The sequence below is a fragment of the Haematobia irritans genome, chromosome 1 (genome assembly GCF_050003625.1).
Source record: "Haematobia irritans isolate KBUSLIRL chromosome 1, ASM5000362v1, whole genome shotgun sequence".
NCBI lineage: Eukaryota > Metazoa > Arthropoda > Insecta > Diptera > Muscidae > Haematobia > Haematobia irritans.
In genome coordinates this window covers 199,366,011-199,505,447 of record NC_134397.1, presented here as the reverse complement: position 1 = coordinate 199,505,447, position 139,437 = coordinate 199,366,011, and the positions used below count along the sequence as shown (strand labels likewise).

Genomic DNA, 139,437 nt, shown 5'->3' with positions numbered 1-139,437 from the left:
GGAAAAAATATGGGAAAAGGAAGGGAAAAACAAGTATATACGGCCGTAAGTTCGGCCAGGCCGAATCTTATGTACCCTCCACCATGGATTGCGTAGAAACTTCTACGAAAGACTGCCATCCACAAATTTTAACTCACTCGGATTAAATTTGCTCCTCCAAGAGGCTCCAAAACCAAATCTCGGGATCGGTTTATATGGGGGCTATAAATGATTATGGACTGATATGGACCACTTTTGGCATTGTTGTTTAATATCATATACTACCACCACATACCAAATTTCAACCAGATCGGATGAATTTTGCTTCTCCAAAAGGCACCGGAGGTCAAATCTGACGACCGGTTTATATAGGAGCTATATATAACTGATAGGAACCAATTCCAGCATGGTTGTTGGATACCATATACTAACATCACGTACCAAATTTCAGCCGGATCGGATGAAATTTGCTTCTCTTAGAGGCTCCGCAAACCAAATCGGGGGATCGGTTTATATCGGGGCTATATATAATTATGGACCGATGTGAACCAATTTTAGCATGATTGTTAGAGACCATATACTAACACCATGTACCAAATTTCAGCCGGATCGGATGAAATTTGCTTCTCTTTGAGGCTCCGCAAGCCAAATCGGGGTATCGGTTTATATGGGGGTTATATATAATTATGGACCGATGTGAACCAATTTTAGCGTGGTTGTTAGAGACCATATACTAACACCATGTACCAAATTTCAGCCGGATCGGATGAAATTTGCTTCTCTTAGAGGCCCCGCAAGCCAAATTTGGGGGTCCGTTTATATGGGGGCTACACGTAAAAGTGGACCAATATGGTCCATTTGCAATACCATCCGACCTACATCAATAACAACTACTTGTGCCAAGTTTCAAGTCGATAGCTTGTTTCGTTCGGAAGTTAGCGTGATTTCAACAGACGGACGGACGGACGGATGGACATGCTCAGATCGACTCAGAATTTCACCACGACCCAGAATATATATTATTTATGGGGCCTTAGATCAATATTTCGATGTGTTACAAACTGAATGACAAAGTTAATATACCCCCCATCCTATGGTGGAGGGTATAAAAAGAGCTCACATTTGACCAAAAACAACAACGTGTTGAAGATTCTGAGCGGTGTTTGCAGCTGTTAACTCGTAATACACCCGAGTTTTTCCGTCGATATGTGACAATGGATGAAACATGGCTCCATCACTACACTCCTGAGTCCAATCGACAGTCGGCTGAGTGGACAGCGATCGATGAACCGTCTCCGAAACGTGGAAAGACTCAAAAGTCCGCTGGCAAAATAATGGTCTCTGTTTTTTGGGATGCGCATGGAATAATTTTTATCGATTATCTTGAGAAGGGAAAAACCATCAACAGTGACTATTATATGGCGTTATTGGAGCGTTTGAAGATCGAAATCGCGGCAAAACGGCCCCATATGAAGAAGAAAAAAGTGTTGTTCCACCAAGACAACGCACCGTGCCACAGGTCATTGAGAACAATGGCAAAAATTCATGAATTGGGCTTCGAATTGCTTCCCCACCCAACGTATTCTCCAGATCTGGCCCCCAGCGACTTTTTCTTGTTCTCAGACCTGAAAAGGATGCTCGCAGGGAATAAAATTGGCTGCAATGAAGAGGTGATCGCTATGAGATCGGATGAGATTTAGATATAGCTGCCATACATACGGAGGACACAGCTATACTCCGATTTGCTTGAAATTTTGCAGAGCTAGTGGAATTAACATACTTACACAGAAAAAAATTTCCGTAGTTAAACTAACGATAAATTTAACTTTTTTTTTGGAAAAAAATATTTGCTTGTAGTTAAATTTTATTATTTTTATCGAAATTTTCCTCAGCTTAATGAAATCTTTCATTTTTTTAAGTATGTCTCAAACATTTTATGAACTGAACGTGAGTATAAAGTTCAATGACCGTACACATAAGTTCAATATGAACTAAAACAAATGACAATTTTCGTAGGATACCCAAAAATAGTAAGAACTACTGTATGGTCATGACTTGGCGCCAATGATTTTCTTATTTACTTTTAGTTAATTTTTTCTTCTATGAGATAATGTAATTTCGTGAACTGCAGTTAAAAAGTACAACAGGGCATTAAAATTTCCTGGTTTTAACAAAGCTTTGTGGAAATCTCAAAATGTGGAGTAGAATTTAGTTCAATTTTCGTGCGTGGTAGTTCATTCTTCCCTATAAAACAGTTCACTTTTTTTCGGTGTACCATACGTGCCAAATTTTTCAAAATCAGTTCAGATTTATATATACACTGAAAAAACAGTGAACCCACCAGGAAAGATAACTTTCGATTAATTTTAGAAAATTTGGAACTTTTTTCGAAAATTTTAACTAAACGGTATTACAAGCGCTGGCATCACTCCGATATGGCAAAAATAAGTAAATATTTTTCGACAAATTCAAGAAAATTTATTAGACATAACTAAATTTTTTCAGTAGTTAAAGAAAATTTTGTAGTTTTAAGAGAAATCTTGGAGTTCAAAATTGCAAGAATGTCTTTAGTGACATACGAAGTTCATGATGGACACATTTTTGGTAAAATTTACAAATTTAAAGAAATAATGAACTATTTTGTAAGAAATACAAAATTAGGAAATCTTTATGCTTTATTTGTGTCTAACTTTTTCCCGTTTCTTAGTTCATTTAACTAACATACGCAAAAAATTATTTGACTAAAATAAACTTTTTCCAAACATAATGATTCTATGAACTAATATAAAGTTAATATGGCTTTAGTGAAATAGAGAGTTCACTTTTTTTTGAGTGTAGCTTCTATATATATCATTTTTCCTGTTAGCCTGATAATGAAACAGGCAATTGACGTCCAAATGCATTATATCTAATTATACAATTATTTTTCGAGCTTTTATAAAAGCTCGAAAAATAATTGTATAATTAGATTCTATATATATCTTTTGCCCGATATACATTCATAGGACAGAGTTTCACCTCAATTTGCCTCAAATTTTGTACAAAGAGTACAACTGATGGTATCGTCAAGTATGACTAATATGGTTGAAATCGGTTAAGATTTAGCTATAGCTGCCATATATATCATAACCACAATATACTTGAAATTTTTGAACATTTTAGCAATATGTGCCAAATTTGGTTTAAATCGTTTAATATTTAGATAGCTCTTACATATATGTTATATGTTCAACAAATTTCGAAAAATTAGGTAGAATATTTCACATTTTATACCCAGTTTCAACGTGGTTTTACTCCAATTGACTTTACATTTTACAAATGTACAAATTTAACATTCTTTTTAAGTGTGTCGAATTTAATCCAATTCGGTTCAGATTTAGATAAAGCCTCAAAAATACCTACATTACATGCAAAGAAAACAAAACACGTTTGGAAAACGTGTACCGAAAACGTTTTTCTTTTGTTAGAGTTTTTTGAATTCCTTTGAAATTTTAAACTTTTTATCACCAAAAAAATTCGTTTGTTACAAAATGTTTATTTTTTCAATAAAAAAAAAATATTTTTGAACCAACAACACTGTCCATTTCGTTTATATCAAGCACTGTTCTTTGCTGACTTTAAATCTTTAATAACACACATTTTACAGTTCATAGTAAAAATTTAATATAGTAGTATGTAATGTTGAACTTTTTTTTGGGAATCTTCCGAACATATCTGGAATATATGTAAAAAAAAAACTTTTTGGTGTTCGGTCGAAGCAGGGATCGAACCCACGACCCTTGGCATGCAAGGCCGACGTAGCAACCAGTGCTCCACGATACCCAACTATATGTATGTTTCTGTTAAAAAAAGTTTGTTTAATTGGCTCGTGGGCGCCGTTAGCTATGCTATATATAACTTATATGGATAATTGTATATTGATGGCAATAACAGCTGCATAGCTCAGTGGATGGTGTGGTCGCTTACAAATTGCATGGTCTGCGGTTCGATTCTCTATCCAGACGAAAGGTAAAATTTATAAAATCGAATAATTTCTTCTACATTGTTTGTATTACAGAACAAGTAAGTAAAGTCTAAAGTCGGGCGGGGCCGACTATATTATACCCTTCACCCCTATGTAGGCCAAAATTTGTGTTACCATCTCAACTACTTCACATTTGCTGGAAACTATATAAAGGAGAAAATTTTTTTACTTCTACAAAATCTCTAGAATTAAAATTTAAATCGGCTAACGCTATCCAGTTAATTGGAGGAAACTTCCATTGAAAATAGGTCTAAAATGTGTAACAGTTTACCATATTTCCCCAACTCTGGTGTACGTATATATGGGAGCTATATATAATCTGAACCGATTTTGGCTAAATTTTACATGTATAGTTAGAATAATAATTCTGATATCAATGTGAAGTTTCACGTAAATGGGAGTATAACTTTGGCCCCCCTGGTCATATGAGTGCAAATCGGACGGAAGATATATATGGGAGCCATATCTAAATCTGAACCGATTTTAACCAAATTTGGCACAATTACCGATACTAGTAAACGTACTCCTTGTGCGAAATTTGAAGCAAATCACGGCAAAACCCTGGATTTTGAGACCATATAAGTTCAAATCGGACGAAAGATATATATGGGATCTATATCTAAATCTGAATCGATTTTGACCATATTTGGCACATACAATAGTATCGTTAAAAGTACCGCTTGTGCAAAATTTGAAGTAAGTCAGGGCAAAACTCTGGCTTTTGAGACCATATGAGTCCAAATCGGGCGAAAGATATATATGTGAGCTATATCTAAATCTGAACCGATTTTAACAAAATTTGACACACTTAACGATACTATTAAACGTACCCCTTGTGCAAAATTTGAAGCAAATCACGGCATAACTCTGGCTTTTGTGGCCATATAAGTTCAAATCGGACGAAAGATATATGTGGGAGCTATATCTAAATTTGAACCGATTTCAATCAAATTTACCAAGCATTGGTAGAATGCCAATTCTACCCTCTGTGCAAAATTTCACGAAGATCGGTAGAAAACTTTGGCCTCTGTGGTCATATGAGTTTAAATCGGACGAAAGATATATATGGGAGCTATATCTAAATCTGAACCGATTTGTCTGATATTTTGCAAGATTTTCGAGATTCATAAAATATTTGGATGTACGGTATTTCAAGAAAATCGGTTGATAAACACACTAACTATGACCAAATCGGTGATAAATATCTATGGCAGCTATATCTAAATCTGAACCGATTTTTTCCAAAACCACTAGCGATTGTCTCTGTCCCAAGAAATGGCCCTATGCCAAATTTGAGGACGATTGGACTTAATTGCGAGCTGTACTTTGTGCACAAAATTACATATATAGACAGACGGACGGACGGACAGACAGATAGACGGACATCGCTAAATCGACTCAGTATTTAATTCTAAGCCGATCGGTATACTAAAAGATGGGTCTATGACCACTATTTCTTGGCGTTACATACAAATGCACAAACTTATTATACCCTGTACCACAGTAGTGGTGAAGGGTATAAAAAGGTGCTAAGAACTAAAAAACCTCGTGGAGGTGACAATATCTTCCTAAACCAAATTTCCAATTTCCAAACCAAAGAATCTATTCCCAAAAAAGAGTTTTAAAAATAACTACATGGCTTAAATCGGGGTATATTTAGCATCACGTGTCTGCAATACCTAATCAGGTGCGTTAATCATTTTCGCTTCTTTTTGTGTGTTTGTGGGGTATCGTTGCCATTTCTCTTTTCACGCTTTTACGGTTTCGTTATAAAGTTTGTGACAGTATTAGCAGTAAATAAAAAAAATATAACATTAAACGTTTAAATGACGGGCTACTCCCATACTCTGTCATTAGTTTAACTCCTAACCATGTGGTGATGAGTTGGTATGTAATAGAAAACATGCTTCAAAAACCAGAAGCAACCAGTGGCTACACTAACTTATTCATCTATCCGAAAATATATTCATTGGCTCGAAGCTATATCCATGGACAGAAACGGAAAATATCTTCGATTGCCGCAATTGATTGATAGCCAACATTGTAATAGAAATAGGCAATTTGACACTTTGTAATTTTTCATCTCAATTTTGTTAAAACCTTGTTGCTTGGCATATTGTGTGGATTCTATTATGTTTCTGTATATATCCCTTATCAAATATGACATTTTTTTGGCATCATGACGAACAGTGAATCCTATTAAATTTGGTTAGATTGTATATTTTTTTATCCATACTAAAGCCTTATAAATGAACAGAATGCGACCATCGATAGACGTTATTAAGATATATTGCAAAATTTTTGAGATTTCCAATTCATCATCAAAATTAGACGTTTACATCCGTAGACTAGAAAGATGTCACTCAATTTAAGAGGACCATATACCCTCCATTAGGATTTTTTAACATTAGGCTCTCATGCACATAATCTTAAGATCGAAAAAATATGGAAAATCTTCAATAGTACAGTTTGTAGATCAACATATTTCATATCATATACACAAAGAAAAAAAACATGTTTTATTGCAAGAATGAACTACATCATGGGAAAATTGATCTAAATTGTACTCCACATTTTTAGATTTCCATAAAACGTCGTTAAAACCAGGAAAAATTAATGCCCTGGTGTACTTTTTAACTACAACTCACGATATTCCACCCTCACATAGACGAAAAATGAACAAAAAATAAAGAAAGAAATCATTGGCGCCACATCGTGGTCATTTTAAGCATACAGTAATGCATTCATTAACATTTTTGGGAATCGTACGAAAATTTTCTTTTACGTTGGTTCGTATTGAACTTATGTGTCTGGCCATTGAACCTTATACCTATAAAATGTTTGAGACATACTTAAAAAAAGAAACTTTCATTGAGTAGAAAATTTCGACAAAAATAATAAAATTTGAATACAAACAAATAATTTTTCCAATAAAAATAAATTAAATTTAGCGCTTGCTTAACTAGGGAAATTTGTTTGGTATATTTTTTTATCCCTCCAATCATTTGGCGAAAATTCCAATAAATTTTCTTCTGTGTTGCAAGATAAATAGCAGTGGCAACCAAATGTCTCTTCTATGAAAAATATTTCCTGACATCGGTACACACAAATTTTTTTATCACCAACATTTTTTCAATTAAACATTTAATTGAATTTGGAAACGGATTCAATTAATATGTTAATTGATTCAATTAATTATTCAATCAAATCCGAATAAAAACCAATTAAAAAAATTATTGATATTTGTTACGTTTCCAATTAAAATATTAATTGATTCAATCAATTTGTTAATCAATTCGGAAATAATTTTCAATTACAAACGTGATTGAAATTACACATGTGATTGATCCAATCACCTTTGTGATTGAAATTGAATAATTTAATAATATAATATTTTTTTTTTATTTTATTCATTTCTTTTAGTGACCAATTTTATTTCGTGAAATTGACCAATCAATCCCATCAACTCCCTCCTTTTATCAAATATATAAGAATATGTTTGCAATCAAAAAGTGGGTACAGTATTGATCTTTTAAAATTATAATTTTTTTCACTCCTTGTTTTCGTAAAACAAAGAACGGTATGAGTTTGTTGAAAGATTCACTTTGAAGTTGGGAAGTAGCGTTGGCATTAAATTGCATTTTTGTTTTACCTGCCTTTTTCAGTTTGAACCCAAGTAGAGAGCAGTAATGTTATCTGATATATAAACTAATGAGCTGAATTATGTAATGGTAAAAAAGTTCTTTCTTTTGGATTTTAAAATATGAAAAATATCCGAAAATAATTAAAATATGTATTTTCCATTTATATTTTTGCAGAATAATAAAAAGTATCATCAATAACATATAATACAATATTACATTGCTTTCCCATTATTTTTGTCTTTGATTGGTTCAAATTTTAATAGACGATTTCAATGTGTGGAAATTTTGGAAAGGAATTGTTACTAAAATTAAATTACCGAGCTCCTTAATACACATTTTTATGCTAAAAGACTACAACTGCAAAAGAATATTATAAATCTGCAATCTGGAACTAAGAATTGAACTTGATATTCTATGCAGGTAATGTTTAACAAAATCAAGTTTTAATTGAACAACGTTAAATTCGAGTTATTCCGTTTACTTTCAGAAAAATTAATTTAGCTTACAGGATGCTGATTTATTGAAAGGAAGATAATGATTTATATAATTTATTTTTTCACCCTATAGTTGTTATTGATAGTAATTGTATGTGTAAGTTATGTTAGAACAGAAATGTTTTATTACCTATTCTTTTTTCTCTTTCTTCTTATTTACGACAACTGAATAGTTAGCAAAAACAATAGAAAAGGAAGATTGGAAAATGGGCGACGTCATACCAAAAGTTGCATTTACGGTGTTCGATACATACACGTTCGTTCATTTTTAATTTGCAATATTTTTTGTTAAAAACTCACAAATGATGTTAAATTTTGTGTAAATAATAATGAGAAACTTTTGACCGATTGTTCTACGTCATTCCCTGATATAAATTTCTTTTTATTCTTAGTTTAATTTGTGGAACAAAAAATCATTAACGACACGTTTGCATCGAACGCCGTCAATGGTTTGATACCCTCTGCTGCCACTTTTCCATCTTCATCTTCCATTGTTTTTGATAGTTAGTTTTCTTTTGTAACACACAGTATATGCTTAAACACCGACAGGTGCATATGATCTAATTATTGGGCACCTTTAAACTATATTTTGTAAATTTATTTATAAAATATTTTGCAAATAAAATAAATATGTTTTATAAGGAACACATATTTTCTTTTATTTCAAATAAAACTAAGTACGATTTTGAGGTCGCAATATATAAATTTTTTTAATTGAATGAATCAAATAGTTGATTGACTTTGTCGCGAAATTAATTAAAATTTTAATTGATTCAATTAAAACTGTGATTGAATTTTATGTTAAAAACCAATCACGTTTTTAATTGATTCAATCACACAATTAATTGATTCCGTGACAAAAGTCAATTAAATTTTTAATTGAAAATCGTGTTGGTTTTCAATCAAAATGGGTGATTGATACTATCATTTTCGTGTTTGAAGACATTTCAATTAAAAAAATGATTGAATCCGTGATTTTCGTGATTGAAATCAAAAAAAATTTTTTTGTGTAGATCTACCGTAAAACAATTTCACATTTGGTAACCACAGCCGAATTATATTTGAATATTTTTTCAAGTATCAATTTTTTAATTCATTACATAATGTATCATCAAAAAATATGTGTAAATGCATTTCAATTCAAAACGATTACATATGGAGGAAATTACAAATGAGATGTAAACACGGTTGCCACTCGAGTCAAAAATAATCTACCAAAATTGGCAGAAAATTCTAAAAAAAAAACTACAAAAATTTTTTTTTCCAAAATTTTGTCAAAATTTTATTTCTATAAAAAATTTTTGTCAAAATTTTATTTCTATAAAAAATGTTGTCAAAATTTTATTTCTATAGAAATTTTTTTTCCAAAGATAAGTTTGCCAAAATTTTATTTCCATAGAAAATTTTATCAAAATTTTATTTCTATAGAAAAATTTGTGAAAGTTGATTCCTATAGGAAATTTATGAATGACCTCCTTGCAAAATCCACCAAAACGTGCGCTCCTCCAGGGGCCGCCTACAAGATTTTCTCTTTTTGTTAAGGCTCCATCATTCGTTCATCTGTTCAACAAATTTCTCGAGGTTTTTGAGTCAAGTGTAATGTGGAAAAATTAAATTTTTTTCGCATACTTAAGATCTAAAATCATTTTTGTGGTATCTTTAAACTTTTCTAAATTGTAAGTTAGTCCACGGGGTATATATTAGAGGCAAAAAAACGTCGATTAAATACGTATACAATTCAGTTCGGTATATATAGGGGAGTCTATAAATAATTGCGAACCGATATGAACTGTTGCGTGGTAATTAGAGAGCCAGAAGTGAAATATGGGGTTCGCTTTATGTGGGGGCTATATACAATTTCAACCGAATCATATACAATTTACTCTAAATCAGGGGATCGGTATATTTGGGGGCTATACGTAAAAGTGGTCCGATATGGCCCATTTGCAATACCATCTGACCTACAACAATAACAACTACTTGTGCCAAGTTTCGATAGCTTATTTCGTTCGGAAGCGTATTTTCAAAAGATAGACGGACGTAGCTAGATCGACTCAGAATTTCACCACGACTAGAGGTGTGAGCGAGACTGAAATTTCACTCACGCACATTCACGAAATGAAAACCAGTACTCACGCACGATCTATCTTGATCTTTTTCGTGAGCGTGATTTTACAGAAATTTTATTCACGCACATTCACGCACCGATTTTATTTCTCACGTCACATTCACGTGTGACGAGAATTTCGTGTCATGCGCACACCTCTAACCACGACCCAGAATATATATAATTTTATACATAAAATAATTTCATAATTGATGGCGCAAAAATTGTTATAATTTTTATACCCACCACCATAGAATGGGGATGGGGGTACAAAGGGTGATACGGTCAAAATTTGGTCAATATAAACTGGACGTATTTCTTTCAATTTTGCATTTAAAAAACCTGAACACCCCTCATTTTGAAGGTGTGTGTATGTAGAATGTTGCTCCTATTTTGATTTTGGAATTCACTCTTCAGTTGTCAAAATGCCGTCCAAGCAAGAAAAGCAGCGTATCAAAATTTTGCTCGCGCATCGCGAAAATCCGAGCTACTCGCACGAAAAGCTGGCAAAATCGCTAAAAGTTGCCAAATCAACCGTTACAAATGTAATTAAAGTGTTTGGGGAACGTTTGTCGACAGCCAGGAAGTCTGGATCGGGGGGAAATCGAAAACCGGAAGCCGCTGAGACGACAAAGAGAGTTGCCGGTAGTTTCAAGCGAAACCCTAACCTCTCTCTCCGAGATGCCGCAAATAAGCTGGGTGTATCGTCTACAACCGTGCATCGAGCCAAAAAACGAGCCGGACTATCGACTTACAAGAAGGTAGTGACTCCAAATCGCGATGATAAACAAAATATGACGGCCAAAACTCGATCCCGGAGGCTGTACACGACGATGCTGACGAAGTTTGACTGCGTGGTAATGGACGACGAAACCTACGTCAAAGCCGATTACAAGCAGCTTCCGGGACAGGAGTTTTATACGGCAAAAGGAAGGGGAAAGGTAGCAGATATTTTCAAGCACATAAAACTGTCAAAGAAATATCTGGTTTGACAAGCCATCTGTACCTGTGGCTTGAAAAGCAGCATTTTCATAGCTTCCGGGACTGTCAACCAAGAAATTTACGTGAAAGAGTGTTTGAATAAACGTCTGCTGCCTTTCCTGAAGAAACACGGTTGTTCCGTACTGTTTTGGCCGGATTTGGCATCTTGCCATTACGGTAAAAAGGCCATGGAGTGGTACGCCACCAACAACGTGCAGGTGGTTCCCAAGGACAAGAACCCTCCCAACACGCCAGAGCTCCGCCCAATTGAGAAATACTGGGCTATTGTCAAGCGGAAGTTCAAGGCAAACTGGCTTTCTGCGGCGAAGAAGGTGGCTGTACAAAATCTGATGGCAGGTGTCAAGCGTGAGGCCCGGCAATTCGGATTTGGAAAAGCGAAAGCCTAATTTAATATTTTTCCTGAATTTTATACTAATTGAACTTGAAAAAAAAATAACTTGATTTTTTAAATAAACGATTTACACGCGTTTTCCCTTGAGCAAATTTTGACCGTATCAACCTTTAATAAGTTTGTCATTCCGTTTGTAACACATCGAAATATTGATTTCCGACTATATAAAGTATATATATTCTTGATCAGGGAGAAATTCTAAGACGATATAACGATGTCCGTCTGTCTGTTGTAATCACGCTACAGCCTTCAATAATAAAGCTATCTTGCTTAATTTTTGCTAAAAACTCGTTTTTTGTCTCCAAGCTGGTCAAGTTCGAAGATTGGCTATATCGGTCCATGTTTTGGTAAAGGTCCCGTATAAACCGACCCCCGATTTGGGGTTTTGGGCTTCTAGAAACCGTATTTTCTATTCGATATTTTGGGACCATAAATAAGTGTGCCGAAAATGGTTCCTATCGGTCCATGTTTTGGTATAGCCCCCATATAGACCGATCTCCCAACTGTACTTCTTGGGCTTCTAGAAACCGTATTTTCTATCCGCTATTCCTGAAATTAGAAATCTATAGATATTTTAGGACCAAAAAGAGGTGTGTCGAAAATGAGGTGTATCGGTTCATATTTAGGTATAGCCTCCATATAAACCAACCCCACGATTAGGGGTCTTAGGCTTCTAGAAACCGTATTTTCTATCCGATTTGCCTGAAATTGGACACCTAGAGTTATAGCCCCCATATAGAACGATCTCCTGATTTTACTTTTCGGGCTCCTAGAAACGGTATTTTCAATCCGATTTTCCTGAACATAGAAATCTAAAGGTACGTTAGGACCACAAACAGGTGTGCCGAATATGGTGTGTATTGGTCTATGGTTTGCCCGATCTCCCGATTTTACTTCTTGAGCTTCCAAAAACCGTAGTTTTTATTCAATTTGCCTTAAATTCGAAATCTAGAGGTTTTTGAGGACCATAAATAGGTGTTCCGAGTAAATTGTGTATCGGTATAGATTTTGATATATCCCCTTATAAACCCGCCCTCCGATTTGGGGTCTAAATTCTGTAGGGTTTTCAGAACCATAACTAGGTGTGGTGAATTTTGTGTATCGGTGCATATATTTGGCTAGCACCCATATACACTGATTTCCTGATTTAACTCCTTGGGCTTATATAAACCGTAGTTTTTATCCGATTTGCCTAAAATTGTAACGGATTTAGTTTTTATCGCTCCATTTGGTAAGGCCCCAATATATACTGATTTCACTTCTTGAGGATATAGAAAGCACACTGATCATGAAAATTGATTGAAACTGAAAGTAAAATTTCCAAATCTATAGATTTTAGATTTCAAATCAAGGCGTTATTTAATCATTTCTATATATTCTATACATTATCAAGTAACCCGCTATATATTATCAAGTAACATGCTACGACGAAGGGTTTTCAAAGGTAACTGTTATATTTGATTCATGGTGGTGGGTATTTAAGATTCGGCCTGGCCGAACTTACTTCTGTATATACGAGTACTTGTTTTTATGTAATAGCAATATAATTCTATCTATTCTATAAATATACAATTTCCATTTCACCATTTCAAATTATTTTCAATTATTAAAAACATAGTGCCAAGACTACCAAACCAAGTATTAAATTCATTGAAAATTAAAACCACATGTTTACATCGTCTCTGTAGACAAAGATCAGCATAATTATGTTTATAAATTGAGTTGAAACGTAATTATCGTCCATAAATTCAATATCTTCTATGAATGCAAATCTAGAGAAACTCAAATGCGAGCAGTTATATTCAAAATCGCAATTGCGTTAAAACGAATTTATGAAAGAGAAGACAACAAAAAGAAAGAGTAATTGGATAAAGTTCAATAGTGATAACCGTTCCTCAAATGATTTAAAGTCAATAAAGTTGAATATAAATACGAGTTGGAAAGCGTATTTCTCCTGTGGACAAATACCTACTTAGCACCAACCGTAATTTACTTACGCTCCGATTTTTTATAACGGATAGATGACGCATATTAACCAATGCAACTGATTTACATTCTGAACCAAAGTTAACGAAAACATGAATGCTTTGTCGATAACTCCGACACAAAAAGGAGGCACGAAAGTGTTTGTGGGGTTTGTTGGTTGGGACTCTATGTGAATAATAATCATGCCACACACTGCCATTCGAATTATAAGTCAATGAGAAATATTGTTGCCCCAACAAACATCAAATATATCAAGACACAGTGTTTTCAAGGCACACCACATTATTTATTGGTAATCCCATTTTTTTATGTATGAATTGAATTTTAATATAAAATATATTACTTACGCCGTGATATCCGCCATTGTAATACTGTTTAGTTAATATTTTCTAAAATTAACCTACATTTTCTTTCCTGGTGGAGAGTATTTTAAAAGTCCATCTACTATAGTCTAAATTTTTCCCGTTGTGTATTGAAAATCATCCTCGCGTCTTTGGATTGAGGTATAATATATAACCAAAGTTGAAGTTTTACCAAAGTTATCGAGCTTTGATTTACGATAAATATCAATTTTTTCCGCCTATGGACTGAATTCAAAATGGGCCAATGTGAACTCAAAGTTGCATAGGTAGGAAGCCTTGGACTGGGGTTTCAAACTTTTTACTATAGACACATTGAAATAACAGTGAACCCACCAGGAAGAAAACATTCGGTTCATTTTAGAAAATTTTGAATATTTTTAGAAATTTTTAACTAAACAGTACTACAAACGCTGGCATCACGCCGATATCACAAAAATTAGTAAATATTTTTCAACAAATTCAAGAAAATTTATTAGACATAGTTAAGTTTTTTCACTTGTTAAAGAAAATTTTGTAGTTTGAAGGAAAAAAATGGAGTTCAAAATTGCAAGAATGTCTTTAGTGACATACGAAGTTCATGATGGGTGCATTTGTAGTAAAATTTACAAATTTAAAGAATTAATGAATTGTATTGTGAGAAATACGAATTTAGTAAATCTTTTTGCTTAATATGTGTATAATTTTTTCTCGTGTTTTAGTTAATTTAACTAACGTACTCAAAAAACTATTAGAGTAAAAGAAACTTTCTCCAAACATAATAATTCTATGAACTAAAATAAAGTTAAATTGGCTTTAGTGAAATAGAGAGTTCACTTTTTATACCCTGCGCCACACTGTGGAACAGGGTATTATAAGTTAGTGCATATGTTTGCAACACAAAGACGGAGACGAGATAGACACATGCTGTCTTTGGCAGAAATGCTCATGGTGGGCTCCTGAGTCGATATAGCCATGTCCGTCTGTCCGTGAACACATTTTTGTAATCAAAGTCTAGGTCGCAGTTTTAGCTCAATCGACTTCAAATTTGGCACAAGTATGTGTTTGGCTCAGAATAGAACCCTATTGATTTTGGAAGAAATCGGTTCAGATTTAGATATAGCTCCCATATATATATTTCGCCCGATATGGACTTATATGACACCAGAAGCCAGAGTTTTACCCTAATTTGCTTTAAATTTTGCACAAGAAGAACACTTAGTACTATAGTCAAGTGTGCCAAATATTATTGAAATCGGTTCAGATTTAGATATAGCTCCCATATATATCTTTCGCCCGATATGGACTAATACGGTCTCAGAAGCCAGAGTTTTTCCCCAATTTGGTTGAAATTTTGCACAGGGAGTAGAATTAGCATTGTAGCTATGCGTGCCAAATTTGGTTGAAATCGGTTCAGATTTAGATATAGCTCCCATATATATGTTTTCCTGATTTCGACAAAAATGTTCAAAATACCAACATTTTCCTTGTAAAATCGCCACTGCTTAGTCGGAAAGTTGTAAATATGACTCTAATTTTCCTAAACTTCTAATACATATATATCGGGCGATAAATCATAAGTAAACTTTTGCGAAGTTTCCTTAAAATTGCTTCAGATTTAAATGTTTCCAATATTTTCTACACGGATGAAAAAGACTGTTTTTCATATGTTTGGCTATAAACATTATATGTTTGGAACACAAATTTTTAAACACAATATTTTTGAGTGCAAGCATATAATGTTCATAAACTAGCATAACATGTTTGCAACATATATGTTAATATGTTAGAACATATTATGTTTGGGACATAAAATGTTTTTAAATATAATATGCTTGGATGCAAACATATATTAATTTAGAAATAGCCTATAAACATATATGTGTTTAGTAGCTTGGAGCGCTATTTAACAGGGAGCGATATTGAATTAAGTTGGTGGTTGTTGCTTGTTATTACAAAATTAACATTTTATTTTTCCTTGGGCAATTGATCAGCTACTTCTTTGATCCTTACAAACTGTGTGGTCCGCTGTTCGAATCCCCGTCCGGCAAAAGGTAAAATTAAAATAAATAAAAAAATCATACAATTGAATAATTTCTTCTACAATGTTTGTATTACAGAAAAAGGTGCTAAGAACTAAAAAATCTCGTGGAAGTGAGAAAGATGTGGAGGAATATACAATTGGGCAGAAACAAAATTTTGAGCATTCAGGTCGAAAACCTATGTTGTTAGCACCTATATTACCTGTTTATTTTCATAATTCATTATGATTGTAAATATATAAATAAATAAATAAAATTTTGAGCACAATATTGTTTGGGAGAATTTTTTAAGCATATAATATTTTTGGGTGCAAAATGCTTCCAAACATATTATATGTTCACATAATAACATATTGTTTTTTGGAAGACAACATTATTGAATTTGGATGCAAAAATACAAAATGTTTGGAAATTGACTACCCAAACATATATTGTTTAGACCAATATGCTTTCAAACATATTATTAATTGGAAGAGATCAAACATATAAATGTTTGGGCAATAGCCAAAAATGTATATGCTTGAAGCAAAATATGTTTGGGAGTATATGTTACAGAATCGATTTTTTGTGAGCGTGTACTAACATTGTGTTGGGAGCCACAGTGGTGCAATAGTTAGCATGCCCGCCTTGCATACACAAGGTCGTGTGTTCGATTCCTGCTTCGACCGAACACCAAAAAGTTTTTCAGCGGTGGATTATCCCACCTCAGTAATGCTGGTGACATTTCTGAGGGTTTCAAAGCTTCCCTAAGTGGTTTCACTGCAATGTGGAACGCCGTTCGGACTCGGCTATAAAAAGGAGGTCCCTTTTCATTGAGCTTAACATGGAATCGGGCAGCACTCAGTGATAAGAGAGAAGTTCACCAATGTGGTATCACAATGGACTGAATAGTTTAAGTGAGCCTGATACATCGGGCTGCCACCTAACCTAACCTACTAACATTGTGTTCCACCCTAATGCATTAAGCGACTTAAATTTTGAGTCTATAGATTTTGTAGAAGTCTATCAAATTCTGTCCAGATCGAGTGATATTTAAATGTATGTGTTTGAGACAAACCTTTATATATAGCCCCCAACACATTTGACGGATGTGATATGGTATCGAAAATTTAGATCTACAAAGTGGTGCAGGGTAGTCGGCCCCGCCCGACGTTAGACTTTCCTTACTTGTTTGTGAGTGCAGAATGGAAAGCGGGCCAACGCAAATGTATAGTGGAATAAGTACCTGGTCTTTGTTGGGGGTATGAGACTTTTTCTTGTAGATATAATGCAAATCTTTCGGCCGGGATTTGAGATTTTATCCTATGGACGCACAGAGACCTAACTCGAGTCAATGGATGTAGTAGGGCAGTCTTTGATCGGAGTTTGAGACTTTATTCAGTGGACAATGTGGGCTACTGCGAACGTAAAATGGAATAGGTGGTAAGCATTCGGCACTGTCTCAAGAACGGTTGTCACTCGTGCCAGAAATAAACAGCCAAAATTTGAAGAAAATTTGACCAAAAATCAACAAAATTTAAAGATCTTAATTTGAAGCTTGGCATCAAATATTTGTCTACATTTTTTTCTATGGAAAATTTTGTCAAAATGTTATTTTTATGGAAAATTTTATTAAAAAAATTTTTTATGGAAAATTTTGTTAAAAAAAAAAAATTTATGAAAAATTTTGTCAAAATTTTATTTTTATGGAAAATTTTATAAAAATTTTATTTCTATAGAAAATTTTGTCAAAATTTTATTTCTATAGAAAATTTCATCAAAATTTTATTTCTATAGAAAATTTTGTCACAATTTTATGTTTATAGAAAATTTTGTCAAAATGTTATTTTTACAGAAAATTTTGTCACAATTTTTTTTTCTATAGAAAATTTTGTCAAAATTGTATGTTTATAGAAAATTTTGTCAAATTTTATTTCTATAGAAAATTTTGTCACATTTTTTTCTATAGAAAATTTTGTCAAAATTGTATGTTTATAGAAAATTGTGTAAAAATGGCATGTTTATAGAAAATTTTGTCAAAATTTTATTTCTATAGAAAATTTTGTCACCATTTTTTTTTCTAAAGAAAATTTTGTCAAAATTTTATGTTTACAGAAAATTTTTTATGTACATAGAAAATTTTGTGAAAATATTATTTCTGTATAAAATTTTGTTAAAATTTTGTGTTTATAGGAAATTTTTTCAACATTTTATTTCTATAGGAAATTTTCTCAAAATATTATTTCTATAGACAAGTTTCCAAAATTATTTTTCTGTACAACATTTTCTCAATATTTTTTTTTCTATAGAGAATTTTGTCAAAGGAAAGTTTCTCAAAATTTTATTTCTATAGAAAATTTTCTCAAAATTTTGTTTCTTCTATTTAAAAAAAAATTTTTGTCAAAATTTTACTTCTATAGAAAATTAAAGTGTCTAAGAGGTACTTGAAGTGGAATATTTTGTAAAATCTACCAAAACATCAAAAATTCGAATAATTTAATAATTTTGAAAGCCAAGTTTACTTTATTCCAACAAAATTTTATTTCATGTAAAATATCAATTTTTAAGTAGAACCACTTAACTATAAGGACAAAATGACTTCATTGAAAAGGTTAGTGATTTTTAGAAAAGAAAAAACTTTACATTGGACGAATGTATTTGCTATGCTAAGCAAAATTCGTATTCACGACAATAAAAGTAAAATAGAATAGGTGGCTGTTAGTGTTGTAAATTGTGATTACTCGTTACTTTTGAATTGAGTACTCGTTACTACTCGGTACTTAATAGAAATTAAAAAAAGACATTTTTGGCAATTTTTAATACAATTGTCTTCTTTTTAAAGTGTTGTAAAATGTGCTGTTTTAGATATACAGGTCTCGTTAGAAACAGATATCCTCAAATTTCATTTTTACAATGAGAGCCAATGTTGAAATCTTTCAAGGGGTTTTGAATAAGTTTGGCACCTTCTACGAAAAAATAGTTTTGATGTCAACGACATTATTATTCATACTATTCGCATGAAATATTGCTTGCAATCAACAGTGAATTGGAAACAATGCAAATTTTGTCACTATTACAATCGTTCTTACCAAGTGGCAAATACAATCCTTTGCAAGAAATATGTAACATTTTTCAGTTTTTGTAATACTTTTTTTTGAGGTGAAGCTAAAGTTTGCTTTTTCTGGTCATTTTAACTGGGAGAACCGATTTTCCAAAACTTTAATTAATATTTTCCCAAAACTCAAAATGTTTGCTTCCAATTTGCCACTTTGCTTACCGTCAGAAGGAAAAATAAAACGATATTGATGATATTGAGTACTCATTTAATAGCAACGAGTACTCAAAAAATTAGTCAGTAACGAGTACTTGTAATCAAATACTCATTACTTTCCCAACACTAGTGGCTGGGACAGAATCAAAAATAGGCTAACTCAAATGTTATGTCTATACCATGTGACTTTCTCGTATGGGTAGTATCCAAAGTGGGCTAACGCAGATTCAATGGATATAGTCGGGCGGATATGGACCAATATTCCCATGTCAGTTTGAGTCCAAATACTGACCATGTACTCAAATTTCGAATTCCTCCGATGAGATTTGTTCTTCCAGAAGGCTGCAGGATTCAAATCTGAGTATCAGTTTATATAGGGGCTATATTCATTTGCAATACCATCCGACCTATATCAATAACAACTACTTTTTCCAAGTTTCCGATGCGATAGCTTGTTTCGTTCCGAAGGCAGTTTCACTACGATCAAGAATATACATATGTACTATATTATACGAAACCACTGTATGGCGGCAATAACTTTGAAACTGGAAAAAAATTCTCTTCTTTTCTCTATCTCTCAACCATGATAGTCGCACAATGCCAAGGTAATTCATACTTGTTCGGTATTAGTTTATAGCTGTAGTCGGTGTAAATACCTATATCCATTGCTTTCTCATCAACGAATCATGGTAACGACAAAAAGAAAAATGTCAGCAACATTCACAGTGGCATACAAATGGACAAACATGTTCGAGTGTACAATGAACTAACTGGTAGCCATATTAGCCATCTTTAGGCTAACAGTGTGACAAACGACGACTGGATTTCTTTTACTACTACTACGATTGCTCGAATGGCTGGTTAAAGTTGCTTATAGATTGGGCAAAAGTTGTTGACTCTTTTCATTTGCTGCTACTTCAGCTGTTGTTGCTATTCAGCCTACCAGGTTGCTAGTAGCTCAGTTCCGTTGCTTTTGCACCATTTGATTGTTTTTGTAGAGTGCGTATGACTTGGAGTTGGTATGCTGGGAATAAAACTCGATCATCGAGCGTCTTCTAGTCACAGTTTACCGGTTGCCTTCTGACCGATCAATTGATCGCAGTGAGTGGATTATATTAAAAAAAAAGCGAAAAGCACAAATATTGGCAAGAAAGAAAATTTCAAGATAAATTACCCTGCCCGGAACTAAAGGATATTAGTGGATTATCAGCATAATAACGAGACAAAATAAGAGAAATTTCGTACACAAATAAAATTTAAATACAAAAACAAGAACAAAACAAAATTAGAAATGCTGAAGTTTATGTGTTTATTTGCCCTAGTGGCAACATCCGCTGCTGCCTCCCACTCAGCATCAGAAGCAGATGGTTTACTGACCAGTGCCTTAAAAATGGTTAAAGAATGTGGCGACCGATCAGTGATTTTGTGTCTTAAGGTAAGCGGATTTATCAGAACACATAAAAAAGATCAGACAAACGGTGAAAATAACAAGATGGATAAAACTATTACCGAATAGTTAAATGTTAAACCGATGGCATTAAAAAAAAAATTAGTGACAATTTAAAAACATGTTATTCAAAATGTAGCAAAAAAAGTTAAAAATTCAACTATGAATCTAATGAAAAAATTACACAAAAAAAAAAAAAAACAATAAAAGAAGAAAAGAAGAAAAACTAAGAAACACAATGAAGCAAAACAATTTACGATAATTCTAAATAAACAAACGAAACAATAAATTTGATATGTTTATGAAAAATGTGTTTTGTTTATATAGGAAAAAACTGAATACATTCGACCTTTGATTTTCAAAGCGAGTATCAACTTAATTTGAATATCTATTACAACTAGTTCATCCGATGAATTGAAATATTCTCCCAAATTTCTGTTTAAGAAAGTGCTCGACAATATTGATTAATGAAAATCTTTCTTGGCGAAGTATGTCTTCTAAGCCATCCTTTAAAATTATGTGAAATGAAAGAAATATTCATCAAAATTAAAAAACTAACACACATACTTTTGCCAACTTTCAATTGTTCGTTATAATTTTGCCGGAAACTTACATGCAAAAAAATAATTGGGAGGAAAGAATTACTCAAATGTCGTTTACCATTTGTTTTTCGTTGTAAAGAAATTTGTTTACAGACTTTTTATGATAAACGTTGACTTGTTTACATAATCTGAAGACGATTTAGTAAAGGCTTACCCAAAAAAAAATATATATATATTTTTTTTTTCTGGCTAATTGAATATTCTCTCATTATTTCTCACTTCCATTTGGTTTATTTACTTCTCACCACTTTTTTCTATAATACAAACAATGTTGAAGAAATTACTCAATTTTATAATTTATTCAAATTTTGCCATTATCTCTTATTGTCATCAAAAAACAATTATCGATATATCCATTAACGCATAAGTAACGTATACATTCAATCATTTCTATGTACAGACCACTTTATGGGCACACACAAACTGATGTAAAGAAACTATATTTAAGAAAAACGATCCACTTTAATAGGAACCAATGTGATTATACATATGTACCCAGCAAAAAAGCGTCGCCAAAAAAGTATCCGGAAGTGGTGCAAAATGGGCGCAGAAGCGATGAATTTAACACGGGCTTGTCATAGGACGGATGTCCACCATTTCAAATGCCGTTGCACTGAAATTGCAGCACTTCTTAAGGTGTGATCCGAATTCAGTGTTTTGGATGTAAATTAAAAAAATTTTGCAATAATTTGCCAAATAAATAATTTTTATAAATTTTTATGATTTTTAAAGCATTGTACAGCTTGTCTCAAACGTTTGACATCAAATATTTTCAAAAATTGGCAATTTTTTAAGAATGGATTTTCCATTTTTTCGAAAAAATTTTAATAATTTGTACCATTTTATTAATCCTTATTATGTTTTTAACCTATTTGAAACAGAAAAAGTTAAAATTTCCTTTCAAAATTATGAAAAAACCGAGTTAAAAAAAATTGAATGAAAAGAACTTCCTGAGTAGTTAAAATAAAGAACATCTTGGGAGACCATTTTTGGAAGTGCTTTTAAAGTTGTGCCTTTAGAAGCACTTCCAATTTTTTTTGCTGGGTATATAAAAAACATGTTCGCAATATTTCGAAATCACGTTCGGCATCCCAAGTACTCTATTAAATTTTTATTTCGAGATCTCAAAATATTTCTTTTTAAAGAGCAATGCTTGGTATAGACGTAATGTACAATGAGTTTGAAATAGAATTTGTTTGTATTGCAAAAATAAAAATGTTTTAACAAAACATGTTTCTGGTGAAATATCACATATTACAAAAAAAAAAACGAAAACATTTTTAAAATCTGTGGATTTATGACAAAATCCCATAAGTCTAAAAACTCAATTTTACAGGAGAGCGACAATACACAAAAACTTTCGTACAAAAGATCTGGAAATTGTTTAATATTCATGTGAAAGACCTTTTCGATAGCTTATGTTTAGACTTTGCCAAAACCACAAAATTCTTGATGTTTTGGAAGATTTTGCAAAATATTTCTTTCCAACTATGAAATGCTTCATAAATAACATTTTGACAAAATTTTCCACAGAAATAAAATTCTGACAAAATTTTCTATAGAAATAAAATTTTGACAAAATTTTGTATAGAAATTATATTTTGACAAAATTTCCTAAAGACATAAAATGTTGACAAAATTTTATATAGAAATAAAATTTTAACAAAATTTTCTATGGCAATAAACTTTTGGTAGATTATTTTTGGCTCGAGTGGCAATCGTGATTTTTCTGTGATTGGGGATCGGTATATTTATGGGCTATATATAATATAGATCGATACGGACCAATTTTGGCATGGTTGTTATCGGCCATACACTAGCGAAATGTACCAAATTTCTACCGGATCGGATGCTCCTTAAAGAGGCTCCGGAGGTCAAATCTGGGGATCGGTTTATATGGGAGCTATATATAATTATGAACCGATATGGACCAATTTGTGCATGGTTGTTAGAGACCGTATACTAACACTATGTACCAAATTTCAACCGGATCGGATGAAATATGCTTCTATTGGAGGCTCCGCAAGCCAAATCTGAGGGTCCGTTTATATGGGCGCTACACGTAAAAGTGAACCGATATGGCCCATTTGCAATACCATCCGACCTACATCAATAACAACTACTTGTGCCAAGTTTCAAGTTGATAGCTTGTTTCGTTCGGAAGTTACGTGATTTCAACAGACGGACGGACGGACATGCTTAGATCGACTCAGAATTTCACCACGACCCAGAATATAAATACTTTATGGGGTCTTAGAGCAATATTTCGATATTTTACAAATGGAATGACAAAGTTAATATACCCCCATCCTATGGCGGAGGGTATAAAAATAACTTATCTCTATTTATGGTGTTTTGTCGCATTGAATCCTGATAATATTCTGATTAAAAAACAACACAATTGAAATTAAGTATGCCTTTATTTTAATTAGTTTTTTTTTCGACAAAACACTATGACTCGAAATATGTTGTTTTGTAAAAAAATGGTCAATTACACAAATCTTATGTGGACTTATGTTGTTTTGTCAAAAGTACCATACAAATATTTCGTTTTTATTTTACAACATATGATGAGATACATATGTTGTTTTGTCAATTGAAAATCTGTAAACACAGAAAGATGCGTCTTTAAAAACTATACACAACATAAAAGTTTTGAGAAATTGTCCTATCTCGGGGTTTTGTCATAAGTCCACAGAAATTATATGCAACCAAAACAAAACTCTCCTCTGGAACGAAATTTTATACAAATACAAATTCCCCTTAATTATAAAGAATTTTCTTTAGATCACATAAATTCGACTTTGTAACAAGCGATTCAACGATATTGACATGGTCATACTACGCAAATATTTGATAAAAACGTTTAATTTAATTTTTTTTTTTTTCAGGAGCACTGTTGAGATAAATGGTTACGGTTTTCGTAATGTATTTTTCCCATATCCAATATGAAGTAAACATCTTTGTCGGTTTGACTGTGCACTGAAATAAGACTTTTTTCGAGGAACGAAAGTTGAACAAGCGATTTTTTTGTAAACAATTGTTGTATCGCTTTTCAAAAATTCGGGTTTATTTGTTCTGAAAGAAAATACTTTCTGACAAAGGGAAATGTACATTTTATATAAAAACTTTAATAATCTATCTAAACAAACTATTGATTTGACATTTGACAATCAGCCATAACTTGATAAATTTCACAATCACAATCCAATCTTAAGCTAAATCCATCAACAACTTTTGATACCTTCCTTTATACCTTTCTTGAGTATAAATGGAAATATAGGCTATTTGTTATTGAGTACACTAAAGATGTATAAATAGCATGATGACGTAACTATTGGAGTATGTCTACGTTCAGTGGAAGTGAATGAAGGTTTATACCAACGGATTTTGTGTGTTGCAGAAGTTGTGTCTTTCAGGGGAAACAAAGTTCGTTGAGGACAAACGTTGTTGGTCATAAATTTCGTTTTGGAGGACGGAACTATGTTCCTGCATATAAGAGGGTTTGCGATTGAAATGCCTAATTAAATATACAATTAGCAACATTTGTATTAATTAGACTTTGAAATAATTGAAATTAATCAAAATCCTAACCAACATAAAAAAGAATATTATAAAAACAAATTTTTAAATGGAAATTAAATTGTTTCCGTTTTCAAAAGTTGTATTTGGCACATTCTTTATAAGAAAGAGAACACCTATAGTGGGTTGGTTACTTTAAATAAAGTTTCTATAAATCTGCTTGCCTGTGTCCAACAATCTGTTCTATTCGTAGAATCACTTGACTACTTATGTCTTGATGTCTTTATTACACAACGATGGTTGCCCTAGATAATTTTAAGGCATCTATTAGCAGGTCCCCAAAGTCAGTGACCTAGATAATTTTTAGGGGCCTTTTTGCAGGTCCCCAAAGTCAGTGACTTAGCCTTATATCTGTATATTACTTTAGTGACACAAATTATTGACTTCTGACATAGAATACAATACTATATTTAATTCAAAACTAGGACAAATCCTCCAACTTCTTCTATCGCTTCCATATATTTCAAGGTTGAGTTGATTAAATGAATAAAGTTTTAATATCCCAGCGCCCCAAAAAGTAGTTTGGATCCCCAATTTGTAAACGGGAAGTAGTGTAAATTTGAATCATCGCCAATGAATTTTACATGGGCTTGTCATAGGACGAAAGTACTCCGCTTTCCGGATCCTTTGCATTGTCTTAGAAATTGTGCCTTGAAAATCCTTACTATCCTATTTTACAATTTGAACAACTTTTCGCGATAACCGGCGGTTGAACCTGGGTCTATTGCCACCTTAACACAACGCCTTAGCACACTCAGCCATAAAATGCCATTTAACACGGTGCATCGAAACGTAAATTCAAATGTACCATATGCAATATGATCTTATTCTGACATAAATATTATATTCTAACTACCTTTCTCTCTAAGAACGCAGATTAAAATCTCACCAGCGTCGATGTTATTATCAAATAATTTATCGATTTTTTTTATGTTGTGCAATAGCACAGGTTCAAATCCCAGCTGGGATGATTGTTGCCCAAAATTTAAAAATTCATTTCAAACGCCCAACTATTTTACTTTCTAATTTATTTAATTAAAAAAAAATATTCTCTAAATTATATTCAAATAAATATAAATCTTAATGTATTTTTATTTTCGATCTTTTTATTTTACTTAGTAGTTTGCACAAAATTGATACCAGAAATGAATCTTTTGTACATGTTATGAATAGCATGCAATGAATTTTACATGGGCTTATCAGAGGGCGGAAGTCAATGCATTAAGCATCCGTTGTATTGATTTCCCATTAATTCTTCAGATATGATGCTATTTCTGTATTTCGGATTTAAGATATTCCAAATAATACCTGTACGTATTCTATACACCGAAAAAAAAGTGAACTGTTTCATAGGAAGAATGAACTACCACGCACGAAAATTGAACTAAATTTTATTCCACATTTTGAGATTTTCACAAAGCGTTGTTAAAACCAGGAAATTTTAATGCTCTGTTGAGGGAGCCACCTTGGTGCAATGGTTAGCATTCCCGCCTTGCATACACAAGGTCGTGGGTTCGATTCCTGCTTCGACCGAACACCAAAAAGTTTTCCAGCGGTGGATTATACCACCTCAGTAATGCTGGTGACATTTCTGAGGGTTTCAAAGCTTCTCTAAGTGGTTTCACTGCAATGTGGAACCACAGCCGTTCGGACTCGGCTATAAAAAGGAGGTCCCTTGTCATTGAGCTTAACATGGAATCGGGCAGCACTCAGTGATAAGAGAGAAGTTCACCAATGTGGTATCACAATCGACTGAATAGTCTAAGAAGGGTTTTAGACGATGCAATAATTGCATGCAATAATTGCACGCAATTCTTGTTTGTAGGCAAACGGGGTAGAGAAGCAAAGGGGGTAGAAAAAATTTCATGTTTTCCGTTCTTCTTGCAATTTTTTGACATTTCTGAAACTTGAAATTTCAAGCGATTGCATGAAAAATTTCAACGTATAAATGCTGAAGTTTTTAAGAAGCAACTTTAAAAGAGAATACAAAAAATTGCACGCAACCAATTGCATCGTCTAAAACCCCTCTAAGTGAGCCTGATACATCGGGCTGCCACCTAACCTAACCTAATTTAATGCTCTGTTGTACTTTTTAATTCATTCTTATTATTTTTGAGAATCGTACGAAAATTTTAATTTGTTTTAGTTCATATTGAACTTATGTGTACGGTCATTGAACTTTATACTCACGTTTAGTTCATAAAATATTTGAGACATACTTAAAAAAAGTAAGATTTCATTAACCTGTGGAAAATTTCGATAAAAATAATAAAATTTAACTACAAGCAAATAATTAGTTTCCAATAAAAATAAGTTAAATTTAGCGTTAGTTTAACTACGGACATTTTTTTCTGTGTAGGAAATTCGGTATCAGCCGGAAAGAATCGATAACTACTGTCTATTATCTGTTGTCATCAGTGTGTTTTACACTCAGTAAAATTCAGCAGGTTTGAATTTATTGCGAAAACTGCGTAAAACAAAGTATTTGTATATATCACCTGAAAAGAAACTCTTGTGAAATAGAATTTTTTTGTTGGGTACTACTGCACATACAGTGACATAAATAAGTATTGGCACACCAAAAAATTTTTGATAAAAACCACATGTGAAATGAAACTATTTTAATAAAAAAATATTTTAATTTGGATTGTATCTGTATTAAGCATTTAACTCTTTTTTTATGTTATATCTTTTTTTCTTTAAATGTTTAAATTATATAAAATTAAACAAGTATATACGGCCGTAAGTTCGGCCAGGCCGAATCTTATGTACCCTCCACCATGGATTGCGTAGAAACTTCTACGAAAGACTGTCATCCACAAATTTCAACTCACATGGTTGTTAAATATCTACTACCACCACGTACCAAATTTCAACCAGATCGGATGAATTTTGCTTCTCCAAATCGGTTTATATGGGAGCTATATATTATTATGGACTGAGAGTAAACAATTTCTGCATGGTTGTTGGATACCCTATACCAACATTACGTACAAAATTTCAACCGAATGGGAAGAATTTTGCTCTTCCAAGGTGCTCCGGAGGTCAAATCTGGGGATCGGTTTATATGGGGGCTATATATAATTATGGACCGATATGGACCAATTTTTGCATGGTTGTTAGAGACCGGGAGCCACCGTGGTGCAATGGTTAGCATGCCCGCCTTGCATACACAAGGTCGTGGGTTCGATTCCTGCTACGACCGAACACCAAAAAGTTTTTCAGCGGTGGATTATCCCACCTCAGTAATGCTGGTGACATTTCTGAGGGTTTCAAAGCTTCTCTAAGTGGTTTCACTGGAATGTGGAACGCCGTTCGGACTCGGCTATAAAAAGGAGGTCCCTTGTCATTGAGCTTAACATGGAATCGGGCAGCACTCAGTGATAAGAGAGAAGTTCACCACTGTGGTATCACAATGGACTGAATAGTCTAAGTGAGCCTGATACATCGGGCTGCCACATAACCTAACCTAACCTAACCTAGAGACCGTATACTAACGCTATGTACCAAATTTCAACCGGATCGGATGAAAATTGTTGCTCTTAGAGGGTCTGCAAGCCAAATCGGGGGATCGGTTTATATGGGGGCTATATATAATTATGAACCGATATGAACCAATTTTTGCATGGTTGTTAGAGACCATATACTAACACCATGTACCAAATTTCAGCCGGATCGGATGAAATTTGCTTCTCTTAGAGGCCTCGCACGCCAAATTTGGGGGTTCGTTTATATGGGGGCTATACGTAAAAGTGGACCGATATGGCCCATTTGCAATACCATCCGACCTACATCAATAATAACAACTTGTGCCAAGTTTCAAGTCGATAGCTTGTTTCGTTCGAAAGTTAGCGTGATTTAAACAGACGGACGGACGGACGGACATGCTCAGATCGACTCAGAATTTCACCACGACCCTATGGTGGAGGTTATAAAAAGGCACATTTTTTGAGGAACAAAACTAAATTAGTTTTTTGGTACATTTAGTATTTGCTGGGCAATTCTTTTTCTTTGACAAAAGCGTGAAGCAGTCTAGACATTGAATGGACTAATATTTTGTGGTATTTGTACCTACACTGAAAAAACAGTAAACCCACCAGGAAGAAAACTTTCGGTTAATTTTAGAAAATCTTGATTTTTAGAAAATTTTAAATAAACAGTATTACAAACGCTGGCATAACGCCGATGTCATTAAAATAAGTACATATTTTTCGAGAAACTCAAGAAAATTTATTAGACATAATTAAGTTTTTTCACTTGTTAAAGAAAAATTTTTAGTTTCAAGGAAAAAATTGGAGTTAAGAATTGCAAGAGTGTCTTTAGTGACATACGAAGTTCATAATGAACGCATTTGTAGTAAAATGTGCAAATTTAAAGAAATACTGAACTATTTTGTGGAAGACACGAATTTAGTTAATCTCTATGCTTCATTTGTGTATATTTTTTCCTCGGTTTTAGTTAATTTAACTAACGTACGCAAAAAATTATTAGAGTAAAGGAAAATTTCTCCAAAAATTATAATTCCATGAACTAAAATTGGCTTTAGTGAAATAGAGAGTTCACTTTTTTTTGTTAGTGTATATAATAGCGACCTGAATACTGCGAACAACAAATACAGGATCAAACGGACGGATACCAAGGGCTAAACCGACTCAGGAGGTGGTTCTCAGTAGGTCGGTATATATTTTATAGGACTTAAAACCAATATTTCTGGTAGGCTTAGTTTTTCGCAGATACCTGGACTATATGGTTTGGAGTGCTGGGCCAATACTTATGTGTGGCACTTTACATATAAATCTAATAGAGAAATCACATTTCATTCAATCAAGTGGTGATACACTCCAAAAGAGATTTTAACATTTAAGTCGTAGGTTAGGGAGAAATTAGCACATATTCACTTTTTAACATTTTTTTATTTGATTTTTGAATTAATTTACTCTTACTTTCTTTAGTTCGCATAATTTGTGAAATACTATTTTTATCACGTCTCCGTTTGTATGGTGTCTTCATATATTTTTATCACGTCCTAGCAAGTGAATATGCCCATGGCTCATATGTATTCTAGAGAAAGTAATTTAAGAAAAGTTTTCAAATATTGAATTTACATTCAGTTTAAACCCACTCACAACTACATCCATTTATACCCGCACAGCATATTGATAAACATTAATCTTTATTGGTCTCTCTTTCTCTCTCTCTCTTTATTTGTTACTTTTAAACAGGAACGTGCCCTCCACTATTTCGATACAGAAAATGGTGATGTGAAATTGACAGAAGGCATTGCTCTGGTGAAAACTGATGACATACCTGTGGGTCGTTCGTTGAATGAAATTTCCTTGCCAGAGGAAAATGAAGCACGAGAAAATGAGGTCGATTCACTGTTGGTTGAACGCATAGCTCGTTTCTTTGGCACACATACTCTGCAGTTCAAGGTACCCAAAGACTCCATACAGGATATGCAACGTGCTTTGGAAGAATGTAAGTACCCATAGTGAACAAAAAGATATTTACAAACATATATCAGGTGTATGAAAAAAGAAATTGCTTGTAGTGTAAATGAAAATATCAAACCAACAAAAAATGGTATTAACTTTCATCTATATGCAAAAAATAATACTTTCTTTGAAGTGAAAGTCTTGACACACAATGTTGCCTTCTGTTGAAAGGACATATAAGCCAATAGAGTTTTTTTGTGCTGATAAGGTTTAAATTGCACGGGGACAAGGGACATATACTCTTCCACAAAGGATTTAAATCTGTTCACACTACTTTAGTAAGTCTTGGGGTTAACTTTGGGCGTGCGGAAGTTATCCTCCATGGACTTGGAACTTTAAGCCTTGGTTGGGGCAAGGTGCAACTTTGAACGAGCATGGTACACTGACAAAAATATTGACCTATATGAGATAAAGATTATGGAAAATTTTAGGACACGCAATTTACACATATATTAATGACAAAATTTACTTAAAAAAGAATTTTAATTAAAATAAAGTTTATAATCTTTCAAATTTTTGAAATTTGTTGAAAACTTTCCTTAAAGTTAAAGTTATGTTAAATTAACTGACACATTGAATTTTTAGATTAATGATAAAAACGCATCAAATATAGGCTAAGACTTGTTTTGATTATTTTACATCTTTAGTTTAAGGTTCATTTGAAATTAAGAAAATATATTTTACTTTGAAGTATCTGTTACAATTTGAATTTTTAAAGTGGTCTTTATTTTTGCGTGAATTGCTATGTTTATATATATTCTCGTAATATATAATACGAGAAAAAAATTAATAAATGATAAATTGTCTGTATTAAAAACCATTGCATATGATAGTATAAAAACGAATTAATTAAAAGAATGCTGATATTTTCGCAATGGAAATTAAATATTTATAGGAAAATTTGCTGATATAACAGACCTTCGAAAATTACCTTTGAATGTCGTCGTTCAAAGTTGTATCACCTAAACAATTTTTATTTTTGCAATAGTAAAAATACTGAACCACAGTCCATTTCTTCTATATGGAGCACTGTTCTTTTCTGCCTTAAATAAAACCCGTTTCGTAGCGAAAATTTAAAATAGTTATGCCGAACATCCTTTCGCATAAAAATTTGGAGTATATGTAAAATTATCATATATTCGTTTCCAAAAGTTGTATTTAATATGTCAAAGTCAAAGGATCTACTTTAGCAAAAAAAAATGAAAAACGTTGCCAAACAGAAGTGGTGCAAAATTGGCGCAGAAGCAATGAAACTGCCATGGGCCTGTCATAGGACGGAAGTCCACAATTTCAACAGCCATTGCACTGAATTTTCATCACTTCTTAAGATAGGGTACGAAAAAAAAGAGCAAAATTTTTCAAATAAAATAAAAACATTTAATTCCATAATAATTCATTTATCCCCATTTTCATGAAGCTCCGTTAGTGCTACGTTAGCTAACGAACTTTTAAACCGTAATATCTACATATCTGGCATCTTGCGTATAACATGTTGGCTGATAAGCCCCCGGTCTGACACATAGATGGCGTCGCTAGTATTAAATGCATATTATTTTTATATAGTACCAACCTTCAAATGATTCGTGTCAAAATTTGACGTCTGTAAGTCAATTAGTTTGCGTCTTTTGTGAAGCAACTTTTGTTATTGTGAAAAAAATGGAATAAAAGGAATTTCGTGTTTTGATAAAATACTGTTTTCTGAAGGGAAAAAATACGGTGGAAGCAAAAACTTGGCTTGATAATGAGTTTCCGGACTCTGCCCCAGGGAAATCAACAATAACATAATTGATTGGTATGCAAAATGAAGTTTATCGGGATAGCAGAGGCCTTAAAGACATCAAAGGAACGTGTTGGTCATATCATTCTTCAATATTTGGATATGCGGAAGCTCTGTGCAAAATGGGTGCCGCGCGTGCTCACATTTGACCAAAAACAACAACGTGTTGATGTTCTAAGCGGTGTTTGCAGCTGTTAACTCGTAATACACCAGAGTTTTTCCGTCGATATGTGATAATGGATGAAACATGGCGCCAAGGATGCTCGCAGGGAAAAAATTTGGCTGCAATGAAGAGGTGATCGCTGAAACTGAGGCCTATTTTGAGGCAAAACCGAAGGAGTACTACCAAAATGGTATCAAAAAATTGTAAGGTCGTTATAATCGTTGTATCGCTCTTGAAGGGAACTATGTTGAATAATAAAAACGAATTTTGACAAAAATGTGTTTTTCTTTGTTAGACCGGGGACTTATCAACCAACCTGTTATATTCCATATGCTAGTTAGAAACTTAACTGCTGAACAATTTTCAGTTAAAGTTAACCGGAGAAAAGATATTTCCATTTTCTTTCTGTTAACTGGCAGTTAAAGCCTAACGGAGCTGCATGAAAATGGCCGTTAAACATAAAAAATGTTCATAACATATACATAAAATAAACCACTTTCAACTCAAGCGAATTTTCTTACAATACTTTATAAGTCATTTGTTTAGAGTTTTTGTGAAAAATGTCATTGAAAGAAGTTTGTTTACATTTAAAACAGAGTACAAAGTGAAGAAGCAACATCGGCGTGCTCTTCTTCGACTCTGATATATAAAGTAAAATACTTTTTAATTAGAAAATAACGGCGTAGGAAAATCTCGTAGTGTGACGTATGTTCAGTTTACTTTTACCATTTATTGAATCGCGTTGGAGTAATATTTTTTGTTATGCATACAAAGAGCACAAAATGAGTACTTAACTAAAAATAGAGCACTTTTGAGTGCTCTTTTGGCCTATCTTGGTTTAAGAACACATTTTGTAAAAAAAGCACATGTGCTCTTAAGATGCGATCTGAATTCAGTGGTTTGGATGTGAATTAAAAAAATTTTGTAATATTTTGACAAATAAATAATTTTTTTTATATTTTTTATGATTTTTAATGTAATAATTTCAAAATTTTGCAATTTTTCTAGAATGGATTTATCATTTCTTTTCGGCATGTAAATAAATTTAACCATTTTATTAATTATTACTCTGTTTTTAACCCATTTTCCAAAATATGGATAAGGCGAGTTATAAAAATTTAAGTAAAATAACTTTCTGCACTGTTAAAAACACTCCAACACTTGGACAAATTCAGGTTTATTTGCTCTTGAAGAAAATACTTTAGAAGGGAATTTCGTTTTCTAAAATTTCGTTCCTGAGGAAAGTATTTTTCTTTGGGTGTGAGTAGTTAAAATAAAGAAATCTTTGGAAGAACATTTTTGGAAGTGCTTTTAAGGTTGTGCCTTTAAAATAACTTCCAAAATTTTTTGGTGCCTTGTTTGCTCTCTTTAAATAGTATTTTTTTTTAACAGCTTGCTTGTGTCCAACAATTGCTCTATAAACAGAATTGCTTGACTGTGTGCGTTGATGCTCCAGCAATAAATGTGTGTTGATTACAATAAGTAACACATGGCTCAGTACGTTGGCTTACAAACTGAATGGTCCGCAGTTCGATTAATAACTAAATAGGTTAGGTTAGATTAGGTGGCAGCCCGATGTATCAGGCTCATTTAGACTATTCAGTCCATTGTTATACCACATTGGTGAACTTCTCTCTTATAACTGAGTGCTGCCCGTCCATGCTAAACTCAATGACAAGGGACCTCCTTTTTATAGCCGAGTCCGAACGGCTGTGGTTCCACATTGTAGTGAACCACATAGAGAAGCTTTGAAACCCTCAGAAATGTCACCAGCATTACTGAGGTGGGATAATCCACCGCTGAAAAACTTTTTGGTGTTCGGTCGAAGCAGGAATCGAAGCCACGACATTGTGTATGCAATGCGTGCATGCTAACCATTGCACCACGGTGGCTACATCAACTAAATAAATCGCGCACGGACGAAAAATACTATTTTCATATGTTTCGGTGAAAAAATTATATTTTTGGAACCATTTATTTTTAGGTGCAACCATATATTTACACTGAAAAAAAAAAATCATGTCGGGTTCCAACGATTGCGTCTTTACTTTAACGCCGAAGATGGGAAATTGGCTGCTGAGAACATCAAACCATTGATGGCGCTAGGTTCCTACTTATCGTTTACGTGTTTGGTTCGACACATAAAAATGCAAATAAAAAGAAATTAAGAGTTGGAAATATATTGGAACAAACGGGAAAATATAAATTTTAATTTATTGCTCAAAATTTAGCATTGTTCAATTCAAAAAATTAAGTTTTTCATTAAACAAAAAATGCAAAAAAAAAAATTACAAACATCGTCGTCAATGCAACATTTGGTATGACGCAAGCCAATTTCCCATTTTCTATTAAAGTGTATTGTCTTTGGTGTTGACAAAACTACAAGAGTAGCTTAACCAACAGAGGAAAAGTATGTTTGTCAAATTTATTTAGGCAAAGCCCTATGGTTGGATGGATGGCCGTTTCGAAAGTACCACATTCATCATCAGCATCGTCTACTTGCCGTAAACCTATCAACAAATTATCAGAATAAATTCGAGTAATTCACAAAACCCAAAGTGAATTACACTTGCACCTCCCGAAAAAAAATTCGATAGTCAGGCTTGCCTAAATAATACAACTTTTGGGAACGGAAATAATGTACTTTTACGTACAAATATTCCATATTATGTTATATTCCAAACATTTTTGCCAGAAAACAAATGTCTGTTATTTGGGACACAAAGTTTAAATACAATAGTACTTGGTATAAATGAAATCGATTGTGATTTTAGATAATTTTGTACTAAAATAATTTTTTTGTGATAAGAAAATTTTACGAAGAAATTGAAAAATCAGTTTTTCAAATATATTTTTTCTTTGCGTACAAAATTGGCTACGAGAACGCTGCTTTTTTATAAATCGTTGTACACAAAAAAAAATTGTTTTTGATTCAATCACGAAATTAATTGATCCAATTAATTTTTTAATTGAAATGTCTTCAATCACAGAAATGATAGTGTCAATTAAAAAATTAATTGGCACACAATTAAAAAATTAATTGACACTATTAAAAAATTAATTGATACTATTAATTTGTGTGATTGATTTTTGTTCCAATTTGTTGAATCAATTTAATTGAATATTTTTTTAAAACTCAATTAAGATTTTAATTGGAAAAATTTTCGTGAATTTTTTTTCTGTGTACTCATCCTGGATATATTATTTGGGCTAACAGGTGATGTTAAATGGAAAAATTCATTTCCTACTGACCTTGTCTCACTCTCGACTAATAAAAATCAATGGGATTTTTTCCACCACATGTAGGTTAAACACCACAAAATGCTTAAACATTAAAAATACAGGAAACTTGAAGTTTTCTCTCTGGAAAAAAATAAATAAACACAGAAATCCTGTTTGGATTTTCTATTACAAGTTACCACACCGCTTTGGATATGGTTCATTGAGAACCTGGTCAATGGTGGTACATACACAAGCTCTCGCACTGATAGTCAATTACTTCGCAGAGATTCACATGTCGTAGCATCTGCTGCTTCTTGGTTGACTGTTTATTTTGAGGTCAGTGTAACGGATAAAATAATTTCTTGCTTTCATCTGGCTAACAAGTTTAAGCGAAACCGTACCGACAACACTGTTACTTGATGTCAGATAAACATCAATGGATGAATGAGACGTTTGTGACGCTTTCGTGTGGTTTCTGCTTCTGTAATTAATTGATGCTCTATGTAGTTTCAATTAAAAGTTGAATTAATGCCGTTTAACAAACTATGTAGAGATTCAATAGAAACTGTGATTAACACCAAAAAGATAGGTGACAAGTTTTTGGCTTATATGACAAAGCAATTTTAATGGGGCGTACTACTATTCAATAGAGCAATGTCTGCGCCGAATTGTGTCACAAAGAAATTATTTGATTGAATCAAAAATGTCTAATTATGATACATACACAATTAAACTATAGTGTCTGGATATGATGAGCTCATTTGAATCTGAAGATGAAATATCCTCAGATACGATATCGTAAATAGACCGAGAGACGATAAAAATTATCTGACCTTTACGGCGAACTAAGAATTGTGCAAGAGTGAAGCAATGCAGAGAGCAAGATGAACACTTAGATTATACTGCGTTTATAAGTGAGACATGCCTCCAAAATGAGCATATAACTGTCGGGAAAAAAATTGAGTGGCGTGAATAAGCTTAGGGTGCTACAATAGTACAATGGGTAGCATACCGAATAGTGTTGCGAAACCCAGCAAAAAAATTGGAAGTTGTTCCACAGACATTTCTTTTAAAGCCCATCCCAGAATCCCCCATAGAGTTTTTTCCACTTCCGATGCAGTCCTTTTGCACAAGTGCACAAACATTTCTTCTAAAGCGCATCTTGGGATCCCCCAATGATTTTTTTCTACTTCCGATGCAGTCCTTGTGGACAAGTATTAGAAAGAACGCAATTTTAAGTGCAAATTTTGGAAAATTAAATTTTACAAAAAAAACAAGTATAAACGGCCGTAAGTTCGGCCAGGCCGAATCTTATGTACCCTCCACCATGGATTGCGTAGAAACTTCTACGAAAGACGGTCATCCACAATCGAATTACTTGTGTTGTGGTATCATAAATCGTTTTCTAAATTGTGTGTTAGTCCATACGTGGTATACATTAAACAAAAAAAGTATGTGTAGGTAAGTCTACAAATAATTACGAATCGATATGGACTTTTGCACGGTACGTAGGGAGCCAGAATTGAAATATGGGGGGCGCTTATATGGGGGCTATATACAATTATTGATATGGACCAATTTTTGTGTGATTGGGGATCGATTTATCTGAGGGTTATATATAACTAGACCGATATGGACCTAGTTAGGCATGGTTGTTAACGGCCATATACTAGCACAATGTACCAAATTTCAACTGACTCGGATGAAATTTGCTCCTCCAAGAGGCTCCAAAACCAAATCTCGGGATCGGTTTATATGGGGGCTATATATGATTATGGACTGATATGGACCACTTTTGGCATGGTTGTTTAATATCATATACTACCACCACGTACAAAATTTCAACCAAATCGGATGAATTTTGCTTCTCCAAAAGGCACCGGAGGTCAAATCTGGGGATCGGTTTATATGGGTTTATATATAATTATGGACCGATTTCGACCAATTTTTGCATGGGAGTTTGAGGCCATATATTAACACCACGTACCAAATTTCAACTGAATCAGATGAATTTTGGTCTTCCATGAGGCTCCGGAGGTCAAATCTGGTGATCGGTTTATATGGGGCCACATCGGTCCATAATTATATATGGACCGATGTGGCCCAATTTTTGCATGGTTGGTAGAGAACATTTACTAACACAATGTACCAAATTTCAGCCGGATCGGATGAAATTCGCTTCTCTTAGAGGCCTCGCAAGCCAAATCGGGGGATCGGTTTATATGGGGGCTATATATAATTATGGACCGATGTGGACCAATTTTGGCATGGTTATTAGAAACCATATACTAACACCATGTACCAAATTTCAGCCGGATCGGATGAAATTTGCTTCTCTTAGAGGCCTCGCAAGCCAAATTTGGGGGTCCGTTTATATGGGGGCTATACGTAAAAGTGGACCGATATGGCCCATTTGCAATATCATCCGACCTACATCAATAACAACTACTTGTGCCAAGTTTCAAGTCGATAGCTTGTTTCGTTCGGAAGTTAGCGTGATTTCAACAGACGGGCGGACGGACGGATGGACGGACGGACGGACGGACGGACGGACGGACATGCTCAGATCGACTCAGAATTTCACCACGACTCAGAATATATATACTTTATGAGGTCTTAGAGCAATATTTCGATGTGTTACAAACGGAATGACAAAGTTAATATACCCCCCATCCTATGGTAGAGGGTATAAAAAAATAGAAAACTAATATAAAAAATAGAAAATTATAAAAAGCGATGCAGTCCTTGTGGACAAGTATTAGAAAGAACGCAATCAGGCTATTTAAAAAAAATAGAAAACTAATAAAAAAATAGAAAATTATAAAAAAGCCAAAAATTTTTGATTTGAACCTGTGCCGTTTGACTTTTTCGCTTCCATGGAAGTTCTTTTGAGAAGGTTTTGCAAATTACGAGAAGTTTTAATATTTTTTTTTTTTTTTTTTTTTTTGATTTTTAATGGAAAAAATATATTTATACGAAAATATATGCCGAAAATAAAAACGGTGCATAACATAAAAACATAATTTTTTAGAAAAATATTTGATAAAAAAATTGCCGCAGGTGAGATTTGAACCTGCGTTTCTTATTTTTTCGTTCATACTAATAAAGAACATCTGGAGAAGCAATTAGAATGTTATTCCTTGGAGTCGTATTACGATCATATCACAAACATTTGAATTGCCTTTCGACGCTTTATGTTCAATGGCGTTTGTAGCTGAGTGTGATAAGGTGTTCTGTTATGGTGCCATCAAACCCAGGTTCAACCCCTGGCCGGAGCGAAAAAGTTTTTCAAATTGTAAAAAATTAGATAATAGGAAATAATAGTATAATAAAAAATATGGTTGAAAAAAAAAATGAAATTGGTTAAACATTTTTTTTTCGCTTTTTAAATTTCTTCATTCAAATTAACTTCCAGGGCACAACTTCTAAAGCAATGCGAAGGATCCAAAAAGGGAGTACTTCTGTCCTATGACAAGTTCATGCAAAATTCATTGGAGATGATCCAAGTTTGCACTACTTCCGGATGACAGATTGGGGATCCAAACTACTTTTTTAGAAGCTCTTTTTTTGCTGGAAGTAACGAGTATTTGATTACAAGTACTTAAGAATTGTACCTCCGCGTGGATTTGAACCTGTGCCTGTAGAGCTTTTCACATCCATTGGGGTTCTTTTGTAAAGATTTTGCAAATTTTAATTAATTTTCTATAGAGGAAAACTATATTTATACAAAAATATATGCCAAATTAAAAACGATGTATATCTTACAAAAAATAATATTTTAGAAAAATATTTGATAAAAAATTCACCCTTGTTGAGATTATACCTACATTCGATTTTTTTTTCATTCATACTAATAAAGATCATCTCGAGAAGTAGTTTGAATGTTATGCCTGGGTGTCAGATTATATCACAAACATTTGAATTGACGCTTCGTGTTCAATGGCGTTTGCGGCTGTTATGGCTCCAACAAACCCAAGTCCGGGTGAAAAAGTTTTTCGAATGATAAAAATTTCAATAATTTGAATATAAAAGTGTAATGAAAAATATTGATAAAAATAAAATGGAAATTGGTGAAAAAAATTATATTTTAGATTATTATTTTAGATCATTCAAATTGGTTTCCAAGAGACTACACTAAAAGAAAAAGTTACGTTCCAATATCGTGAACGGACGGTCATTGTTTCGTTCACGGGCGTTTACGATTTCATGAACGACTTTCGTTTTTCCTTGTCCATGAAAACTCTTAAAATATTCGTTAGACGTTCTAATGGCAACTCCATCGGTGGTGCTACTGCTACAATCCAGGTTCATGTCACTGTAGTGGAACTTTTTATGGTTTGTTTTGCAAATTCGTAACCATTACCATCCGTTTGACCCCACATGTGGGTTGATTCACTTTCATGAACGTATCGTTCTGAAACGTGGAAGCCTTTCATGATTTTATCAATGGGTATAGGAGCGTTTGTAATAATTAAAATATTGAATTGGAGCGTTTCGAATTTAAAGAATCATGCGGATAACAAAACATCCAACTGTTGATTTTTAAACAACGTCTCATGATGATTGCAACATTGGATCTCAAGTAAAAATAATCGATACGCCATAGTTGAAAATGATGGATTTAAAACGAAATAATCAGTCACACACAATGCCATATATATCCTGCGTGAATACGAAGTTAGCGTTTAAAAACTGCAATGAGTCGAAAGTATTTGTAAATATTACGACAGATTGGGGGATATCTGTTTTTGTCGAGACCTGTAATTGTAAAACGGCACATTAGATAAAACTGGACGATGGAATCCACTTTTCTAAAACTTTTAAACTTTAAATTTAAAAAGAAGAGAATTTGCCCAGAATGTCTTTTTTTATATTTCATTTAAAGTAACGAATGCTCAATTTAAAAGTAATGAAAATTTACAACATTAACACCTAACTTCCATAAAAATCTTCGACGGAACAATAATAAGGTATTCTTGCGATGATTTATAATCCGTCCCAGCATTGCGGTGACATTTCTAAATGTACCAAAACATCTCCAAGTGGTTTCATATGTCGTTTGTAATCGACCATCAAATTGAGATTCCTTTTCATTAAGATAAACGGCCGCCAAGCATTGATAAGAGAGAAGTTTACCACCTATGCTAATACAAAAGACTGAAGAAACATCTGCAAAAGTCGACTATTGACGTTGCTATTCTTTGTGAATCTTCATTATAAATAGGGCTACATAAGGTTCCCCTTTAAATTAAAGTCCGACTAAAAGTGACTACTATGTTCGGTTTTCGAGTTGAAAATCACTTTATTTTCGCGATTACTTTTCCTTAAATAATCTAAATTATAAATGAAAACATGCATATTCCTGTAAAGTCTTGCCAAAATCCAGAGAAACAAGAAACTGCGCATCAATTGAGTTATTTTATCTGCTTTATATTGAAATATTTTAATAAAGTAAACGCGAAATGTGAACATAGTACTGACCCTAATCCATCATGGATTGCGTAGAAACTTCTTCTAAACACTGCCATCCACAATCGAATTACTTAAGTTGCGGTAACGCTTGCCGATGGCAAGGTATCTTAAAACCACCTAACACCATCTTCTAAATTGTATGTAAGTCCATACGTGGTATATATTAAATCAAAAAAGATCGATCCAATACGTATATAATTCAGTTTGAAAAAGTAGAAATAAAATTTTAACAAAATTTTCTATAGAAATAAAATTTTCACAAAATTTTCTATAGAAATGAAAATTTTGACAAAATTTTTTATAGAAAGAAAATTTTGACAAAAATTTCTACAGAAATAAAATTAAAAAAAAAATTCTATAGAAATAAAATATTGGTAGATTATTTTTGGCTTGAGTGGCAACCATGATTATGAACCGAATAAAATTTGAACAAAATTTTCTATAGAAATAAAATTTTGACAAAATTTTCTATAGAAATAAAATTCTGACAATGATGAAAATTTTATTATGAACCGAATAAAATTTTAACAAAATTTTCTCTAGAAATAAAATTTTGACAAAATTTTCTATAGAAATAAAATTTTGGTAGATTATTTTTGGCTCTAGTGGCAACCATGATTATGAACCGATATGAACCAATTTTTGTGTGATTGGACCAATTTTGGTATGGTAGTTAGCGACCATATACTAACACCACGTTCCTAATTTGAACCGGATCGGATGAATTTTGCTCCTCCAAGAGGCTCCGGAGGTCAAATCTGGAGAACGTTTTATATGGGGGCTATATATAATTATGGACCGATATGGACCAATTCTGCCACGGTTGTTAAAGATCATATACTAACACCATGTTCCAAATTACAACCGGATTGGATGAAATTTGCTTCTCTTGGAGACTTCGCAAGCCAAATCTGGGGATCGGTTTATATGGGGGCTACATATAATTATGAACCGATGTGGACCAATTTTTGCATGGTTGTTAGAGACCATATACCAATATAATGTACCAAATTTCAGGCGGATCGGATGAAATTTGCTTCTCTTTGAGGCTCCGCAACCCAAATCTGGGGATCGGTTTATATGGGCGCTATATATAATTATGAACCGATGTGGACCAATTTTTGCATGGTTGATAGAGACCATATACCAACACCATGTACTAAATTTCAGCCGGATCGGATGAAATTTTCTTCTGTTTGAGGCTCGGCAAGCCAAATCTGGGGATCGGTTTATATGGGGGCTATATATAATTATGGACCGATGTGAACAATTTTTGCACGGGTGTTAGCGACCATATACCAACACCATGTACCAAATTTCAGCCGGATCGGATGAAATTTGCTTCTCTTTTAGGCTCCGCAAGATAAATCTGGGGATCGGTTTATATGGGGGCTATATATAATTATGGACCGATGTAGACCAATTTTTGCATGGTTGTTAGAGACCATATACCAACACCATATACCAAATTTCAGCCGGATCGGATGAAATATGCTTCTTTTAGAGGCTCCACAAGCCAAATCTGAGGTTCCCTTTATATGGGGGCTATACGTAAAAGTGGACCGATGTGGCCCATTTTCAATACCATCCGACCTACATCGATAACAACTACTTGTACCAAGTTTCAAGTCGATAGCTTGTTTCGTTCGGAAGTTAGCGTGATTTCAACAGACGGACGGACATGTTCAGATCGACTCAGAATTTCACCACGACCCAGGGTGATTTGTTAAGAGCTTGATAACTTTTTTTTTTAAAAAAACGCATAAAATTTGCAAAATCTCATCGGTTCTTTATTTGAAACGTTAGATTGGTCCATGACATTTACTTTTTGAAGATAATTTCATTTAAATGTTGACCGCGGCTGCGTCTTAGGTGGTCCATTCGGAAAGTCCAATTTTGGGCAACTTTTTCGAGCATTTCGGCCGGAATAGCCCGAATTTCTTCGGAAATGTTGTCTTCCAAAGCTGGAATAGTTGCTGGCTTATTTCTGTAGACTTTAGACTTGACGTAGCCCCACAAAAAATAGTCTAAAGGCGTCAAATCGCATGATCTTGGTGGCCAACTTACCGGTCCATTTCTTGAGATGAATTGTTCTCCGAAGTTTTCCCTCAAAATGGCCATAGAATCGCGAGCTGTGTGGCATGTAGCGCCATCTTGTTGAAACCACATGTCAACCAAGTTCAGTTCTTCCATTTTTGGCAACAAAAAGTTTGTTAGCATCGAACGATAGCGATCGCCATTCACCGTAACGTTGCGTCCAACAGCATCTTTGAAAAAATACGGTCCAATGATTCCACCAGCGTACAAACCACACCAAACAGTGCATTTTTCGGGATGCATGGGCAGTTCTTGAACGGCTTCTGGTTGCTCTTCACTCCAAATGCGGCAATTTTGCTTATTTACGTAGCCATTCAACCAGAAATGAGCCTCATCGCTGAACAAAATTTGTCGATAAAAAAGCGGATTTTCTGCCAACTTTTCTAGGGCCCATTCACTGAAAATTCGACGTTGTGGCTCGTTAGTAAGTCTATTCATGATGAAATGTCAAAGCATACTGAGCATCTTTCTCTTTGACACCATGTCTGAAATCCCACGTGATCTGTCAAATACTAATGCATGAAAATCCTAACCTCAAAAGAATCACCCTTTATATACTTTATGGGGGTCTTAGAGCAATATTTCGATGTGTTACAAACGGAATGACGAAGTTAATATACCCATCCTATGATGGAGGGTATAAAAATAAGCAGTGTTAAATAAGACTTCTTCTTTTTCCCTGCATCGGTCCACTTTTCCACAATTCTTAGTCCGCTATAAGACACTTTTTTATGGTCTTTTTATACCCTCCATCATAGGATGGGGGTATATTAACTTTGTCATTCCGTTTGTAACACATCGAAATATTGCTCTAAGACCCCATAAAGTATATATATTCTGGGTCGTGGTGAAATTCTGAGTCGATCTAGGCATGTCCGTCCGTCCGTCCGTCCGTAATTATATACAGCCCCCATATAAACCGATCCCCAGATTTGACCTCCGGAACCCCTTGGAAGAGGAAAATTTAACCGTTTCGGCTGAAATTTGGTACGTGATACTAGTATATGGTATCCAACAACCATGCAGGAATTGGTTCATATCAGTCCATAATTATATATAGCCCCCACTATAAAACGATCCCCAGATCTGGTTGAAATTTGGTACGTGGTGGTAGTATATGATATTTAACAACCATGCCTAAAGTGATCCATATCAGTCCATAATTATATATAGCCCCCATATAAACCTATCCCGAGATTTGGTTTTGGAGCCTCTTGGAGAAGCAAATTTCATCCGAGTCAGTTGAAATTTGGTACATTGTGCTAGTATATGGCCGTTACCAACCATGCCTAACTAGGTCCTTAAGTCCTTATCGGTCTATAGTTATATAACATATAGCCCTCAGATGAATCGATCCCCAATCATACAAAAATTGGTCCATATCAAGTTCATAATTGTATATAGCCCCCATATAAGCGACCCCCATATTTTAATTCTGGCTCTCGACGTACCGTGCAAAAGTCCATATCGATTCGTAGACTTACCTATACATACCTTTTTTGTCTAATATATACCACGTATGGACTAATTCATAATTTAGAAAACGATGTTAAGAAGTTTTAAGATACCACAACCCAAGTAATTCGATTGTGGATGACAGTCTTTCGTAGAAGTTTCTACGCAATCCATGGTGGAGGGTACATAAGATTCGGCCTAACTTACCTCCGTACTTACGCATGAAAAACTTTTAAATAGTCTCTCTCACGAAAATTTTAATAACTCACCATTGAGTCGTATGCTATGGTTTACTTTTGGGAATTCTCAAGTGCGAATAAGAGGTGAAGAGCTTTCGTCGACTAAAATCGGGAAATAGGGACAATCCTGGAATTGTATGAGTAATTTACCTGTGATTAAAATCGAGAGCGTTATTAAACTCCTAATATCATACATTAAAATTAAGCCAACGAAAATGTTCATTGATATAACGAAACATGTTTATGGTATATTCGTAAATAGTACGAAACGTTTAGTTGATTAACACAAATTTCATTACAAAGACGAAAAATTCATTATATTAACGAATTTGTTTCACGGGATCAATTTGAATGACACATTTTGTTAATATAACGAAGTTTTTCTACTAATGTACTCACGCTTACTCATGAAGAATTTATTTTCGTGAATTACAACACTATTCCGATAACCACTGCTCCACGGTGTCAAACTACATTTTTGTTTCTGTTAAATAAACTTTGTTTATTCGGTTCGTGGGCGCCGCAAGCTATGCTATATAAATATAACTTATATGGATAATTATCTATTGATGACCATAACAGGTACATAGCTCAGTGGTTAGTGTGTTGGCTTACAAAGTGCATGGTCCGCGGTTCGATTCTCCGTCCAGGCGAAAGGTAAAAAAAAATTTAATAATTTATAAAATCGTATAATTTCTTCTACATTGTTGGTATTACAGGAAAAGGTGTTAAGAACTAAAAAACCTCGTGGATGTGAGAAGGATGTGAGGGAAAATGCAATTAGCAAGAAAACAATGTTTTTTTTTTGAGTTAGTCTTTATGAAATTGTTCTTACATCCTGGAAAATAATAAACGTTTATCACAAAAAGTATATACTTTTCTTTCAAATACACTTCCTTACAGCGAAAAGCAAATGAGAAACGAACTTTGTTTGTCTAAAATTTCGTTTGGGAGGAAAGAATTTTTTTTGCGTGTATACAAGTTTTGAGACAATCTTAGAAAAATAACATTTTATTGGGCTGGAAAACAAAGTCTTAAAAAAACTTTAAAAATAAACTAAAACGAAATAATTTTTCTCGAATAAAAAAGTTATTTCCATCAAACTTATTTGTATAGTCATTGAATTTTATATCCACGTTTACTGCATACAATTTTTGTGACATACGGGGTTAAAGTAAAATTCATTGGGCTGGAAAAAATTCGTTACAGTTTTTAAAAATAAACAAAATCATAAAATAAGTTAATTTTAGCATCAGTTTAACAAAGAATTTTTTCTCTGCATATGGACGATGTTCTATGGATTTTCTTTTCTTTCTTTCAACATTTTAAACAAAATTAATAAAAATCCATACAATATTTTATACACAAACAAAATGTTAAAGCAAATGTATTAATATATAATACGCAATTGTCGGCACAAGGATTAATCGGATGAAAAGTTTTTAGCAAACTTTTCATCTTGTCCATTTATTGACATTTCCAACAAACTTTGCTGGCTCTTTTGCTGTTTAAGTAAATGTTTTAATAGTAAAATTTTATTAAAGTGCATCCTCTCACTGTCCATTTTGAGCCATCATTACCACCATTTATAGTTAAGTATTTCTGACATCAATGTAAACTTGAAAAGGCAAATACATGGATGTGTAACTTGTCAGCAAAGAAATGGAAAACTTTTAATTACAATCAAGAATCTTTTGTGTGTTGAAAACTTTGCCGGAGCAGTGAGGATGAGACAAAATGTCTTTGTTGACTTGTCGCCATCGGGAAAATTCACTCTATGTTGTCGAAAGTCAATCATTTTCCACAAGAACAAAAAATCAGATTAAAACCCATAGCAATATTTGTGACATAACAAATAACATGAACTTGCTCTGTTGTTTACGTGACAAGTCCTGAGGCCACAAAATTTCCTTTGAATTACATGTCATTCACACATCGAACTGCTGTTTTAGATACACAAGGGGAAAATCTGACCATTCCACAAAGGAATATCCCGAGGACAGCATATGACACTTTATCTTGTAAATAATTGTATTTTATTGACAATTGTATTATATGTCCCATAAAAATTCAATAACGATTGATAGACGATGAACATTGAAACCCTCTAGGTCCTTTGAGATGCAAACATTGGATTTCCAAGGTGTATTGACCTCTTGAATAATATTTATTTATTTTTTTTTTGAAAATCTCACACATAGTCCGGGAAACATAATGGTGAATGACGGTAATATACACTCAAATAATAGTGACCTCACATGGGCACTGAAATCAATTTAACTTTAGTTTAGTTCATGGAAATTTGTTATGTTTTAGTAAAAATTCCCCCAATATGAAATAGTTTCCTTGACTTAATAATTTTTTGTGTACCTTCCCAGCAGAACAAGCGTCGCCAAAAAAGTAATGAAAATGTTCTTTTTGGTGGTGGTGCAAAATTTACGCAAAAGCGATGAATTGAGCATGGGATTGTCATAGGACGGAAGTCCTCCATTTCAACAGTCGTTGAACTGAATTTGCATCACTTCTTTAGGTGTGATCCGAATTCAATGTTTTGGATGTAAATTAAAAAATTCTATGATATTTTGTCAAATAAATAATTTTTATAACTTTTTATAATTTTTAATGGATTCTAAGGCTTTTCGGAAACGTTGACCTCAAATATTTTCAAAAATGCAAAATTTTTTCACATTGATTTTAGCATTTTATTCCACAAAATTTAAATAATTTGTACCATTTTATTTATTTTATTTATCTTTTTATTAAACCGTCCCGGTTTGCATCTCTATTTATTTCTCTATACTAACTCTCTCTCTCTCTCTCTCTGGCGCTCTTTGAATAAAGTATCACAACATATATATGTTTACTCGAAATTTGTAAATTTATATATGTTTACATTCACACATATTATTTTTATGAAACATTCATGCCCCAAACATAATATATTCTAACATATTAACATATGTGTCCCAAACATTTTGTGTTAGTTTAGGAACATTACATGTTTGCACTTAAATATATTGTGTTTAAAAATTGTGCCCGAAACACATTTTGTTTATATCGGAACATATTAAAAACATATTTTTCTAACAGTGTTGAAACAAAAAAAGTTAAAATTGCACATTAAAAGTATGAAAAACCAGGTTATAAAAACATGAATTAAAAGAACTTCCTGGGTAGTTAAAATAAAGAACATCATTGGGAGAGCATCTTCTGGAAGTGCTTTTAAAGTTGTGCCTTTGGAAGAACTTCCAAAAATTTTCCTGGGTTAGTTAAATGAACTTAGGAAGAGAAAAAAATATTAACAAGTGAAGCAACAACATTTACTAAATTCGTATTTTCCACAAATTTTCATAAATATTCTAACATTCAAATTAATATTCACTTATTTGTGTCGTCTGCCAATATGAAAAGTTTTGTTAGTTTAAAATTTTAATTTTTACATTTTCGTTCCTGGTGGGTTCTCTTGTTTTGAGTAGCTGCTATATAATGCAACAAAGTAAAGCCCTAATTTTCCCAAAAAAATATTCGGCAACGTCAAATTTTAGAATATGTTTAGATTTGGATAACTTTGGTACGAAATACTCGTATGGACTTCAAACGGACGACGAAGCCAACACACGCTACACGAAAGTGGTTCCGTGATATTTTTGTCCATTCCCAATGATGCGCTGTCATGAGATGATCGACACTTTGACATTGTTTAGTGCCAAACTTACTCTCCAAAATGTCTCAAAAGGGGCAAAAGTCCAACACTAAATTTTTTCCTCCAGCGGAGGCGGCTTGACGGCTAAGCCAATATAAATTTGTCTATTAGGCGGCGCACAATTATCCATTATAAAATCAATTTGATGTTGTACGATAAAGCATACAATAAAATTTACATTTCATTCCAATTTTCTGAGCTAAATTATTATAACAATTTCATATTGATCGGTTATGGCCGGAAAGTTCAACACTTTGGCAAAAATACAACAATTATTAATATATTTTTGATTAATTGACGGCTAAATTTGAGTCGAGATGAGTCGATATATCCGGCGACTAAGGCTAGCTTATTGTGATTTCGTTTGGGGAAAAAAGTGTTGCATACACCCTCAAAAAAATCGCTTCTTTAACATATGTTCCAAACATATTTTGCAGGAAGCACATATATTATTGGATACTGCCGAAACATTAATATGTTTGTTTTATGTGAACATATTATATGTTTGGAAGCATTTTGAGCCCAAAAATATTATATGCTTGGAAGAATTTTTCCCAAAGACATTTGTGCTCATTCCCTAACATACTCGTAATTTTCACTTCCACGAAATATTTTAGTTCTTGGCACCTTTTTCTGTAATACAAATAATGTTGAAGAAATTATTCACTTTTAAAAATTTTTTAAATTTTACCTTTCGCCTACACGGAGAATCGAACCGAGAACCATACAGTTTGTAAGCCAACACACTATCCACTGGGCTACGTAGCTGTTATAGTCACCAGTAGATAATTATCGTTATAAGTTACATTTATATAGCATAGTTTGCAGCGCCCACGAGCCCATGCAAACATAACATTATTTAACAGAAACATACATGTGTTTGCCACGTGGAGCAGTGGTTAGCATATCTGCCTTGCATGCAAAGGGTCGTGGGTTCAATCCCTACTCCGACCGAACACTTTTTTTTTTAATTTACACATTTATTTTTTTACTATATTAAATTTTTATAATGAAACTTCGAAATGTGGGTTATCAAAGATTTATAGTCAGTAACAGTGTTTGATATAAACGAAATTGACTGATTTTTGGATAAATATTATTTTTTTATTGCAAAAATAACAATTTTGTAACAAAAACTGTTGGAAGGAATTCAAAAACTCTAACAAAAGAAGAACGTGGAGTCGAGTATAAACATACATAAATAATTTTATAATATAAACATAAATTTATTTAGGCGTGAACAGTTTTTTACTAGCATTTAACACCATCGCTCTAAAATGTACTTTATTTTTCTTTAATAATTCCTTTTAAAGAAAATAAACTTTTTAAATTGTTTTAGCTGCAAAACTCGAACATAATGCCCGCTTTTATATTGTCCGTCAACTGCTCGTGGACTACTTATTAATAAAGAGGAACTAAACTTTGTTTTTATACATTTTACTGTGTAATTTTTCACTATTTCCTCCTTATTTCATTTTACTATCCCAACTCTACAAAGAGTATAGTGCCCTGTCGTTATTTTTATGAAGACGCCTGATTTCTTTTAACGAACCAATAAAAAAATTGCCAAAATGATAAACAAAACACATGTCCACACATCCACACATGCTCTCAAGGCGAAAACATATGCTGTTTGTTTTTCAAATGTCTCTTCTCTTGGTTCCGAATGTTCATTCTCTTTATTCAAATTAAATAATATTTAGACTTAAGCACATCAAATTTTTGGCCTGATGATAAAACAGTTTTCCGAAACAACATACAAGCGGTTTCACAGAAATTTTTGTCTTTTGATTCTTTCGCTGTGTTATGTTGATATCTTTCGTCAACTCTCCCGGTTTCCATCTCTATTTCTTTCTCTGTCACTTTGAATAAAATATCACAACATATGTATGTTTAGTCGAAATTTGTAAATTTATATATGTTTGCATTCACACATATAATTTTTATGAAACATTCATGCCCCAAACATAATATATTCTAACATATTAACATAGATGTCCCAAACATTTAGTGTTAGTTTAGGAACATTACATGTTTGCACTTAAATATATTGTGTTTTAAAATTGTGCCCGAAACACATTTTGTTTATATCGGAACATATGAAAAACATATTTTTCTAACAGTGTACGAATGGTACAACAGTGTTGCCGAAACCCCTTGCAATGACAACCCGTTTACGTGTGAAAAATTAACAAAATCAAAATGATATAAAATCAAAATAAAAGAAATTTGGCGGAAATATTTCGATTATTATTAACAACTATTATTAAATAACGGAGCCACAGTGGTGCAATGGTTAGCATGCCTGCCTTGCATACATAAGGTCGTGGGTTCGATTCCTGCTTCGACCGAACACCAAAAAGTTTTTCAGCGGTGGATTATCCCACCTCAGTAATGATGGTGACATTTCTAAGGGTTTCAAAGCTTCTCTAAGTGGTTTCATTGCAATGTGTAACGCCGTTCGGACTCGGCTATAAAAAGGAGGTCCCTTGTCATTGAGCTTAACATGGAATCAGGCAGCACTCAGTGATAAGAGAGAAGTTCACCAATGTGGTATCACAATGGACTGAATAGTCTAAGTGAGCCTGATACATCGGGCTGCCACATAACCTAACCTAACCTAACAACTATTATTGGAATCTCGATTAACACGCAAATTTTTCTTGAACTAAGGGAAATTGTTAAATCTTATGATTTTATATATTTTTAATGACCTTACTTCTACTTCAGAGTACAAATTAATTACATCCTCAACAAAGTTTTTAACTCGCCGTTGGTCATTTCGTCCAAGCAATGATATTGTAACTTCTTCATCGTCGTCAGAAGAAGTACTCTCCAAGAGAGCATCTACAATGGTGTTGGCAAAAAAAAAAAAAAAACAAAAAACGCATTTGCTTTTTGCATTTTTTATTATATTAAACATATTTAATATCGAATTTTGTTGTCGCGGCACTAAACAATTGATATGTTTCTTCTTGGTAAATTAATCAGCTGTGTTGAAGAAATTGAAAAGCAACCACAATACACGCGTCCCGCTCTATCTTTCGTATTTGCAACAACGCTATTATTTAGGTCGAAGAATAGAACGTGCATATTTTGGGTAGGCTGCACTGAATTTTCCAATCGAACAAAAAATTTTGATTTATAGGTGTAAGGTGTAAAATATGCAACATATTTTTTACCAATCGAAATCACCATTAGGTATAGTGGCAGCCTGATATTTCAGGCTCACTTCGACTATTCAGTCCATTATGATACCACAGAGGTGAACTTAGAAATTAGAGTTACCTGAAGCTCGTTCAATTCAAGAGTGGGTTCGTAGTCAAGGAGATCCTTCATTTTAATTTATTTATTTATTAAAAGTTTAAAACCATAATAAATTATGATAGCAAAAGTGGAAGGTACTAACAATAAAGTTCTTAGGTTGGGTTTATATTTACCTCCACAAAAGCTCATTTTTTAACTGAAGCAATCTCATACGGTTGAGTATAATGTTGACCATCCTTAATTCCAACGAACAAACAGTTGAGCATCATTCCGTCTTCTAAGAAATTAACTCCAATCGAAAAAAGAACTATGCAGTGAGAAGTTTTGATGCCTATTTGTTACACACTCTACCAGAAAAAATATCACTTAAATATTTCCATCTAAAAGTCTGATTAAATCTAAAAACGTACAAATTAATAAAATTAAAAAAATAAAATCAGTTAAGAAAATAATTTAAAATATGAATGTCTTTAATTAAAATACTAATTGGCATAAGTGATTTTAATTAAAAATATAATTGAATTGAAAAAAATGGGAAATAGTTTTTTTCTATATACCATGATATTCGTTGGCTCATTAAAATTTGACTCAAATTCAAGGAAAAATCAAACTATAATCACATTCAAAAGCAAAACTTAGGAAAGTGCCTTATCAAAAAAAAAAAAAAAATGCACAAGAAAATTATTTCATCTAAAATTGAAATAGTACATTTTTTAATTGAATAAATTAAAAAAATGGTTGAAAATGTGGTGAAGTTCAACTAAATAATTGATTACCTAAAACAAAAAATGAATTGACAGTGTTAATTGAAGACATTGTTATATCCAATGTATTCTTTGATAATTTATTATTTTAGCGATCTATGCGGTTTTAAATCTAGGATCAATAAACATAAAATTAGGATACACCTTTAATTTTTCGAATTTTTATCCCTTAAAGCTATTCACTTACAAACAAATACAAGTTTAAAAATCCAAATTATAATGGATACTGTGGTTTTAAATCTAGGATCAATAAACTTAAACTTAGGATACACATTTATTTTTTCGCATTTTTATCCCTTAAAGCTATTCACTTACAAACAAATACAAGTTTAAAAATCCCAATTTTATATTGGATACTTCAAAGAAAAACTTTTCATAATTAAAAAAAAAATAAACCAAAGATACCAAATTCTCAAAATAAATAATTTGTAAAGTTTTTATCTTAAATTTACACGGACGAAAAATACTGTTTTTCATATGTTTGGGTGTAAAAATTATATGTTTGGAACTCAAATTTTTGACACAATATTTTCAAGTGGAAACATATAATGATTATAAACTAGCATAACATGTTTGGGACATATACGTTTATATGTTAGAACATATTATGTTTGGGACATAAAATGTTTGTAAATATAACATGCTTAGATGCAAACATATATTAATTTGGAAATAGTCTATAAACATATATGTGTTTAGAAAGAGAGACCTAGAGAGTATGTTGCAAGTAAAATAATGGAAATAACCAGGTGGCGCCTTAAAAATATATCCAAGCAAAGAAAATTTCATTAAAATTTGTTACTACCATTGTATATATGCCCTAAGGTGAAACATAACATGCTTCAACAATACAAACAATATTTTGTTTGGACCAATCCTATGGTGAAACATAACATGCTTGAACAATACAAACACTATTTTGTTTGGACCAATCCTGAAAATATATATGCTTGAAGCAAAATGTGTTTGGGGTATATGTTACAGGATCGTTTTTTTTTTTTTTGAGGGTGTACATATTCAATATTTCAGTTCATTTAAGGACGATTTATTTAATTCAAAAATGTGTTTCTTTACTTTAAGAAAAAATTTGTCTTATTTCAACGACATTCAACTTTAACGGAGGGACGCAAATTTCTAAAATAGGTGTCCTAAATTTATTAAAAAAAATTGTTGATCAAAAGATTATAAGCTTTATTTTAATTAAAATTTCATTATTTCAAAGAAATTTGTCTTTATTATTTTGTAAATTGCACATCCTAAAATCTAGGTTGCGTAATCATTAATATCATGTAAATATGTTTTTCAGTGTATGATAGAATATTAAAGCTATGACAAAGTTGTTTATATTTTCCAACTAATTTCGAAAATGTTGTACTTTTAAGTAGAATCGAAATCTCCATAATCACACCCCACTGTGCAATGTGTCATCGTTATGAGTCCAGCCATTCAAAACCTGTCTCCACAAATGAATGCCAATAACTGGCAATTTCATTTAATTGGTCACTTGTAGGCCACAAGTCTAACATTGTAAATTGTTTACCGTTACCACCCAATATAAATACCATTTTGCAAAACTCTAATTGCATTTTAATTAAATTTCTACCACATAATTAAATGGGGGCTCTAATGATAAATTTTCTTTTCAATAACCAAACGCAATTAAATTGACATTTATTGGCATATAATATTGAAAACAAAACGTTTCCCAGTTTTGGAATTTCAAGAATTATTGCTTTGGCTTTTTTTTAGGCTTCATTGACTGTGTAAATGGGTCAATTTAAACAAGAATTTCATTTGCACTTTGCTGGCTTTTCAGAATAGCTGGTGCTAATTTGAATCTATAAAAAAGTGAGCATGGAATGAATGAAAGTGTGTTAAGTCCAAATAGAAAATTATTAATATTTTCCCGGAAAGACCATTTAAGCTGAAATCCTAATATGAAATGTTTGCATAACTCATTTTTATTTTTTATTTATTTATTGATAATTAATATAAGCTTGTGTACAGTAGAATACTAGGATATATACAAATTTAAGGAGATTAGTCTTAGTGACTTTGCAACTTGAATATTTACAAAAAATTTTGATATTACAATCAATAGTTTATAAATGAATAAACGATCGAAGGAGAAAGCGCAAAAAACCTTACAAACAAATTTTATAAAAAAGAGAAAAAAAAAATAAAAACTACTGTATATAGTAACTCATTTTTAGTTTTAGTTAAAAATACTCATGTATTATCTATTTTAATATCTCTCAGTAGGGTTGCACTCATAGGTGGATTCCATATTATATGGAATTATGACGCCTATAAATGACACCAAAAACACCACATTAACACCAAAATAAAAAAAATATTTATTTGTATATCTATTTTATGCTTAATAAAATTTTGTATGGAAGACACCTAGTACTCTATTAAGAGTACTAATGGTATCTGATGCTTAATGAGGCCAATCTAATTATCATACTTTTTGGCACTAACTTAACGAGAGTGAAAGAATAAGGGCCAATTCTTGTTACAAATTCAAATGTAGTTGCTCTTCAATTATAAGAATAGAGTTTATTTAAGAAGAAACTTATTCGTTATAGAGTCCAAGTGTATGATTTTATTTAGATAGGAAATAGTACAAAGCTATTGTTGATGGACTACAAGTGAATAAAATTTTCAAATGGCAAAAACAATTTTAAAACAAGTATATACAGTACTAAGTTCGGCCGGTCCGAATCTTAAATACCCACCACCATGAACCATATATTAGGGTTTCCTTTGAAATTTCAGGAGGGCTTGAGGACTTGAGGACACTTCCCGAAGTTAAATTTAAAGATTTCACTTATGAGGACTATATCAGATTCTGGATTTATAAGAACCATTTTTGTTTGAGTTTTAGAGGAATCATTAACATCTCTTGTAAGTGTGCAAGAAAATTATAAAATAACGTCTTGATTTGAAATCTTAAATCTGTAGAAGTAAAATCTGGAAATTTTACATTGAGTTTCAAGCAGTTTTCATGATCAGTGCGCCTTCTACACCCTCAAGAAGTGAAGTCGGTCTATATGGAGGCATTACCAAATGGACCGATAAAAACTTAAGCCGATACACGTTTTTGTGAGCCTAAAATACCAAAATATTTACAATTTCAGGCAACTCAGATAAAAACTACGGTTTCTAGAAACCCAAGAAGTTAAATCGGGAGATCGTTCTTATGGGGGCTATACCAAAATATGGACCGATACTCACCATTTTCGACACACCTCTTTGTGGTCCTAAAATACCTCTAGATTTCCAATTTCAGACAAATTGGATAAAAACTACGGTTTCTATAAGCCCAAGACCCCAAATCGGGAGGTCGTTTTATATGGGGACCATACCAAAACATGGACCGATACTCACAATTTTTAACACACGTATTTGTGGTCCTACAATACCTCTAGATTTCCAATTTCAGGTAAATTGAATAAAAACTGCGGTTTCTATAAGCCCAAGAAGTAAAATCGGGAGATCGGTCTATATGGGGGCTATACCAAAATATGGGCCGATACTCACAATTTTTGGCACACGTATTTGTGGTCCTACAATACCTCTAGATTTCCAATTTCAGGTAAATTTAATAAAAACTGCGGTTTCTATAAGCCCAAGAAGTAAAATCGGGAGATCGGTCTATATGGGGGCTATACCAAAACATGGACCGATACTCTCCATTTTTGGCACACCTCTTTATGGTCATAAAATACCCCTAGATTTCAAATTTCAGGCAAATTGGATAAAAACTACGATTTCTATAAGCTCAAGACCCCAAATCGGTAGGTTGGTTTATATGGGGACTAAATCAAAACCTGGACCGATATAGCCCATCTTCGAACTTGACCTGCCTGCAGACAAAAGACGAGTTTGTGCAAAATTTCAGCACGATTGCTTCATTATTGAAGACTGTAGCGTGATTACAACAGACAGCCAGACAGACAGACGGACAGACGGACATCGTTATATCGTCTTAGAATTTCTCCCTGATCAAGAATATATATACTTTATATAGTCGGAAATCGATATTTCGATGTGTTACAAACGGAATGACAAACTTATTATACCCCCGTCACCATTCTATGGTGGTGGGTATAATAACACATGAAAAGATAACGAAAGTCAGAAAAATCCATTTTTTTTTTTTCTTTTATATGAAGATTTGCTCAATGAGGTTAATTTGGAAGTTGTTCACAAGGCCATTAACGTAGCTAGACAATTTTCCTATGGGGGGCTATAGCCCCCCTAGCTAAAACTTTATAGGTTGAACTTATAGGTTCAACTAATGTTTTATTTGATAAAATTGAATAAAGAAATAGACATCAAAATAACTCAACAATCAATTTATAATAAAGCAACTAAAAGTACCCTATGGGAAGTTGGTGCAAATTGCCACTGACGGACCTGTCACAGAACTGGTACCTGTGCTGCAGTTAGTTGCAATTTTCACATTTAGTGAAATAAAATTATCAGAATAACCTTGTTTTTTCATTTCGGGTTCGATTAGGAGCCCAAATTGAAAGAGATTTCTAAGAGTTTGTCCGAGACTGGTTCCTGAGGACCTGTTTATGGGTTGCTCCTGCTAAATTGTCCCAGGACGTGTCCTTTGGATGAGTCTAAGACGCGTCCTAAAATGTAAGTGTACTCCGCCAATGACAAACCCATGTTAAAGTGGACGGTCCCTTCCATACGTTTTGATCAGAACTGGGACTGGTCCATACACACCAGGGACTAGTCCTGTGCCAATTCTGTGGTTGATCCATTTCCCGTAGGGTAGTTCCACACTTTTCCCAGCAAAAAATTGGGAGTTGTTCTAAACGCTCAACTTTAAAAGCACTTCCAAAAATGTCTTCACATAGAAGTTAACTATTTTAACTACACAGGAAGTTTTTTACTTAATTTTTTTTATATTTTAATGCGTAATTTTTTGTTTTCTTTTTTCAAATAGTTTAAAATTTTTACAAAATTTACAAATTATTAAAATTTTGCCACAAAAATGCTAAATCCATTATAGAAAAATCGATAATATTTGAAAAACGTTTCAAACAAGCGTTAGAATGCATTAAAAATCATAAAAAAGTATAAAAATTATTTATTTGGGAAAATATCAGAAAATTTTTAATTCACATTCAAAACACTGAATTCGGATCACACATTAAGAAGTGATGCAAATTCATTGCAACGGTTGTTGAAACGGTGGACATTCGTTCTATGACAAGTTCATATTACATCGCTTCTCCGCCGATTTTATACCATTTCCAGACCCAAAAAGAACATTTTCACTTTTTTTGGCGACACTTTTTTGCAGCATTATTAAGATATTACTTTACGAAAGAATAGTTTTAATATCAATTACTATTTTTTATTCAATTAAATCATAAGTTCAACCACAGCTTTATTTCATAAATATCAGTCTTCTACCACAACCCAAGTAATTCGATTGTGCATGAAAGTCTTTAGTGGAACTTTGTGCGTTGTACGAGTATATACTTGTTTAATTTTTATAAAAATGTAAAATCGTAAATAGGTTTTATAGCCCGTAAAATTCAGAAAACCTAAATTTATTGCGAAAACTGACTAAAACAAAAGCTTTTTATATAACACCTCAAAAGAACTTTTTGTGAAGTGAAAATAAAGTCAATTTTTTGGACGTACATTAAAGGTAATGACTTAGAAAGAACTTCCAAATTTTTTTTACTGGGTAATTAATCCTATATAAAATTTTCGTCCGAATTTCATTGTGGTACAATAATTAGCAAGCCTAGCATACAAAGGGTCGTGGGTTCAATTCCAGTTTCGGCAAAACAACACTCAGTGGTAACAATTAACAAATTAAAATTGAACTAAATTCAATTTATTTTTTTGAGATTTCTCTAATGCTTTGTTAATATAACAAAAATTTAATGACATTTTCAACTATCATTTACGAAGTTCTTCCTTCTCATATAAGCAAAAATGGACTAAAAGTAATTAACCATGATACAGTTCATTTTTATTATTTTTGATGCTTTAGTTAGAATTGAACTAATTTGTATATTCTTTGAAATTTATACTCACGTTTAGTTCATAAAGAGTTTGACAAATACTTGGAATAAAGAACATTTTATTGGGCTGGCGAATATTTCTCTATAAAAAATTAAAATAATATAAAATATTTTTTTTGCAATAAACATAAAATTTCATGTGTTTAACAATGGATTTTTTCTATGTACTTTAAATATAAAAAAGTATATACGGCCGTAAGTTCGTCCATGCCGAATCTTATGTACCCTCCACCATGGATTGCGTAGAAACTTCTACTAAAGACGGTCATACACAATTGAATTACTTGGGTTGCGGCCGATGGCAAGGCATCTTAAAAGTTCTTAACATCATCTTCTAAATTGTAAGTTAGTCCATGCGGGATACATATTAGACAAAAGAAAGGTCGATACGTATTTAAGAATATATCCAGTTCTTGACCGGTATATATAGGGAAGAAATAATTACGAACCGATATGAACTTTTTGTGCGGTAATTATAGAGCCAGAATTGAAATATGGTTGTCACTTTATGTGGGGGCTATATACAATTATAAACACGATTCTATCAAAAATGGCAGATTTTTTACTGTTTGGTAGATTGGTAGAATTCTTGATGTTTTGGAAGATCTTCATCTCTAAATGAGAACTATAGAAATAACATTTTGACAAAATTTTCTACAGAAATGAAATTGTGAAAAAATTTTTTATAGAAATAAAATTTTGACAAAATTTTCTATAGAAATAAATTTTTAACAAAATTTTCTATAGAAATTATGTTTTGACAAAATTTCATGTTTTGACAAAATTTTCTATGGCAATAAAATTTTGGTAGATTATTTTTGACTCGAGTGGCAATAGTGATTATGAACCGAAAAGGGCCAATTTTTCTGTGATTGGGGACCAATTTTGGCATGGTTGTTATCGGTCATATACTAGCGTAATGTACCAAATTTTAACCGGATTGGATGAATTTTGCTACTTCAAGAGGCTCCGGAGGTCAAATCTGGGGATCGGTTTATATGGGGGCTATATATAATTATGGACCGATATGGACAAATTCTGGCATGGTTGTTAGAGACCATATACTTACACCACGTACCAAATTTCAAACGGATCGGATGAATTTTGCTCCTTCAAGAGGATCCGGAGGTCAAATCTGGGGATCGGTTTATATGGGGCTATATATAATTATGGACCGATATGGACCAATTTTTGCATGGTTATTAAAGACCATATACTAATATCATGTACCAAATTTCAGCCGGATCGGATGAAATTTGCTTCTCTTAGAGGCTCCGCAAGCCAAATCTGGGGATCGGTTTATATGGGGCTATATATAATTATGAACCGATATGGACCAATTTTTACACGGTTGTTAGAGACCACATACTATTACCATGTACCAAATTTCAGCCGGATCGGATGAAATTTGCTTCTCTTAGAGGATCTGCAAGCCAAATCTGGGAATCGGTTTATATGAGGACTAACATATATATATAATTATGGACCGATGTGGACCAATTTATGCATGGTTGTTAAAGGCCATATACCAGCACTATGTACAAAATTTCAGCTGGAGCGGATCCAATTTGCTTCTCTTTGAGGCTCCGCAAGCCAAATCTGGGGATCGGTTCATATGGGGGCTATATATAATTATGTACCGATGTGGACCAATTTTCGCATGGTTGTTGAGACCATATACCCACATTATGTAACAAATTTCAGTTAGATCGGATGAAATGTGCTTCTCTTAGAGGCTCCGCAAGCCAAATCTGGGGGTCCGTTTATATGGAGGCTATACGTAAATGTGGTCCGATATGGCCCAATTGCAATACCATCCGACCTACATAAATAACAACTACTTGTGCCAAGTTTCAAGTCGATAGCTTGTTTCGTTCGGAAGTTACGTGATTTCAACAGACGGACGGACATGATTAGATCGACTCAGAATTTCACCACGACCCAGAATATATATACTTTATGGGGTCTTGCAGCAATATTCCGATGTGTTACAAACGGAACGACAAAGTTAATATAACCCCCATCCTATGGTGGAGGCTATAAAAATATCTTGTTTATTGTGTCTATAAAGTATTTTAATATCTCATTTTCTTTCTTATAATTGCAGCTCGTGGCAAGAAAAAGGAGAAGAAGAAGTACTTATTGCCCCTCTTGTTGCTCTTCAAATTGAAAATGGCTGCTTTGTTGCCTTTGGCCATTGGTTTCCTGGCTCTACTTTCCTTCAAGGCCTTAATCATTGGTAAAATTGCTTTGATTTTGTCCTCCATTATTGGTCTAAAGAAGCTCTTGGAGAAAAAGGATAACTATGAAGTAGTGGCACATCCTCACTATGATGAACACAGTTATGGACGTGCGTTACGTGATGCTCAAAATCTCGCTTATAATGCTTACAAGAAATAAATTAAAACGAAACGAAGTAAAGCTACAAAACTACTATAGCACAAAAGAATCTAGAATATGATGGCCAAGAAACAAAACAAACAAACAAAAAATATAAAAACAAAAAATTGAAAAATTATAGCAACTCTTGGAAAATATTATTTGTTTATATATTTTCTAAAGAACTCTTGATTCATCTTTCTTTTTTATTAACTTATTTATTTATTTTATCATACATAAGAGCCTCTGGGAGTGCAATACATCCTGATAATTTATTAATTTATTTATTAAAGTTTTTTTGTTTTATTTATAATTTATATGAATTGTAATTTAAACAAATCATAGGGAATAAAATCAAGCCATGTTTTATTTCTTTACCATAACCCCTCCACGGAGAGGGTTTGGATGAGAAAACCAAAATGTTAAACACACACAAAAAATAGACAATTTTTTTTTAATTTTTATAAATAAAATACATATTCACAGCCTACTACTACTACATACAAACAAACATTTTGTATCACAATAGCTTTTAAGTTTCTACCAAAAATTAAATGCGAAACTCAATAGTTCAATTGTATTTGTCACGTACTTATTTTTTTTATTTATTTATTTATATTTGTTTTTACATTTAAACTATCTGGCTTTGTTGGCTTATGAAATACCTCTTTTAATCCTATGGAATGACTGCTGCTTACTAACTATCGTATCTAGTTGATATTACTGTATCAATTGGTTTCTTATTGTTTTTTATATAAAATAGTATTTATTCTATATATATATGGGTTTGACCGTAAACCATGAAAATGTTCATGTAAAAAACACTCAACACTATGAAAAAGAAAATTATTAAAAGTTCAAAACATTTAAATGTACAATGTTGTAGTATTTTGTAATAGAAAGGAACACAAAAGGAATAATCAGGTAATATATTGGTTCAATAAAGTTGAAATGAATTTAATTATGAAATTGGTTTCATGCAATAAAATTTCAAAAACTGTCAAACAATTTGGACAATAGATTATTTTATAACCTTAAAAAATATGAATATGTTAAAATCTTTATGAAATCATTGAAGTTCATGAAAATTAGTTGATTCCCCAATATGAGAAATTTTTTTCAATATTTTATTATTAGTTGCTTACTGTAAAGACAAGAACTCAAAATGAAACAAGTAAGTAAAGTCTAAAGTCGACGGAGCCGAGTATATTATACCATTCACTCTGTAGACAAACATTTGTGTTACCATCTCAACTACTTCAAATTTACTGGGAGTTATGTTATATTAAGGTTTGCATTTACAGATACTTTTAATGGAGACAATTTTTTATACTTCTACAAAAACTCTAGCATTAAAATTTAAATCAGCTAACGCCCTGGGATGAAACACAATGTTAGTAAAAAACAAGTAAGGAAAGTCTAAAGTCGGGCGGGGCCGACTATATTATACCCTGCACCACTTTGTAGATATAAATTTTCGATACCATATCACATCCGTCAAATGTGTTGGGTGCTCTATATAAAGGTTTGTCCCAAATACATACATTTAAATATCACTCGATTTGGACAGAATTTGATAGACTTCTACAAAATCTATAGACTCAAAATTTAAGTCGGCTAATGCACTAGGGTGGAACACAATGTTAGTAAGAAAACATATGCACTAACTTATAATACCCTGTTCCACAGTGTGGCGCAGGGTATAAATATGGGAAACATTTAAATCTGAAGCAATTTTAAGGAAACTTCGCAAAAGTTTATTTATGATTTATCGCTCGATATATATGTATTAGAAGTTTATGAAAATTAGAGTCATTTTTACAACTTCCATATCGGGCGAAAGATATATATGGGAGCTATATCTAAACCTGAACCGATTTCTTCCAAAATCAATAGGGTTCTATTCTGACCCAAATTGGGAACATGTGCCAAATTTGAAAGCGATTTGACTTAAATTGCGACCTAGACTTTGATCACAAAAATGTGTTCACAGACAGATGGACGGACGGACGGACATGGTTATATCGACTCAGGGACCCACCCTGAGCATTACTGCCGAAGACTCCATGTTTCTATCTCGTTTCCTTCTGGGTGTTACAAACATATGCACTAACTTATAATACCCTGTTCCACAGTGTGGCGCAGGGTACAAATATGGGAAATATGAAGCGAGAGAAATTTTAATGCAATTGTACAAAAGAGCATTTATGATTTATCAGGCGATACATATGTATTCCAGATATAGGACAATTTTAGTAATATTTACAATTTTTGCTAATCATAAGTGGAGATTTTACAAGGATATCGGTTAGATCTCACCAAGATATGTGGTCAAGTGTGGGTTGTGATATTTTATTTGGTCAAGTCGGGCGACTTGGAGCCTTATTTAAAACTCAACCGTTCTTTGGAAATTCTGGCGTTACAGTGCGTAGGATATGACTAAGATATGGGGAAATCATCACAGAATTTTGTGTAAAGTGTGAGAATTTTAGCCATATTTGTATAAACCGGAAAAACGAATATATGGAGGCCTTATCTAAATCTGAACCAAATCAGATCAAACTTGACACACTTAAATAGCGAATTAAATATATTCTCAGTGGAAACTATCCAGTCAATTGGAGGAAAATTGAAAAGGGGTCTAAAATATAAAATATTTTAGACCCATTTTCCCCAACTCTGATGTACGTATATATGCACAGAAAAAAATATCACCAAAATATTTCCAATTAAAAAGTTAATTGAAGTTGATTTTTTTTTCAATTAATAAATTAATTGGTACAATTAACTTTTTAATCAAGATAGAAACATTAAGTTAATTAAGTCAATGATTGAAAATTTTAAAATTTTTAATTAAAAAGTTAATTGATACAGTTAAAAAAGTGATTAACATTTTTTTTAAATTTTTAATTAAAATTTTTTTTCAAACAATCAATTGTTAATCCAAATAAAAATTCTAAGCCAATTCAAAAGGTAATTGAAAATAGTTACCTTTTTTTTAATTAATAAATTAATTGAGTTTTGCAATCAACATCAATTAAATTTTTAATTGAATCAATTAAAAAATTAATTGAAATTTGGTAATGAAATCAATTAATTTTTTAATCAAGATTTTTTTCTATGCCCAATTAAAACTGTGATTGATACTATCATTTTCGTGATTGAAGACATTTCAATTAAAAAATTTATTGGATTAATTTCGTGATTGAATCAGAAAAAAAAATTTATGTGTGTGGGAGCAATCTGAACCGATTTTGACTAAATGTATAGTTAGTACCTCTCGTGCAAAATTTGAAGCAAGTCAGGGGAAAACTCTGGCTTTTGAGGTCATATAAGTGCAAATCAAACGAAAGATATATATGGGAGCTATATCTAAATCTGAACTGATTTCAATCAAATTTACCAAGCACCGTGGTGCATACACAAAGTCGTGGGTTCGATTCCTGCTTCGACCACTCAGTGATAAGAGAGAAGTTCACCAATGTGGTATCACAATGGACTGAATAGTCTAAGTGAGACTTATACATCGGCCTGTCACCTAACCTAACCTAACTAACCTACACTCTAAGGGAGCCACCGTGATGCAATGGTTAGCATGTCCGCCTTGCATACACAAGGTTGTGGGTTCGATTCCTGCTACGACCGAACACCAAAAAGTTTTTCAGCGGTAGATTATCCCACCTCAGTAATGCTGGTGACATTTCTGAGGGTTTCAAAGCTTCTCTAAGTGGTTTCACTGGAATGTGGAACGCCGTTCGGACTCGGCTATAAAAAGGAGGTCCTTTGTCATTGAGCTTAACCTAGAATCGGGCAGAACTCAGTGATAAGAGAGAAGTTCACCAATGTGGTATCAGAATGGACTGAATTGTCTAAGTGAGCCTGATACATCGGGCTGCCACCTAACCTAACCTAACTTAAGCATTGGTGGAATGTTAATTCTACTCTCTCTGCAAAATTTCATTAAAATCGGTAGTAAACTTTGGCCTCTGTTGCCACATGAGTCTAAATCGGACGAAACATATATGGGAGCTTTATCTAAATCTGAACCGATTTGGCTGATAGTTTGCAAGTTTTTCGAGACTCATAAAATATTCGGATGTACGGAATTTGAAGAACATCGGTTGATAAACACGCCAATTATGACCAGATCGGAGATAAATATATATGACAGCTATATCTAAATCTGAACCGATTTTTTCCAAAATAAATAGCAATTATCTTTGTTTCAAAAAACGACCCTATGCCAAATTTGAGGACGAACGAACAAAAATACATGAACAGACAGACAGACATACAGAAGAACATCGCTAAATCGACTCAGAATTTAATTCTAAGACGATCGATATACTAAACTTACTTTTCCTTCACAAACTTATTATACCCTGTACCACAGTAGTGGTGAAGGGTGTAAAAAGAGTATTTCATGATAGAAATACTCAAGTTTGCAATATTTGAATTTCGGCATTGAAAAACGGCTTGGCCGGTTCCAAAAATTTTTTATTTACGCTACACAGAAAAAAATTTCAGGAAAAATTTTCCAATTAAAATCTTAATTGAGTTTTAAAAAATATTCAATTAAAAATTTAATTGAATCAACAAATTTTTTAATTGAAATAAAAATCAATCAAACAAATTAATAGTATCAATTAATTTTTTAATTGGATCAATTAATTTTTTAATTGACTGACAATTAATTTTTTTATTGATACTATCATTTCTGTGATTGAAGACATTTCAATTAAAAAATTAATTGGGTCAATTAATTTCGTGATTGAATCAGAAAAAAATTTTTTTGTGTGTAATGAGCCAAAGAAGCATAGAATTGCACTAAGGCTGCATTTAAACACAATTATTGTTTTAATTTTTTTAATGGGATTTAAAAAAAAAAAAAAAACATTTATTGAAAAAAAAACAAACAATTCATATTGTAAAACTTTCGTCAACCCTCCCGGTTTCCATCTCTATTTCTTTCTCTATACTCTCTCTCTCTCTCTGTCGCTATCTGAATAAAATATCACAACATATATATCTTTACTCGAAATTTGTAAATTTATATATGTTTAAATTCAAACATATTATTTTTATGAAACATTCATGCCCCAAACATAATATATTCTAACATATTAACATATGTGTCCCAAACATTTAATGTTAGTTTAGGAACATTACATGTTTCCACTTAAATATATTGTGTATAAAAATTGTGCCCGAAACACATTTTATTTATGTCGGAACATATGAAAAACATATTCTTCTAACAGTGCACTTACACAGAAAAAAATTTCACGAAAATTTTTCCAATTAAAATTTTAATTGGGTTTTAAAAAATATTCAATTAAAAGTTTAATTGATTCAACAAATTTTTTAATTGAAACAAAAATCAATCACAAAAATTAATAGTATCAATTAATTTTTTAATTGGATCAATTAATTTTTTAATTGACCTTCAATTAATTTTTTAATTGATACTATCATTTCTGTGATTGAAGACATTTCAATTAAAAAATTAATTGGATCAATTAATTTCGTGATTGAACCAGAAAAAAAATTTTTTGTGTGTATGAGATGTTCTGGATAGAAACCAATGCAACGATGTTCTGGATAACTCCTACAAGTGTTGCATCGAGTTCTAAAACAAGCCTATTCCTTCCTTGTTGAAAGTTTTCCAACTGCCAACCATCAACATGGATTCCGTAAAGTTCACAGCACGGCAGATGACACACTTTTACAAAAACAACAAAAATTCTATGCTTTCACTTTCTGCGCATATTATTCGGTTCACTGAAATGACCGCCTATCCACGGATGTCAAGTACGATAACAATGCATTTAACTTTTATGTACCCTAAACTAACATCTATATTTCACATTTTAAATTATCTGTTGACTGACATCTATCCTGACATTAGTTGCGGTCTCCATAAAACTTAAGTGCTATCCATGGCGCGCATTGGCCTTCTTGTTGCAGATGTCATTGGAACGTATCCTCTTCTTAGCAGATTGTTTCAGCAATAGATAGTTATTGCGACTAGCAAATAAAATATGTGGTGTCGTTGTTAAACCCAGCAACCAAACAACATGCTGACATACACTTGGCTCACCGAAATGCAACGGTCTGAAAATAATGACAGTGAACTTTTGTCGGCGGGATTGGAAATATTTTTTTCATGACAGGGATAGTACATGAAAAGTATTCAATGTTAACATATTAGACGCACAGATGTGCAAAAATTTATAAATTTTCTTTCTTTCTTTTGTTGGTTTTTGTTTTTTGTGAAAAATTCCATTACAACGTTGATTGTATTTTTTTTTTTTTTTTTTTTTTGGTTGGCATCATGTCGTTTGCAAGGCCATTTCGTCTATTGTCGAATGTTGTAACATGTGAACATAGAATTTTTGTAAATTTGGCACTTGTAACACTAATACGAATTTAAATATCAATATGGAATTTCGACAATGTTTCTCCAATATTCCATGAACACCTCTGATCTTAATAATGTCCTAAGTGCTACTTTTGTGGTTTCCTTCGGATAATTGATGTGAAACTATTTACTCTTGGTGTTTAACAATACACTCAAAAAAATTTTACTTGGCTCCAAAGCTTTTGATCTTCCCTTAAGGATTTTGGTATTAATTCCGAGCCAAAGAAGTAGTTTCTTAAAAAAAAAGACATTTTTAGCAATCTATCTAGCTTTAAATCTAGGATCAATAAAATTAGGATACAGATCTCATTTATCGAATTTTCATTCTCTTTTCGCGATATATTTTTAAAGCTACTCACGTACAAACAAATGCCATTTAAAAAATTCAAATTATAACGGGCACTACAAAATAAACAAGTACATACAGTAGTAAGTTCAGCCGAGCCGAATCTTAAATACCCACCATCATGAATCAAATATAATAGATTCTTTTGAAAACTCTTCGTCGTAGCGGGTTACTTGATAATATATAGAATTTAAGGGGATTTGATGGCAGATATTCTCCCAAGCAGATCAGTTCAACTCGTACGCTTCCCGAAGATAAGATTAAGGTTCTGTAAAAATAAATGCAATACAGATTTTTGAGGGTCTAAGATACCACACCCAAAAAAAGTGACCCCATCGTGGAAAATTTTAACTAAAATAGTTTTCTAATTTCAACATGTTACAAATAAGTTAATACGTTTGGTCAAATTGAAGAAAAATTTTTTAAAAATAAATAAATTTTTTCTGTTGTTTAAGAAAATTTCATATGTTGGAAGAAAAAATTGGATTTAAAAATTGTTAAAATGTCTTTAGCGCTGTACGAAGTTCGAGACAAGTACAATTTTAGTAAAATTTACTCATTTGAGAGACTTATGAACTCAATTTAAGCAAACTTCTGCCATTTGAGGAAAATATGAACTATTTTATTTTTTAGTAAAATTGTGCATTATATTTGAGTACAACTTTTTTCTTATTTTTAGTTCACGTCATTAAAGTTAGCAAAAAATTATTCAAATAAGGAACATTTACACATATTGTGCAAAATTTAACTAAAATCAACTAATCTTCATGAACTAAAATAAAGTTCAGTTGGCATTAGAGCCCCTTTTTTCTGGGTGCAGTATATTCTTTTCGACACACCTCTTTATGGTCCTAAAATACCTCTAGATTTCTAATTTCTGGCAAATTGGATAAAAACTACACTGAAAAAACAGTGAACCCACCAGGAAGAAAAATTTCGGTTAATTTTGGAAAATTTTGAATATTTTTAGAAAATTTTAACTAAACGCTGGCATCTCGCCGATGTCATAAAAATAAGTAAAAATTTTTCGACAAATTCAAGAAAATTTATTAGACATAATTAAGTTTTTTCACTTGTTAAAGAAAATTTTGTAGTTTGAAGGAAAAAATTGGAGTTCAAAATTGCAAGAATGTCTTTAGTGACATACGAAGTTCATGATGAACGCATTTGTAGTAAAATTTACAAATTTAAAGAAATATTGAACTATTTTGTGGAAAACACGAATTTAGTTAATCTTTATCCTTCATTTGTGTATATTTTTTTCCTCGGTTTCAGTTAATTTAACTAACGTACACAAAAAATTATTAGAGTAGAGGAAACTTTCTCCAAACATAATAATTCCATGAACTAAACGATACTTAAATTGGCTTTAGTGAAATAGAGAGTTCACTTTTTTTTGAGTGTACGGATTCTAGAAGCCAAAGAAGTAAAATCGCGAAATCGGTCTACATGGGGGCTACACCAAAACATGGACCCATACACCCCATTTTCAACACACCAATTTGTGATCCTAAAATGCCTCTTGATTTTCAATTTCAGGCGAATCGGATAGAAAATACACTTTCTAGACGCCCAAGAAGCAAAATCGGGAAATCGCTCCATATGGGGGCTATACCAAAACATGGACCGATAGTGACCATTTTCGACACACCTCTTTGTGGTCCCAAAACATCTCTAGATTTCTAATTTCAGGCAAATCGGATTGTAAATACAGTTTCTAGACGCCCAAGAAGTAAAATCGGGAGATCGGTCTATATGGGTGCTATGACAAAACATGGACCGATACACCCCATTTTCGATACAACAATTTGTGGTCTTAAAATACCTCTATATTTCCAATTTCAGGCAAATAGGATTGTAAATACCAGGGCTGTGGAGTCGGAGTCTGAAGATTTGGCTGGAGTCGGAGTCGTAAAAATTTTGCTCGACTCCGACTCCGGCTAAACCAAATTTTTTAAAACACTTCACATTTTTGTAACTAAAAAAGTTTTTACGCAAATTAGTTTCCAATGCGTTATGCATTCGATCAATGTACACCACGATTGGAAATAAAAATCAACTTCCAATTACGGCTATCATTTTATGTTTCCTAGAATGTTAGACTAGCAAATGGGCTGGATCGATCCATTTTAATCCCCATATCAATTTATTTGAAATAATTCGAACAATAATTCGAATTTATTGTTTTTAATTTTATTTTAAGGCTATATACCTACACACATATGACAGAAAAAATTGTCAAAGCTGTTTTTTATAGAAAATTTTGTCATTATTGTATTTATATGGAATGTTTTGTCAAAATTTAATTTCTATAAAAAAATTATTCGAAATATTATTACTATAGAAAATTTTTTTCCTATAGAAAATTAAGTCAACATTTATTTCTATAGAAAATAAAAAATAAAACAAGTATATACAGCAGTATGTTCGTCCGGGCCAAATCATAAATACCCACCACCATGAATCAAATATACTAATTTCCTTAGAAAATTTCATGGGGGTTTGATGACAGATCAGTTTAACCAGTTCGCATCCCGAAAATAAATGCAAAGATTTTACCTATCAGATTCCGGATTTATAAGAACTATTTTTATTTGAGTTTTAAAGGAATCATAAACATATCCTGTAAATGTGCAAGAAAATTAAGAAAAAATACCTTGATTTGAAATCTAAAATCTATAGTACACCAACTGTTTTATGATTACGAGAAGTAATATCTGGCAAATTTACTATTATGGTAAATGCACCTTCTGTACCCTCAATATCTGAAATCGGTCTATATGGAGGCCTTACCAGCGTTGCAACAACGAATTTTTATTTTGGACCAAATTTTTCCAAAATTCGTACCAGGGGACCAGTTTTCTAATTTAAATTAAAATAATTTAAAAGTTACAATTTTTCATATTACATGTTAGCCTGATACCGAAACAGGCAATTGACGTCCAAATGCATTATATCTAATTATACAATTATTATTCGAGCTTTATGGACAGATATAGATTAAGGAACCTGGTTAATAGAGCCATTGAAAAGAAAACGCCAGATACAAATCTATACACGCCTGGACTGTACATGTTTCGGTTCGGGCGAATGAACCTTTCCACAGCCTTTAGTATAGATCTGGCTGGGAGAGATAACAATTTTTCTAAAATTTTTCTTCGAAAGAAAATTTTTTCAAAATTTTATTTCTATATAAAATGTTGACCTCATTCTATTTCTATCGAAAATTTTGTCCATGTTTTATTTCTATAGAAAATTTGGTCCAAATTTTATATCAATAGATTTCATTTTAGCCAAGATTTCAATTTAGCCAAAATTTAATTTCTATAGAAAATGTAGCCAAAGTTTAATTCTATTGAAAATTTAGCCAAAATATAATTTCTGTAAAAAATTTAGCCAAAATTTTATTTCTATTACATATTTAGCAGAAATTTGTACAAAATTTTTGCATAATATTGTATCCCAAAATTTTTTAAGAAGCTTATTTCTATACAAAATTTTGTTAAAATTTTATTTCTATGAAAAATTTGTTAAAATTTTATTTCTATGAAAATTTTGTTAAAATTTTATTTCTATAGAAATTTTTGTCCAAATGTTATTTCTGCAGAAAAATTCCATTTGGTCTGACCATCGGACCAACTTCAATAATTTTTTGGGTCTATTTTGGTCAATCGGACTAATGGGGCTACGCCAAAAACATGGAAGGATACGTACAGTATTCAGCACATCTATTGTAGTTCTAGAATATAGACCCCAAAACGGAGGGCCGGTTTATAAGGGGACTATATCAAAAACTGGACCGATACACAATATATTCGGCACACCTCTTAATGGTCCTAGAATACCTCCAGATTTCAAATTTCAGGTAAATTGGATAAAAACTACGGATTATAGAAGTCCAAGAAGTAAACTCGTAACATCGGTCTAAAAGGGGCCTATATCAAAACTTCGTCCGATAGTGACCATCTTCGGCACGCCTTGTAATGGTCCTATAATACCTCTAGATTTCCAACTTCAGACAAATTGGATAAAAACTACGGATTCTAGAAGCTCAAGAAATAAAATCGGGAGTTCTGTCTATATGGGAGCTATATTAAAACATGGTCCGATAATCACCATTTTCAGCACTCCTCCTTATAGCCCTAGAATACCTCTAGGTTTCCAAGTTCTGGCAAATTGGATAAAAACTACGGTTTTTATAAGCCCAAGACCCCAAATCGGGCGATCGGTTGATATGGGAGCTATATCAAAACCTGGACCGATCTAGCTCATCTTCGACATGACAAACTTATTATACCCCTGTCACCATTCTATGGTGGTGGGTATAAAAATATTTTTATGTAGAACATTTTGTCAAAAATTTATTTCTATAGAAAATTTAGCCAAAATTTTGCTTCTATAGAAAATTGTGCAAAATTTTATTTACACAAAAAATTTTCCAAAATTTCTATTAATAATTTTTTCAAATTTTTTTCCATAGAAAATTGTGCCAAAATTTTGTTACTATAGATTTTTTTTATACAAAATTTATACAACATTTTATGTCGATAGAAAATTTAGTCAACATTTTATTTTTATAGAAAATGTAGTCTAAATTTTCTTTCTATAGAAAATTTTGCAGCATTTTATTTCTTTAGAAAATTTTGCAAAATTTTATTTACTACACAAAAAATTTTCCAAAAATTTCTATTGATATTTTTTTCAAAATTTTATTTCTATAGAAAATTTTGTCAAAATTTGTTTACTATAGTCTTTTTATAGAAAATTTGGTAAAAATTTATTTATATAGAAAATTCTCTCAAACATTTATTTATATAGAGAATTTAGTTCAAATTTTGTTTCTATAGAAAATTTTGCAAACTTTTATTTACTACACAAAAATTTTTCCAAAATTTCTATTTATATTTTTTTTCAAAATTTTATTTATGTAGCAAATTTTCTCAAATTTTTTTCTTACTGATACTCACTGCTAAGTCGAAAACTGGTAAAAGTGACTCAAATTTTGCTATATAAAAAAATTATGAATGTTTCCCAAATATTGCACGAGATTTTGTAGAAGTCTGATTTCAGATTTTATCAAAATGTTGATCAAAATACAAAGTTGTGCAGAGTATGTTACAATCGGCCCGCCCGACTTTAGACTTTCTTTGCATTTTCATTTTTTGCTATAATTGTGTTACGTCCCATAACGTTAGATTTAAATTTTAGGTACAGAGATTTTCTAGAAGTATATACAATTTTGTCTAAATCGATTCAGATTCAAATTCATGCATATGGGAATATAACGCTTTATAATAATTTTCGTCCACAAATACATATACTGTCGGTATCTTCTCATATTATGATGGGTATTTATATCATTATTTTATTTATTAAACATTGCCCTAAATTTGAAATAAAGAGTTTAATTGGTATAAATGCGAAATTAAGACCTTTCTTGCACACATAAATAAATACGATACTTTATATCGATCCATATATATACCCCATATATATCCCCTCAATAGAACTACAAATTAGTGGTACTAAAATGAGATTTAGTTATATTACCCGGAGTCGACTCCGGAGTCGGAGTCGGAGTCGAGCTGATGAAAAATGCTGGAGTCGGAGTCGGAGTCGAGCAAAATTGGCTCGACTCCACAGCCCTGGTAAATACAGTTTCTAGACGCCCAAGAAGCAAAATCGGGAAATCGGTCCATATGGGGGCTATACCAAAACATGTACCGATACTGACCATTTTCGACACATCTCTTTATGGCCCCAAAATACCTCTAGATTTCCAATTTCGAACCTGACTTGCCTGCAAGCAAAAAAACGAATCTGTGCTAAATTTCAGGACGATAGCACCATTATTAAAGGCTGTACCGTGATTACAACAGACAGACAGACAGACGGACATGGTTATATCGTCTTAGACTTTCTCCCTGATCAAGAATATATATATATACTTTATATAGTCAGAAATCGATATTTCGATGTATTACAAACGGAATGACAAACTTATTATACCCCCGTCACCATTCAATGGTGATGGGTATAAAAATGGTTTTAAATCCTCCAAATAAAACAATATTTAAGGATGATTTCTTAAAATCAAAAATGTTTTTCTTTACTTTAAGGAAAATGTGCTTTAATACAAAGACATGAGACTTTAACGGAGAGAAGAAACTTTTAAAACTGGTGTCCTAAATTTAATGAAAAAAAATTTTTGAAGCAAAGATTCTGAACTTTATTTTAATTAAATTTTCATTATTTTAATGAATTTTGTCCTTAATATTTTGTAAATTATGCATCCTAAAATTTAGGTTGCACAATCTTTAACATGACGTAAATATTTTTTTCAGTGTAGTCATGACAAAATATTTGCAAAATTTTCATACATTTCTCACGACAGTTGACCATCGCTAGAGTGGCACTTAAATGTCTATGGTAATGACGGGAATAAATTTCATCTTTGACATGCTGACGGGTTAGAGAGTCATTTGTATTTTATACACTGAAAAAAAAATTTACCTAATATGAGAGATTATGCAACCTAAATTTTAGGAAACGCAATTTACACAATATTAGGGGAAATTTCTTTAAAATAATGAAATTTTATAAAAATTTTAAATTTTAATTAAAAAATTAAAACACATTATTAAAATTTGCCTCCCTCCTTTAAAGTCGCACGTTTTTCTTATAAGTCAAATTTGCCTTAAAGTAAAGAAAAACTTTTTTGATAAAAAAAAAAAACAAATATATACGGCCGTAAGTTCGGCCAGGCCGAAGCTTATGAACCCTCCACCATGGATTGCGTAGAAACTTCTTATAAACACTGCCATCCACAATCGAATTACTTGGGTTGCGGTAACGCTTGCCGATGGCAAGGTATCTTGCAACCTCCTAACACCGTCTTCTAAATTGTAAGTAAGTCCATAAATTGTAAGTAAGTTTGTTAATTTTCTATAGAAATAAAATTTTGACAAAAATTTCCATAGAAATAAAATTTTAAAAAAATATTTTCTGTAGAAATAAAAAATTGACAAAATTTTCTGTAGAAATGAAATTTTAACAAAATTTTCTATAGAAATGAAATTTTAACAAAATTTTCTATAGAAATAAAATTTTGACAAAATTTTCAATAGAAATAAAATTTTGGTAGATTATGGACGATATGGACCAATTTTTGTGTGATTGGGGATCGGCTATATATAACTATAGACCGATATGGACCAATTTTGGTATGGTTGTTAGCGGCCGTATACTAACACCACGTTCCTAATTTGAAACGGATCGGATGAATTTTGCTCCTCCAAGAGGCTCCGGAGATCTAATCTGGAAAACGGTTTATATGGGGGCTATATATAATTATGGACCGATATGGACCAATTCTGTCACGGTTGTTAGAGACCATATACTAACACCGTGTTCCAAATTTCAACCGGAACGGAGGATATTTGCTTTTCTTAGTGGGGGCTATGTATAATTATGAACTGATGTGGACCATTTTTTGCATGGATGTTAGAGACCATATACTAACATCATGTTCCAAATTTCAACCAGATTGGATGAAATTTGCTTCACTTAGAGGCTCCGCAAGCCAAATCTGGGGATCGGTTTATATGGGGCTATATATAATTATGAACCGATGTGGACAAATTTTTGCATGGTTGTTAGAGACCATATAACAACATCATGTACTAAATTTCAGCCGGAACGGATGAAATTTGTTTCTCTTTGAGCCAAATCTGGGGATCGGTTTATATGGGGGCTATATACACGCAAAGAAAAAAAAAAAACGTTTGGAAAATGTGTACCGAAAACGTTTTCCTTTTGTTATAGTTTTTTGAATTGCTTCGAAAATTTTAAACTTTTATCACCAAAAAAATTCGTTTGTTACAAAATTTTTATTTTTTCAATAAAAAAAATTATTTTTGAAACAACAACACAGTCCATTTCGTTTATATCAAACACTGTTCTTTTGTGACTTTAGGTCTTTAATAAGACACATTTGACAGTTCAAAATTTAATATAGTATAATGTAATGTTCAGCATTTTTTCGGAATCTTCCGAACATATCTGGAATATTACATACAAAAAAAACAAAAAAAAACAAAAAAAAACTTTGGTCGAAGCAGGGATCGAACCCACGACCCTTGGCATGCAAGTCAGACGTATCAACCACCGATCCACGGTGCCAAACTAACTGCTTGTTTCTGTTAAATAAACTTTGTTTATTCGGCTCGTGGGCGCCGCAAGCTATGCTATATAAATATAACTTATATGGATAATTATCTATTGATGACCATAACAGGTACATAGCTCAGTGGTTAGTGTGTTGGCTTACAAAGTGCATGGTCCGCGGTTCGATTCTCCGTCCAGGCGAAAGGTAAAAAAAAATTGAAAAATTTATAAAATCGTATAATTTCTTCTACATTGTTGGTATTACAAGAAAAGGTGTTAAGAACTAAAAAACCTCGTGTATGTGAGAAAGATGTGAGGGAAAATGCAATTAGCAAGAAAACAATGTTTTTTTTTTTTTTTTTGAGTTAGTCTTCATGAAATTGTTTTTGTATCCTGGAAAAGAATAAACGTTTATCACAAAAAGTACATACTTTTCTTCCAAATACACTTCCTTACAGCGAAAAGCAAATCAGAAAAGAACTTTGTTTGTCTAAAATTTCGTTTGGGAGGAAAGAATTATTTTTTTTGCGTGTATAATTATGGACCTATGTGGACCAATTTTTGCATGGTTATTAGAGACCCTATTTATAATTTCAGCCAGATCGGATGAAATATGCTTCTCTTAGAAGCTCCGCAAGCCAAATCTGAGGGTCCGGATCATTGTACAAAGGATCGTTGTTCTTCCACATTTCACGCAAATTTGGAACGAATTTTTGACAGGTAAACCTTAACAGAATTTAAACTAGAAGAGAATGTCTGTATTGGTTGCCAGGGATACTTTAGAGTACTAATTACAATGAAAAAAAAAAAACTTTCCTGGTTACAAAGATTTTTTACACTACCAATTTTGGTATTGATTTCGACCCAAAGAAGTGGAGAATTGAAGCAAGGATATTTTTAAATTTTAGTTTTGCGTACATGGAAACAAAAATTAATTCATTGTTTTTTTTTCTGCATTTTTATTCATGTGCTTTTAATCGTGTAAACGCCAACTTAAATTTCCCTTTTCATACACACAGTGGTCAGGGTATCAAATTTAGATATAGGTCCCATACACTGAACAAAATATTTACGTGATATTAAAGTTTACGCAACCTCAATTTTAGGCTGCGCAATTTAAACAATATTAGGGACAAATTTCTTTAATTATAAGAAAGTTTATAATCATTGCTTCAACAATTTTTTCATCAAATTTAGGACGCACATTTTGAAAATTTGCATTCCTTCGTTAAAGTTGCATGACTTTAAACTAAGGCAAATTTTCCTTAAACTAAAGAAACACATTTTTGATTTAAAGAAATCGCTTCAAATATAGGCTAAGACTTATTTGGAGGATTTAGCATCTTTGGTTTGAATTTTTTTTTGGAATTAAGAAAATAGTTTATACTTCGAAGTATCCGTCATAATTTGAATTTTTATACCCTCCACCATAGGATGGGGGTATATTAACTTTGTCATTCCGTTTGTAACACATCGAAATATTGCTCTAAGACCCCATAAAGTATATATATTCTGGGTCGTGGTGAAATTCTGAGTCGATCTAAGCATGTCCGTCCGTCCGTCCGTCTGTTCAAATCACGCTAACTACCGAACGAAACAAGCTATCGACTTTAAACTTGGCACAAGTAGTTGTTATTGATGTAGGTCGGATGGTATAGCAAATGGTCCATATCGGTCCACTTTTACGCAATCCATGGTGGAGGGTACATAATATTAGGCCTGGACGAACTTACGGTCGTATATACTTGTTTTAACTGGCATTTGTTTGTACGTGAATAGCTTTATTAATATACCGGAAAAAGAGAATGAAGATTCGATAAATGAGTTCTGTATCCTGATTTTAATTTTACATCCCACGCCGTGTGTTTGGGGTATTATAAACATTTTGAAATAAAATCTGCACTCCAGCACTGCTAAAATGGGATTCCGAGATAAAGACTTCTTGTTCCAACAAGGCAACTACACCAAGCACACGACCTGTGTTGTGAAAATGTGGCTGCTCCACAACACCAAATACCTCAAAACGCCATCGAAAAGCCAAGGTACCCACCCCATTGGTTTAATAATGGAATCATATCAGTGGCATACTAACTCTGTAGGTGCAAAATCAACTATAGCTCCTAATATCAGACATTTCAGATGGTGATAAAACTCCCATAAACATGTACCCTTTAATGTTCCTTAATATGGAAATTTGGTTTATCCCTCAAAACTATGCCAATCATACCCCAAACCTATGCCAATCGCCCGACTTTCTACATTACTTACTTCTTTTTAATTATTTTCTTTAGTTTAAAGCAATTTTATTCTTAATAACATATTGTGTGTACTAAATTTTGTGATGCATAATATTTCATATTAGGTCAATAGTTTTTCAGTATAGGATGATCACTCTATCATTGATCCAGCAAAAAAATGTAGAAGTTCTTCTAAAGGCACAACTTTAAAACAACTTCCAAAAATGTCCTCCCAAAGATGTTCTTTATTTAACTACACAAGAAGTTCTTTTAAATCAATGTTTTATAACTTGTTTTTCATATTTTTAGTGGGTAATTTTAAATTTTTCAAACAGGTTAAAAACAGATTAAGAATTAATAAAATGGTACAAATTATTTAAATTTAGCCGAAAAAAATGCTAAATCCTTTGTAGAAAAATTTCGAATTTTTGAAAATATTTGAGCAGACAAGCGTTATAATGCATTAAAAATCAAAAAAAAAAAAAATTATTTATTTGTCCAAATATCACAAAATTTCTTAATTCACATCCAAAACACTGAATTCAGATCACACCATAAAAAGTGATTCAAATTCAGTGCAAGGGCTGTTGAAATGGTGGACATCTGTCCTATGACAAGCCCATGTTAAATTCACCGCTTCTGCGCCAATTTTGCACCACTTCCGGATCCAAAAATAACATTTTCACTACTTTTTTGGCGACGCTTTTTTTGCTGGGGATTTAATAGCAATATCACTGGCATACGTTTATTGTCATCATGGAAATGGTTTCCCTAAGATAAGATCTTGGGTGGGAAATGGGATTATTTCCATTTCTTGGGATTTCTTTAGTCTTTCGGATCGCCAATAAAAATTTCTCTTTTTTTATTGCAAAACTAAGAAACTCGAAGAAATTATACCTTTTCTAAACCTGGGGGGAAATAAATAATGAAAGTAATTATTCTAATCCATTTTCCGCAAATGTAACCGTTAATAAAATAAATGGAAATTTATTGATTTCTTCGGTGAGTTAATTGCCATCAATAATGATTATAAAAAAATAGTAATGGACTAGATTCAATTCTGGCACACACATATAGCCAGCTGAGAAAGTTTCGGCATCTTCTCCAGTTCAAAGAGGTGAAGAGGAGCTGAAGAAAATAGCCCGAAGAATTTTCACGCATTGCAAATGTATGAAAGAAGAGTCTAGCAAAAGATATTTTAGCAAATGAAATAAAATGAAAAGTTTATTAAGCCATTGGGAGGAGTAAGTGTAAATGGTGGGATGGTGGTGCGTTACTTTGCACCATGCAGTAGCTATAGTGCCCCCGTTCCATGGCCATGGCCATGGCCATTCGGTTGGTGGTTGTATATTGGTGTCTATGGCTACTGCCTTAGCTCGTTGTTGGTGTGGATTCATTACAATTTTTATTAATAGAAATTTTATCACAACTATTTCTTCGACTGGCCACATAAATGCACTTCGGATTTTCTTTTTGCAGGCTTGGTTTGTGTGCTTGCGAGGAGTTTCATATGACCATCATTGGTGGTGAAAGTGTTTTCATACTTTAGCTGTTGTGGCCATTGGCTGAATATGCGGCTGGTTGCCTCTGAACGCTGCCGCTACATGGTAGGTCTTCTGTAGTGTTATGTTAGTTGCCTGATTTTTTTTTTTTGTTTTTTTGGTTTTTGTTTCACTTCAATATTGGCATTCGTTTGAAAATCGTTTAGTTTGGGAAAAATATTTTCATAGAAAATTTCACAATCCAAAATACACACATTGATATGACCATTTATGGTAACAGCTGTGACCGCTCATTGAGCTGTGTGAACCTGCTGCCATAAATTGTATGCGGGAAAGCTGAAAATCCAATTTTTATATTGATTTGAGGGTATGACAAAATGGTGATTGCACTCAACAAGGAGGGACCTTATTAATGGTAATTAATAAAGATGAAATATAAAAAAAAAAAAAACAAATATTAATTTTTATTTTTGAAGCTGTTTAGGGTGGGGCCCATCTCTACGCCTACTGAAGCTGTCAGTTTTATCTCAATTCACGAAATCAATTTGTATACCCAGAGCTGCGGAATCGGAGTCTGGAAGTCTTGAAGTCTAGGAGTGGCCAAATCAAATTAAAAAAAAAAACAACAACTTAATATTTTTGAATCTAAACAAATACGTTAAATTGCACAAATTAGACTCCAAAAAAGTGAACTGTCATATAGGAAGAATGAACTACCATGTGCGATTTAATGTCATGGTGTATTTTTTAATTGCTATTCAAGAAATTACACTCTCTTATAGTAAATAAAAAATCATTGGCGCGAAATTATGGCCAGTTTAACGACACAGTAGTTCTATTTTTTAGGTATCGGACAAAAATTTTCTTCTTCTTTAATTCATATTGAACGTATGTGTTCGGTCATTGATCTTTATACCCACGTTCAGTTTGATTAAAATATCGGATGTATGGATCCATTTTATTGCACACCATCAAAAGTTTACATTCAATTTGTAAAATTTTAAAATATACTCTTGATTAATATATAATTTTAAGGCGATTTAGCTTTATCCTGGAACCTGTCGTTCTGAATATCAAGCAGGTATGTCAAGTTCGAAGATATGTCATACCAGATAATTTTGTGATATAGCACCTATGTACCTTCACTGATAAAAATATTGTCGTGAAGCCAAAGATTTCTTGTCCTACTGCGAAGCCACTTTCATGCAGTGTGTGATGGCCATGTCGGCCATAATGCTTGCAAAATGTAGCCAATTCGAACAAATCTAAACTGATTCTAAAATTTGATGTTATTTGCAACAGCCTGAAAAAAAATCGCTTCTGTAATATATACATCCAAGCATACTTTGCTCCAAGCACATATATTTTCAGAATTTGTTCAAACAAAAAATTGTTTGTACTGTGCAAACATATTATTTTTTTAACGACCACACGTTTTGCCACGTTTTGGCATACTTTCAACCAATGCCTGTATTATTTTAGTCTGGTATATTCTGCCATTCAAGCTGTACTCGTTCCCACAGGTCTTCTAATTTAGATGGATCTGATTTGTACAATCCCAGCCGTCTTCCCACGATTGACCATAAATTCTCAATGGGGTTGAGGTCGGGGCTTTGCGCTCTCTCTCTCTCTCTGAATTCTTTACTTTTTGTTTTGAGTTTTTTGTTGTTTTATTTAGAATTGAAGAAGTAATAAAGAAAAATAAAATTATTTTGCGTTTCTTTATTGCTGCTTACTTATTCGTTTAGAATTGAAAAAAAAAAAAAATAAATAATTGTGTACTCCTTTCTGCACGCCACTGTATATGTCCTAAACGTGCTACACTATTGCTAAAATTTTGAGTTTCAAGCATATAATTTTTACACCGAATCGTATGAAAAACAGTCTTTTTCGTTCGAGTACAATTGTTTGCTTTATATTTTATAAAAATGAAAACATATGGGGCTTTACTTTGTTGCATTACATATCAGCAACCCTGTACATGTTCATACAAAATTTCTGATTTAATACTTATTTAGGAAAAATTAATGTACTCAATAATACTAAAGGGCGATACTGTCAAAATTTGGTCAATATAAACTTGACGTATTTCTTTCAATTTCGCATTTAAAAATCCTGAACACCCCTCATTTTAAAGGTGTGTGTGTGTGTAGAAAGTTGCTCCTATTTTGATTTTGGAATTCACTCTTCAGTTGTCAAAATGCCGTCCAAGCAAGAAGAGCAGCGTATCAAAATTTTGCTCGGGCATCGCGAAAATCCGAGCTACTCGCACGCAAAGCTGGAAAAAATCGCTAAAAGTTGCCAAATCAACCGTTACAAATGTAATTATAGTGTTTGGGGAACGTTTGTCGACAGCTAGGAAGTCTGGATCGGGAGGAAATCGAAAACCGGAAGCCGCTGAGACGACAAAGAGAGTTGCCGGTAGTTTCAAGCGAAACCCTAATCTCTCTCTCCGAGATGCCGCAAATAAGCTGGGTGTATCGTCTACAACCGTGCATCGAACCAAAAAACGAGCCGGACTATCGACTTACAAGAAGGTAGTGACTCCAAATCGCGATGATAAACAAAATGCGAAGGCCATAGCACTATCCCGGAGGCTGTACACGACGATGCTGACGAAGTTTGACTGCGTGGTAATGGACGACGAAACCTACGTCAAATCCGACTACAAGCAGCTTCCGTGACAGGAGTTTTATACGGCAAAAGGAGGGGAAAGGTAGCAGATATTTTCAAGCACATAAAACTGTCCAAGTTCGCAAAGAAATATCTGGTTTGGCAAGATATCTGTACCTGTGGCTTGAAAAGCAGCATTTTCATAGCTTCTGTCAACCAAGCAATTTACGTGGAAGAGTGTTTGAATAAACGTCTGCTGCCTTTCCTGAAGAAACACGGTTGTTCCGTACTGTTTTGGCCAGATTTGGCATCTTGCCATTACGGTAAAAAGGCCATGGAGTATTACGCCGCCAACAACGTGCAGGTGGTTGCCAAGGACAAGAACCCTCCCAACACGCCAGAGCTCCGCCCAATTGAGAAATACTGGGCTATTGTCAAGCGGAACCTAAAGAAGACCAAAAAAAGTGCTAAGGACGAGCAGCAGTTCAAGTCAAACTGGCTTTCTGCGGCGAAGAAGGTGGACAAGGTGGCTGTACAAAATCTGATGGCAGGTGTCAAGCGTGAGGCCCAGCAATTCGGATTTGGAAAAGCGAAAGCCTAACTGAATATTTTTCCTGAATTTTATACTAATTGAACTTGAAAAAGGAATTTAATTTGATTTTTTAAATAAACGATTTCACCGATTTACACGCGTTTTCCCTTGACCAAATTTTTTCCGTATCACCCTTTATATTCTAACATACATATATGTCCCAAACATTTTATACTAGCTTATGAATATTAAATGCTTGGAATTAAATAAAGAATGTTCCTTTTTTCCGTGTGGTAAATGGAGTTTTTCTGGAACTACATGCACAGAAAAAAAAAGTTTGGAAAATTTTTACCGAAAACGTTTTTCTTTTGTTAGAGTTTTTTTGAACTGCTTCGAAAATTTTAAATTTTTATCACCAAAAATTTTCGTTTGTTGCAAAATTTTTATTTTTTCAATAAAAAAAAATATTTTTGAACCGACAACACATTCCATTTCGCATATATAAAGCACTGTTCTTTTCTAACTTTAAGTCTTTCATAAGACACATTTTACAGTTCATAGTAAAGATATAATATAGTAGTATGTAATATTGAACATCTTTTCGGAATCTTCCGAAAAAATCTGGAATATATGTAAAAAAACAAAAGCTTTTTGGTCGAAGCAGGGATCGAACCCACGACCCTTGGCATTCAAGGCGGACGTATCTACCGCTGCTCCACGGTGCCCAACTATGTTAAATGTATGTTTCTGTTAAATAAAGTTTGTTTAATCGGTTCGTGGGCGCCGCAAGATATGTTATATAAATATAACGTATATGGATAATTGTCTAGTGATGACAATAACACCAACATAGCTCAGTGCATAGTGTGTTGGCTTACAAATTGCATGTTCCTTACAGCGAAAAGCAAATGAGAAACAATCTTTGTTTGTCTAAAATTTCGTTTGGGAGGAAAGAATTATTTTTTTGCGTGTACATTTCATCGTTATGTTAGATGATCAGAAATGATTATCATGACACCTAAATTATGAAACGAGTTTTTTTTTTTTAATTTAGTTGGAATTTTCTTTTCATTATATATAGTTTGCTATTTTAATACACTCACATGTATTAATGATTCTAACACCACGATAAAATGTCGATGCAAATTCCCATATCAAACCATGACATGGATTTTATTTTAACCCAAAGTCGGTAAAATGCTAATCAAAAACAGAAAGAAACGCAAACATCAAACGACAAGGCTTTTAGTGTTGTCTTTATCTTGAACAAAGATGAAAGTCTAAAGATTTTTTTCTGCCAAAATTATTTCAGAGTGAGACATACATCACTATACGAAAAGTATACAAGACAAAGGTTATTCACCGTCTCCCATGGCATTTCACATTTGCATCAAAAATGGCCCATATCATTAGATTATACGGTTCACCAAATATCCTTAAATATTCAAGTCTCTTATGTATTTGCAAATGTGAATGTCTTATTAATAAATGCTACCATTTTAGATTGGAAACTAATGGGATTTACAGGCAGACATGTTTTGGAAAATCATATTAACATTTTTGAAATCCCTTTTGTATAACTTTGCTAATTAAATCAAAATTCAAAATCCAAATTATGCCAAGTACTTCAAAGTAAAAATTGTTTTCTTAATGCTAAACAAGTATATACGGCCGTAAGTTCGGCCAGGCCGAAGCTTATGTACCCTCCATCATGGATTGCGTAGAAACTTCATCTAAACACTGCCATCCACAATCGAATTACTTAAGTTGCGGTAACGCTTGCCGATGGCAAGGTATCTTAAAACCTCCTAACACCATCTTCTAAATTGTATGTAAGTCCATACGTGGTATATATTAAATCAAAAAAGATCGATCCAATACGTATATAATTCAGTTTGACAGAGTAGACATAAAATTTTGACAAAATTTTCTACAGAAATAAAATTTTAACAAAATTTTCTATAGAAATGAACCGATATGGACCAATTTTTGTGTGATTGGACCAATTTTTGTTTAGTTGTTAGCGACCATATACTAACACCACATGCCTAATTTGAACCGGATTGGATGAATTGTGCTCCTCCAAGAGGCTCCGGAGGTCAAATCTGGAGAATGTTTTATATGGGGGCTATATATAATTATGGACAGATATGGACCAATTCTGGCACGATTGTTAAAGATCATATACTAACACCATGTTCCAAATTACAACCGGATTGGATGAAATTTGCCTCTCTTGGAGACTTCGCAAGCCAAATCTGGGGATCGGTTTATATGGGGGCTATATAATTATGAACCGATGTTGACCAATTTTTGCATGGTTGTTAGAGACCATATACCAATATCATGTACCAAACTTCAGGCGGATCGGATGAAATTTGCTTCTCTTTAAGGCTCCGCAACCCAAATATGGGGATCGGTTTATATGGGCGCCATATATAATTAAGGACCGATGTGGACCAATTTTTGCACGGTTGTTAGAGACCATATACCAATACCATGTACCAAATTTTAGCCGGATCGGGTATAAAAAAAACTTTGAACCAAAGATGCAAATCCTTCAAATAAGTCTTAGTCTATATTTGAAGCATTTTTATCTTAAATTTAAAAATTCAATATGTCAGTTGAGTTAAAGACGATTTCTTTAAATTAAAAATGTTTTTCTTTATTTCAAGGAACATTTGCCTTAATTCAAAGATCTACAACTTTAACAGAGGGACGCAAAATTTCAAGATTTGTGTCCTAAATTTAATGAACAAAATTTTTGAAGCAAGGATTATAAACTTTCTTTTAATTAAAATGTCAATATTTTAAAGAATTTTGTCCTTAGCATTGCGTACATTTCGAGTCCTAAAATTTAAGGTGCATAATCTTCCATATTAGGTCAATATTCTTTTCAGTGTAGGTATGATCTTTGCATAACCACAAGGCCCTTCCAACTCATTTTTGTCATCACTTAAGTAACAGGTTGGCTGATAAGTCCCCGGTCTAACAAAGAAAAACACATTTTTTGTCAAAATTCGTTTTTATTATTCAACATAGTTCCCTTCAAGAGCGATACAACGATTATAACGACCTTCCAATTTTTTGATATCATTTTGGTAGTACTCCTTCGGTTTTGCCTCAAAATAGGCCTCAGTTTCGGCAATTTTTTCCCTGCGAGCATCCTTTTGAGGTCTGAAGAAAAAGTCGCTGGGGCCAGATCTGGAGAACACGGTGGGTGGGGAAGCAATTCGAAGCCCAATTCATAAATTTTTGCCATCGTTCTCAATGTGGCACGGTGCGTTGTCATGGTGGAACAACACTTTTTTCTTCTTCATATGGGACCGTTTTGCCGCGATTTCGACCTTCAAACGCTCCAATAACGCCATATAATAGTCACTGTTTATATGGTTTTTTCCTTCTCAAGATAATCGATAAAAATTATTCCATGCGCATCCCAAAAAAACAGAGGTCATTACTTTGCCAACGAACTTTTGAGTCTTTCCACGCTTCGGAGACGGTTCACCGGTCGCTGTCCACTCAGCCGACTGTCGACTGGACTCAGGGGTGTAGTGATGGAGCCATGTTTCATCCATTGTCACATATCGACGGAAAAACTCGGGTATATTACGAGTTTACAGCTGCAAACACCGCTCAGAATCATCAACACGTTGTTGTTTTTGGTCAAATGTGAGCTCGCGCGGCACCCATTTTGCACAGAGCTTCCGCATATCCAAATATTGATGAATGATATGGCAACACGTTCCTTTGATATCTTTAAGGTCAACTTAATTTTACGGTCACTCAAAATCGTTTTGTGGATTTTTTTTTGATGTTTTCGTCGGTAACCACCTCTTTTGGGCGTCCACTGCGTTCACCGTCTTCCGTGCTAATTTCACCACGCTTGAATTTTGCATACGAATCAATTATTGTTGATTTCCGTGGGGCAGAGTCCGGAACTCATTATCAAGCCAAGTTTTTGCTTCCACCGTATTTTTTCCCTTCAGAAAACAGTATTTTATCAAAACACGAAATTCCTTTTGTCCACTTTTTTCACAATAACAAAAGTTGCTTCACAAAAGACGCTCTATCTCACATACTAATTGACTTACAGACGTCAAATTTTGACACGAATCATTTGAAGGTTGGTACTATATAAAAATAATATGCATACTAGCGACGCCATCTATGTGTCAGACCGGGGACTTATCAGCCAACTTGTTATTCTCAGGATTCACTTTAGGTAGCCTTCATCATTTGAAAATGTGTTTTAATCGTATTGGTCGCTACATATATCACTAGGATTATTATGATCATGTCACATCTCGCTCAACGGTTGTACACTCGATAACTTCGTGAAGCTTAGAACTATGATGTTGTTTTACAAAGTACTTAAATTTAGGACACTGCCAAATCTAGCAGAAAGATTCCAGTTTGGAGGTTCGAGTAAAACGCATGCGCTGATAATGCCCCGTTTTCAAACTTTGGTGATGCAGCGATCGTTCCTAATTCGAGTCACGCGGTTGTGGAATACCTTACGAAAATAGAAATTTTAATTCGTCATGTTTTTCATATTTTAATAAAATTTTATACATCACCTTTATACCAAGAAGTAATAGAAATGTATTATAATGTTGCCATATAAACGTTCATATATCAAACCTTATCCCTAACAAAAAGGCATGGTAATTTGCTATATATTTTTCTTATATGAGACGTGCTTGTATCCGTTATCACGGAGTCCAGTCACGGAGATTTCTAGCGATTTAAAGCTGTCTCTTAACACTTTGCATTGGTAGTGTTACCAAACAATTATGTTAGTTACATTCGCATTGCATAGTTGTTCAATATGAAATAATTCGCGCCTAAAGGTATGCAATAATTTTGTTCATATTCGCAATAGCAAATACCTTTATAATCAGCGTTGCCAATTTAGCTATTTTCCCGCTAGATTTGGTGTTTTTTGAAAAACGCATTTAGCTTTTAGCTTTTTATACCCTCCACCATAGCATGGGGGATATATTAACCCTGTCATTCCGTTTGTAACACATCGAAATATTGCTCTAAGACCCCATAAAGTATATATATTCTAGGTCGTGGTGAAATTCTGAGTCGATCTAAGCATGTCCGTCCATCCGTCTGTTGAAACTTGGCACAAGTAGTTGTTATTGATGTAGGTCGGATTGCAATTGGGCCATATCGCCCCACTTTTACGTATATATAAACGGACCCTCAGAATTGGCTGAAATTTGGTACATGGTGTTGGTATATGGTCTCTAACAAGCATGCAAAAATTGGTCCTCATCGGTCCACTTTTACGTATAGCCCCCATATAAACGGACCCTCAGATTTGGCTTGCGGAGCCTCTAAGAAAAGCATATTTCAACCGATCCGGCTGAAATGTGGTACATGGTATTAGTATATGGTCTCTAACAACCATGAAAAATTGGTCCATATCGGTCCAATTTTATATATAGCCCCCAAATAAACCGATCCCCAGATTTGGCTTGCGGAGCCTCAAAGAGAAGCAAATTTCATCCGATCTGGTTGAAATTTGGTACATGGTGTTTACATATGGTCTCTAACAACCATGCTAAAATTGGTCCACATCGGCCCATAATTATATATAGCCCCCATATAAACCGATCCCCATATTTGGCTTGGGGAGCCTCAAAGAGAAGCAAAATTCATCCGATCCGGTTGAAATTTCGAACATGGTGTTAGTAAAGGGTGATTTGTTAAGAGCTTGATAACTTTTTTTAAAAAAAAAACGCATAAAATTTGCAAAATCTCATCGGTTCTTTATTTGAAACGTTAGATTGGTCCATGACATTTACTTTTTGAAGATAATTTCATTTAAATGTTGACCGCGGCTGCGTCTTAGGTGGTCCATTCGGAAAGTCCAATTTTGGGCAACTTTTTCGAGCATTTCGGCCGGAATAGCCCGAATTTCTTCGGAAATGTTGTCTTCCAAAGCTGGAATAGTTGCTGGCTTATTTCTGTAGACTTTAGACTTGACGTAGCCCCACAAAAAATAGTCTAAAGGCGTCAAATCGCATGATCTTGGTGGCCAACTTACCGGTCCATTTCTTGAGATGAATTGTTCTCCGAAGTTTTCCCTCAAAATGGCCATAGAATCGCGAGCTGTGTGGCATGTAGCGCCATCTTGTTGAAACCACATGTCAACCAAGTTCAGTTCTTCCATTTTTGGCAACAAAAAGTTTGTTAGCATCGAACGATAGCGATCGCCATTCACCGTAACGTTGCGTCCAACAGCATCTTTGAAAAATACGGTCCAATGATTCCACCAGCGTACAAACCACACCAAACAGTGCATTTTTCGGGATGCATGGGCAGTTCTTGAACGGCTTCTGGTTGCTCTTCACTCCAAATGCGGCAATTTTGCTTATTTACGTAGCCATTCAACCAGAAATGAGCCTCATCGCTGAACAAAATTTGTCGATAAAAAAGCGGATTTTCTGCCACTGATTTTGGTAATAAAATTCAATGATTTGCAAGCGTTGCTCGTTAGTAAGTCTATTCATGATGAAATGTCAAAGCATACTGAGCATCTTTCTCTTTGACACCATGTCTGAAATCCCACGTGATCTGTCAAATACTAATGCATGAAAATCCTAACCTCAAAAGAATCACCCTTTATATGGTCTCTAACAACCATGCAAAAATTGGTTCACATCGGTCCATAATTATATATAGCCCCCATATAAATCGATCACCAGATTTGACCTCCGGAGCCTCTTGAAAGACCAAAATTCATCTGATTCAGTTGAAATTTGGTACGTGGTGTTAATGTATGGCCTCAAACTCCCATGCAAAAATTGGTCGGTATCGGTCCACAATTATATATAGGCCCCATATAAACCGATCCCCAGATTTGACCTCCAGAGCCCCTTGGAAGAGCAAAATTCTTCCCATTCGGTTGAAATTTGGTACGTGATGTTAGTATATGGTATCCAACAACCATACAGGAATTGGTTCCTATCAGCCCATAATTATATATAGCTCCCATATAAACCGATCCCCAGATTTGACCTCCGATGCCTTTGGAGAAGCAAAATTCATCCGATTTGCTTGAAATTTGGTACGTGGTGATCGTATATGATATTTAACAACCATGCCAAAAGTGGTCCATATCAGTCCATAATCATATAGAGCCCCATATAAACCGATCCCGAGATTTGGTTTTGGATCCTCTTGGAGGAGCAAATTTCATCCGAGTGAGTTGAAGTTTGGTATATTGTGGTAGTATATGGTCGTTAACAACCATGCCTAACTAGGTCCATATCGGTCTATAGTTATATATATCCCTCAGATAAATCGATTTCCAATCACACAAAAATTGGTCTATATCAAGTTCATAATTGTATATAGCCCCCATATAAGCGACCCCCATATTTCAATTCTGGCTCTTAAGTCCTATATATACATAACTATACATAACTTTTTTGTCTAATATATACCACGTATGGACTAACTCACAATTTAGAAAACGATGTTAAGAAGTTTTAATATACCACAACCCAAGTAATTCGATTGTGGATGACAGTCTTTCGTAGAAGTTTCTACGCAATCCATGGTGGAGGGTACATAAGATTCGGCCTGGCCTAACTTACGGCCGTATATACTTGTTTGTACACTAACGTCATCCTTCGTCATTTTGACTACGGCTTATTTCAAGACGCTATAATTTGCATCGTGAGCAAAAATTGGGATCAAAATTGAATTTATTTCCTTATTCAATTTGTTTTTAATTTGTATAAGAAAAAAATTTATAAAATGGTTGTATTGGAATAACTTAAATTTACCATTTCCTAATCGACCAAAATGCCTTTTAAATCGAAAATGAAATTACGTGTCGTTATTTTGACGAAGGATGACTGTCCAGGGTTTAAAAAGAATATTTCATTGGGCTGTGGATAATTTCGAAAAAAAAACAATAATAAACTTTACTTACTACTAAAATTTTTCCAATAAAGATTAGTTAAATTTAGCGTTAGTTTAAAAACGGATTTTTTTCTGTGCACAAAATCTATAGACTTAAAATTTAAGTCGGCTAATTCCCTGGGGTGGAACACAATTTAAGGAACAAAATATGGGAAATATTTAAATCTAAAACAAATTTATTTTTTGTCGGACGATAGATATGTAGTACAGGAAATTTTGAGCAATTTTTACAATTTTTTGGCTATTTTTGCCCAAATCGGACAAAAAGTATATATCAGAAGTATATCTAAGTCTGAACTGATTTCAACAAAGTTTGGCATGCATAGTAAGAATGTTTATTTACTCCATATGTAGAAAAGGGGGGGGGCCTTACTCTGGACGAGGGCGAGTGAAATATGTGGTGACCAATGATGACCAAATATGAGTAGTTGTCCAAATGATGGTGACGAACCAAAAAGGGGGAGCAACAATTGTTATTGCAAATACCGCATGTAATTTCTCATAAGAGAATGATGATGGTACAATGTGGGGAAATATATAAAGCGGAAATTATACAAGAAATAAAACCAGTCAAAATTCGGTTTGGGAAGAGTAATTAATTTTATTTGATGCTCACCGCTGGAGGTTATTTCACAAAGTGACTATATAATTTCATATTTCATTTCAATTTCAGATTTGTTTCTTTCTAAAGATACAAATGTAGCTGGAAAAATTCCAGGTTTTAATATCGATAAAGTATAAAAATTAATCAAGCATATTCGTTATCGTTACTATTAAATTCACAATAGTTAATAAAATTACGTTAATATTTAAATTCTCTAAACATTATTAATATTTCAACAAAAAAAAGTATATTTGTCTAAATGCAATTTAGACATGGCGCCGGCCTTGCACTTGTGCAATGTTTTTGGTCGTAACACATAAGACTGCAGCGATGGAATGCAATGCCTCCGCAAGAATGTTTTGATTTGGAACAATCGACTCGCTAGATTTCCTTGGCTTATTTCGTTGCCGGTTGTCATTCGTCTTCTTATTTCGTCGAATTCTAGCACTTAGGGGTGGCTGAACTCTCGGATGTTGTGGATGTAGGAGTGTATGATGAAATCTTTTGCATTTCATACATGTCGTTGTTGATGTACACTCCGTTGAGCTATGGCTTCTTGCAAGACAATTTCTGCAATAGCGATGTCTTTCTACGACCCTTTCCCTTTCTTGGATAGACATCCGTAGAAACTGGTTACAAAATCGAATTGAGTGATATCTCTGGCAAATTTTGCATTTGTATATATTAGAATTTCTCCTATTTCGATTGGAAGCACTGCAAGTAGTAAATATTATCAAAATTTTAGTGGAGTGTTTGATTTTTAACTAGTGAAACTTTGTTGGTTGTATTTTCTTGTAACATAAACGATTAAAGGTGGTTAGTACTACCATCGTTATGGTAGGGTAATACACACAACTTAACTATGGGACGAGTTATCGTTCCCGTCGAAAGCCGAATTTCTGCCACTCTTACGTTGTTATCAGAACCCATGAATGTTTTTTGTACTCTGCCTAGACGCCACTCGTTCGGGGGCAACAAATCATCCATGACTACGACCAGATCATCATTTTTTATGTTGGGTGTGGTAGTTTTCCACTTGTATCTTTTTTGGAGAGATTTTAGATAATCTTCCTTCCATCGCAAAGAGAACTGGTGATGCATAGCCTTGAGTTTCTCCCATCTGTTAATGAGTGATAAATTTTGGGAAATAGGCTCAGGGAGAGATACTAATGGAGCTCCTTTCAAGAAATGGCCAGGTGTCAACGCGTTAATGTCAGAGGGATCTTCCGACAATGCAGAGATAGGCCGAGAGTTTAATAAGCCTTCAATACGAGCAAGTAAAGTTGCCATTTGTTCAAATGTAAACTTATGGGCGCCTGCGATTCGTCTAAAATGAAATTTGAAGCTTTTTACTGCAGCTTCCCACAGACCGCCCATGTGTGGGGCGTGAGGAGGTATAAAACACCATTCAAAGCCATGAGACACATATTTTTGTGAAATATCATTTGATATACACTTATGAAATCGTGCAAATTCTCTAGATAATGTTCTGCTTGTACCCAGAAAATTTCGCCCATTATCCGACATGACTTTATGGGGGAGGCCCCGCCTCCCAACAAATCGGGCAAATGCAGCCTCAAACGCGGCAGATGATAAGTCAGAACATAATTCGAGATGGGTTGCTTTTGTCGAAAAGCATACAAATACGCAAACGTAGGCTTTCAGTGTTGGTGCCTTTCGTAAAAATGAGCTCTTTATCTCAAAGGGACCCGCGAAATCAATGCCAGTGACATGAAATGGGGGTGTGATAGCGCATCTTTCGGGAGGTTACACAATAGATGGCACTCGAGAAGCCCAGAGCCAACTCATTTCGTGTTTACAATCTGCTGGATTTATATTAAGGAAAATTACGGCTAATGATCCCCAGCTGCTAACCCATCTTCCATCTGAATATTTGTATGATTCAGATTTTCTCAAGTTCAGCGAAACAAGCACTACGAAAACTTTAGGCATTAAATGGAATGCCATCTCAGATACGTTTTCCTATGCATTTTCCTTTGAAATTTCACCATCGAAGGTGACCAAACGTTCAATTCTCTCTGCTGTGGCTCAACTTTTCGACCCAGCTGGGTGGAGTACTCCGGTCATAATACAGGCAAAGATTTTAATGCAACAGTTATGGTTGGAAGGTTTGCAATGGGACGAGGAAGGAGGTTCGGATACTTTGGAGAAGTGGAACTCCATTATTGCTCACCTTCCACTAATAGAAGACATCTCAATACCGCGTTGGATACAAAACATGCCGTCTGATACTATACAGATACATGGATTCTCCGACTCCTCGAAACTGGCTTATTGTGCATGTGTGTATATAAGATGCCAAACATCAGAATATGTTGTGCTATCGAATTTATTAGTGGCGAAAAGTAAAGTGGCACCTATAAAACCGGTTTGTTTGCCGCGTTTGGAATTGAATGGCGCCGTTTTATTAGCGAAACTCGTACGTTATGTTATCTCTTCTCTTAGTATTCCACACAAAGATATAATACTCTGGACGGACTCATCAATAGTGTTAGGTTGGTTATCAAAACCACCGTGGACATGGGAGACATACATAGCGAACCGTACTGCAATGATCCACGACCTTCTTCCAAACTCCACATGGCGACATATAGCCACTCATGACAACCCCGCCGACCTTGGTACACGTGGGTGTAGACCACAAGATTTGAAAAATAGTCAACTGTGGTGGCATGGTCCATCCTGGCTTACTAATCCCATATCATCTTGGCCCAAAAAAAATCCATTGGAAACTCCTGTATTGGGCAAGAGGGTACAATCTTTGCACACACTTTCTCCCGACCCCGATATTTTGGAAAGATTCTCATCTTTTAACAGGGCCCTTCGGGTCCTTTCATATGTTTTCCGTTTTTTACATAATTCCCACAAGAATTTTCAATCTCCCGTTAAAAGTAAATCACTTAATTTATCTCAAGCGGAGGTGAACTTTGTCAAAATCCGTCTCATAGCACTTTCGCAAGGCATTACAAAGGCATTACAAAGATGAAATTAAGCTAATTAGAAAAAACCAGCCTATCCCTAACAAGAGCAGCCTATGTCCACTAAATCCTTTTATGGACTCAAACGGTATATTAAGAGTAAATGGGCGTTTGGCAAACTCTTTTCTGCCCTATCGAGAAAGATATCCTATAATTTTGCCCGGAAATTCATTATATTCTCATTTATATCTCTCCGAATTACATAAATTTCTGGGACACGGTGAAATAAGTATCATGACTAGAATGGTTCAAACGGAATACCACATTTCCTGGTTGAAATCTCGAATCAAGAATGTAATTTTTATGTGCAAAATATGTACCATACACAAGCATAAGGCAAGTTTCCAAATTATGGCTCCCCTGCACCAAAAAATTGATTTTCCACCTTTCCTTCCGGTTAAATACACTTAATTCTCTTTTTTCCTTTTTCCTTACAAATTTTATGAGCTATTGTAGGTCACATTAACTCTAATTCTATACCAACCGACTATCATGTGTCATACACTCACCGATTCCGAGTAAGAACTAATCATGCAAATGAATGTAATCCATAATTTACCTCATTTCTTAGCTGTGGTGAATATGATCTTCAATTGCTGGTTCTGCTCTCTTTTCGAAGGACCATGTAGAAAAGGGGGGGGGGGCCTTACTCTGGACGAGGGCGAGTGAAATATGTGGTGACCAATGATGACCAAATATGAGTAGTTGTCCAAATGATGGTGACGAACCAAAAAGGGGGAGCAACAATTGTTATTGCAAATACCGCATGTAATTTCTCATAAGAGAATGATGATGGTACAATGTGGGGAAATATATAAAGCGGAAATTATACAAGAAATAAAACCAGTCAAAATTCGGTTTGGGAAGAGTAATTAATTTTATTTGATGCTCACCGCTGGAGGTTATTTCACAAAGTGACTATATAATTTCATATTTCATTTCAATTTCAGATTTGTTTCTTTCTAAAGATACAAATGTAGCTGGAAAAATTCCAGGTTTTAATATCGATAAAGTATAAAAATTAATCAAGCATATTCGTTATCGTTACTATTAAATTCACAATAGTTAATAAAATTACGTTAATATTTAAATTCTCTAAACATTATTAATATTTCAACAAAAAAAAGTATATTTGTCTAAATGCAATTTAGACACCATACATAAATTTCTATTATACACTGAAAAAAAAGCATACTCGGTTCCAAAGATTTTGTCTTTACTTTAAAAAATTTGGTATTGATTCCGAGCCAAAGAAGCGGAGAATACACTGAAAAAACAGTGAACCCTTTTCCATTGCAAAATGAACTAAACTGTAGTAATATTGACCATGATTTAGCCCTTAAGATTTTTTTCAACTTGTCTAGTTTATAATTCTCTTAAATTTTAGTTCATCTATAACATTGTATTTTAGTTCATTTTTACAACGCCATAAGATTTATATACCACTACCAAGTTAAAAAGTCAGTATTATTTTGTTTTACTTGCTTATTTTTTGGGAAACCCGATAATAAAAATTGGTTAACAGTCTCTTTAAAATGTCGACGACTAAACTATTTTTAAATCAATCATTCCACAGTACAGAGAAATTAAATAATTAAAGGAACAACAAACTGTTTTACTATTATGAAAATTTTCATACAATAAAATTAAACTTTCTTTAAGCAAAAGTACTTTATTATAAAAACTTATGATGAAAGTTCTTAATACAATGTTTTTTGTGAATAAAAATTATGAACACGTGGAACAGAGAGTAGTTCATTTGAACTCGCTGTTTGAACATTTTGACTTATCCTTGTTTTATTCATCGTAGGTAATTTTTTCACATATCTTGCTGGAAAAAAATGGAAGCAATGATGAAAATTGTTAAAAATTAACACCATGTAATGAAATATAATTTTTTAAATCTTTATTTTAGCTTACTTACCATATTTGGGGGCATTTTATCAAATGGTTTAAGGAATTCAACTTTTCTTTGGAAAACGTATCTCATAAAATTTGTACCTGAAACAATTAGAGAAATAATGAAGTATTCTATATAAACTCATAAAACTGTGTTGTTATCGATGTGAAGGATATAATAAAATAAATATTCTAGTTGAAAGAAAGCCAAAGTTTTAATATAGAACTTACCAATTCTCTATTAAATTGTACGCTGAGGGGAAATATAAAAAGTTGTCCAAATTTATTTGGGTTACTCTGAAATTAAATATTAAATAAAATTATTAAATAAGTTTTCAAAAAATTTAATGAAAAAAATAATAATATGCATAAAAAACCAAATATTCTTGATAACCCTAGACAGTCATCATTCGTCAAAATGACGACACGTAATTTCATTTTCGATTTAAAACTTTAGTCTATTGGGAAATGGTAAATTTAAGTTATACTAATTCGACCGTTTTATTAATTTTTGTTTTATACTACTTAAAACCAAATAGAATAAGAAAATAAACTCAAGTTTGCTTCACTTTTTCGCTCACGATGAAAATTATAGCGTCTTGAAATGAGCCGTAGTCAAAATGACGAATGATGACGTTAAATACAAAAAATAAGGATGACTGTCCAGGGCTAAAAGAAAGTTAAAGAATCCTTACCAATTCACTATTAAATTACAGGCAAAGGAGTACTAAAAATTTGTCCAAATTTTTAAGGGGTTATTCTGAAATTAAATATTTGTTTTTACATTAAAAATATCACATTGGTTTCCAAAAATTTTGATTAAAAAATACTAAAATAAGGTATTAAAAACCTGTAATTTTGATGATAAAAAGGTCACAAAAACGTAAATATTCTAGTTGAAATAAAGCCAATTTTTAAAAGAAAACTTACCAATTCTCTATTTTTTTAATTTGTCCGAATCCATCTGGAGTTGCTCTGAAATTAAATATTGTTTTTACAACAAAGACAAACATTAAACTGGTTTCCAAAAAATAATTAACAAATAATAATATACATAAAAAATATTCTTTTTAAAAGAAAGTCATGTTAAAAAAAATACTTACCAATTTATGAATAAACTATACGCTGAGATACAATAAAAAAATTTTCCAAATTCATCTGGAATTGAGTATTATTTTTTTACATAGAATACTAAAAATTTCAATACACTTTCAACATATTTTCCTAAATATTCGTAATAACTTTTTTCTAAACTACCGATAAAATATTAATAACTTTCATTTAAAAGGTTTAATAAACAAACACCAATATATGTCTCAAAAATCCAAAATATTCCATGCCTTTATATTCCCTTGTTGCATACCTACTTAAAAGATGCAACAGTCCACGCCAACGCCAAATATACAACTGAAGCATGCCAAACAAAACCAAGCAAAGCCAAAACATTCCTACAACAACAAAAACACATGTGCCTTTATTGAAAACAACACCTCATCCAGCCAAATAAACCATCCACACAATAAACACACACACACACAAACCACTAAATGAACAAAAATAAAAACAACCCACGCTCATGTATACACAACAAAACTCAAGTAACATCATCTTTACATTAATCACATTCCACTATGCCGATAAAAATCTCTGTACTATTCATTAGTTCGTCGCATCTACTGAAAATTTACTCTAAGAATAATATTCGTAAAGGCACACCAGTTTATGAACGATGAAACGTTTAACTTAAAATTTGCCAAATTTTCAAGAAATGTTATCTACCATTTTTGACGAAAATGTCTATAAATTTTATTACATGTGAACTAAAAATATTTCATTGGGTAATTTTTTACCAACAATTATTAACTATAAGAATTGTCAGTAAGAAATTGCTATCCACTTTCAAGTTCATTTTTCGTAAAAAAATATTTTCTCATACAAAAAAATCTTATAGTAAATTGCACTTATTATTTAGAAAGTACTTTACATTTCACAAGTAGTTTTATAGCATGACAAACGAATTTTTAACTACCAGTTAAGAAATTTTTTAAGGAAATTTCCATCGTATTTTGTAGGCCATGAACTAAACGATTGCTACTTAGAATTTGTAAAATTTCCTTCCGAGTAGTTAATTTTCGTTGAAGATACGAAAAATGAACTAAAATTCTGGAAAATTCTTGTAATAAATTATTGTAAAAATCTTCTTAAATTTACGAGACACTTTTTTTTCTGTGTACAAGTAAGGATACTTTTAAGACACAATTCTCTTTTAAATTTAGGTTTTGTGTACTTGCTTCTAGGAAGCAAATTTTAATTTTTCGCTTTCTCAGCTTTTTTCTTCATATGATATCAAAGTCCTTTAAAAACGAGTTAAAGGCAACTTTATTTTCCAAATTAGGACTAGACTTCCAGTAGAAATTATGCTATGTTTGAAGTAAAAAACTTCTTTAAAATAAAGTTTTGAAAAACATGTCCTATATTTGAACGATTTTTTGCTTTGTAGTCAAGATGCAAAAAGACAACAAATTTAAAGACAATTTGATTAAATTTAAAGAATTTTTCTGAATTATTAAAGTCAAGTTGACCTTAGCCTATTAATTTTTTCTTTCATGTTAAGATACCCATTTTTAAGTCAAATCACTTAAATATAAGGACAATACGACTTCATTGAATAGTTTATCGACTTTTGGACAAGGAAAATAACTCTATTGTAGAGAAATGCGTCTTCTATGCTAAGCAAAATTTGTATTCGTATTTTAAAGACATGAAATCTTTGACCTCACGACAATATTTTTTTCAGTGTATGTAGCCCCCAGATTTGACCTCCGGAGCCTCTTGGAGGAGCAAAATTCATCCAATCCGGTTCAAATTTGGAAAGTGGTGTTAGTATATGGCCGCTAACGACCATACCAAAATTGGTTCATATCGGTCTGTAGTTACATATAGCCAATCTCCAATCACACAAAAATTGGTCCATTTCGGATCATAATAATGGTTACCACTCGAACCAAAAATAATCTACCAAAATTTTATTTCTATAGAAAATTTTGCAAAAATTTTATTTCTATAGTAAATTTTGTCAAAATTTTATTTCTATAGAAAATTTTGTCAAAATTTTATTTCTATAGAACATTTTGTGAAAAATTTATTTCTATAGAAAATTTTGTCAAAATTTTATTTCTATAGAACATTTTGTCAAAAGTTTGTTTCTATAGTAAATTTTGTCAACATTTTATTTCTATAGAAAATTTTGTCAAAATTTCATTTCTATAGTAAATTTTGTAAAAATTTTATTTCTATAGAAAATTTTGTCAAAATTTTATTCCTATAGAAAATTTTGTCAACAATTTATTTCTATGGAAAATTTTTGAAAATTTTATTTCTATAGGAAACTTTGTCCAATTTATATTCTATAGGAAATTTTGCCAAAATTTTACTTCTATAGGATTTTTTTATAGAAAATTTTGTCAACAATTTATTTCTATACAAAATTTTGTCAAACTTTTATTTCTATAGAAAATTTTTTGAAATTTGTAAGAAGTACCTGTTGGCAAAATCTACCAAAATCAAGAATTGTACCAATCTACAAAACAGTAAAAAATTTACCATTTTTTGTAGAATTCTACCAACTGCACAAAAAAAATTCACGAAAGTTTTTCCAATCAAAGTCTTAATTGAGTTTAAGAAAAAAATTCAATCAAAAAATCAATTCAACATTTGTTTTTAATTGAAACAAAAATCAATCACAAAAGTTAATAGTATCAATTAATTTTTTAATTGGATCAATTAAGTTTGTAATTGACGTTCAATTAATTTTTTAATTGATACAATCATTTCTTCAATTAATTTTTTAATTGATACTATCATTTGTGTGATTGAAGACATTTCAGTTAAAAATTAATTAGATCAATTAATTTCGTGATAGAATGTGTGGCAACCGGCTCAGGGGCCAGCTCTAAACATTGCCTCATTCTTCGCGTTAATATATAAACTATCATGTAATACTATTTTCCCCAGTGTGGCGGAAAAAAATCACATTTCACAATTGTGGACGAATGTGGTATAGACAATATTCCCCTCAAAAATGTTGGATTCTGTCGTGAGACCAAAGATTTCATGTCTTTAAAATACGAATTCAAATTTTATTTAGCGTAGAAGACGCATTTCTCTAATATAAAGTTTTTTTCCTTATGCAAAAGTCGATAAACTTTTCAATGAAGTCGTGTTGTCCTTATAATTAAGTGATTTGATTTAAAACTGGGTATCATAACACGAAAGAAAAATTTTTTGCCCTAAGGTCAACTAAACTTTAATAATTCAGAAAACTTCTTTAAAATTAATGAAATTGTCTTTAAATTTGCATCTTGACTACAAAGCAAAAAATCGTTCTAAAATAGGACATTTTATCCAACACTTTATTTTAAAGATTTTTTACTTGAAACATAGCATATTTCTACTGGAAGTCCAGTCTGAATTTTGAAACTAAAGTTGTCGTTGGGAGCCACCGTGGTACAATGGTTAGCATGCCCGCCTTGCATACACAAGGTCGTGGGTTCGATTCCTGCTTCGAGCGAACGCCATAAAGTTTTTCAGCGGTGGATTATCCCACCTCAGTAATGCTGGTGACATTTCTGAGGGTTACAAAGCTTCTCTAAGTGGTTTCACTGCAATGTGGAACGCCGCTCGTACTTGGCTATAAAAAGGAGGTCCCTTCTCATTGAGCTTAACATGGAATCGGGCAGCACTCAGTGATAAGAGAAAAGTTCACCAATGTGGTATCACAATGGACTTAATAGTCTAAGTGAGCCTGATACATCGGGCTGCCACCTAACCTAACCCTAAAGTTGTCGTTAACTTGTTTTTAAAGGACTTGATAGCATATGAAGGAAAAAAGATGAAAAAGCAAAACATTAAAATTTGCTAGAATCAAGTTCAGAAAACCAAAATTTAAAAGAGAATTGTGTCTTAAAAGTATTCTTACTTGAATTCTCCGCTTCTTTGGCTCGGAATCAATACCAAAATTGTTAAAGTAAAGAAAATATCTTTGGAACCGGGCATGCTTTTTTTCAGTGTAGAGTAATTGTAATGAAAAAGTACACAATGGGTGGGGTGTTAATGACATTTTCACAAGCAGATCACTTCAACCAGTACGCTTCCCACAGATAAATGTAAAGATTTTACCTATGAAGACTACATCAGATTCTGAATTCATAAGAACCCTTTTTTGTTTGAGTTTTAGAGGAATCATAAACATCTCCTGTAAGTGTGCAAGAAAATTATGAAACAACGCCTTGATTTGAAATCTATAATCTGTGGATTATCATCCCAATTATTTAAATGACAACGAGAAGTAAAATCTGCAAATTTTGCATTCAGTTTCAACCAAATTACATGATCAGTGCGCCTTCTATACCCTCAATAAGTTAAATCGGTCTATATGAAGGCCTTACCAAATGGATCGATAAAACTTAATCATATACACTTTGTTATGGGTCTAAAATGCCAGTATATTTTCAATTTGTGGCAAATGGGATAAAAAACTACGGATTCTAGAAGCCCAAGAAGTAAATCTAGAGATCGCTCTATATGGGAGCTACATCGAAACGTTGTCCGATAATCACCATTTTCGGCACATCTCTTTATTTTCCTATAATACCTCTAGATTTCAAATTTCAGGCAAATTGTATAAAAACTAGGGATTCTAGAAGCCAAGAAATAAAATCTGGAGATCGGTCTATAAAGGGGCTGTATCAAAACATGGACCGATACTCACCATTTTCGGCACATCCCTTTATTTTCCTAGAATACCTCTAGATTTCCAATTTCAGGCAAATTGGGTAAAAACTACGGATTCTAGAAGCCCATGAAGTAAAATCGGGAGATCGGTCTATGTGGGGTCCATATCAAAACATCGACCGATAATCACCATTTTCGGCACATCTCTTTATTTTCCTAGAATACCTCTAGATTTCCAATTTCAGGCAAATCGGATAGAAAATACACTTTCTAGACGCCCAAGAAGCAAAATCGGTAGATCGGTCTATATGGGGGCTATATCAAAACATGGACCGGTACTCACCATTTTCGACACACGTTTTTATGGTCCTAGAATACCTCTAGATTTCAAATTTCAGGCAAATTGTATAAAAACTAGGGATTCTAGAAGCCAAGAAATAAAATCTGGAGATCGGTCTATAAAGGGGCTGTATCAAAACATGGACCGATACTCACCATTTTCGGCACATCCCTTTATTTTCCTAGAATACCTCTAGATTTCCAATTTCAGGCAAATTGGATAAAAACTACGGATTCTAGAAGCCCAAGAAATAAAATCGGGAGATCGGCCTATATGGGGGCTATATCAAAACATGGACCGATACTCACCATTTTCGGCACATCTCTTTATTTTCCCAGAATACCTCTAGATTTCCAATTTCAGGCAAATTGGGTATAAACTACAGATTCTAGAAGCCCAAGAAGTAAAATCGGGAGTCGGTCTATATGGGGGCTATATCGAACCATGGACCGGTACTCACCATTTTCGACACACGTTTTTATGGTCCTAGAATACCTCTAGATTTCAAATTTCAGACAAATTGGATAAAAACTACGGATTCTAGAAGCCCAAGAAATAAAATCTGGAGATCGGTCTATAAGGGGCTATATCAAAACATGGACCGATACTGGATAAAGACTAAAGTTTTTATAAGCCCAAGACCCCAAATCGGGAGGTCGGTTTATATGGGGACTATATCCAAACTTGGACCGATATAGCCCATATTCGAACTTGACCTGCCTGCAAACGAAAGACGAATCTGTGCCAAATTTCAGGACGATAGCGCTATTATTGAAGGCTGTAGCGTGATTACAACAGACAGACGGACATGCTTATATCGTCTTAGAATTTCTCCCTGATCAAGAATATATATATACTTTATATAGTCGGAAATCGATATTTCGATGTGTTACAAACGGAATGACAAACTTATTATACCCCCGTCACCATTCTATGGTGGTGGGTAAAAAAAGCACAAAAGTGTCAACTTTACCAACCCTGGTTTGTATTAATTCTATATGATATTTACTTGAACGATTTAGGAACTGCTCTCAGCTGCCGCTGAATCTTCAGGTTTCAAAACAAATTGAAAAATTGTAGAAGCGATTTAATGTAGAATAGCTTCATGATGGCGATCAGGTACAAGTAGCCATCAATGCTTGGAAAAACTTGTTAGCTAATTTTAAATTTTGGGTCATTTCCTGAAGTTTAAGCACACGAATACAATTAAATGTTACGATTTAATAAAACGGTCATCATCATTTAGCTTTACAAATGATTCATAATTTTTGTCTAGGTATGCAACTACAAAAAAATATAGCTCACTGCAAATCCAAAAAGGAAAATATCATCACCCACAAAAAATCAAAAGCTACTTCCAAATATTAACGATCATTAGATTTAGTGGGTCAACAAGTGGCTGGCAATTTTTGTTCAGACAATGGACATTTGAAACATGCGATCGTTCATTCATTCATTTATCTTTACTCTAAATTATATAATGTGCGAAAAACCACAAGAAAATCATAGAAAATTTTGAAAATGTTAAATAACGATTTTCGTAAAAACGTAATAGTTAGCCACCATACCATAAAACAAACATCAACACAACACAACTGGCAACAGCACCGATTACAATACGAGTGTGCACTGACCATGGCAATGGAACAACAAAACACTGCCACATGTTGTCGGTTACATGTACAATGTTAATGGGGATAGTACGATTACCACTTCAAAAGTTTATGAACAAAATGGAGATGATTTTTCAGAGTATCCATTAAAAAAAATCTTGTCGACCAATTAAAGAAGAACTCTAAAATTTTAATTGCGGGATTTTGTACAATCTTGATAGTTTCTTATTTGGGATTTTCTTTGATTAGAATTAATCGAAAATTTTTTTGATGTTTAGTGCAGTCTTTTGGTTTTTAAAATGTATTTTGCATCAGTGATGCGCATTCGAGACTGTTTTATTGTACGAAGTACACATAGTGTACCGTAGTACATGCACACAAAAAAATTTTTTTTTCCGATTCAATCACGAAATTAATTGATCCAATTAACTTTTTTTTTTAAACACAATTAAAATTTTAATTGGAAAATTTGTTGTGTAATTTTTTTCTGTGTGCAGTGATATAATGGCAAATTTATTAACCTATCATTACTTGTTATCCGCGTTACCGCTGACTCTTTTGGAAAAGAGCCAAATTTTAAAAATTAATGCATTAAAAATTCGTGAGAACATACACCGAAAAAAAGTGAACTGTTTTATAGGAAGAATGAACTATTTTATAGGAATAATGAACGCACGAAAATTGAACTAAATTTTACTCCACATTTTGAGATTTCCACACCCAGAGAAATGATTGCTTGGAATTCGATTACGACAACAGTTTGATAGTGTAGACCCACAATTTTTGATTGTGTGGGATAATTGTTAGTTATTTCTCTTGTTTGATATAATCAATATAACGGTGGTGTGACCAAAAGTTGGTACACACGACCAAATATTGGTCGTTATATATACATTGAAGTAACTAACCATTTCAATTTATTCCACCCTGTTGTGATAACTGATATTTGTTTTGCCAATATGTCACCAAACCCAACTGAAAGTCCGCCTAGCCAATAAGTTGGTTGACTTAACAAATTTTATAGTTATAAAGGAATTTTTTGCTATGGATTACATAAATATGACAACAAATAAGTTGTTGCTTGATTTCATTAATTATAAACTCTAATTTCTCAAAATTTCAATACAATTCAATTTTTTCATGTCCAGTACCCAATATTGGAGAAAATTCTGGCCATAAAGACTTGCTGTGAATTAGGTATATATTCTTTTTAATTCGGTAGCTGCATTCTTAAGAGGTGAGTAACATATTCATCAAATGAAATTAATACCACTCACTCACTTACGTTCTTCCCTACTAGAGATATTTTAACAAATATGACGATTTCCGAGGATGTGAATGGTAAATATATAGATTGACTACCTCGCCATCGAACTTAAAATCGATCAGAACTGAGGAAAGATTCTGGTGCAAAGACATAACAACATTTCAAGGTCCATGCGTGAGTCACGATCGGGTAATTGTGAGTGGAGAATCAGCAGCATCTGCATCATTTCCATTCAGTTTTTATTCTCTGTTGAGGTTTTGGGTACATTGGGGTACTGCCACTCAAATCGAATGACACACTCAGAAAATTTAACGTCGTAACTACAAGTAAATTCCATAATATTGAGTAGTTCAAAATTTTACCCACAGTTAGTTAAATTTAACTATTGATGAGCAAAATGAACTCAGTGGAAGTAAATTGAACTTACGGCCATTACCAGCAAAATGGTTAAGAACTCCCAATGAGTTCGTAAATGGACTGAAGCAAATATTTTCTCGATCGCACGAAGAAGTTTCTCAGCGTTACTGAACTTTTACTGTGCAATACTACGAAGTCTAGTTGGACACGAAATTTCCATTTTTAGTATAAATAAACTAACGATGAATGTCAATTCTAACTACCGTTGAGTGAATCTACTTCTAGACAATAGTTCGTCTCCGAAACATGTGCTCGTGTGGTGTTTGTAAAAATAGACACCCTTGACTGCATGTGTTAATGAATACATGCAGCCAAGCAAGAAAAGAATAAACAAATTCTCATTTGGTTGTTGATGAGTGTAAGATCTAAGTGGCCCAGTGGATAGTGTGTTTAGTTAGAAAACTGATGGTACGCGGTTCGATCCTCCGTCCGGACAAAAGGTAACATTTTATAAAATGCTACAAATAAAATCTAATAAATGATTCTAAAGGATTTGTACTACAGAAGAATAAGTGATTTGTACTAAATATAATATGACATGTAGAAATTGGGATCCTCCCCCTTGGTTTCCTTGCTCTAAGTCACCAGGTGGTCTAGGAAATCTGGAACATTATTTTTTTCGTTTTCAAAAAATTTATTATTTAGTTAATTTTTACTTCTGAACAGTTAAATTTGAACTTGACAAAAGTTAAAACAAATTACTAACCTATAGGAAAATGTTGAACTTACTATGGGTACATGCTTCTTTAGCGGCATACGAAGTTCAATATTAACACTGGTTAGTTAAAAATAACTCGCCAATGGGTTCACTCTTCTCTGAGTGCATATATAATCATGTAAGGCGTGTACTATTAGACAAACTTTGCCAACAGAATACGATCAAAGGTACATTTTTTACCGTTAACTCAATTTTTTTTTTTTTTATATTATTATTTCTTCCAGATATTTAAAAAAAAGATATTTTGACCTCCTTGGACCTGAAAATTGTGTAGATTTCGCAACTCTTGCTATTTCATGGAGTTTTTTTTTGCAGTTCATAAAAGGTTCTAAAGATGACGATGTTTTATTAGGTCAATAGTCAATAAAAATATTAATGTGTATTAAAATTAAATACAGACTAAAATTAATTCACCAAATGGTTTCTTTAATTTCTCAAGCATTGGTTGTCCGAAAATAATAAATAGTTGTTTCAACAAACGAATAAAATCTTATTGGTTGGGATTACCAATTACCCCCATTTTCAGGAAGCTCCGTTAGTGCTACGTTAGCTAACGAACTTTTAAACCGTACTATGGACATGTCTGTCATCTTGTCTATATATTTCATATGCCAGTTAGGAACTTACTGCTAAAAATTTTTCAGTTAAAGTTAACCGGAGAGAAGATATTTCGATTTTATTTTCTGCTAACTGAGAGTTACAGTCTAACGGAGATACATGAAAATGGCCGTTAGACTTATAATGTGCCCAAATTTTAGTTATCCAAACAATTTGATATACTGTTGTGCAAGACAACAGTTGGTTGCTTTGACAAATTTTGTTAGTTATATTCTGGTAGTAAATGGGACCGAATAATTTGGTTGGCAAAAGAATTGGTTGGCACACTCAACCAAAAGTGAACTCTCTATTTCACTAAAGCCAATTTAACTTTAAAATAAAGTTCATAGAAATATTATGTTTGGAGAAAGTTTCCTTTACTCTAATAATTGTTTGTGTACGTTAGTTAAATTAACTAAAAGACAGGAAAAAAAATATACTCAAATGAAACATAAAGATTAACTAAATTTTACCTTCCACAAAATAGTTCAGAATTTCTTTAAAAAATGCGTCCATCACGAACTTCGTATGTCACCAAAGACATTCTTGCAATTTTGAACTCCAAGTTTTTTCTTCAAACTACAAAATTTGCTTTAACAAGTGGAAAAACTTAGTTATGTCTAATAAATTTTCTTGTATTTGTCGAAAAATATTTACTTATTTTTATGACATCGGTGTGATGCCAACGTTTGTAATACTGTTTAGTTAAAATTTTCTACAAATATTCAAAATTTTCCAAAATTAACCGAAAGTTTTCTTCCTGGTGGGTTCACTGTTTTTTTCAGTGCACAACAAATTTGTTTTCTGTGTGCACAAAGCGTTGTTAAAACCAGGAAATTTTAATGCCCTGTTGTACTTTTGAACTACAGTTGACGAAATTACATCATCTCATAGAAGAAAAAATTAACTAAAAGTAAAGAAGAAAATCATTGGCGCCAAATCATCACCATTTTAACCATACAGTAGTTCATTCTTACTATTCTTGGGAATCGTACGAAAATTTTCATTTGTTTTAGTTCATATTGAACTTATGTGTACGGTCATTGAATTTTATACTTACGTTTAGTTCATAAAATTTTTGAGACATACTTAAAAAAAGTAAGATTTCATTAAGCTGTGGAAAATTTCGATAAAAATAATAAAATTTAACTACAAGCAAATAATTTTTTCTCCAATGAAAATAAGTTAAATTTAGCGTTAGTTTAACTACGGAAATTTTTTTCTGTGTAAGAGTACATTCTGCAAAGAAAATCTGAAATAAGTTACGTTCACAAGATTTAAATTCTGTTTTCTTCATCGTTGAAAAAAATGTTTAATAACATCACTAAGTTTCAAAATTTTATGTTCTGGGTCGTCAAGAAAGATTTCGGCGTTAGAAAGATTTCGTTGTAGTTTTTCGACGTCGTCTGGTACACCGAAAAAAAGTGAACTGTTTTATAGGAAGAATGAACTACCACGAAAATTGAAATAAATTTTACTCCACATTTTCAGATTTCCACAAAGCGTTGTTAAAACCAGGAAAATTTAATGCCCTGTTGTACATTTTAACTGCAGTTCACGCAATTACATCCTCTCATAGAAGAAAAAATGAACTAAAAGTAAAGAAGAAAATCATTAGCGCCAAATCATCATCATTTTAACCATACAATAGGTCTTTCTTACTATTTTTGGGAATCGCACGAAAATCTTCGTTTGCTTTAATTCATATTGAACTTATGTGTACGGTCATTGAATTTTATACTTACGTTTAGTTCATAAAATTTTTGAGACATACTTAAAAAAAGTAAGATTTCATTAAGCTGTAGCAAACAATTTTTTTCCAATAAAAATAAGTTAAATGTAGCGTTAGTTTAACTACGGAAATTTTTTTCTGTGTGTGTGTATTTTAATGTGAAATTCTTAACTAAATTCATAGACTGTAGAATAATCCAATATGGAACAAATTTATTTATTTATTCATTTAATCAACCAACGCCCTTATGATTTATTTAGGATTTTATTTTTTAACTTGGTTGCTACTACAAATTTTTCCAACTTTACAACGTCCTTTACATTTCCTTTGTCACTTTGTTTTATTTAGCCTAAAATTTAGTTCCTTTAATCAGAAAAAGACTAAAAATGAGCGAAAAGAGCCAGAAAATGGCAGACAAATTAAAAAAGAGCCAAAATTTCATACGATCCAGTTGAAAATGATATCTGTTATAACCCCCTATAATAACCATACAAAAATTTGTCCATATCGGTCCATAATTATATATACCCCATATAAACCCATCTCCAGATTTGACCTTCCGAGCTTGGAGGAATAAATTTCCTCCGATCCGGTTGAAATTTGTCCTTGTAATTACGCCATGAAAATTGGTTCATAATTATTTATGGACTCCTCTATATAAACCGATCAAGAGCTAAAGAGACTTCATATGGCCTAACTTACAATTCAATTTGCAATCCATGGTGGAGGATACGTTAGGTTCGGCTTGGCCTGAATGAAGGTAAATTCTCTAAAATTTCAAATTGTTGTTTTTTTTTTTGTTCATTATAATATCGCTTGCATTTTTTGTACCAACCCTCGTATAAAATTTAGTCTTTGCTAGATATTGTTTTGATGAACTTCCTCTAGGCTGACATATTCGTTCTGGTATAGTAAATGTGAGCTTGTATTGTTTTGGAGTTTGCCATTTTTACCGGCATTTGTAGTGCAAATTACGCACACACTATAATGATGTTTTTTGACCAAACAGAAAAAGACCAAATGTTTCGCATTTAGCAGTGGTAATGATGTAAACTGTAAGATACTTTTGGGTTTTGCTTAATTTTCCAGTGATCTGGTCTTCTATAAAATAGTGGGTGGTTGTCCAATCACACTTTAGTTAGTCTTAGTACGTGCCCTCAATTATATCGAAATGGATCATTCGAACGGAAATATATCTCTAGAGTTTTATGTGCTATTGCTTTTCATTCTATTAAGCGTATGTGATATGAACAGTAGTGCAATATCGACAAATAATTCACAAAATCTGCAAGAATTTCAATATTGTTTAAGAAAATCGAAAAACCCTAATGTTAGAGAATGCATTGGTCGTAGTGCTATTAGTTTTTTGCAGCGATTCGAAGAAAAAGACAATGTGACATTGGCAAAGGACTTTATAGCAACTAAAAGTGATAATGCAGCGGGAAGATCATTGGTGAATTTTTTGGATACCGATCCAGTGGATATTAGGTAAAGAGGTGTGATCTAGTATATAAAAGTTTCATCTTAAATCGAAATAAATGGCGATCGAAATAAAAAGTGATAATTTCAGTCATAGTTTAAGATTAAAAGAAGATATTTGTGCTTTATTTTTGTTAACTGATAGCTAAGCATAACGGAGCAATATGACAATGGACATTAGAAGGTATATTGCACAGATGTTGTGTGCGGTGCCAAGAATGAAGCCGGCAAATCGCTCCGTCAATTTTCGTCCAGTCGACTCCGCCGCACAGTGCTTCGGTCCTATACAACGAATGGACAAAAATTGAAGCAGGTATCGTAGGAAAGCGAATCTTTGAAGGGCATTGTTGATGGTCGAAACTAAGACAAATGCGAAGTTTAGTGCCCTTTATATGGGAGGTACGTAAAGGAGTGGTCGACCCTTACCGTACCTCCCATATAAAGGGATCAAAAATATCTGATTGCGTAAAATGCTGAGATAACAAAAATAGAAAAATTTCCGTTATTTGAGAAGGGTTATAGATCAATCTTTGAAATTTTGTATGGTAAGAGCCGAGCAGTAAGCCTAGATGGACTGGAACCCTACTGAAAGCCTCTATAAATGGTCCTCTCGCCTATTGGTAAAGTTTATAAACCTTACAATTATAACTCTGAATTTCATCTCCTTTTTTATGTTGGCTTATACCGTCAAGATGACACAAAAGGCAAAAGTTTTAAAATTAAAAAAATATATATTTCTAAAGTTTACAGAATATTTCTTTTGTGGATGATACTTGTAGATGATAAACTACAACTGAAAACTCAAACCTAATACAATTAATATAAAATGCTATACATGACAAAACCTTGTTCATTGTTCGAAATGAGAGGTTTTTACCAAAAAAATATACTCCAAAAGCAAAAATAATTTTAAAACTGTTTCTAATCAAAACTAGCAGAATTTTATTTTTGATTCATAATCATACGCTATAGTCATAAAATGGTATGAGAACTAAATTAAGAGATATCATTTAATATAATTATAATTTTTTGGTGAATTTTTTGTGAAAAAAATTTTCAGCATTTTAATTTGTTAAAATTTATTTTGTTTTGGTTTTTGTTCAAAACCCACCACCAATACCTACACAAAATATTTATCTTTGGTGAATTTTTTTGTGAAAAAAATTTTCAGCATTTTAATTTGTTAAAATTTATTTTGTTTTGGTTTTTGTTCAAAACCCACCACCAATACCTACACAAAATATTTATCTTGGCTAAAATAGCACCATTCGTTCTTTCACAATATCCATGGACCACGGTTGTAACGGAATTCTACCAAAAATGGTAGATTTTTTACTGTTTGGTAGATTGTGCAAAGTATTCCTCTTCAACTGCGAGGTACTTCCCAAATTTTCTATAGAAATAAAATTTTGAATAAAAAAATTTTCTATAGAAATAAGATTTTGACAAAATTAAAAAAAAAATTTACAAAATTTTCTATAAAAATAAAATTTTGACAAAGCTTTCTACAGAAATAAAATTTTGACAAAAGTTTCTATACAAATAAAATTTTGAAAAAAGTTTCTATACAAATAAAATGTTGACAAAATTTTCCATAGAAATAAAATTTTGAAAAAAGTTTCTATACAAATAAAATGTTGACTTATATTTCATGTTAGCCTGATAATGAAACAGGCACTTGACGTCCAAATGCATTATATCTAATTATACAATTATTTTTCGAGCTTTATGGACAGATATAGATTAAGGAACATGGTTAATAGAGCCATTGAAAAGAAAACGCCAGATACCAATCTATACACGCCTGGACTGTACATGTTTCGGTTCGGGCGAATGAACCTTTCCACAGCCTTTAGTATAGATCTGGCTGGGAGAGATAACTCAATTTTGGGCCCTTTATGCTAACTCCTTATGGAGAAAACATTTGGGAAATTTCCTCTTACAAAATTTTCTATAGAAATAAAATTTTGACAAAATTTTCTATAGAAATAAAATTTTGACAATCTTGTCTATAGAAATAAAATTTTGACAAAATTTTCTATAGAAATAATATTTTGACAAAATTTTCTATAGAAATAAAATTTTGACAAAAAATTTTTCTATAGAAATAAATTTTTGACAAAACTTTCTACAGAAATAAAATTTTGACAAATTTGTCTATAGAAATAAAATTTTGATAAAAGTTTCTATACAAAAAAAAAGTTGACACATTTGTCTATAGAAATAAAATTTTGACAAAAGTTTCTATGGAAATAAAATTTTGACAAAATTTTCTATAGAAATAAAATTTTGACAAACTTGTCTATAGAAATAAAATTTTGACAAAAGTTTCTATACAAACAAAATGTTGACAAAATTTTCTATAGAAATAAAATTTTGACTAAATATTCTATACAAATAAAATATTGACAAAATTTTCTATAGAAAAAAAAAATTTTGACAAAATTTTCTATAGAAATAAAATTTTGATAAAATTTTCTATAGAAATAAAATTTTGATAAAATTTTCTATAGAAATAAAATTTTGATAAAATTTTCTAAAAAATAAAATTTTGACAAAAAAATTTTCTATGGAAATAAAATTTTCACAAAATTTTCTATAGAAATAAAATTTTGACCAAATTTTCTATAAAAAAAATATTTTAATAAAATTTTCTATGGAATACAATTTTGACAAAATTTTCTACAGAAATAAAATTTTGACAAAATTTTTCACAGAAATAGATTTTTGACAAAATTTTCTATAGAAATAAATTTTTGACAAAATTTTCTATAGAAATAATATTTTGACAAATTTGTCTATATAAATAAAATTTTGACAAAATTTTCTATACAAATAAAATTTTGACAAAATTGTCTATAGAAATAAAATTTTGACAAAAAATTTTTCTATAGAAATAAAATTTTGATAAAAGTTTCTATAGAAATAAAATTTTGATAAATTTGTCTATAGAAATAAAATTTTGACAAAAGTTTCTTACAAATAAAATTTTGACAAATTTGTCTATAGAAATAAAATTTTGACAAAAGTCTCTACACAAATAAAATTTTGACAAAATTTTCTATCGAAATAAAATTTTGACAAAAAATGTTTCTATAGAAATAAACTTTTTTGTTTCTTGGTGTTTTATTCGATCTTTTTCTTTTTAATAAAAGTCAATAGTTTTTCAAGCTTAAGATCTTCGTTTCCTTTATTTTTTATTTTTAATCCATTATTCCTGATATTTCGCAATTTTCACTGAATTGCTTCTTCAGAGGGGTTATTTGATCTATAATATTATTATTATTAATTAGTTTAGTAACAATTAGCATTTTATAAATACATACAATATAATAAACTTCTTAATTTTAAACTACAATCTACCAGGCGAACATAACATTAGCAAGCAACAACTATCTTTAACTTACATATGAGACAATGATCACAAAACAATTATTATTCTAATGGAGCATCACTGCTCTCGTCTACTTTATCTATTGCACTTGTTTATTCGACGAATAAATTACAAAACGGACACTGACAGCATAGCACACATATACAGGCACATGATATGCAAAAACGATGACCAACTGACGAGGAATAATCCGAACAACAACATTAGACAACCAGTGCAATAGATAAAGTAGACGAGAGCAGTGATGCTCCATTCAGTGTACGAAAACAAACGAAACGATTGAGGTACGTATCATTTAAAGTCACAAACTTTTCAATTTTCGTCAATCGTTTTGTACGTAGTCACAAACAAAACAACAAACATTTCAAAAGCAAAAGAGACGAAACGGAACGATTGCTTTAATGTTCTTTGGATTTGTGTCGTTTTGTTGTTTCGTTCGGTAACGAAACGGCAATAAAACGTTTGCAAACGTTTGCTGAGCGAAACGATGGCAACAACGGGACATAACCAATACGTGAAATCAGTGTACTCCGTGTCTTCGTACGATCATGCCGCGTCCAAAAAATGATATATTACGACAACTATTTGAGTATGACAATCAAAATAAAACATTTATATGTAACAATGAAGACTGCCATAAAACTTTATGTGGGCATGCCGGTAATTTGGAGCGTCATCTTAAAAATACGCACCCTGATAAGAATGTGAACAGAAGAAGAATGTGAACAGAAATTCTTTAAAAGTTACATGTACGGGAGCTATATCAAAATCATGTATGAGAGCTGCATCAAAATCTGAGCCGATTTCAACCAAAATAAGCATGCATATCCAGAACCTTAATTTTACTCCCTACGCAAAGTTTCAAGTAAATAGGGGTAAAACGTCTAAATCGGTCGAAAGATATATTCGGGAGATATATCAAAATCTGAACCGACTTAAACAAAACTTAGCAAGCGTAGTTAGAATGTTAATTTTACTCCCTCTGCAAAATTTCACGTATATCAGAGTAAAACTTTTGCCTCTGTAGTCATACTAATCCAAATTGGGCGAATTCTATATATGGGAGTTATATCTAAATGTGAACCGATTTTTTTTTCAAAATCAATAGCGATTGTTTTTGAGCCAAAGTGAAATTCTGTGCCAAATTTGAGAACGACCTGACTTAAATTGCGAGCTGTACTTTGCACACAAAATTACATATACAGTCAGACGGACGGGTATACAACGGGCATCGCTAAATCGACTCAGAATTTCATTCTAAGACGATCGGTATACTAAACGATTGGTTTCAGACTTTTCTGAGACCAATCGTTACCAAAGCGTTACATACAAATGCACAAACTTATTATACCCTATGCCAAAGTAGTGGTGAGGGGTATAAAAATAAAATTCAAGATTTTTCTTCTTGTAAGAACTTAACGAATGAGCAAACGTTTGCGAAACGTTTGCATTTAATGTGTACCGTTTTGTTTCCTATATTTTACTAAGCACCACAGTACTTTTCAGTTTAGGTTTGGTTTCCACTCACGAACAAAAACAATACAAAACGAAAGGCAAGTGCCGTTATGTCAGGTTTTCGTTTTGTTTCGTTTTGGACATGTGGATTGTACGAAACGAAACAATTGGAAACGTTTTGTTTTGTTTGTTTTCGTACGCTGGCTCCATTAGAATAATAATTGTTTTGTGATCATTGTCTCATATGTAAGTTAAAGATAGTTGTTGCTTGCTAATGTTATGTTCGCCTGGTAGATTGTAGTTTAAAATTAAGAAGATTATTATATTGTATGTATTGTTACGAATTTGATAATTATAGTTTAAGTTTATTTAAATTAGTTTCCGTTAATTTAAATTTCAAATTGTAACGATAAAATTTCGTTGTAACTTGTTGGAATCATCTATTCATTTTCTAGCACTTTCCTGAATTTCTTTTATGTTCTTTTGTTTGCTTATTTTCATGTAAGTTCTCACTCTCTTTGATAACAACCCCTTTGTTTTGTTATTTTGCATTCTCATTTCATCTCATTGTATATTGTCATTGTTTTTGTTCTTGTAGTAATGCGAGCGCATATCTATGTGAGTGTTATGTGTTTGGCAGCCACCAGATGAATGACTTAATGGTCGTAGATCCTTCTATCATTGTCTAAGAATGTTCTGGCGTTGCCAGAATATTGTAGTGCTACCAGAATGTTCTCGAATTGCCACACCGTCATATATAAAAGCGCTCGCATGCTGCTAACGAGTCAGTCTTAATTAAAGCGTCAAACGAATAACTTCAGTGTGAACGAATTGTAAAGTGTGAAGTCATAGTAAATAAATTGTAGATTGTCGTTATTTAAAAGAACTGTGTTTTAATTGTCGGGTAATTAAAAACGCCTAAATATAAAAACGTAACAGTATTTATAAAATGCTAATTGTTACTAAACTAATTAATAATAATAATATTATAGATCAAATAACCCCTCTGAAGAAGCAATTCAGTGAAAATTGCGAAATATCAGGAATAATGGATTAAAAGTAAAAAATAAAGGAAACGAAGATCTTAAGCTTGAAAAACTATTGACTTTTATTAGAAATAAACTTTTGACAAAATTTTCTATAGAAATAAAATTTTGACAAAATTTTCTATAGAAATAAAATTTTGACAAATTTGTCTATAGAAATAAAATTTTGATAAAAGTTTCTATACAAATAAAATTTTGACAAAAGTTTCTATACAAATAAAATTTTGACAAAAAAAATTTTCTATGGAAATAAAATTGTGACAAAATTTTCTATAGAAATAAAATTTTGACAAAAAAAATTTCTATGGAAATAAAATTTTGACAAAATTTTCTATAAAAAATATTTTAATAAAATATCCTGTGGAAATACAATTTTGACAAAATTTTCTATAAAAATAAAATTTTGACAAAATTTTCTATAGAAATAAAATTTTGACAAAATGTTCTACAGAAATAACATTTTGACAAGATTTTCTATAGAATTAAAATTTTGATAAATTTTTCTATAAAAAATATTTTACTAAAATTTTCTATGGTGATACAATTTTTACAAATTTGTCTATAGATTTAAAATTGTGACAAAAAAATTTTCTATAGAAATAAAATTTTTTAAAGACTAAATTGACAAAAATTTTCTTTCTATAGAAATAAAATTTTGTATTAAAATAAAATTTTCTATATAAATAAAATTTTCTATTGAAATAAAATTTTGGAAAATTTGTTTATAGAAATAAAATTTTGGAAAATTTGTTTATAGAAATAAAATTTTGACAAAATTTTCTATAAGAATAAAATGTTGACAACATTTTCTAAAGGAATAAAATTTTGACAAAATTTTCTACAAGAAAAAATGTTTCTAGGGAAATAAAATATTGACAAAATTTTCTACAGAAATAAAATTTTGAAAAACTTTTCTATATAAATAAAATTTTGACAAACTTTTCTATATAAATAAAATTTTGACAAAATTTTATATAGAAATAAAATTTTGACAAAATTTTATATAGAAATAAAATTTTGACAAAATTTTATATAGAAATAAAATTTTGACAAAATTTTGTATAGAAATAAAATTTTGACAAAATTTTATATAGAAATAAAATTTTGACAAAATGTTCTATAGAAATACATTTTTGACAAAATGTTCTATAGAAATACATTTTTGACAAAATTTTCTATAGAAATAAAATGTTGACAAAATTTTCTATTGAAATAAAAAATTTTCTATAGAAATAAAATTTTGACCAAATTTTCTATAGAAATAAAATTTTCTATCAAAATAAAATTTTTACAAAATTTTCTATAGAAATATAATTTTGACAAAATTTTCTTTAGAAATAGAATTTTGATTAAATGTTCCAAAAACATTAAATTTTAAATTACCATTTTCCAGGCCCGCCAGTAAACCTCCCTAAAATTCGCTTAGGCCTCACACAAAATTTGGGACACTCGCCAAGAGCTGTTCAATTGACTCCTTTTCCTCCACATATAGTTTTTGCAAACTCGCATATCAGGCAGCGATCCGTTATTGCTGATATCAGGAGTGATAATACTGAAAATACTAGCGGACCAGTTTAGCAAGGCTAGGATCTACCTTACATATTTCAAGGGAACTAGAATGTTTTGGTATGCCTCTGGCTACCTTCGTGCTTATACTGCGTTATAGGGCTTTTATGATGGCGAATATCCGAGGGGAGAACTGCAAGGATTGCCACGACAAGCAAATATGGCCCCATCTAGACATAAACCGCACACTGGATGAAAAAGGAGGTTTAATTTTCAAATTATGGTATTTGCTATTTCCAATTTCCCTTATTTTCAAATGTAGCATAATTCTCAGCGTTCTCAACTTTTATATACTCTAAGATATGTAAATGTCACAAATCCGTTAACGTAAAATGAGTATACATAAATGTGACCGACATACTTTCCCAAGAAATTTTATACCAAAACTTTATTTATATTCAATTATCCCAACTTAGAATGGCCTGGGGTGTGAAAAGTGAGCATGCGTTCATTTTGGCAAATACTTAATTTAATTTTGGCCGTTTTTTTTCCTTCAAACTTTATTTTATTTGTAGGCTTGCCAAAGGCAATGTGAATAACATATGTTTAACCGTATACATAAAAGTGTATATGGGAAAAAGTAAATGTTGCAATGACGTACGACGTACCAGGGCGGATATCGGCTTATTGTTACTTTTTTATACCAAGCGCCATAGAATGCACTGAAAGAAGGGTTTCTGGACCAGTATTTAATGAAATTTTCTGTGTGCGTTTCCATTGTTTCCTTATAGTAAATTCATTAATTTAAATAAATGTTTATTTTAATAATTTTCTTTCTAGGGGTATTCTTGAAAACGCTGGAGCAGTTTTCAGTCAACGTTCTCTAGAGTGGCACATGGATCGAATTTATCCAGGATTAATGCTTAAAATTGGACCCTCAGCAGATGCGAATAGTGTGGCTCAATTTATGTTGGATCCCACCATAGATGAACGTAATTTCAATTATGAAGAGCCTTCAACTGGTGAGTTGCATAACGGCAATAGTCGACATCCAAAGAAATATTCATTTAGCCAAGACACAAACCTGAATTCATTATCTATTCCATTTGATTTCTTTCAGCTCGTATTTTAACCAAGCAATACATTTTACCTTTCCTACTCGGCCTTAAATTCAATTTGGTAGCACTGGTGCCCATACTGTTCACAGTCATCTGTCTGCTGCTTAAGAAGTCGCTCTTTATTGCCAAGTTAGTTGTGTACATTAGCAGCATTTTAGGCATTGGTGGTGTGGCTGGATCACTAGCTTCTGCTGGTGGTTGGGGTTCGTTGTTTGGTGGTGGACCTTTGCCAGCACCCGTACCACCATATCATGGTGGTAATTTTCCTGGCTCCGTTGGTTATTTTCCTGGAAAACATACTGTTTTCTCACAATATGACCAAGATGAATTACAACACAGTGGTCCCTATAAGCGACAAGATCGTAAAGTTATTTTTGAAAAACCAAGAGCAGATGATGATAAAAATACCATTTATAGTGCTACGAAGACCCATACCACAGAGGCACCTGTACTAACAACACCAGCAGTGGATAACTTCTACAATTATGAGAAACAAATGCTAATGCTTGATCGTAGCGAAAGAATGCGTCATACTAATGGCAAATTAGGTCCTTCTGCTTATGATGAGGATTACGATGATATACCTGGTGTTATAAAGGTCCCATCAAGTCATCGTTTCAAGACATCTAGTGACAATTCAGGATGGAAAATTATTAGAGTTTAAGTGATAACAACGAAAAGTAGTATAAGAGTGTGTATTTATTAGTTGAATAAAATTGATAAAACTTGAAAGTCTTATTTTATTTCACGCCAGTGTGGCCAGATAGTATTGCAAAAAGAGAGTTTTTATACCCTGCGCCACACTGTGGAACAGTGTATTATAAGTTAGTGCATATGTTTGCAACACCCAGAAGGAGACGAGATAGACACATGGTGTCTTTGGCAAAAATGCTCAGGTGGGCTCCTGAGTCGATATAGCCATGTCCGTCTGTCCGTGAACACATTTTTCCAATCGACTTCAAATTTGGCACAAGTATGTGTTTTGGCTCAGAATAGAACCCTATTGATTTTGGAAGAAATCGTTTCAGATTTAGATATAGCTCCCATATATATATTTCGCCCGATATGAACTTATATGGCCCCAGAAGCCAGAGTTTTACCCTAATTTGCTTAAAATCTTGCACAAGAAGAACAATTAGTACTATAGTCAAGTGTGCCAAATTTTATTGAAATCGGTTCATATTTAGATATAGCTCCCATATATATCTTTCGCCCGATATGGACTAATACTGTCCCAGAAGCCAGAGTTTTACCGCAATTTGGTTTAAATTTTGCACTAGGAGTACAATTAGTAGTGCAGTCAAGTGTGCCAAATTTTATTGAAATCGGTTCATATTTAGATATAGCTCCCATATATATCTTTCTCCCGATATGCACTTATATGGACCCAGAAGCCAGAGTTTTACCCTGATTTGCTTGAAATTTTGCACCAGGAGAACAATAAGTACTATAGTCAGGTGTGCCAAATTTGATTGAAATCGGTTCAGATTTTGATATAGCTCCCATATATATCGTTCGCCCGATTTACACTCATATGACCACAGTGGCCAATTTTTTACTCCGATTTAGTTGGAATTTTGCACAGGGAGTAGAATTAGCATTGTAGCTAGGCGTGCCAAATTTGGTTGAAATCGGTTCAGATTTAGATATAGCTCCCATATATAGCTTTCGCCCGATTTACATTCATATGACCATAGTCGGCCCCGCCCGAATTTATACTTTCCTTACTTGTTTAGGAGCTGTAGAAATTCAGAAAAATTAATGAAATATTTTTTGAATCTATATTACGGTCCATTTAATTTGATGTTTGAAAATTAGTTCATGCAAATGTTGATCGCCACATAATTTTCTATAGGAAAAAAATTCTGACAAAATTTTCTATAAGGGTAAAATTTTGACAAAAATTTTCTATAGGAATAAAATTTTAGCAAAATTTTCCATAGGAATAAAATTTTGGCAAAATTTTCCATAGGAATAAAATTTGTTCAAAAATTTTTGACAACATTTTCTACAAAAAAAAATTCTATGGAAATACAAGATTAAGGAACTTGACCAACCAAGTCATTGAAAAGCAAATCTGTACAAAATACTGTGGAAAAGTTCATTCGACCGAAAGGAAACATGTACAGTCAGGTGTGTATACATTTGTATCTGGCGTTTTTTTTAGAAAAATTTTTCAACATTTTATTTCTTTAGAAAATATTGTCTAAATTGTATTTCTTTAGAATTGTTTTTGTTGTTGTTTTTTTTTATTTCAGCCTAAAACCATGCATTGACTAACAAACTTTTCTATAGAAATACAATATTGACAAAATTTTCAATAGACAAAATTGACAAAAATTTTCTTTCTATAGAAATAAAATTTTGTATTAAAATAAAATTTTCTATTGAAATAAAATTTTGGAAAATTTGTTTATAGAAATAAAATTTTGACAAAATTGTCTATAAGAATAAAATGTTGACAACATTTTCTAAAGGAATAAAATTTTGACAGAGTTTTCTATAAAAATAAAATTTTGACACAATTTTCTATAGGAAAAAATGTTTCTATCGAAATAAAACTTTGACAAAATTTTCTACAGAAATAAAATTTTGACAAACTTTTCTATATAAATAAAATTTTGACAAACTTTTCTATAGAAATAAAATTTTGACAAAATTTTCTATAGAAATACAATTTTGACAAACTTCTATAGAAATAAAATTTTGACCAAATTTTATATAGAAATAATATTTTGACAAAATTTTCTATAAAAATAAAATTTTGACAAAATATTCTATTGAAATACAATTTTGACAAAAATTATCTTTCTATAGAAATAAAATTTTCTATTAAAACAAAATTTTCTATTGAAATAAAATTTTGGAAAATTTGTTTATAGAAATAAAATTTTGACAAAATTTTCTATAAGAATAAAATGTTGACAACATTTTCTAAAGGAATAAAATTTTGACAAAGTTTTCCGTGGGAATAAAATGTTTTCTATAAGAACAAAATTTTGACAAAATTTTCTATAGGAAAAAATGTTTCTATCGAAATAAAACTTTGACAAAATTTTCTACAGAAATAAAATTTTGACAAACTTTTCTATATAAATAAAATTTTGACAAACTTTTCTATAGAAATAAAATTTTGACAAAATTTTCTATAGAAATACAATTTTGACAAACTTCTATAGAAATAAAATTTTGACCAAATTTTATATAGAAATAATATTTTGACAAAATTTTCTATAAAAATAAAATTTTGACAAAATTTTCTATAGAAATACAATTTTGACAAAAATTATCTTTCTATAGAAATAAAATTTTCTATTAAAACAAAATTTTCTTTTGAAATACAATTTTGGAAAATTTGTTTATAGAAATAAAATTTTGACAAAATTTTCTATAAGAATAAAATGTTGACAACATTTTCTAAAGGAATAAAATGTTGACAAAGTTTTCCATAGGAATAAAATGTTTTCTATAAGAATAAAATTTTGACAAAATTTTCTACAGGAAAAAATGTTTCTATGGAAATAAAATTTTCTACAGAAATAAAATTTTGACAAACTTTTCTATATAAATACAACTTTGACAAACTTTTCTATAGAAATAAAATTTTGGCAAACTTTTCTTTAGAAATAACATTTTGGCAAAATTTTATATAGAAATAAAATGTTGACAAAATTTTCTATAGAAATAAAATTTTGACAAAATTTTCTATAGAAATAAATTTTTGACAAAATTTTTGTATAAAAATAAAATTTTGACAAAATTTTCTATAGAAATAAAATTTTGTTAAAATTTTCTATAGAAATAAATTTTTGACAAAATTTTATATAGAAATAAAATTTTGACAAAATTTTCTATAGAAATAAAATTTTGTCTAAATTTTCTATAGAAGTAAAATTTGGACAAAAAATTCTATAGAAATAAGAATTTGAGAAATTTTTCTATAGGAATAAAATTTCGACAAAGGTTTCTATAGAAATAAAATTTTGACAAGACTTTCTATTATTTACCACTGACTTATTCACATTTTAGCTCAATAATGATTGGATCCGAAAAAATTGCCTGTGTAATTTGATTTTTCTTATGATTTCCTATCAAAAATTTTACTTAGGATTTGAAATGGAAGTACCATTGTTTTTAATATAATATTTTAATAAAAAACGTAAAAATTTTAGAATTTCCTTAAACACTTTATTTTATTAATCCTTTAATTCCAGCTGCATTGAACTAATTGAAAATATTTTGGAAATTTTCCTTAATATGACTTCTACGAGTAATGTCGTGATCTCGAAAATAAAATAAAAAAAATCGCACAATCATATAAATTAAAGGAACATTTTTGCAAACAGTTTTCATTTTTGCAAAGTAAAAGTTTCTCAAATTCGCCAATGGCAAAGTTTGTGCACAAAAATGTGCCTTTATAAACAATTTAAAAAAATTTCTAATGGAAATAAATTTATTTAGCAGCTTGTTAGCATTATCGTATGCTAACGAAAACTTTTAGCATTATTTATTTTCTACTAGCAACATTTTAATTATTTGCGAAAATGTATCTCTTATAATTAATTACATCACTAGAAGATGTCATCAAACGATGCGGAACTCAACGCCATAATAAATAATGGCTTTATTTTCATTACAACCCAGCGATTTTATGCCTAACCTAGGAAGGCAGAAATGCTCAGATTGAAAGTGAAATCGAAAAAACTCAAGTACAGTAATGTTGATGAAAACAATGATATTTTCAAGGTAACTGCCTTTAAATATTCACTACTATGTTTCTTTGACAATAAAAATCTCTCATTTGTTTTACGAGAGCCAAAATGAAAACATCAAAATATGAAAATTTGGGAACTGTCGAAATTAAAAGGGAAGATGAATAGCCATCTCTTTATAAGTGAAACGGTGCGATAAAACAGCTACTCAATTTATTTAGTGAACCCTACATTCAGCATTCTTAGAAGATATGGTCATCCGTTTATTACATTGACAAAGTTTTAGTTATAGTGAAACGTAAAACAATAGATAATTTTTATAATAAAAATGTTTTTTAAGATCCGCAAATGGTGCTTAATTGGAACATAAGTAATAAAATTTACATGGGCTATTGAAAGACTGAAAATCATTTTTTTAGCATTCGCTGTATTGTTTTCGTATCAATTCTTCAGCTGATTCAGTATCTAGGAATTCATTTATGAAATAAAACAACAAAGAAAATAAACAATTTTCTTTGTTTTTAAATTTTTATCTCTATTTTTCGAAATCCAAAATATTTTATTTCTTCTTATTGGGTAAAATTAAAAAAAAATTAAAGCGCTTGCGAAGTGAAATTAAGCTGGAAGAGCATCGTAATTAATTTGGAAATGCCTGCAAGAATTTTACCAAAAATCTACCAAATAAAAAATCATATTTTGAAGCTTTTGATCAAAATTGAAAAAATGTTTTTTCTTCGAAAGAAACTTATTTTTGGTATTTTATTATATAAAATTTTATTTCTTGAGAAGATATTGTCAAAATTTTATTTCTTTAGAAAATTTTGTCAAAATCTTATTTTTTTAGAAAATTTTGTTAAATCTTTGTTTCTTTAGAAAATTTTGTCAAAATGGTATTTCTTTAGAAAATTTTGTCAAAATGTTATTTCCTTAGAAAATTTTGTCAAAATTGTATTTCTTTAGAAAATTTTGTTAAAATTTTATTTCTTTAGAAAAAATTGTAAAAATATTAATTCTTTCGAAAATTTTGTCAAAATTTTATTTTTTTAGAAAATTTTTAGAAATTTTAGAAATCTCTATTTTTTGAAATACACAATATTTTATTTCTTCTTATTGGGTAAAATTAAAAAAAAATTAAAGCGCTTGCAAAGTGAAATTAAGCTGGAAGAGCATCGTGATTAATGATTTGGAAATACCTGCAAGAAAATTTTACCGAAAATCTACCAAATAAAAAAATCATATTTTGAAGTTTTTAATCAAAATTGAAAAAAATGTTTTTTCTTCGAAAGAAATTTATTTTTGGTATTTCATTATATAAAATTTTATTTCTTTAGAAGATATTGTTAAAATTTTATTTCTTTAGAAAATTTTGTCAAAATTTTATATTTTTTAGAAAATTTTGTCAAATCTTGTTTCTTTAGAAAATTTTGTCAAAATTTTATTTTTTTAAAAAATTTTGTCAAAATTGTATTTCTTTAGAAAATTTTGTTAAAATTTTATTTCTTTAGAAAAAATTGTAAAAATATTATTTCTTTAGAAATTTTTGTCAAAATTTTATATTTTTAGAAAATTTTTTCAAAATTTTTTCATTCGTTTTGTTTGTTATTGTTGGTTTCTCTTCAATCATTATTGTTGTTTTTGATTTTAGCTTAGGCAGCAGCCGACTATCAAACCTTCTTTCGGAAGGTTCAAGTGTAGTTCACTTTGGGTTGTGTGAATTACCCGAATTTATTCTGATAATTGGTTGATAGTTTTGCTGCAAGTAGAGGATGCTGATGAGGAATGTGGTAATTCCGAAACAGCTGTACATCCAACCATCTATGGGGCTTTGCCCAAATAAATTTGGGAAGCATAATTTTCCTCTGCACTTGTAGTTAGCTTAAAACCATGCATTGTTAAGCTGAAATTAAAAACAACAATAAAATTTTAGTTCTTTAGAAAATTTTGTCAAAATTTTATTTCTTCAGAAGATTTTGTCAATATTTTTTCTTTAGATTTTTTTTAAATGTATATCTTTAGAAAATTTTGTCAAAATGTTATTTCTAAAGAAAATTTTGTCAAAATTGTATTCCTATAGATAATTTTATCGAAATTTTAGTTCTATAGAAATGAAATATTGTCAAAAATTTAGTTCTATAGAATATTTTGTCAAATTTTATTTTTATAGAAAATTTTGTCAACATTTTATTTCTTTAGTAAATTTTGTCAGAATTTTATTGCTTTAGATTTTTTTTTTCAAAATTTTATTTCTTTAGAAAATTTTGTCAAAATTTTATTTCATTAGAAACTTTTGTCAAAATTTTATTTCTTTAAAAATTTTTTTTCAAAATTTTATTTTTATAGTAAATGTTGTCAAAATTATATTTCTTTAGCAAATTTTATCAGAATTTTATTGCTTTAGATTTTTTTTCAAAATTTTATTTCTTTGAAAAATTTTGTCAAAATTTTATTTCTATGGAAAATTTTGTCAAAATTTTATCTCACTAGAAAATTTTATCAAAATCTTTGTTTCTTTAGAAAATTTTGTCAAAATTTTATTTCTTTAGAAAATTTTGTCAACATTTTATTTCTTTAGAAAATTTTATCAAAATTTTTGTTTCTTTAGAAAATTTTGTCAGAATTTTATTTCTTCAGAAAATTTTGTCACAAATTTATTTCTTCAGAAGATTTTGTCAAAATTTTATATCTTCAGAAGATTTTGTCAAAATTTTATATCTTTAGAAAATTTTGTTAGAATTCATTTCTTTAGAAAATTTTGTTAAAACTTATTTCTTTAGAAAATTTTGTCAAAATGTTATTTCTAAAGAAAAATTTGTCAAAATTGTATTTTAGTTCTTTAGAAATGAAATATTGTCAAAAATTTAGTTCTACAGAATATTTTGTCAATTTTTATTTTTATAGAAAATTTTGTTTCATTAGAAAATTTTGTCAAAATTTTATTTCTTTAGATTTTTTTCAAAATTTTATTTCATTAGAAAATTTTGTCAAAACTTTATTTCTTTAAAAAATTTTGTCAAAATTTAATTTCTATAGATAATTTTGTCAAAATTTTATTTCTTTGAAACATTTTGTCAAAATTTTATTTCTTTAGAAAATTTTGTCCAAATTTTATTTCGTTGGAATATTTTGTCAAAATTTTATTTCTTTAGAAAAATTTGTCTAAATTTTATTTCTTTAGAAAAATTTGTCTAAATTTTATTTCTTTCGATTTTGTTGTTGTTTTTTTTTTTTTTTTGATTTCAGCTTAAAACCATGCATTAACTAAACTACAAGTGTAGCTTAGCCAATAGAGGAAAATAATGTTTGTCAAATTTATATGGGCAAAGCCCTATAGACTACAAGATGGTTGGATGGACGCACGTTTCGGAATTACCACATTCCTCATCAGCATCCTCTACTTGCAGCAAAACTATCAACCAATTATTAGAATAAATTCAGGTAGTTCATTAAACCCAACAATGAACCACATTTGAACCTTCCGAAAAAACGTTTTACATGATAGCCGGCTTATGCCAAAATAAATTCGTACAAACATATAGTTTTTCCTTTGCCACCGTCAAATCATCGATTTGAGTGCAGTTGGCTGCACTTGTACACTTGTTCCAAGCAAAAAATAGCGTCGCCAAAAAAGTAATGAAAATGTTCTTTTTGGATCCGGAGGTGGTGCAAAATTGACGCAGAAGCGATGAATTTAACATGGGCTTGTCATAGAACGGAAGTCCTCCATTTCAAAAACCGTTGCACTGAATTTGCATCACTTCTTTAGGTGTGATCCGAATTCATTGTTTTGGATATAAATTAAAAAATTCTGTGATATTTTGTCAAATAAATAATTTTTATAATTTTTTATAATTTTTAATCGATTCTAACGCTTGTCGAAAACGTTTGACCTCAAATATGTTAAAAAATTCACAAATTTTTCATATTGGATTTAGCATTTTTTTCGACAAAATTTAAATGATTTGTACCATTTTATGAATTCTTGCTCTGTTTTTAACCAAATTTAAAACAAAAAAGTTAAAATTACCCATTAAAAGTATGGAAAAAGTTATAAAAAATTGAATTAATATAACTTCCTGGGTGGTTAAAATAAAAAACATCATGGGGAGTGCATCTTCTGGAAGTGCTTTTAAAGTTGTGCCTTTGGAAGAACTTCCAAATTTTTTTGCTGGGTAGTTTAGTCATATTTGACCTATAGTATATATCGAAGTGTGAGAAATAATACAAAAAAGGAACTCGAAAATATATCAGCTATAGTTTTTGTATGAATGTCCATTTACTAGAGACATACAGTAGAAAAATGGGCTCAAAATTTCGTATTTTTTGTTTGTTGTTAAATAAGTTCATAAAAATGAATTTTTGTGCTCACCAATATAGAAAATATTTATAGGTTATTTAGACTAAATATAATAATTGTAAATATAATAAATGTAATAATTGTAGAAAAATTGCCCCGGATCGGGCGCTAATATACCAGTTGTTAGAAATTCCGACGGTATTTTCTCGTTCAAAATTGTTAGTTAGAGTTTGGTGTCGTTTTCGAATGTCCTCTGTAGTGGACATCGGTAGTGAAAGGGTTAACAAAACCTACCAAATTAAAAAGATAATAATTGTAGAAAAATTACCCCGGATCGGGCGCTAATATACCAGTTGTTAGAAATTCCGACGGTATTTTCTCGTTCAAAATTGAGTTGTTTTTCCTTAACTCCTCTTTTCCGTTCCGGGAGACAAAATCGTTTAAGCTTCACCTTATTTAGGGTGCTTGGAGAGTATTACATGACCACCACAGCAAATCTAATCAATGCTCGGTGTCTGTCTTCTGTCAATGAAGAGGGCGTATTAACTAAAAGTTTGACAAACACCTTAATTATCTCTGATGTTGGGTTGACAAAAAAAAGAGAGAAGAAAACGTTCTTTGCGGTTTGGAAAAGCACAAAAGAAATTTTACCCCGCCCTAACAAAAACAGCTGGGCTGGAAAACTGATTGAAAAGCAAAGATATGTCATAAATGCTTTCGAATAAAAATATTTAATCTCCATATAAATTATGGTTTACATTTTTAAAATGATTTTAGTTTCATTTAAGTCTTCATAGTAATAGGTTAAGAGTTCAAATTTGTGGCAATAAAAAATACACAAAAAAAAATAAAACAAACCAAAAATATACTATTGAAGGATATAACAGTGTTGTGTCAAAATGTTTAAGAATTTAGTGACTATCTGTGTTATTCTTATCACGACAGAATATAAGTCAAGTGATGCCATATTTCAAAAAACACACACCACTCAAACTCAGGATACAAAACGGGAATTTTCAGCTCGCCAAATGGGACGTTCGCTAGCGCAATGTTTTGGCCAAGATAAAATTATGAATTGTTTAGAAAGTGAATTTCTGGAAACTCTTGACTCTGCCATACAAAATAATGAAACTTGGCAATTTAGTGATTATATAGCCTTAGAGAAAACTGATCGAGCCACAACAGCCGAGGATAATGAGAAATTAAGGATTTTGGCAAAACAGCAACGTTCTCTAGGTGATTCAATGGCCATAAAATTGCTGCAATTGGCCCAATCAAGATCCTTGAAATTGCAATTACCCACTGCAGTCACCTCATTGTTGGCAACGAATGAACGTGGCATCTCAAGTGGTCTGGGCGATTTCACAACATCCATTGAGGAGGATACAACGACGGTGGCGGGGACAACTGTCCTGCAGGAAGAAGGTACGCTTCGTATATTGAATGGTCTTGTAGATGATAAACTTGCTTTAATTACCACAAGTGGCAAAAAACCTTTTAAACAAAAACCCTCTTCTTCTTCCCCCTTCACTTCTGCACTGATTTCACCACTGCAATTGTTGGCTGATAAAAATAAAATCTGGTATCTTTCGAATTCTAATAATAAAAAATCTCCTAAAGGTCGCAAGAAGAAGTACAAAGATAAAAATATGGCCATGATGGGCGGTATGGCTATGATGGCAATGGTAGCCCAAATGTTTCTAGGCAAAGTGATCCTGATCGCCGGAGCTGCATTTGTAATGGCCAAAATAGCTCTATTGGTCTCGGTACTGGTGAGTATTCGTAACAGTAATGTCAGAAAGTAAGAAATGATGGAAATTCCTCAAATTAGGCAGGACAGCAAAGTGGAGACGACCACCCAAATGTAAAAACATTTTATTGAAGTCCTTTTTGGGGGAATGATCTGGAAATATTCGAATATTCGAAACAATGCCTTCCCATATAGATTCGATTTTTAATGAAACTAAGTTAAGATGTAATACACCCTAGTCTGCTAACAATATTGCCATAGGGTTATCGCTATTATTTTTTTAAAAAACTCAGCTATTTTTTTGTTCTAAATAAAATTAAACTTAAATATTTTTCTATACTAATCGAAATTATTTGATTTATATATGGGGTATGCAGAATATTACTCTCATAATCTAATTTCCAGTTTTATTTTAATTTTCTTTTTTTACATATTTACATATTATCTCTCCCAGCCAGATCTATACTAAAGGCTGTGGAAAGGTTCATTCGCCCGAACCGAAACATGTACAGTCCAGGCGTGTATAGATTTGTATCTGGCGTTTTCTTTTCAATGCCTCTATTAACCATGTTCCTTAATATATATCTGTCCATAACGTTCGAAAAATAATTGTATAATTAGATATTTCGATAAAAATATAACAGTGATTGTAAATTCGACCATAGCTCACTAGCATATCCCGTGTAGCAGTTTAATGTGTTATGAGCATATTATTTCTCTTATCACCAAAGTCTTGTACATATAGGAGGGATCTGGGCAATATGCCAAATTTGAAATCAAAGGACTGCTAATTTGCTTTATGCGAAGTTGAAAACAAATTCAAAGTGAAAAAAGATTTTGCATTTACTCCAAAATATTTCCAATTAAAAAGTTAAATGAAGTTAAACACATAATCAATTATAACATTACAATAAACTTTTCAATCCAATTAGAAATCAAAGTCAGTTAAGGAATGGATAAAAACTTCTTACCGTTTGAATTAAGTTATTAATTATCCCAATAAAAAAATTAAATAAATAAACAATATATCTAATTAAAAATTCAATGAAATTTACTTAGGAAATAATTAGTTTTTATGTACATTAAACTTTGGCTAATTGATTGCCTCGTTTTAAAAATTAAATGAAATTGCCGAAAAAGTCAATTAATTTTATAATCAAATATATTTCTTATTTCTAATCAATTCTGTGATCACTTTCGTTTCGGTTGAAGCAATTTTAATTAAACAATTAATTTGAACAATTAACAAAAAGGACCTACACTCATGGCTGCCACTTGAACCAAAAATAATCTGCTAAAATTCGAAAATTGTCAAAATTTTGATTTGTATAGAAAATTTTGTCAAAACTTTATTTTCATTAGAATTGTTGCCATAATTGTATTTCTTTATAATTTTTTTCAAAAGTTTATTTCTATAGACATTTTGCCAAAATTGTATTTATATAGAAATTTTTGTAAGAATTTTATTTCTATAGAAACTTTGTGAGATATCTTTTAGTTGGAGAGGAATACTTTGCAAAATCTACGAAAGCATCAAGAATCCTACCAGTCTACCAAAGAGTGAAAAGTCAACCCTTTTTGGTAGAAATATACTGCAGAAGTCTACTCTGTGGCACTGGAACAAATTCTGTGATCACTTTCGTTTCGGTTGAAGTAATTTCAATTAAACAATTAATTTGAACAATTAACAAAAAGGGCCTACACTCATGGCTTATTTTGAAAAATTTTATTATTTTTTTTTTTCTTACAAAATTTTGTCAAAATATGATTTCAATAAAAAATTGTGATAAAATTTGGATGTCTATATAAAATTTTGTTTTTATTTCTATAGAAATTCTGTCAAAATTTTATTTGTATAGAGAATTTTGTCAAAATCTGGATTTCTATAAAAAATTATTTCAAAATTTGTATTTCTATGTAAAATTTTGTTAAAATTTCGATTTCTGTATAAAATTTTGTCAAAATTTGGATTTGTATAGAAAATTTTGTCAAATTTTGGATTTCTGTATAACATTTTTTCAAAATTTTATTTGTATAGACAATTTTGTCAAAATTTGGATTTCTGTATAAAATTTTGTCAAAACTTCGATTTCTATAGAAAATGTTGCAAATTTTTTGATTTTTATAGAACATTTTGTTAAAATGTTATTTCTATATATATATAATATTTATCAAAATTTTGATTTCTAGCGATCATTTTGTCAAAATTTTGATTTTTATAAAACAAATTTTCAAAATTTTAATTTCTATACAAATTTTTCCTAAAGGTTTATTTCTATAGACATTTTGTTAAAATTCTATTTTTATAGACAATTTTTTGAAAATTTTTATTTCTACATAAAATTTTGATTACTATAGAAAATTCTGTTAAAATTTTATTTCTATCGAATTTTTTTATTTCTATAGAATATTTTGTCAAAATTTTGATTCATATAGCAAATCTTGTGAAAATTTTGATTTTTATAGAAGATTTTGTCAAAAAATTTGATTCCATAGAAATGTTGTGTACTTCTATAGAAATTTTGTCAAAATTTTATTTGTATAGAATAAAGTTTTGTCAAAATTTTGATTACTTAGAAAATTTTGTTAAATTTTATTTCTGTCGAAATTTTTATTTTGTCAAAATTTTGATTCATATAGCAAATTTTGTGAAAATTGTATTTCTATAGAAATTTTGTCAAAATTTTATTTGTATAGAATAAAGTTTTGTCAAAAGTTTTTGATTACTTTAGAAAATGTTGGTAAAATTTTATTTCTATCGAAATTTTTATTATTTATTTTTATTATTTATTTATTTATTTTATTATTTATACAAATTTTGTCATAATTTTGATTCATATACCAAATTTTGTGAAAATTTTAATTTTTATAGAAGATTATGTCAAAATTTTGATTCCATAGAAATGTTGTGAAAATTGTATTTCTATAGACATTTTGTCAAAATTTTATTTGTTTTCAAAATTTGGATTTTTATAGAAAATATTGTCAAAATTTGAATTTTTATAGAAAATTTTGTCAAAATTTAGAATTTTATAGAAAACTTTGTCAAAATTTGGATTTTTATAGAATATTTTGTCAAAATTTGAATTTTTATAGAAAATTTGGATTTTTATAGAAAGTTTTATCAAAACTTTATTTTCTTTATATTCTATAGAAATTTTGTCAAAAGTTCATCTCTATAGAAAATGTTGTTAATATTTTGATTTTTATAGAACATTTTGTTAAAATTTTATTTCTATATATGATATGTAGATCATTTTTATCAAAATTTTGATTTCTAGCCATCATTTTGTCAAAATTTTGATTTTTATAAAACAAATTTTCAAAATTTTAATTTCTATAGAAATTTTTCCTAAAGGTTTATTTCTATAGACATTTTGTTAAAATTCTATTCTTATAGAAAATTTTTTGAAAATTTTTATTTCTACATAAAGTTTTATCAAAATTTTGATTGCTACACCCTCAAAAAAAATTGCTTCTCTAACATATGTTCCAAACATATTTTGCAGGAAGCACATATATTATTGGATATTGCCGAAACATTATTATGTTTGTTTTATGTGAACATATTATATGTTTGGAAGCATTTGGAGCCCAAAAATATTATATGCTTGGAAGAATTTTCTCCCCAAGAAGATTGTGCTCATTCCCTCACATAATTTTCACTTCCACGAAATTTTTAGTTCTTGGCACCTTTTCTATAATACAAATAATGTTGAAGAAATTATACAATTTTATAATTTTTTTAAATTTTACCTTTCGCATGGACGGAGAATCGAACCGGGAACCATGCAATTTGTAAGCCAACACACTACCACTGGGCTACGTAGCTGTTATAGTCACAAATAGACAATTATCGTTATAAGTTACATTTATATAGCATAGTTTGCAGCGCCCACGAGCCCATGCAAACATAAGATTATTTAACAGAAACATACATTTGTTAGCCACGTGGAGCAGTGGTTAGCATACGTTCCGATTTCTTTTACCGAATCAAGAAAAAAATTGTGCCCATAATGCCAAAATGATAAACAAAACACATGTCCATACATACATAAAATGCTGCTCTCAAGACGAAAACACATGCTGTTTATTTTTCAAATGTCTTCGAATACTCATTCTAATATTCAAATTAAATAATATTTAGATTTAAGCATATCAAATTTTTGACCTTATCATAAAACAGTTTTCCGAAACAACATACAAGCGGTTTCACAGAAATTGCTCTCTTTTCATTCTCTCGCTGTGTTATGTTGATATCTTTCGTCAACCCTCCCGGTTTCCATCTCTATTTCTTTCTCTATACTCTCTCTCTCTCTCTCTCTCTGTCGCTCTCTGAATAAAATATCACAACATATATATGTTTACTCGAAATTTGTAAATTTATATATGTTTACATTCACACATATTATTTTTATAAAACATTCATGCCCAAACATAATATATTCTAACATATTAATATATGTGTCCCAACCATTTAGTGTTAGTTTAGGAACATTGCATGTTTGTACTTAAATATATTGTGTTGTATTGTATATATCGGAACATATGAAAAACATATTTTTCTAACAGTGTATAGAAAGTTTTGTTAAAATTTTATTTCTATCGAATTTCTTATTTCTATAGAATATTTTGTCAAAATTTTGATTCATATAGCAAATTTTGTGAAAATTTTGATTTTTATAGATCGAATTTCTTATTTCTATAGAAATTTTGTCAAAATAAAGTTTTGTCAAAATTTTGATTACTTAGAAAATTTTGTTAAAATTTTATTTCTATCGAAATTTTTATTTTGTCAAAATTTTGATTCATATAGCAAATTTTGTGAAAATTGTATTTCTATAGCAATTTTGTCAAAATTTTATTTGTATAGAATAAAGTTTTGTCAAAATTTTGATTACTATAGAAAATGTTGGTAAAATTTTATTTCTATCGAAATTTTTATTTCTATAGAATATTTTGTCAAAATTTTGATTCATTTTTTGTGATGCTTCGCTAACTCTAATAAGAATAAGTGTTTAGTTATTGTAACAGATATCATTCCTTCCTGAAGAAGCATGCTTGCGCAATTCAAGGAAATTGAGAAATATTGAAGAAAAATAAAAATGCATATAGATCTCAAGCTCGAAAAAAACAGAAAAACTTTTATTTGAAAAATAAAGATCGAAAAAAACAACAAAAAGAGAAAATTTTGATTCTTATAGAAGATTTTGTCAAAAATTTGATTCCATAGAAATGTTGTGAAAATTGTATTTCTATAAAAATTTTGTCAAAATTTTATTTGTATAGAATAAAGTTTTATCAAAATTTTGATTACTATAGAAAATTTTTCAAAATTTTATTTCTATCGAAATTTTTATTTCTATAGAACATTTGTCAAAATTTTGATTTATATAGCAAATTTTGTGAAAATTTTGATTTTTATAGAAGATTATGTCAAAAAGTTGATTCCATAGAAATGTTGTGAAAATTGTATTTCTATAGAAATTTTGTCAAAATTTGGATTTTTATAGAACATTTTGTCAAAATTTTATTTGTATATGTTGTCAAAATTTTATGTTGTCAAAATTTGGATTTCATAGCATGGTTTTCCAAGATTTGGAGTTTTATAGAAAATTTTGTCAAAATTTAAATTTTTATAGAAAATTTTGTCAACATTTGGATTTTTATAGAAAATATTGTCAAAATTTGAATTTTTATAGAAAATTTTGTCAAAATTTGGATTTTTATAGAAAATTTTGTCAAGATTTGGATTTTTATAGAAAATTTTGTCAAAATATGGATTTTTATAGAAAATTTTCTCAAAATTTGGACTTGTATAGAAAATTTTGTCAAAACTTTATTTTCTTTCGAAATGTTGCCAGAATGTACATCTAAATATATAAATTTTTTCAAAAGTTTATTTCTATAGAATTTTTGTTAAAAGTTCATTCCTATATATTTTTTTTCAAAAAATTTATTTCTATAGGCATTTTGTCAAAATTTTATTTATATAGAAATTTTTGTAAGAATTTTATTTCTATAGAAACTTTGTGAGATATCTTTTAGTAGGAGAGGAATACTTTGCAAAATCTACGAAAACATCAAGAATCCTACCAGTCTACAAACAGTAAAAAGTCTACCATTTCTGGTAGAAATCTACTGCAGAAGTGTTGCAATGGTTAGCATGCCCACCTTGCATACACAAGGTCGTGGGCCCGATTCCTGCTTCGACCGAACACCAAAAAGTTTTTCAGCGGTGGATTATCCCAACTCAGTAATGCTGGTGACATTTCTGAGGGTCTCAAAACTTCTCTAAGTGGTTTCACTGCAAAGTGGAACGCCGTTCGGACTCGGCTATAAAAAGGAGGTCCCTTGTCATTGAGCTTAACATGGAATCGGGCAGCACTCAGTGATAAGAGAGAAGTTCACCAATGTGGTATCACAATGGACTGAATAGTCTAAGTGAGCCTGATACATCGGGCTGCCACCTAACCTAACCTCCCAGCAAAAAAAATTCGGAAGTTCTTCCACAGGCACAACTTTAAAAGCACTTCCAGAAGTTATTTATTTTAACTACCCATGAAGTTCTTTTAATTCAATTTTTTACAATTTGTTTTTTTCATACTTGTAGTGGGTAATTTTAACTTTCTTGCTTCAAATAGGTTAAAAACAGAGTAAGAATTCATAAAATGACACAAATCATTTAAATTTTGTTGAAAAAAAATGCTAAATCCACTCAGAAAATAATTGTGAATTTTTGAAAATATTTGAGGTCAAACGTTTCCGACAAGCGTTAGAATACATTAAAAATTATAAAAATTATTTATTTGAGAAAATATCACAGAATTTTTTAATTTACATCCAAAACATTGAATTTGCATCATACCTAAAGATGTGATTCTGTGCACCGGCTGTTGAAATGGAGGACTTCCGTCCTATGACAAGCCCATGTTAAATTCATCGCTTCTACGTCAATATTGCACCACTTCCGGATCAAAAAAGAAAATTTTCATTACTTTTTTGGAGACACTTTGTTTGCTGGGCTACTGCAGAAGTCTACACTGTGGCAATCGAACATTATTATTTTGGGTAGGCTGCACTAGAACAAAATTTTCCAATTTAATGGGGAAAGGTGTAAAATATGCAACACATTTTTCACTATTATTTACCCAGCAAAAAAATATGGAAGTTGTTCCAAAGGCGCAACTTTAAAAGCGGTTCCAGAAGATGCACTCCCAATGATGTTCTTTATTTTAACTACATAGGAAGTTCTTTTAATTCAATTTTTTATAGCTCGCTTTTTTCATATTTTTAATGAGTAATTTTAACATTATTTGTCTCAAATAGGTTAAAAACAGATTACGAATTAATAAAATGGTAGAAATTATTAAAATTTTGTCAAAAAAATTCTAAATCCATTCTAGAAAATTTGCGAATTTTTGAAAATATTTGAGGGCAAACGTTTCATTAGAAAGCATTAAAAATCGTAAAAAAAAATTATAAAAATTATTTATTTGGGAAAATATTACAATTTTTTTTTAATTCACATCCAAAACACTGAATTCGAATCACACCTTAAGAAGTGATGGACATTCAGTGCAATGGCTATTGAAATGGTGGGCATCCGTCGTTTGACAAGCCCATGTTAAATTCATCGCTTCTGTGCCAATTTTGCACCAACTTCGGATCTAAAAGGAACATTTTCACCACTTTTTTGGCGACGCTTTTTTTGCTGAGTATTGTATGCTTTATCGAATCTTTTTAAATCGAGTTGTTATTTTGGGAAGTCTTCATGGGTCGACAGAATTTCCAATATGCTTATAGAAAAATATTCAAGATTTTGAAAATAGTTTCGATAAGAAAGTATTAATGATGATTTTTGCCAACTATAAACTAAAGCCAAAATAAGAAAACATATCGTTGAACCAATTAAGTATTCGTTTGCTGGAAACGAGTAAGCGAAAATGTATTCAGTAACGAGAACTTGTAAAGAAATACTCATTATTTTCCTAATACTAATCAGTAGTTTGTCCAATGACGAGAAGTGATGACGATGTGAAAAATCCTAAATAGTGATTATTAAATTTTAATTAAAATATTAAAAATAGCCACAAATCCTTCTGTCTTACAAATTGGAGTAGAAATAGACGTCAACGTGATATTAGCTTTTTAATATTAATAAACGGTACGTAATATGGCTTATTATTATTATCAGTTCATTATATTCTGAATAAGTTACTGTATTTTTGCAGATTTTGATTCATATGTGTACATGCGATACAGAGTAAGTTTTTTGTTATGCCATATGCAGTTGTGGCTAATGAAGTTTAATTGTGTACACCTATTTTTCATTTAAATTTCAGCACAATATTTTACTATCATATATATCGTAATATTACTTGTATAAAACAATAATTTAATAAAGCTTTAAGTTACTAAATAAACGGATCATAATTCTAAATATTTATCATTTAATAAGTATTCCATTTTATTAGTATAAATAGCCAAAAACGTTTCTGAAGGAAATCTCAGCAAAGACTGAGTAGGTAGTTACGACGAACATTTTTTTTTAAAGAATAAATACTACACGCAAAGAAAAACGTTTGGAAAACGTGTACCGAAAACGTTTTTCTTTTGTTAGAGTTTTTTGAATTCCTCCGAAAATTTTAAACTTTTATCACCCAAAAAATTCGTTTGTTACAAAATTTTTATTTTTTCAATAAAAAAAATATTTTTGAACCAACAACACCGTCCATTTCCTTTATATCAAGCACTGTTCTTTTCTGATTTTAAGTCTTTAATAAGACAAATTTTACAGTTCATAGTAAAAATTTAAGTAATATGTAATGTTGAACTTTTTCTTTTGGGAATCTTCCGAATATATCTAAAGACTGTTATCCATAATCGAATTACTTGGGTTGCGGTAACACTTGCCGATGGCAAGGTATATTATTAAATATGTATATAATTCAGTTTGACAAATTTTTCTATATAAATAAAATTTTGGTAGATTATTTTTGCCGATATGGACCAATTTTTGTGCGGCTATATATAACTATAGACCGATATGGACCAATTGTTGCATAGCTGTTAACGGCCACACCCTCAAAAAAAATCGCTTCTCTAACATATGTTCCAAACATATTTTGCAGGAAGCACATATATTATTGGATACTGCCGAAACATTAATATGTTCGTTTTATGTGAGCATATTATATGTTTGGAAGCATTTTGAGTCCAAAAATAGTATATGCTTGGGAGAAGTCCCCAAAGAAGATTGTGCTCATTCCCTCACATAATTTTCACTTCCACGAAATTTTTGAGTTCTTCGCATCTTTTTCTGTAATACAAATATGCTGTTTTTTCAAATGTCTATTCTCTTGGTTCCGAATATTCATTCTAATATTCAAATTAAATAATATTTAGACTTAAGCATATTAAATTTTTGGCCTTATCATGAAACAGTTTTCCGAAACAACATACAAGCGGTTTCACAGAAATTGCTCTCATTTCATTCTCTCGCTGTGTTATGTTGATATCTTTTTATTCAACCCTCCCGGTTTCCATCTCTATTTCTTTCTCTATACTAACTCTCTCTCTCTGTCGCTCTCTGAATAAAGTATCCCAACATATATATGTTTACTTGAAATTTGTAAATTTATATATGTTTACATTCACACATATTATTTTTATGAAATATTCATGCCCCAAACATAATATATTCTAACATATTAACATATGTGTCCCAAACATTTTGTGTTAGTTTAGGAACATTACATGTTTGTACTTAAATGTATTGTGTTTAAAAATTGTGCCCGAAACACATTTTGTTTATATCGGAACATATGAAAAACATATTTTTCTAACAGTGCATATACTAGTGCTAAAGGGTGATACGGTCAAAATTTGGTCATGGGAAAACGCGTGTAAATCGGTGAAATCGTTTATTTAAAAAATCAAATTAAATTTCTTTTTCAAGTTCAATTAGTATAAAATTCAGGAAAAATATTCAGTTAGGCTTTCGCTTTTCCA

The 139,437-nt window shown here is 31.8% G+C and overlaps 4 protein-coding genes and 1 long non-coding RNA gene across 5 annotated transcripts; 4 read left to right on the top strand and 1 right to left on the bottom strand.

Annotated features, from left to right (window-relative positions):
* The first annotated feature begins 20,305 nt into the window (after positions 1 to 20,305).
* On the top strand, positions 20,306 to 61,864 carry Osi9 (DUF1676 domain-containing protein Osi9). Its single transcript, XM_075288396.1, has 3 exons — positions 20,306 to 20,692; positions 30,111 to 30,366; positions 60,715 to 61,864. Exons 1-3 carry the CDS (start codon positions 20,549 to 20,551, stop codon positions 61,005 to 61,007), a joined length of 693 nt encoding a protein of 230 aa, XP_075144511.1. The 5' UTR covers positions 20,306 to 20,548; the 3' UTR covers positions 61,008 to 61,864.
* Positions 61,865 to 79,878: 18,014 nt separating this feature from the next.
* Positions 79,879 to 80,480, top strand: LOC142219398 (uncharacterized). The gene is made up of 2 exons (XR_012717554.1): positions 79,879 to 80,073; positions 80,135 to 80,480. It is a non-coding gene; the product is annotated as an uncharacterized LOC142219398 (long non-coding RNA).
* Positions 80,481 to 87,200: 6,720 nt separating this feature from the next.
* Positions 87,201 to 92,881, bottom strand: LOC142234385 (uncharacterized). Its single transcript, XM_075305516.1, has 3 exons — positions 92,182 to 92,881; positions 91,124 to 91,248; positions 87,201 to 87,290 (listed from the first exon to the last, which is right to left on the bottom strand). The coding sequence occupies exons 1-3, from the start codon at positions 92,879 to 92,881 to the stop codon at positions 87,201 to 87,203; spliced, it is 915 nt and encodes a 304-aa protein (XP_075161631.1).
* Positions 92,880 to 94,982, top strand: LOC142234376 (uncharacterized). Its single transcript, XM_075305505.1, has 5 exons — positions 92,880 to 93,007; positions 93,197 to 94,295; positions 94,402 to 94,689; positions 94,810 to 94,871; positions 94,925 to 94,982. The coding sequence occupies exons 1-5, from the start codon at positions 92,880 to 92,882 to the stop codon at positions 94,980 to 94,982; spliced, it is 1,635 nt and encodes a 544-aa protein (XP_075161620.1).
* Positions 94,983 to 109,833: 14,851 nt separating this feature from the next.
* Positions 109,834 to 119,353, top strand: Osi10a (Osiris 10a). Its single transcript, XM_075288395.1, has 3 exons — positions 109,834 to 110,157; positions 118,390 to 118,571; positions 118,670 to 119,353. Exons 1-3 carry the CDS (start codon positions 109,841 to 109,843, stop codon positions 119,329 to 119,331), a joined length of 1,161 nt encoding a protein of 386 aa, XP_075144510.1. The 5' UTR covers positions 109,834 to 109,840; the 3' UTR covers positions 119,332 to 119,353.
* The last annotated feature ends 20,084 nt before the right edge of the window (positions 119,354 to 139,437 follow it).

What these genes read in the sequence shown, in the direction of transcription:
- Osi9 (XM_075288396.1), top strand. Translation starts at nt 20,549, where the DNA reads ATGCTGAAGTTTATGTGTTTATTTGCCCTAGTGGCAACATCCGCTGCT. An exon ending in CAGTGATTTTGTGTCTTAAG is followed by an intron (nt 20,693 to 30,110) that starts GTAAGCGGATTT and finishes ACTTTTAAACAG; the next exon opens with GAACGTGCCCTCCACTATTT. An exon ending in GCAACGTGCTTTGGAAGAAT is followed by an intron (nt 30,367 to 60,714) that starts GTAAGTACCCAT and finishes TTATAATTGCAG; the next exon opens with CTCGTGGCAAGAAAAAGGAG.
- LOC142234376 (XM_075305505.1), top strand. Translation starts at nt 92,880, where the DNA reads ATGACTTTATGGGGGAGGCCCCGCCTCCCAACAAATCGGGCAAATGCA. An exon ending in AAGCATACAAATACGCAAAC is followed by an intron (nt 93,008 to 93,196) that starts GTAGGCTTTCAG and finishes ATTTATATTAAG; the next exon opens with GAAAATTACGGCTAATGATC. An exon ending in GTACCATACACAAGCATAAG is followed by an intron (nt 94,690 to 94,809) that starts GCAAGTTTCCAA and finishes GAGCTATTGTAG; the next exon opens with GTCACATTAACTCTAATTCT.
- LOC142234385 (XM_075305516.1), bottom strand. Translation starts at nt 92,881, where the DNA reads ATGTCGGATAATGGGCGAAATTTTCTGGGTACAAGCAGAACATTATCT. An exon ending in ATTACCCTACCATAACGATG is followed by an intron (nt 91,249 to 92,181) that starts GTAGTACTAACC and finishes TTCTCTTATGAG; the next exon opens with AAATTACATGCGGTATTTGC. An exon ending in TTCACTCGCCCTCGTCCAGA is followed by an intron (nt 87,291 to 91,123) that starts GTAAGGCCCCCC and finishes GACTCGAATTAG; the next exon opens with GAACGATCGCTGCATCACCA.
- Osi10a (XM_075288395.1), top strand. Translation starts at nt 109,841, where the DNA reads ATGGATCATTCGAACGGAAATATATCTCTAGAGTTTTATGTGCTATTG. An exon ending in ACCGATCCAGTGGATATTAG is followed by an intron (nt 110,158 to 118,389) that starts GTAAAGAGGTGT and finishes TTTTCTTTCTAG; the next exon opens with GGGTATTCTTGAAAACGCTG. An exon ending in TTATGAAGAGCCTTCAACTG is followed by an intron (nt 118,572 to 118,669) that starts GTGAGTTGCATA and finishes GATTTCTTTCAG; the next exon opens with CTCGTATTTTAACCAAGCAA.